The 144,179-nt window shown below is 43.3% G+C and overlaps 1 protein-coding gene across 3 annotated transcripts; it reads left to right on the top strand.

Annotated features, from left to right (window-relative positions):
- Nucleotides 1-54,356: 54,356 nt before the first annotated feature.
- On the top strand, nt 54,357-119,713 carry Tnc (tenascin C). Of its 3 annotated transcripts, XM_059254458.1 has the most exons (26): nt 54,357-54,917; nt 57,013-58,422; nt 59,977-60,240; nt 61,081-61,196; nt 61,897-62,053; nt 66,272-66,541; nt 67,321-67,506; nt 67,738-67,827; nt 69,834-70,097; nt 76,494-76,766; nt 77,287-77,559; nt 81,838-82,110; nt 84,320-84,592; nt 92,689-92,961; nt 94,502-94,774; nt 101,245-101,367; nt 102,682-102,825; nt 105,397-105,516; nt 107,353-107,496; nt 108,229-108,359; nt 111,170-111,302; nt 111,856-112,007; nt 112,954-113,050; nt 113,879-114,040; nt 116,564-116,727; nt 118,976-119,713. In XM_059254458.1, exons 1-26 carry the CDS (start codon nt 54,461-54,463, stop codon nt 119,084-119,086), a joined length of 6,333 nt encoding a protein of 2,110 aa, XP_059110441.1. In that variant the 5' UTR covers nt 54,357-54,460; the 3' UTR covers nt 119,087-119,713. The 3 variants fall into 3 exon arrangements, with proteins under 3 accessions (XP_059110441.1, XP_059110442.1, XP_059110443.1); XM_059254459.1 differs by lacking the exon at nt 92,689-92,961 and having other exon boundaries at nt 54,358-54,917; XM_059254460.1 differs by lacking the exons at nt 76,494-76,766; nt 77,287-77,559; nt 81,838-82,110; ... (1 more) ...; nt 92,689-92,961; nt 94,502-94,774 and having other exon boundaries at nt 54,359-54,917.
- The last annotated feature ends 24,466 nt before the right edge of the window (nt 119,714-144,179 follow it).

Genomic DNA, 144,179 nt, shown 5'->3' with positions numbered 1-144,179 from the left:
CTGCTTCTCTGATTTTTCAGCTTTCACCCCAATATCTGGCTCTGGGTTGTTGTTGTTGTTGTTGTTGTTGTTGTTGTTGTTGTTATAAGACCGTCTAAGATTACAACAACACTCTAATATTTTAGACTTTGAAAAATCCAGAATCCTGATTATCTAAGAGATAGATTTGGGATCCACTAAGTCAAAATGAAAATCTCAGATCAATCCAATACTGGCTAAGTGGGTCTGGAAGCACTGCTTTCCCTGTGACACTCAATGTCCTTAGCCATGAATGAATACGGTATTGCTGTCTTGCAGATTATGCATCAAATGACATCACATTTGAAACCGCCTAACACCGGAAGTGCTCATTAACATCATTCATTCTATAATGTACATCAAGCACATCCAAGGTACCAGATGTTCTACAAAAACCAACGATATATCATGACCCAAATAATATCATTACATTGTGGAGCCTTTGTCTACCAGAGAAGACAAACAGTTGATGGGTAAACAAACAGATCTCTCTCGGGTGAAATAAGTGCTATGAAGAAAATGAATTGAGTAATGGATTGCACAGTGATTAAGCTTGGTGATGTTAGACAGCTGCCAACGACTCCGTCCCTCTGGGGGTACACAGTTTTTCCCCCTTTGGAGTCCTAACTCTCCTACCCCCTGAGCATGGGCCTCCAGTCAAGATGAATAAGGAGTCATAGTCTGATGAACTGAACCATCTGACAAACTTGAAATGAAGTTGTGGATAGCATTACAACAGTACATGTCTATCAAGCAGGCTAGACAGAGCTGGGTATTGCTTCGGAGACCCTTGGAAAAGCACAGTTATGCTGTCTCCAGGCTTGTCACAGTTGAAATTTCAGAGGATATTCTTGGAGAATAAAACTTCTCCCCTAAAGAAGGCAGTCCTCAACAATGAAATCTTTGTTGCAGAAGGACATCAGTGACCTTGTTCTGAGCTTGGTCCAAGCTGAGAGAGAGAGGAGAATGGCCAGCTGTGAAAAGATCAATTTGCTTCCAATCTACTTTTCTTTTCTTTTTTTTTTTTTTTTTTTTTTTTTTGGTTTTTCGAGACAGGGTTTCTCTGTGTAGCTTTGCGCCTTTCCTGGAACTCACTTGGTAGCCCAGGCTGGCCTCGAACTCATAGAGATATGCCTGGCTCTGCTTCCCAAGTGCTGGGATTAAAGGCGTGCGCCACCACCGCCCGGCTTCCAATCTACTTTTCTTATAGTCAGACAGAAAAGCTGGCTCCTTCAAGTTGCAGTGTCTGTCAGAGACAGATGCCAAGTAGGGCACAGACTGAGGAAACACCCCTGTTCCCACTGTAGTGGGCACCTTCAGCCTTGAGTGGAGTCTGTGATATGAGCTGTTCCCTAGCTACAATGCTGTGGGGAGAACCCATACTGAAATAGCCAAGAAGGAGGCTTCAAGTTCAAGTCTGATTCAAAGCTATGGCTATTCAAACTCTTCATTCATTCATATCTGAAAATACCCAGTGTTGACCAGATGTGGGAAAGCAGGAATTCCCATATATCACAATTGGGAGTGTAAATTGATATGACCTCTTCAGAGACCCACTTGGCAAAAACCATGGAAACTGAATGTGCATAGTTCTTTTCATTGTAGCTAGATCACTCCTAGGAATTTATCCTCCAGATAAATTCTCAGAAATGCACAAAGATGAAAATGTAGGGAAGATGTTTATTACAGTGTCATTTAGGAAAGTAGAAGTCTAGAATAGCTGAGCATTATATGTTGTAGATTAAAATTTCAAGTACATGGAGATGCATGTTAAACAGACAAAAAGGAAAAGGAGAAAAACAGTATTATTTCCTATGCATGGGAAAGTCCACTTATACAGAAAAAAAGTGTACCCCTCCTCCTGTTTGTATGTCTTACTGTCCTCTGCTAATGCCTGACTCCTCCCATGCCAGTCCCAACATCTGGTGATACCAAAATGACAAGAGTATCACTTAAGTCCCCACGGACATGCAAGATGTTAGAACTGAATGGCTACGAAGAAGAAATATAAAAGGATGGTGCCCACAAGCCCCTGTCTACTCGTCTCTGTAGATCTGTGTTCCTGAACTAGGATGAAGTAGAAGCAGTAGCCAGATGTGTACAAAGTTGCTTATATGTCTTCTGGTTTTTTAGAGCCTCCATTTGTTGGGCAACTAAGACTGTGTTCAGAGTTATCCATTTTCCCCTCTTTTCATAATGGATGACCCAATTCCTCTTTTTGTCAAACAGCACAGAGAACAAACACAAAGGAAGCTGATAGTCTCCAAAAGAAAGAAAGCCCATTTTTTTCTCAAAAAAAAAACCATTTGCTCCTTTCTAACTCTAAAACATACCCAAATTTTCCATTTGCAAATGTTACCAGCAACTTCGCAATGAATCCCAAATGTCGAAGAAGAAAAATAAAAGTAATTCTACCCATCCTACCACTAGTTAGCTGTAGAATTGTGGTCAAACTTTCTGCTCACACTGGGAATGTTTTCTCTGCAGTCCAGATGATAAGGACTATGTGTCCTTCAGACAGCTTAGGGATAAAAAAACACAGAGCACCGAGACCCATTCCTTTCAGCTTCCCATAATAGGCATAACTAATTGATCACAGCATTTTCTACAGATCTCAGATGAGTCCTCTGAATCCTTCTTGACATAGAACTCTAAGCAGTCACTAGCAATTCAAGTTGACATAAAAAAGAACCCTAATTTCATTCTCCAGATTAGGTGAGATCTGAAGTTCTTTCCTGACTTGGAATTCAGTTTGCATAGCAAAAGAATTCAACTGAATTGTAGCTCATTTATAAAGACCATCTATCTAGATCATTAAAATACAGAGTATGTCATCTGATTCTGAGTTTTAGAAACTGGTCTACATAAGTCCATGTTAACTTGGTTTCTAGCTACTCCATTGTCACATGTATATGTACATAATTCTATCTGGGAGAAGTAATTTAATCATAACAATTTTGAAAATATGGTTCTATACTGACTGTACACTCAGAGATAGGAAAGGATTTTCTAAGGGAGCCAGTCAGCTAGAAAAGTTTTAAGGGATATTTCCTCATGTTCTATTTACACTGTCTAAGGCTTTTTCATAAATGCTTTTTTTCCCCTGACAAAATAAAGCAATGTCCCTCATTCTTCATTCCCCTTGAGCTGCTTCTGGGGTGGAAAAAATCAAACAAAGATAGAATTTAAACTTCTTTTTTTAAAATAAAGTATTTACTGATTCTTAGGGAATTTCACATCATGCACCCCAATCTTGCTTACCTCCCAGTCCCTCCATATCCACCCTTCACTCCTGCAGCATGCTCCCCCCAAACTCCTCTAAAATTAATTAAAAATAAAAACAACACAAACAACCAGAAATACCCAACTTGATCCTTGATCGTCTTTCCAATACCTCTTGATTCATCCTAGTGGCACTGGGAGCTACGGTGTGTCACACAGTACACCCTTTTGTCCAATCAGCCCCAAGTCCAGAATGTTCATTGCTATGAGGTATTGGTCTGATTCAAGGCCTCTGACACACCATCCTCACTGGATCCTCACCGAAACTCCTCTCAGACATCCTGCTGTTGCTCCAGTCATGGAGCTCCCGCTGATATTGTTCTGCAAGACCAATCCCTTCATTCACTCCAGCAGGTCATAGAGTGGGGCTGGGTTCGGTGTGGCACTCAGATTTCAACAGGTCTGGTTCCCATGACCCCCTGTGGCAACACAGGCCACGGACATTATCACAGACCCCAGCTACAGCAGGAACACAGACCCATACGTGCTCTAGGCAGCAACCCTGGCCTAGACGACACCATGGCCCCAGGTGACAGCGTGAGATACTCAGATGAGCATGGCCCAGATTTTAAACTTCTGTGGAAACTTTGAGAAAAGGAATGAGTGATGTATGACGTGGTAACAGATTATTTTGCAAGTCAGATGATTGCCAGGTTTTTGTTACAACAAAACTGAGCTGAAACCTAATTAAAATTCAGCGGAGAAATCATCAAAATGCTTTGTGAAATATATTACAATTGTCATGGAGTATAGCTAGCCTGCTATGCTATAGAACCCTCCTATCTAACCACACTTGGATATCCATTAAGTGTCTGAAGGTTCTCAACACATGGAAATCATAAATATTTGAGATGGAAATACCCATTACCATAATTTAATTATCACAAATTTACATGTACCAAATTATTGTCCTGGACCTCATCAATTTTTTAACTGTGTGCCAATTAAATACATTTTAAAATGAAAATTGATATAAAAAGTTTTTTTCTTGAAAATCAGTTCATAAAATATAACATTTCACTTAATTTTTAAATGAACAGAAAATACTTTTTATAATAATCTATCCCTTCTGATTTTCAATACATGACAAGCAAATTATAACCTTATTATACAAAGACTCTTCTTTTCCCATTGACTTATTTTTGTGGATAGATTTTGTTTTAAAATGCTTCCAAACAAAAACTGAAAAGTAGGAATAGAATTCAAATACTATAGCATGACAGCAAGCATTATATTCCAATTCTAACATATTGTTTACACTTAAAAATATTTCATTCAAAGAAACATTACCAATAGAAATCTGTGTTTCATGTTATACTTACCAAAATCTTTATAAATTCATAGTACATTAGCCAGTTGGGTACAACTAGAAATTCTTATGAGGACCCAATCTAGAAGAAATTATTTCCTATTTGAATGTAATACTTACAGACCATTGCAGTGTGTTGATATTGACTTGTAAACATGTTTTGTTTCAGAAGAATACAATAAAGCAATTAGTGAAAGAACATCAAAGATTAAAATGGACCTTACTAAGACAAGCCTCTGTGGAATGGAAACATATTTAAGGGGGAAAATAATCTGAATGTTAAGAAAGATATTTTCATATACGTTTCTTTTTATTTATTTTCCAAGTAAATCATGCAAGCAGAAAGACTTGAGACTGATCTCCAAAATCCTCATGAAAAATGACGAGGTGTGGTGGCATGTGCTTTGAGTCCTATTGTAGGAGAGGTGAGGAGGGTGGTCGCTGGGGATCCCTGAAGTCAGCTTAACCATCTTGTTGAGTTGAAATCCAGTGAGAGACCCTATCTCTGGAAAAGTTTTTAAAAGGCAGAAGTTGTTCTTAAAGAATGGCACCTGAGACTGTCCTCTGGCCTCTTCCACACACATGTGCAGGCATGTGCACATACACACACAAAGGTACCCACTTAGACACCAACACACATACACACACACACACACACACACACACACACACACGCATGCACGCACACACGCACGCACGTGTGCATGCATGTGAGCTCGCAACAATGTTTCTTTTGTTGGTTTTGGTTTGGTTTGGTTTGGTTTGTTTTTGTTTTCCGAGACAGGATTTCTCTGTGTAGTTTTGGTGCCTGTCCTGGATCTCCCTCTGTAGACCAGGCTGGCCTTGAACTCACAGAGATCTGCCTGGTTCTGTCTCCTGAGTGCTGGGATTAAAGGGGTGTGCCACCACCACCTGGCTGAAACAATGTTTCTAATGACAATATACCGTGCTGGTATCTATGCCAGTATTTTACTGGGGAATACAACAGAGAGTTGCCCAGTTTCCTCAGAGATCCTTTTTTCTTTGATTATTCCCTCATACATTCAAGACAGATTGCTGAATAGCAATGAAGACAAAGATGGTGGAAGACAAAGAGAAGAAAGAAAAGAAAACAAAACCTGTCATCTGTCTATTGTCTCTCCAGTTGTAAGTGGGATTTCCTTATGTGCTTATTCGTTCAGCAACCCGCTTCTGACCACAGGCCCCACGTGAAGTTGTAGATTAAGGATTGGAAGCCACAAGACCAGGAAACCATAGACCCTACCTTTGAGTTCTGCTCACAGGTTATTAAAACTAAAAAAACAAACACACAAACAAATGATTACAATATCCAGAAGTGCTACATTAGAAAACCCATTACTGTGCTAGAGATAAGAGAGGATGGTGATCAGTTCACTTAAGCAGAGTCTTTGTTAGGAAGTAAGAAAGCCAAGGAGCATGTTCTAGTGCAGAGACAGATGTGATTTGAGATTTTTGTGAATAAAGGGTATAGCATGAACAGAGTAGACAACAGAGTCAACACGAAGTAAGTGGAGGCAGGAGTTGCAGCTAAGGAAACAAGATGAGTACAGATTGCAAAGGATCTTGAAAGTTGTCTTAGTCTGTTAAAGCTATAACTAGACCAGAGACTAGGTGGCTTGTAAATAAATTTGTGTTTCAGAGTTGTGGAGGCTGAGAAGTTCATGATCAAGGCATCAGTTGAATCAGAGTCTAGTGAAAGTCCATTTCCTAGTTCTTAGATTGTATCCCTTAGCTTTGTCTCCACATGGTAGAAGGGGGGAAACAGCTGCCTTGGACCTCTGTTATAAGGACACTAATTCTGTTCTCTGAAGCCTCTGATCTTGTGTCCTAATCAACTCACAAAGGACCAAACTCCCAATACCATCAGACTGACAATTAGCTCTCCAAGTCTGGGTCACAGATAGACATTTGGACCATAGTGGAACCTTTGCCTAGGCATTTAGAATTTGAATTTGATCTTTTGACAAAAATGGAGATGGAAAACCAAATAAGAACTTTAAGGTGATAATTATAGGTTACATTGAGACAGAAGACATAATTAAAAGCACATAGCTCAGCTCTAGCTACAGTGGATTAACCCCTTCAGAACAGGTCTCTGAGTCCACAAAGTACAATACATCCGCTAAGAATTTTGTACTTCAAGGAGGAAAAAATGAATCAAAATAGGCCTGGAATATTAATTTTAATCAATATTTATCAGATGTCCACTCTTTTACATACAAGTTTAGACAATTTGTTTTTACAAGAAGTTTGTCAAGTAACAATTACAATTCCTATTCTTTAAATGTGGGTACTGAATCATAGATGGCTTGAATATCTCACCTAAGTTGACAAAATAGCTAAAGAGAGTTCAATAATCGATGAACACAAGCCATCTAGACTGCACGTATGTAGACAAAGTGCTGTCTCTATGTAAGTACTGTGGTTACTTCCTGCTGGGAACTGCAAGAATCAAATCAAATCAAAACAGTGGGTAGACAGCCTCTAGGCAAGGACCTTGCCTACACTTGTCTCAGTCTCAAGTGAAGGTGGACTATGTATGGGAGCCCACAAGCCAAGTATGGAGATGAATGGAGTGCCAGCGTGGTCTTCCTCTGTAGTTAGACCTAAGAGAAGCCCTTGAGCTATTGCTATCCTTATTCCTGAGCTAAGTCTACTGTATCACCCTTCACTCTTCCTTCCTATCCTCCACCTGTCTTGGTGAGTGGCATCACCATTATGAACCTCACCAAGAATATTCTCAAAACAGCCACCCTGCCCCAAGCCACCATTCTCTCTTACTTGAGTGACTACAGTGGCTGTCATCAGTGTCCCTGAATCTTAATTGCTCCTTACTTTTTACTCTACTCCACTGCATCCATTGCAGGCAGATTGATGCTTCTAAAGCATGAAGCTACCTTTATTCCTTGTTGATACCTTGGGATGGTTTCTTATCATATTCCTAGCAAAGAGTTTGGGATTCTTCCCATGACTCCTGAAGGAAACCTTCCAGGGTAGTGTGTATCACCAGTGAAAGCCCCAGTATTCCTCTATGATCCAAGGCCATGGCTCTAATGCTGCATGTTCTCAGCTCTATGCTTTGAAGGGTGGAGCCCTTGGCCTCTCACACTCCATCTTTTCTTCTCCTCAACTTGAAATTATGTTCAAGTTTATGTTTCTTTAGCAAGATTTCCCCACATTTCAACCATCACTGGTTCCTACGTGCTCTGTTTGCATTGTCATAGCACTTATTACCTTGGTTAACAAGTGTCATGTTTGATTGTATATCTTCTCTTCTTAGCTCTTAGCACTATGATTCATCTAAATCCAATAGAGTGAACATCAGACTACAGGATGGAAACCATTCTCTCTTTTCCCTCCATCCCCTAAAGCATGCATGTGCTTGTGCATACTCATACACTCAGAGAGTCAGAGAAAGAGCGGAGGGGGTTGAGGAGTGGGATTGACATGTGGACGGGCTGTGTTTTATAAGCTGTGTCATCAAGATAAACATTCATTGTATCCTTTAAAGGTCAAGAGGAAGAGGGCTGAAGGCAGAAGATGGGGTAGGCCAGCTGACCAAGATGCACCCACACTGTGACACACAGCTGCTTGGAAACAGAGATTTGCAAATCTAAGCCTGGAATATTCTATGACATCAGCAAGCATTCTATCATAGTGAAGCTCAGAACAATGCAAACCCCTTAACTTGTAGTAAGAGCGTGGAACAAGAAACTAAGATATTTAATGCCCTTATTCCTAGGATACATCACTGCTAAATTTTCCTATTTCATTTTTCTAATTTAAAATAAAACATGGATAGCTATTGTACTACTTAAGCCAGAAAAAGAAGGAAGTGAAGTATTTCAAAGAAAGTTACCCTAATTCCTATTGTAACTGGGAAGCTTCTAGAACATGAGACATGATAAAAACATTTTTCAGCTCTCCAAATACTTTAAATCTAGGATCTGCCATTGACTCATTTTTAATATGGAGGCTTTAACATCTGTTCATAGTCTACTTAAAAAGATTCCGTGAAATCCAACATATAAAACAATTATCGCAGTACCTAACACGTAAGAGCTTGTAATAAATGTTTCTCTCCTCGTTTTTATAATCACATGAGAGGATGCATATGGAAGCAATTATATGGAATCCAGGCAAAGTGGAATAATCAAGGAACAGAACTACAGATAAAGCATTTGGAGTTGAAGATTGAAGAATGATTTAAAGATCAGGTGGCATGATAGATGAGGACATCATGGGAATAGGAAAAGGCAGGGTGCCGGGGAGGCTCTAGGAATCCACAAGGATGACCCCACCTGGAAGTGCTGGCATTGGTCTAGAGGGTACCTGGACTGGTCTACTCTGGTGATCGGTCTAGTGAATACCCTGACCGCCATCATAGAGCCTTTGTCCAGTAACTGATGGAGGCAGAAGCAGAGATCCACGGCCAGGAAGAGCTCCGGGAATCCAATTGATGAGAGAGAGGAAGGATTCTGCAGGTGGGGGACGTCGAGATCATGATGGGAAGACATGCAGAGATGGCAGGTCACACTGGTGGAAGCCCATGAACTGTAGACTAGTGGCTGTGGAGCCCCCATGGGACTGGACTAGACCCGCTGGATATGAAAGATAGTTGTTTGGCTCGAACTATTTGGGGGGCACCCAGACAGGGGGATTGAGATCCATCCCTGGTGCATAGGCAGGCTTTTGGGAATCCAGTGCCGATGGTATGACACCTTGCACAGCCTTGGTGCAGTGGGAAGGGGCTTGGACCTGCCTAGGCTCAGTGAGTTGGGCTCTGCTGACTCCCCATGAGAGACCTCGATTTGGGGGATGTGGGGATGTGGGGTGGCTTGGGAGGGAGGACTGGAGGATGGAAGGAGGGAGGAGATGGGATCTGTAGGTGGTATGTAGAGTGAGTAGAAAATTTCTTAATAAAGAAAAATGAAAAAAAAAAAAAAGATCAGGTGACGCTTGGGTTGAGCACCGGAAGACGGGGCTGCATTGTAGACAGTATGAAAAGGCGTTCTTCCCAGAACTGTGAGCTACTAAAGTGCATCACTGGAGTGTGGAAAGAAGTACTTCCTGGCTCTGCTAATTCTTAGTGTGTCATTTGTTAACATTATCAAATCTCTTCCATGTGGCTCTGCTTTGTATCCAAAAATAGATTATAGGAGCAACTGCATTTCTAGTGCCCACTGCATTTTTTTCCCATCCTTATCATTGCTCTCTTCTACAAAAACTGATGAATAGAGGGTACCAAGCCTTCAAATAATGACAATGCTGCAATCCAAACTTCTCTGAAGATTAGAAGCAGCCATCAGTCTCCTTGGGGATGGAAGGAGAGAAGATATAATTTTATTAGCGAGTCCTTGGCAAACAAGAGAATGGCAGATAGGTTTTGGTGCCCATTTGGCATTCATCTCAGCTGTGGAAGATTTGAATGAGCAGCAGAGTTTGAATGAGGAGCGCAGCTTTGAGAAACACATGCCTAGTAGAATTCCCTCATCTACGAATAAGCACAGGGGTTATTGATGATGCCAAAATCACTACAGAAGAGCAACAGTTTCTTGTTGGGGCCAACTACGGGCAGTTATATAAACCAATGTTCTCTGAAAATGTCCCAAAATGATATTGTCATTTGGGGAAGGTTAGAAAAGCTACTATCTATGAGAGCTCATAAGCTCCCATCTCCCTGTGCCCCGAATACTGCTCCTGAGTCTCTTCCATGCCTGCCTGACTTCACACACTCTATAATGCCCACCAGAACACTTCCAAAACTACTTTGCTGTCAATACTTTTACAACTTGTTCAGGAGTAAATCAGCTAATCGTTGTCACAACTGAGCATCAGACTGGGTGACCTTTACCTCCTATCTCCCTCCACTCTAAGACTTCTTCTGCTGGACCCATTCTGTTTCCCATTCTTAACAGAGATTCTGAATAGTAGGTACTACAAGTGTAGGTCTCTGGTGCCTAACTTTACAAGCAGCATGCAGGAAACACATAAAGCAGGAAGTGACAGCCTCAGGTATGTATTGGGGCAGGCATGGACAGATGTTTGAGTGCCATGAGAGGCCTTTGAAACTAGATTGTATTTGCTAAAGTTTGGTGCCAAGAAGATTCTCTCAAGGATACTGGCATCATTCAGCAGCTAGGAGCTCTTGGATTACCCATGCTTTCTACAGATTAGATCTCTCCTCAACAGGACAGAAGGGAACCATCTAGTAAGAGGCATCTTATGTAGTAGTAAGAGCTAGATCTGGAAAGAAGTGAGACTCAGGCTGGAATCCTAGCTTTTCTACTGGGAGCTGCTTCCCCTTGGTTGATCCTGCTTCACTGGACATTCATATCAACTCTGACATGATGGCAATCTACCGCTCCTGCTTGTGGGTTACAAGAGAAAGTGAACTATACACTTAAGACAATAGTGGGCCTATTTCAGCTACTCCAGTATTTTAGATCCAGTAGTAGTCTGCAGAAACCACAGTAAACTGAATGTTTGTTGTCCCTTCCCAGACTTTATATCTGAAAACATAGTCTCCAGTGTGATCTCAGAATGTGGAGCATGTGAGACGTGATTAGGTCATGAATGTAGGTCTCTTGTAAGTGGAATTAGGATTTTTATAATTGAAGCTCCAAAAAGCATGTTAGCTCCTTCAGCCACTGTGAAAGCAAGTGAGGAGGTGACCTCATGAGCCAGGAAGCAGATCCTCACCAAATACAGCATCTGCCAGTGTGTTGGTCTTGAACTCTATAGCCTCTAAAAGTGTAAAAACTAAATCTCTCTTCTCCAAAGGCTACCCAGTCCCTGGCATTCTCTTGTAGCAAAAAGCATTGACTAAGACACACATGCCATACAACTCCATGAAGATTTCTATCTTCATGTGTATTTCTTTTAAAACGTTTTGAATACTTATCACCTCTTGTAATAAGCACAAAGAAACAAGAACAGTAAATCCAGGCTCTGCTCTCAACACAGGGTATGGGCATCCATTTTGCTTTGTGTATTTCTCAGCCTCCTTCCTTCAGATAGAAACTACAAACAATCCCTGCCCAGTTGCCAATCTTTGGGTGAGTCCAGGTCCTGGAAGATAAAGAGCCAACTCAGACCACACCAGGCAACTTTGGTCTCATAGCACCAGAGCTGTTGGCCATGTAATCCGATCTGGCTGTAGGGAGTGTGACTAAGTGAAACCCCAGCTGCTGTGAGGTTTCCCTGGGCTCCCAGGAGGGACCTGAGCAGGATATGAGGAGGAGGCAGTGGTGAGGTGAGGGGTCTGCAGACACGGAAATGGCGAGATCCTTGGACAGAGAATGTCTCGCCACAGCAGGCGTGGGTCTCCCCAGCATGACATCATCCTGGCACTCACTCATGGTCTAATCTCTATGCTGCTCTTTTCATGGAAGCAGAGAACTAAAAGCGTGCCTGTGTGCATGTGGATGTGTGGGTCATTCATGTGGGCGTACATCCATCCACACATGCATATTGTACATGCAAGTGTACATGTGTGTGGTGACAGGGGGTATAAGCCAGGGTTGTGCAGTCCTGGCACATGGGCATTTTTTTTTCAGCTGGGAAAAGGAGGCTGTCCTGTCCATTGTGGGTGATTAATGGCAATTCTGATCTCTGTGTTCTGATTGGTAGTGGCACCTCCATCTGCTCCACTTGTCACAGCCTAAAACATTTCCATTCAATTCTGAATTCTCCTTGCAAGGGAGATGAAACTACAGCCAGCAAAGAATTCCCCCGGTGAAAGAAATGAGAGCACCTTCCTTTTGAAGAAGGGGGAAATTCAGACACAGTAGAGTACACTGAGCCTCTAACTCCTTATACTGTTTTAGACACAAATTAAAACTGAGCAGGGGGTGCACAAGGCAGTTCCTAGAATCTCAGCACTGGGGAAATGGAGGCAAGAAGATGTCTGCCGCATATTTGAGGCCAGCCTGCTTTACATAACAAGTTCCAAGCTAATCTGGGATATATATAATAAGACCTTGTCTCAAGAAACCTGAGTGACTTTGAGTTGTGGGTCACATGACAGTTGTTAAGGAAGAGAAAATCCAGAAGGAATTATGACAGAGCTCTTTAGCACATTGTATCCTAAGCCCATAGCAGGAGAGACTGAGCACTTACCTCCATTTCATACATGGACACTGAGGCTCAGAAAGTGAACATTTTCGTCCAAGACATGCAGCTGATAAACCCCTGAACTTTGATTTGGATCCAGATTTTGGACCTGGGGAGATGGATTTTCAGGTAAAAGATTTTGCTGTGCAAGCATGAGGACCTGAATTCAAATCCACAGGTTCTCACATAAAGAATTGGGCATGACTAGAACCCCCTGTAACCCCAGTGCAGTGAGGGGTAGAGAGGGCCTTGCTGGCCACCAACATAGCTCCAGGTTCAGTGAGAGAATCAGATTCAAGAGAATAAGGTCGAGAGTTGATAGAGGCCATCCAATATCTTCCTCTAGCCTCTGTGCATGTGCACACACACACACACACACACACACACACACACACACACCACAAATAATACCATGATAAATCAAATACAAATAAATATAAATCCTGACCTTCATGATTTAAATAGCAGAACTCTGAAGCACTGGATTTTCTCAGTCCATTACTTTGGTACCTGTAATCAACACTATAACAGTATCAAAGCCTCTGATTTCAACTAAGCATTTATTAAGAACATTCTCATCTAACATCATCCTCAACTGAAGTGGGTGAGTTTGAGTATACAAATCAGGCGTTCTAAGTGCTCATTGAGATGGAATTAACCCACACTTATGAAAACATGAGAGTGCAAAATCTGTCCCTGAGTGGGTGACACATACTGGCTGGGTGGAAAGAACATATTTTAATAAATGTATTTCTAGTAAGTTAAGCTTCTCCTGCATGGGGGCTGGGGGAAAGCTGTGAACCATGAGATTCATCACTGAAAGGGCTTGCACTTGACAGTATGAACTTGGCTTTGTACAGCCCTGGGTTCTAATCCCCAGTCTACCTGTTGTATTCTATCACTTTATCTGTTGTATAAGTCTGGAAAGACAATTTCTAGCTGAGAGCCTCAGTTAATGCCTCAGCAAATTGCAGATTAAAGTCCCCGCTTCTTAGGATGGATTGGAATAACTAAAACCAGGTCCTGGGAATTAATATAGACTACTCCATAATGTCTTGGCTTTTTCTCTTAGAAACTTTCCTCACTGCTGTGACCAGATGCCTGACAAGAAGCGACTTCAGGAAAAGTTGATTGTGGTTCACAATTCTAGGGGATGCAGCCCATCACAGCGGAAGAGGTATGTCTGCAGGAAGAAGACGTGGCTGATCACATAGTATCTGCAGACAGAAAGCAGAGCACAGGGAAAGTGGAACCAAGATAAAGACTTCAAGGTCCATCTCCAGTGACCCACCTCCTCCCACCATCAAGTCCCACCATCACCCGGGGACCAAGTAAGTGTTCAAACACATGAACCTATGTGAGATATTCTACATTCAAACAACAGGACTTTTCCAATTACATTCACCATTCTGCAATCACATGTGTGTTTGTGTATATGTGGGTTTCATAGTTGTTTCACTTGTGAGTCTGAAAGTTCTGTGAATGAGAGACCGTACCTCTTTTATTGTTCCAAGACCTTCTATGGTGCCTGGCCCAGCTAAAGTATGTTCAGTGAACATAAAGAAAGAGTTCGTATATACTCTCTTCCTGTATTCCCACCTAATACAGTGAGTTTCCAGATAGTAAACCATTTAAATAATGGAAAAACTAGGTTCTCTCTTCCTCTATGCTCCTGATCATTTTAACTACAACACCTATCACATTGTTTTGCAATTACTGTTTCTATGGCAATAAAATCCTTTGGAGCTAAATGGCTCACTTTCCAATCCCCATAATCTTATTCCATTACCTATACTCAGGGTGTGATACATGTCTGAGTCCAATACGTGTTTGTAGAATTAAAAAAAAAAAAGTGATGCCTTAGGGGAAATCTGTCCACCAAGGTAGAACTCAGACAAAATTAACCTCATATCTCACAACCCATAAATTCTAACTACTGCCAACTCTACCTGTACAACATCTGACAAGCAAGAACCAATGGGGGGCAGTGGAGTTATTTTTATTATCCCTGAAAAAATATAACCTAACAATAATTATGTATCAAATTGAATTGGATGCTCTTAAAAAGAACTGTGAGCCAAATTTCCATATCCAACTAGTATCTCAAGAGGTGTCAATATCAATTATGCATACATATAACAAATATCTATAGAGGAGTTGTTAAGAGTCATGAGATGCTCAAGATTCTAGTTAAAGCTTCTTGGGTCTTTGAAGACTTAAAGAATGAGGCTGGGGAGATGGTTCATTGGTTAAGAGCAGTGACTGCTCTTTCAGAGGACCCAGGTTCTATTCCCAGCACCCACACTATGGCTCACAACTATTTATAACTCCAGCCCCACAGTATCCAATGCCCTTTTCAGGCTGATACCCTTTTCTGGCCTCCAAGGGACAGTAGACAGGCATGTGGTACACATACATACAGACAGGCATAGCATCCACGCACATTAAACAAATGATTAAAAAGTAATTTTAAACAGGACTTATTAGAGAAGTGTTCTTATTGACCAAAAATAAATCCCAGCTATTCATATTGGGTTGCTTGGGGCAGATAGTAGTAAAACCCTTAAGAGCCTCAGTGAAAAATTCCTCTTCTGTAGGTCTCAGCACCATTGGTGGAAGAGAACTCTGATACACAAAGGAAATCATCTGTAAATGAAGACCAAAACAGAATGCTTAGGGGCTGCAAAGTTTGGTACACCTGTGGGTATCATCTCCCAGACCAATGGAAAAAACAGGAAAAGCTACTACTTCATATGTCATTGTTCTCTACAGGAAGGAAGAAGGAAACCAGCTACTGTTGCAGCCAGTCTACCTGTAGTTAGGAGTGTTCTTCACATAGCCCTGTCATGGTTTCATACCGGCACTAAGGGCAAGACGGACCTAGTTTCTTTGCTTGTCTCCACTGTGCCAACTTCCTCTGAGTTTTCTCCAAAGTGATGCATAGGAATTCACTTTCACTCATGTTGTGAGCTGTCCCCTTTGTCTACTGGTTTATTCAGGAATCTAAGAATCATAGATGGTCCAGGACATTTAAGAACCATTTTCTGCCTCCTTCTGCCCTTTCCATGTCAGGAATCCTCATTGCCCCACATCTGACAGAGGCCTGATCTCCAAAATATATAAAGAACTCAAGAAAATAGACATCAAAATGCCTAACAATCCCATTAAAAAAATGGGTCTACAGAACTAAACAGAGAATTCTCAACACAAGAATCTCAAATGGCTGAAAGACATTTAAGGAATTGCTCAACATCCTTAGTCATCAGAGAAATACAAATCAAAATGACTGAGATACCATCTTACACCTGTCAGAATGGCTAAAATCAAAAACACTGAAAACAGCTTCTGTTGGAGAGGATGTGGAGAAAGGGGAACACTCCTCCACTGTTGGTGGGAGTGTAAACATGTATAGACACTTTGGAAATCAGTATGGTGGTTTCTCAGAAAATTGGGAATCAATCTTCCTCAAGACCCAGCTATACCAACTCTTGGGCATATACTCAAGGAATGCTCAATCATACCACAAGAACACATGCTCAACCATATTCATAGCAGCATTATTCATAACAGCCAGAACCTGGAAACAACCTAGATGCCCCTCAACTGAAGAATGGATAAAGAACATGTGGTACATATACACAATGTAATACTACTCAACAGAGAAAAACAATGACATCATGAGGTTTGCAAGCAAATGGATGGAACTAGAAAGTATCATCCTGAGTGAGGTAACCCAGACTCAGAAGGACAAACATGGTATGCACTCACTCATAAGTCAATACTAGATGTAAAGCAAAGGATAACCAGACTGCAACCCACAGCTTCAGGAAGGCTAGCTAGCAAGGAGTACCCTAGGAAGGATGCATAGATCACCCAGTGAAGGAGAAATAGATGAAATCTACATAAACAAACTGGGGGGGGTAATAGAGAGCAAGGAATGGGGGATGAGAACATAGGGGAACGGGAGTTTAGAGCTGGAACAGGGACAGAGTGGGAGAGCAAGGAAAGAGATGCCATGATAAATGAAGACATCATGGGAATAGGGAGAAACAGAATGCTAGGGAAGTTCCCAGGAACTCACAAGGATGACCCCACCTTAGTTAGACTACTGGCAGTAGTGGAGAGGGTATCTGAACTGGCCTACTCTGTTGATCAGATGGTTGTATACCCTAACTGTCATCATAGAGCCCTCATCCAGTGACTGAAGGAAGCAGATAAAGAGATCCATGGCCAGGTGCCAGGCCGAGCTCCAGTTCAATGGATGAGAGAAAGGATTCTATGAGCAAGGGACATCGAGATCATGACGGGAAAATGTACAGAGATGGCCAATCAAACTAGTGGAAAAGCATGAACTGTGGACTAATAGCTGAGGAGTCCCCATGGTACTGGACTAGGCCCTCTGGATAGGTGAGATAGTTGTTTAGCTTGAACTGTTTAGGGGGCCCCCAGGAAGTGGGATCGGGACCCATCTCTGATGCATGAGCCAGATTTTTAGAGTTGGTGCCTATGGTGGGACACTTTGCTCAGCCTTGGTACATGGAGGAGGGGCTTGGACCTGCCTCAACTGAATGTACCAGGCTCTGCTGACTCAACATGGGAGACCTTGCCTTGGAGGAGTAGGAATGGGGGTGGGTTGTGGGGAAAGGCTGGGAGGGGCAGGAGGAGAGAGGAGAGGGGAATCTGTGGTTGGTATGTAAAATGAATAGAAAATCTCTTAATAATAAACAAAGAAAATACATACATATAATCTATATCTAGAATCAAACAGCTCTGCTCCTTCCATACCCAGCTGTGATACTAGGATTTGGGCAAGGCCTGGGAAGTCCCCTTAGAACACAATCTCAGGATGTATTCCACAGCTGACAAAAAGAAATATTTTCTCCTCACCTATGAGGGCACTATATTACAAGAAGATGCCAGTCTCATATTTCATAAAACCTGCAATTCCTCATACATACTGTCCCATGGAAAGTCTGTTAGCTAAATTTTGCCCATGATCATGTATGTTACAATATGTTAACTTCAGGTCTTCCCAATCTGAGCTGTTTGGTATTTGTCACATTTTTTTTTAATCTTTCTACCTGTTTGCTAAATTAGCATTATTCAAATTTGGAACTAGTGACATTTGAGCCAGATAGTGCTTTTCCATGGGATGTCATCCTGTACATTACAAAGTTTTAACAGAGTCCTGGTCATCTGTCCACTTGGTGCTAATAGCAACTCAAAATTGTGGCAGCTAAAATATCCATAGGCGCCACTAAACATCACTGGGGAGCAAACTTACCCCTAGTTGAGAAATGTCTTTAAAGACAAAATTCACAAGGACGAGATTGTGTCTGCCATGCCTGCAGCTGTGTTTTCAACATTTACTAGGGATTGTGTGTCCCATCCATGTGTACAGACTGGACAGACAAGTCATCGAAAGAATGAATCAGTGAAAGTATTATCATGTCCTTTCCCAATTCCCTCAGAGAGAGAGACAGAGAGACAGAGAGAGAGAGCTGTAACTAATAAGATAAAGACACCGATAATATTAAGACACCATAAGAAATGGAATCCCAAACAAAGTGAAGAGTCTTAGATCCTAACCACACACCTGACACCAGCTGTGGTTATCCTTTTTGGTCAAGTAACTTCTCTTCCTCAGATCTCCATTTAAACTAATAAAGATATTTATCCACAAATGTGCTATGAAGATTAAATCAGTTTAATACAAGTAAAGTTCTAAGGATAAAAGCAGCACGTAATAAATAACTACAAACAGTACTAGAAGTGATAAAGAAAAACTACTTTCCTTTTTGAGAGTCCCTTTCTAAAGCTACTATCCTCATACACTTCCTGGTTGTGGGGCTAATAACACTACACCTCTTCCCCTTGCTCCATGTTAATCTTCCTGGCCTGCTAGAGCCTGTGCCTGTCCTTTACTACTCAATATCAACTTGTGGAATCTCCTTGATCAGTGTAGTATTAGTATCTTTGCATTGTTATAAAACTATATGGCTGATACAAACTATTAATGAAGCAAAAAGAGGTTTACCTTGGCTTATACTTTCAGAGGTTCAAGTCCAAGACTAGACAATCTCTTTGGGTTGGACATATACCCAAGGTGGATAAGACAGAAGAAAAGGATCCATTTTCCATGGCTATCAGAACAGAAGACTGCCATGACAAGAATGACAGTGGGCAAAGTCTTAAAATTTAGACAAAGTTAAGTCCAAGTGTGGAATTTATCTTTGTCACAGTCTTGTGGATATAGCTCAGAATGTACTACATGTAACTATATTCTTGTGGGTCAAATATGGCTGTTCAAGAACAATTTCACATTATGTTGGTTGTCAATAAGATCATAGCTTGCAAAAGAACCAAGGCACTTCCAGTTGCTTCCAAAGCAATCATTTACTGCTGACTCCAGTCCTTTATACCAGGCTCTCAGCAGGTCTTGCCTGGCAATGCTTTTCCACTTAACTGAGCCCCTGACGGAATCCACTTCAAAGCAAGCCCCCTTCAGTTGTTCTTACCATGCAGCTGTCTCACTGATTCATCCTGGCCCCCATCCCTGCCTGTCCACAGGGATTACCAAGGCTTTGCTGTCATTTCCTTATAAAGTATTTCCATGCAAGGAAGTTTCTATCATCTGTCTCAGTGAGTCATCTTTCTATACCCACTTCAGAGCACTCCAATGTACCACTCATCCATAAGCCAAGTCCAATCCTGGCCTAGACAGGTGTTCCTGAGGATCTGTAAAGTCTTCAAACTCCCCGTATGGAGGGTACTCTACAAAATGGTTTCTGCAAAGCTTACTGAGTGTGTAGTGAGCGGATCCCCAGATACCACAGCCACATCTGCCAAGGTTGCTGATTTCAGTGGAAACTAGAGAGAAACTGAAGAGAAAGACCAGACCTGTGGCCTGTTTTCAGAAGTACTAAGGGAACAAGGAGCCTGGCATAGTTCCACTTGCTCCTCTCAAATCCTTTTTGATGTTTTCCCTGGCTATGTAGGGGCAGTCAGATGTGTGAGAAGGAGTTCTGAAGCTATGCACTAGGCCATTTTGTATGGTTATATGGAGAACTAGACTAGGTCTTTTCCCCATGTGGGATGCTGAGACAGGATAAGAAGAGATGGACGCAGGCCTCAGCTGTCCCACAGAGTGTGAGACAGGCAGGCAAAGCTCTATGACTCACTTTCTTATGTCTGGCTTGAGCATAATCATCCCCTAGCTCTTCAGTTTGACAAAGCATCTTGTGGAGGAATCCTTGTAGTTATCAATGAGTATCCGTCCAGATAAAGCCTGACACCTCTTGGAGTCAGGCTGCCCCTGAGATGATAAGGATGAAATGTGTCAGTTCAGATTCTATCTTCTTTTCTGTCCTAAATCACTCAACACTTCAAAGTTCCCACATCAACAGACCACTGTGAAAAACTGTCTGACTGAGGAGGAAGGTTGCAACTCCCAGGCAACTTTTCTGTTCTCTGTCCTCTGGACCACCCCATGCAATTAACGTAAAGGAGCTTCAATAAAAGAATATTTAGGAAAACACAGATGTGTGTTTATGTCATGGAACTACATGTATGTAGAAATGTATTTCAAATTTCAAAGGACATTAATATGATCTCTCACTGATAATCTCAGACAATCAAAAAATGACCAAAGCCCCACTGTGCAAAAGACAGAAATAATAACATCTCAGAGATACTGTCCTTAGATCCATCTCTATCGGTGTTCTATCAAATTATCCCCAAAGTTAGTGAATTCAAACTGAAGAAATGTATTCTCTTACAGCTATGAATGGCAGAAGCACAGAGAGAGTTTAAGTAATGAACTTAAAAGGAGTAAAGTCTTTCTAGAGACTACAGAGAATCTATCTCTCTTGCCTCTTTCAACTTTTGGTGACCACTGGCATGACTTGGCTTGTGGATACAATACCTTATAATCTATGGACCCTTGCCATATTGCATTCTTATTCCCTGTGGTCATTACCAACCCATCCACCTTGGCTTCCTCTAATGGGTACACTTGCAATTACATCCAGAGCAATTCTCCTATCTCAACATCCTTCACTTCTCTACAACCACAAAATACCCTTTGTCACACAAGGTAATACTCACAGGTCTTGTAGATGAAGTCTTTAACCCCATGGTTCAAACACCTCCCTTTTGGCCTCATCTCCCAATAATGCCTCAGTGCAATCAACTTTCAATATGAGTTGGGGGGCAGGAGTGAAGAAACCATATTCAGACCATAGTAGGTGGAGAAGAGGTACAGGTAAGGACTATTTAGTCAGAATAGAGGGGCAGCCTAGGGTGCTTCTCATAAGGACAAGCAATGAGTCATATAGCTATATGAGGCTAGTCCACCAACCCCTAGGTTCTGTTGAGGCAGCTTCTATCTCTGAGTTGGCTGAAATTAGCTGACTCTGAATGGGGCAATCAACCTACTTGAGAATCAGAATGTGCATCCTTAGAAAGCGATGAAAGAATAAAGATATTCTTCAACATGTTGGAGGGCAGGCAAAGGGAGTTCTACTTTTCAAAAGCAATTAATAATATTAGTCCCAGACATCAATCTCTCAGAGCAACATTGAACATCCCTACAGGAAAGTGTTCATTTTTTTAAGTTCTTGCCTCTGGTACATTGCGTGAACAAGCATGAATGCACACACAAGAGAAATAAAGAGAAGCAGAGAGAGAGACAGAGACAGAGACAGAGACAGAGACAGAGAGACAGAGAGTGTTCATATGTGTGGTAAGAAAGAGGTGTAATTCATGAAAGCTGGGTGAGCAGAGTGATTGCTACAAATTGGTCAAGCAGGGATCTCCACATTCTGTCCCAAAAGGAAATATGTATTTTTTTATTTTCTTGTTTATTTTATTAACCTTTCATACTTGAATGAGTACATTTCTAGAACATATGTCCAAGATTATCTTTTCAGGTTACAAGTGAGTAAAAAAGAAAGAGAGAGAGAACTTTAAGCTAGACTAAGTCCTTGATTTCTAGTGGCCAACAGCACCAGAATGCAATTAGAAACAGCATAAGCATTTGACAAAGTGTTGTTTCTTAAACTTTGAGAAAGATGCCAAGAAGTGCCAGTCATTTTTGTTACATTTATGTCCAAGGAATCTAAGAAAGATGAATAACTCACCCTGGATCCCCTTCTTATTCAAACATAGTAGTAGTTAAAATAGGATTAGAACCAAGATCACACTGGATAATTTCAGAATCAGCACAGTCACTTTGCTACCTCCTGTTGCCCCAGAAGTCAAAGCAACATAGCTAAGTCCTCCTCACATCATTAGGTCACCATGCTCAGACTCCATAACCACTCACCATAATCCACCTCAGTCTAAGAATGTCATCTTTGTCTCTGGGTGACTATCAGTTAAATATACATAAACACACCCCTAATATTGTTAGAAATTTGGGAAGGGGAATTTTCTTGGAGGATTTAAAAACCTTTCACTGTGATTTATTACCCATGTACCCTAGTGTTTTCCTCACATCTCCATTCCTCACAACTCTCATTTGAAATAAATGGGGTAATGATAGAATCCATCCAACAGGCTCATAGTAAAGAACTGGAGATTTAACACATGCAAACAGCCCAAGTAGTGCCTAAATCACAGCAACAGCTCTGTAAATGTTAACCACCTTCATTCTTTGATGTCCACAGAAGAAATCTAAGAAAAAACATAGGACAAGTCACACTTCTTCCCATGTATCCCACCCAGCTGTGGGAAATCAAGCCAAGATGTTCAATCTTTATTAATTTCACAGCTCTACATTCCTGTGACCTGTATGAAGCTCAAGATACTTTACTTGTACTTATCACCACAGCCTGTGCTCAGACAATGAACATGACCAAAACCACCTCCCATCCCTCTCTGTAGAGAATACAGAACTCAGATCTTCTGGATTGACTTTGGCCAAAACTGCTCTATTAAAATCTTACTCTGTCTCTTCAGACTCTGAATAAAAAAAAAAAAAATCTGCCTTAAAGTGTGAACAAGATAGTACCATGGGACATCAACTCCCTTCCTTTCACTGCTAATCCATGCAGAGCTCAGTATTTCAGATAGAAGACTCGACTCACGTTTTCATAATACAACATAGCTATGTCAGACAGTGCTGAATTTTTCACAGGAGATAACGAGTTGAAACATCAGTCAGTATCAACATCGAGAACCCAGCATAGGCCACCAGTATGCAGAGAATTTTCCCTCTTGATCCTTATGTGAGCTTCATACCAACCCTGGGAGGTACTCAGGGTTTGGGGTTTTATCTGAGTCTCACCAAAACTGAAAATGAGCTTGAGAGGAGGTAGAGGGTTTTTTTTTTTCTTGAGATGATTTACCTTCTGAATATTGGAACTGAATGGAACCCAAGACTGACTGTGCCTGCCTTATGTCTTTACCATATTCCCTATCATGAAGCCAAGTCAATTGGTGTGCCAGTCATTTTTGTGGAAGCATGAATGGACTTCCTGTGGTTTGGGCATGTGCAGTAGGAATAAAAGCTGCCTGCCTTTGAGGAACTGTCATGGAATGGATGAGAAAATGGACAAGGAAATCAGTGATAACATTTAGGGCTGTAATCATCAAGAAAACAATTTAAAGAATGATTTTATTGTTCACCTCCAAAATATATGATATGTGCTGTTTTGAAAAAGAATGTTATTCAAAATTATTAGCAAATGTCAGGGTATAAGCATTGGCCATAAACAGATGCTAGCTATAAACATCTGTGCCAGTAAATAGGCAACAAGACAGTGCCAGCCATCAGGTGTCCAGGGCCTAGTAGAGCAAGGAGCCAAGGGAGACACAGTGTGCACTGTATTAACAATGAAAAATGACAGTGTAAATGAGCACAGAGGAAGAGTCCTTCTGTCTGGATGCAAGAGTTTCAGAAACATTCTCAGAAAAATGCCATGAAATAAAACTTGAAAATATAATTTATCATGAGGGTAAAACATGGCTCCTCCTAGCAAATTGGATAGACAAAGGCACTCAGGCTTCTAAATTAATTCTTTAAATTTCAACTTTTATTTGAGCTTCTAATATCCTTAGCAAGTGCTCATTTGATATCAAGCCAAAGAGCTAGTGGGTGGAAAAGACATGCCCAAAGTCACACTGTCAATAAATCACCTCTGGAACTTGAACTCAATATCAAAGCACTTTTTACCCAGTTTCCACCACACAACTGACTTGGTTAATTGTGTACCTGACTTATCCTATTGTGCCAGGCAAGCTCCCATTTGTCTTGTTTATCATTCAGTAACATCTTTGAGGGTATGGGGTTTTGTTTTTTTATTAATTTGTTGGTGGTTTTCTTGTTGTGTGGGAAAGTGAGAAGAGATAAAAAATAGTAATCAGTGAAGATGTTCAGACAAGATGGGAAAAGTTCACTCTAAGCAATGACTTTCATTAGAGGACAGTCTATGTTAGATCTAAGCTATTTTAAATTGTTTGTGAAGATTTCTGGTCACTGCAGAGTCATATGGAATTATGAGATGAGTTTTGGCATGCTAAATCAATCCCAAAACAAAGAGGAAGAGGGCAGCAGAGGAGAATGTCATCAGAGTTGGGAGCCAGGAATGCTGACAGGAAGTGATCACTTGACTTCCTCAAGAAAGCTAGTCCTGGCCAATATTCTACTCACTGTCTAGTCCATCTGGGAAAAAATGTACTACGTGTAACAGACCATTAAGAAAATAAGAATTGTCTCACCTGGGTCAATCCTCCATACTCTGGCCTCCAACAACAGCCTCCACTAGCAACCCATGAATAAGAAGAGCAAACAAGCAATAACAGAGTCGGTCCTTGGCAGGAATTGATGCACAGAGGTGGTGTTTACAAGCCTTCATTCTGCCCTCCCAAATGGGAAAAAAAAATGCTCAAAGTACTAAGAAGGATATACCCATGCAATATCAGATGCCAAGAGCCATGGTTTCCTTGCCAAATGGAAGATGAGTGGCTATTAATTTATATGAGTGTCCTCTGCCTTAATGCCTGATAGGTTCTGGAGGCTCAGTTCTGACTGCAATGACCATCTGCATGGACAGCAGCCATACTGGCCTATGTTTAGTCATTTCTTCTTGCTGAGATCCCTTTCCTTATCAGTGCAATGAATGTATTGGACATTATAATCCAATGCTTCCTTAGGTTTTGTTTCTATCTCTTAGGATAGAAAGAGAAAAAGACTAATTACAAAGCACAGTATGTCAAAGAGTTGTGTCCACATCATATATTCAACAACTAACTACTTCCTCAGCTTCTACAACGTCCAAGTCTCTTTACTAGGCACAGAGACAAACAGCCCTAATCACAGACCCACAGGAGGCCTAGCATCTAGAATGGAAAATTAGACATACACATGTAAAACTGCATCATGTGTCACTGATGAGTATACTAACAGAACTGAGCTATGTGCATGGGAGCATTTTTGTTATTTTTTGTCTGTTTTCAGAGAGTTTACGAGTTTGTTTCATCAACTTGACATAAACCTAGACATAGCTGGGGAAAGGGAATCTTATTTGAGAAAATGCCACCATGAGATTGTACTATAGGCCAATATTTAGTATGATCTCTTAATGACTGATGTGGTAGGGCTCATCCCACTGCAGGCAGTGCCACTCTTGAGCTGGTGGTACTGTGCACTGCAAGAAAGCAGGCTGAGCAAACAGTGAGAAGTAAGCCAGTAAGAAACACTCCTCCATGACATCTACTTCAATTCCTACCTCCAGGTTCCTACTTTGAATTCCTGCCTTGACTTTCCTCAATGATATAAATGTGACCTGAGAATTGTAAATGAAATAAGTTCTTTCTTCCCTTTAGCCACAGTGTTTTATCATTGTAACTAAGACAGGCAGAGTCTCACTACATAGTCCAAACTGGCCTGGAACTCGATATGAGACCAGGCTGGGCTTTAACTCACTGAAGTTTGTATATTTCTGCCTTCTCAGTGCTGGGATCAAAAGGATGAGACAACACACCTGGTTTGGAAGCATTTTTAATAAACAAATCTATGCGGGAAGCTTCAAAGTGAAGGTAGATCAGAACCAGATGACAAATGGTTGTGAGAGATGGACATGAGCAGTAAGTAAAGTTCAGCACAAACAAAGGCTCATGTCTTGGAGAGGACATGATCTACACAGATCCATATTCCCAGAACAAAGGCTTCAAAAGTAATTAGATGGCCATTAGATGGCCAGGAAGAACTCCTGGATAGCAAATGGAACAGTTAGTTACCCAAGGGAGTAGACAACCTATGGAGGTAGAAAATTCTCAACAGCTATTCATCTTACAGGAAATTAATATCCACAATATATGAAAATCTTAAATACACACACACACACACACACACACACACACACACACACACACACACACAAATTCAATCAGCCAACGAGCAAAGGAGCTGAACAAACAGTTTGCAAAAGAAGTAGCAATAAATACATTGGAGCCACTTAGCCCCCTTCACCATCAGGGAAACATCCAAATTACTCTGAGAATCCATCTGACCCCTGTCAGAATGGCTGTCTCAAGAAAACAAAACCTAACCGATCTTGGCCAGGGTGTCTTACACCTAGTGGGAATGCAAATTCAATTTGTCCAATAACTGAAAATCAGTGTTGGGACATCTTCAATAAATTGAAACCAGGACTGCCATATGATCCATGTGGCATATAGTCCAAAATATCAGAGTCAGCTTACTGTGGAGATACTGAAATACTAGCATAACCAGCTTGATCATGGAACTATCACAATCCATCGAAGTGTCACCAATAGAAGAGAGGATAAAGAAAAGGCAGCAGGTATGCCCAGTGGAGTTTCATTTAGCCATAAAGAAGAATACAGCTATGTCATCTGTAGGAAAATGGATAGAACGGGAGATCACCATGCTAACTGAGATAAGCTAAACTCACAAAGACAAACGCCAATGCTTTCTCTTATACGTCTAACTTAGGAGAGAAAAATCAAGCAAAAGGAGGAATATCAGTGATATTGGAGGACAAGGATAGGAAAGGCATTAGACGACTGAACATCAAAGTGTATTATGCGCACGATGGAAATAGCACGACAAACACATTACTTTGTGTAATTATCATATGCAAAAATAAAAATGGTCCAAGGAGACAGAACAAGGCCTAGTCTTGGTGGACTTCCTCACTTCAAGGCCAAGGTATAGCTAGAATTAAGACGTTTCATAGTTTTTTGGAGAAAATCTTTTTTGTCGGTGGTGAAATGGTATCTTGTTTTTGTTTGTTATTAAGGTTTTGGTTGGTTGGTTGTGTTTCTTTGTCTTTGAGAAAGGGTCTCATTCTGTAGCCCAGGCTAGCCTCAGACTCTTGGTGATCCTCTCAAATGCTGGAATTACTAAAGAGTGAGCCTCCACACCCAACTGAAAATGCATTTTACAAGTAGACTGTACTACAGATGTGTCTATGGTGTCATGATACGCCCCTGTGGTAGCTGACGGTCATATTCTTAAGTGTCAGAGTTACTGGCTGTTTCCTTCTTCAGAGCGAGCCTGGTCACATTTGGTTCTGCTTTCCTCTGATTGGTTAAACAGTTTGTAGTAGCTGTGAATCAGTGACCTGCAATGTGGAACATTATGAGAAGAAGCCCAACTAATCATCCAGTGTTTTAGCAGACTCTCTCAACTTATTTAAACACCTTCTTCAAATACCTGTAATTAATTACAAATAAATTGATGGTATGTTGTGTGTAAACATAACTCGTAGGACACATGGCATCATACACTTCCAATACTTTATTTACTAGCTGAGAAGATGTAGCCTGGGTCCACTTAGGAAAGCCCAGAGGCATGGAAGTGCTCACTGCTGGTGGAAAGACAAGCTCATGCCACTGAAATATGTTTTGGCTAAATGCAGAAGGAAAAAATTCCCCAAACAACCAACATTTGAATCAGTCAAAACGGTTTAAAAGTTCAAATGAGTTCAAAAGTACAAATGTTTTATGACATGATGATTTATGGGCTTTCTTGCTGTCTGGGGAGTGGGGGTGTGGGGGGTCATTTAAGCAGAAAGTCCTAGAATCCTGGAGTTGGTGCTAATGTAAGGATAGCCTAATCATGTTTTTGGCCTTTTTCCACTGGGGAAACTGAGACCAACTGTTATGATAAAGGCTGAAGGGTGGTATCAACCGGTATTAAAGGTAAGTGTTTGGTTGAAACCTCCTTTACTAGCTGTTAATTAAAATATCAGAAGTCTCTTCTGAATGACAGAACAAAAGAGATGCATTTCCCATAGTCCAGCATGGCAGTGGGATCTGCACTACCGTGGGACAGTCTCCTATGGAAGTGTCAACACTCACTATTTCTGGCCAGTAGTATGTCATGGAGCCATGAGTTGACAATCCCTCTCAGGCAGAGACCATCGATGCCATTAAACTACTTCTCTAAATTGAGGGCTATGAGCTCTGTCCCCAACAAGCCCAGACATACCTGTCCCTTGAGGGTGGCTGTTCCTACTTCCTCCCTTCAAACCCCCCATGTGCCCTCTGGCTACGCTAAGTTGCTGAATATCAAACCCAGAGATGACTCAGTAGTGATCTTTGACCTTAAAGATGAAGTTGTTACTTTTTGAAAAGTATTACTGATTTTTTTCTTTTTTAGAAAAAAAAGTCTGGATTGAGCAACTCTGGGCACTGGGAGCTCAAGAGCCACCCCCAAGGGACCCTGCTAAGTAGAAGGCACTTGACACTTGGCATAAACAATGTCAAAAAGTGGCTCCTGCAGGACACTGGGATCAGGATAATGATTCCTCCGGGCAGCTGGGCATGGCTGGCTCCCACTTCAGAAAAGCCCACTCTTCTAAGTTTCCAGCGTGATCCCCACCTGCTGAGAACCGATCTTGGGTTATCTCCGTGGGGCCAAGAGAAACCTGAACTGCTTTGGACTTGCGCAGCCCTCTGTCTCCTCTTTCCAGGAACTGGGTTCAGCCCTTGGGCTTTCTCTGAGGTACCAACCCCGCAGCTGCTGCCCAGAGCCCAAGGGAACCCAGGTCGGGTTTCCAGCTTGCTGGAGTCCAGGAGCAGAGCCAGGATCCCGTTCCCTCTTGCTCAGCTCCCGAGGCTTCTGTTTCACAATTAGAATACTTGAGTGTGGAGCAAAGCAAAAATCACACTTTGCTAACAGCTATTCTGCGGGGGCGGAGGGAGCTGGAATTCCGACTCTTTTTGTTGTTGTTCACTGTAAATTGTATGCAAATGGTCCGTTAGCTGGCTGGGTGCCTGGAGTGAGTGCGTCTTTCATGAGCTAACCCTGCTCCTCTGAGAGGGCTGTTCCTTTAACTCGCAAACTGAAAAAAAAAAAAAAAAATGGGAAAGGATGTCTGGAGGCGAGGCGTCCCATTACAGAGGAAGGAGCTCCCTATATAAGCCAGCCAAAGCTGGCTGCTCTGGCCACAGCCTGCCCTACTGTCGCACGCCTCTCCCGCGCAGACACACACCCCAGCCTCTGGTGGGCACAAAGACTGTGGCTTGGGGAGGCGCTAGGGACTGCGCCCAGTGGGAAGTCGCCGCGGCTCAGCCCAGGTACTTCTTCAGGGAGCCTATGTGCCCAGCGACCTAGATTTCCCCGACCTAGAAAAGGTGAGTCTGTTGATCCCATCATCCAGGGTTCTTCTGATGTGCCTTTGGCATTCCTGGTACTCAGTAAGTTGTGGGTTTGTAACTATAAAACTTCTGTTTTATTTCCACTCCCGGTAAAAGAGTGTTTCTCTGGGTGCAATCTATGCACCCTGGTTATCCCCGGCTTGCTGTCCTTCTCGCTTGTATTTGGTGCTGATCTGTCAATAGTCACCACTCAGAGGAACTTCTGGTAAAGTTTTTTCTCCCTGCTTTTCTTTAGAGGAAAAATAAGAGTTTTTCTCTTAACCCTTTATCTAGCTGATTCACACCTGTGGATTTTTCCCCTGTTGAATGTTACAAAAGGGGTGTTTGAAAGAGGCATTCTCTCACAGTCACGGGGTGGAAAGATAAAGGATTGTAGTAGGAAGAACACAATTGTGTATCCTAACAGTCTGAGCACTTGACAGTTTTCAGTCAGTCCCCACCCCATTTTGGTCTTCACAATGCCCACTCTGTGTAAAGGTAAGCGTTGGGATACCAAAGTGAAGAGATGAGTTCTAGGCACCAAAGAACCAAAGTGAGAAGATGAGTTCTAGGCACAGATGAACGACCCACAGGCTGCCAGATGAGACTGGTCGGCAAGCTTATGGAGCAGGGTGTCAATCTCCGGTGAAAAGCTCCTGGTTCACCAACCTCAGGTGGGGCCTTTGCATGTTTAGAAGTTCCAGGCTATCCAAAACCCATATTGCTCCCAAATCAGGGTCTTTCTTTAAACTTCATAGGGGGAAGCCTCTGGTAACATCTTCCCTAGATATGGGAAGCCACTTCCCCTGGCAAACTTGGAAAAGAACACAGAGATTCTTTGATGCGGTCTGTGCTACAGGGGGATTCAGAGGTCTGGTTTTGACCCCAGAAGTGACTTGGGCATTGGCACTAGTGCCACCACAATACTAAAGAGACAGGAAAATATGTAACCTCTGTGGACCTTAGTTTCCACTTCTCTAAATTGGGGACAACAGCTGACCTTATAATGAGGAGCAAATGAGGTACAAAAAGAGTGAATGAGTAACTGGGCAAGCTCTGTCATGGCCCAAAGCTGCCATCACGCTGGAAGTGAAAAGTGTCACTTACCCAATTCTGGAGTGTTTCTTCTTACCCCCACCCCCAGTCTTTGTCTTTTTATCTTGCCCAATCTGAGAGTGCCTGCCAGCCTGGCAGGTATTTTATAAGCAAGAGGTTGTGTTGGCACCATTAGGAGACAAGGTGGCAGCCTGGGGCTGGATGTGAATGTGGAGTTCTGACTCCAGAATGTCCTCAGACATTACAGGCTCAAGTGCTTGGCTATGGAGTGCTGTGTGGCTGGTGATTCTTCGGAAATGCTTTGCATCAGAAAAGAGCTAGACAGGGCGCTCTCTTTTTCATGCTTTTGTGGACTTTATCTCCTTGCTTTTTAGAGCTTTCCCCTATGAACCTTAGAATGAACCCTATGAAAGCTGCGTCCCACTCCAGCACCTTGTCCTGAGATAGAACAAGCCACATCGGGACTGGGGAGGGGTTTGTTCAGTCTAAATAAACTGATGGGAAGTGTTCCTTCCCATATGAGCCAAGCCCTTTGCAGGGCATGGGAGGCAGTGTGCCTTGGCTTTGTGCATTCCAAGAAAGTGACCGCATCTAGGGAAAGAACGGGGTGCAGAGTATGAATATTCTCTGGGTTGCTCAAATGATATGACCAGGAGAGAGAACTGAAAAGGGTGTTCCCAAGGTCTCTGGTCACCCACCCTCCGCTTTGTTCAAAACACTCAGCTTCATGCTACTAGCCCCTCCTTACCCTGTCTCAAGAGGTTTCCAGCCATCAGTTTTGTCATTCATACAATGTGGGTGAGGAATTACCTCTCTAGGGCTCTGTGGCAGTCACCTGGTATAGACAGGCTGGCTCTGAGAGAGAAGTAATTCTGTTTACCTGATGGTCAGTTCACAGACACCTTCAATATCCATGTTCTAAGCAAATGTTTGTCAAGTTTAACAATGGAAGTATTTATTAATAGAATTTGGAGAGTAACTCCAGTTTCTGACAATTAAACATGAGGCTGCTTGGGCTGACATGGAGTTAAAGGGTCCAAACCTCACCCCACTGTTCATCTCCTGAAACATATTCACCAGATTGCAAACAACAGGACACACAGCTCCAGATCTCACAGCCAGGCAGTGTCCATTCAGGTTGGAGTTCTAAACTCCAGCAGCTATGGGAGTAAGGACAGTTCCCCCAAATGAAACTGTAGACAGGAATTTTAGAGGCGTGAGAAAGCCTGGTTATTTTAATCAATGTCAGCCATAGACACCACCAGCATGTAGTCAGCCCAGTGTAAGCTGTAGGCTCTTGATGTCTCCTTGGGTATCATAGCCCCAAAAGATCACAGCATATCTCTGAAGCATGGATGTACTTATGAGACATAGAAACTCAGAGTGCAAAGAGGTTGAGTCTTAGAACTTAAGCCATGGGGCCAGAATCTCAGCCCATGTCTCTGCTCAGAGGCATATTGTGCCTCTGCTGTGTTCCTTTTCTATGTATCAGCTTCTTATATAGCCCTCAGAAGGAAAGTACTTCCTTTCTGACTAAGTATGCTCCTCCAGGCAGACTGTGGCCACTCATAAATACAGCAATAGCCTGATCATATAACTAGAATAGAATTTGGAAAGGGAATTCAAGCTGGCAGAATGACTCGCCGCCACCCGCCCCCTAATCCTACCCTTTCTGATGTTCACAATGAACTAAAAGCACCTCTTGGACTCTCTTCCTGCATTTCCACGAACTTACAAACTAGAGTTTCTGATGGAAAAACATCCCCAGAATGCATAAAGCACAAAGGCTCCTCCATACTGAGGCTATTTCGGTTTGAAAAGTAGAACTTGAGCTACAAATATTTAGTTGGCTCTCAATACACAGTTCCTCTTTGAAAAATCAAACACAGACACAAAAAAGCTAACAGTCAGGGCTGACAGCGTGACATATGTATGATGGGGAAGATGGTCTACGGTGTCTCATCTAATTTTCTAGTGCGGCAAATTATGAACTAACAGCTCCATTTAATGGAAGGAGAAATTAAGGCTCAAGGAAGCTGAGTGGCTCAGCTCAGGTCCTTCCATAAAAGAGTCAGAATTGGCTGCAAACACAAGCTCTCTAAGTAAAATCCTACTGTTTTGTCTCTTGTGCCACACTGCCTCCTGACGTCAGGCTTGGCTAACCAAGTACAGAGCCCTACATGGTGTCCTTTGGGGGTTGGCCAAAAGAGTACAGAAGACTCCAGCTGGCATCAGTGCCTCTTGATTTCACAGAGGAGCCCTGCAGCTATCATTTTTCATGGTGCACAGGAAAGGTTAGCTGGTGGTGGTGCAACTCGCTGCCCAGAAACAGAAATATTCAAAGAGACAGAGAGGGGGGAAAGGGAGGAGGGTAGACGGAGAGGTAGCATTCATGTTATTTCTGGTGACTTGCATGTCAGAAAAGTCAGCACACACTTTCCCAGGCTGTGGAGGTGGAACCTTCAAATGGAAGAACAGAACAGAGCCATACCTGAATCTTGTAAGGTGTAGTTCAGCTGACTGTGTGGTTTGAAAGGGGCTGGTGGGGAGAAAAAAATGGGGCTGTGCCTAGCCTCTGAGGAATGAATCCCAGGACAGTGAGGGAGTAAGATATAATCTCCAAGCTACAGATTCTGCCAAAGCCTCAGAGAGGAAGGTTATGATTCAAACACCTCTAACTGTGGAAGATAGTTGGGAATCCCCTTGAATCCCATCCCAGACCAGCCTGAACACCTTCAACATGTGGGAAATATTAGATGGAGGCCCCTTTCCAAGACGGAAAACCCCTTAGTGTAGTGAGACTAGCCTCCTGCAAACTCTATTTCTTTTCAACACAAAACACACTGGTGGCTTTGCCTACTGTAAATTCTGCACACACTCTAAGACTGCTTGTGGAGGATAGACCACTACATAGTGACCTGATGACCTGATTTTAACCCTGGTGACCAGATTTTTGTTCAGTGGTGCCATTAAATCTCATAATCTTTCTTCAGTTTTCTTCCCCTCTGCCATATACACTTCCCAGACTTTAAGAGCCACCTAGAGTCCAGTGTTCTCATTGCCATCTTTGACCCTCCACTATGGAACAAAAGCAAAATGCCCACACTGAAAGTAGGTTGTGAATGGAAAATCCTTTCCATGTGTATTTTCACTCTATTTGAGAGTGGAATCTTAAAAATATTATTTCCTTCCAAGCCGTCTCAGATGTTTGAAATTTCCTGACATTCTCAGGTCCTGAAATGTGGATATTATAACTCAAATAGCTTTGGCTGGTCCTTTAACCTTCATCGAACAGAATGCCAAGAGACAAAGGTATTTCATAAGGCTGGCAAGTAGATAGCTTGCTCCAGAATCAGCCAAAGGTCACCTTTTACGCAAAGGAGGGAAGGTAGCTTCTGCTACAGCTCTAAGGATGTTCCAACTTGTCCCCGATGAAGGAGAATGAAGGATAATTGGGAAAGTAGCAGCATTAGTTACTTCGTTCATCATCGCAGGGACAAATACCTGTCAGGAAGCAACTAGGGAGAGAAAGGGTCTTTTTGGCTTACAGTTTGTAGGGACACAGCCCATCATGGAAGGGAAGGCATGGACGTAGAGGCTGGAGGCAGCTTGTCACACAGTATCCATGCTCAGGAAGCAGAGTCATCAAAGTTGGTGCTCAACTAGCTTTATCTTTTGTATGAAGTGCAGAAACCCCAGTCCATGGACTGGTGCCACCCTCACTTAGTGTGGGTCTTCAGTTAACTAGTTAACCTAGTCTAGAAAATGGCTCACAGACGTGCCCAGAGGTTTGTTTCTAGACTAGTTTTCAAATCCTATCAAAACACACTAAATTTTGCCATGTAGATTACCAGTACTGCCCCATTTTACCATTGCTCATTATTTCTAATATCATTGCCATTCCTCTATTCAAATAGTGGGGAGCTGGGCTGAATCAGTTTAAGTAGCTTACTCAATACCGTGCAGACAGATGGCAGGGAGGACCTCAACCCAAACTCAGTTCCAAGTCTCCAGAAGCTGGTAATGACCATTAGGGTAAGCAAGCCATGCCAGGCACCATGCTTCTGCTCATCCTGTCTTAGGGAGCTCATCATCTCCACAGTCTATGTGCAGGCATCAGACACTCAGAATGTAATGTCTATGAAGTGTCCTGCTATTCCTAACACAACAGGGTTTGGCTTCTGAAGGTGTGGTGAGCAGCTCTTTCACAAGTCTGTTTCATGACTTACCAAGTTTCCCTGTGAGCAGGACAGATCTTCACAACATAACATACTCATGAAGCAATACATTTATGAACTACTTCTATGCACATCACTTTTGTGCACTCCCAGCACATATGTAAGACTTTGCAGGAAGGTAAACCGAGGTCTTTGTTACTTGCATAAAACAGAAAGTAAAGGCATTCAGAGCTCCTTCCCAGTGTTTCCCTCACGATGAAACATGGATTCTAAGGAATTAATCCAAGTTTCCAGCTAATAAAAACAGTTTAGAGACAACTGGCTATTTAGCAGATAAATATTTATATTTTTAAGATTTATTTTATTTTTAATTATGTATATGCATGTGTGTCTCTGTCAGGGTAGCGCACAAGAGGACAGTTTCCCTTGGAGGTCAGAGGAGGGTGTCAGATCCCTGAAGTTGGAGTTGTAGGCAGTTGTGAACATTCCTACTTAGACTCTGGGAACTGAACTCAGCTCCTCTGAAAGAACAGCATAAGCCATCTCTACAGCCTCATACTTGCATTTTTACAGAAGTAGTTCAGTAAAACAGGCAGCGCTTAGATTGGTGAGCGAATTGTGGATGAGGGGCTTTTGACAAATCTGTGGATACTGAGCAGTATAAGAATCAAATTTTATCACCCAGCACATGCGTAAGAGGGTTAAGGTAACACTTGTTGGATTAAACAATGGAAGAGGCTCAAGACTGTGGGGAAAAGCATTAGTTTTATTCAAAATGCTAAGGCTACAGATACTTGAGGAACACTGGATGAAAGCACAGTGTTAGGGGAGCCTGAGAAGCCGGGCAATACACCACCATTGCATGTCACCTGCAGAAGCAACATACTGTGTGCAGAGGGAGACAGCTCAGAGCTCCACTAGACCATCTGCTGGCCAGAGATCCTTGCAAAGACCAAATGTCAGCACCAGATTATAAAATGATAATATTTTTAAAAAATAGAAATGTGTACAGCTGTTAACAAAGCCACCTAGGGAAGTAGAACTCTGGTGCAGTGAACTACAGAAGGGGCTTTAACGTAGCAGGAGTCTGCCTTCTGGGGAGGACAGGAAGCCAGAACAGCTCCAGAAGTGGGCAGGGGCATCATGAATAGCTTCCCCTACCCCGTGTCACTAACAAGTGTACAGAAGTAGTGGAACGCAGAAATGTTACAGGACAGTGCTCTTGCAGGAAGGTTACTTTTGCTAGAATTTACAGAATGTCGAAGATGAAGAGGCTAATTGATGGGCATCCCCAAAGCCAGGAGCTTACAGCTCGGTTATACAAAGACCATGAGGTGATTCAGGTGATGCCATAGAGAGATGGAGAGGTGAGGCAAGGGGCCACATTCAACCTTCTTTCAAATACATTTATCTGTTTTGTTCATGGAACTCACACATGAGGCATGATTTGGTGAAAGGCTTCTCTGGTACAAAAAGAAGAAGAAGGGAGAGGAAGAGAAAGAGGTGGAAGAGGGAAATGTTTGTACAAATCACTGACCTACTTTAATATCTTATTTTAAAGATGGTGAAGCTTAGACGTGGAGAAGAGAGAGCTTTTCCTAAGATGTCATGCCAGGTGGCAGTGGGTCAAGGCAGAATCTTGAGTCTTCTCATTCTGCTTTTAGGATCCAGGGACAACATAAAACTCTGCAGTTAACACATTCTCTTACAAAAAAATAAACTGGCTTGTTCTCTAAACAGTATAGCATATGTGGAGTGAGCTAACAACTCCATTAGTTATTTACTATGGCAAAGCATCGTCCTTTAAAACAACAGTAATTGTCTTACGGCTTCTTTAGCTCTGGAATCAGAGCACAGCTGAGCTGAGCTGAGCTTTCTAGGTTAATTTGTCATTGTTGTTGGCTTGGGTTTGGGTCATATCTTAAGGCTTGACTAGGGAATGGTCAGCTTCCAGGCTGTGTTTTTTGGCTGGGCTCTGTTACTCAGAAGTTTCTAAACTGAAGGTTTCAGTCCCATGCTGTCTTAATTCCTTCCCACATGGGGCATTTCAACAAAGCCCTTTATCTCACCCAAGCCAAAAAGAGAAGAGAAGAGAAGAGAAGAGAAGAGAAGAGAAGAGAAGAGAAGAGAAGAGAAGAAAAGAGAAGAAAAGAGAAGAAAAGAGAAGAAAAGGAGGAGGAACAGGAAGAAAAAGGAGGAGGAGAAGAACAACAACAGGAGGAGAAGAGGAGGAGGAGGAGGAGGAAGAAGAGGAGGAGGAGGAGGAAGAGGAGGAGGAGAAAACATTTGGTTTCTGCTAAAAGAAAATTGTTAGGCTGTACCACAAGGAAAGGCAGATACGCAAGTATGGGTCTTTTGAGGGGCAGTATCAGTGCAGTCATTTTTGAATCAGCCTGGTACAGTCTCCAACGATCGAGTGTCATCATTCCCTGCAGCTTATTATAGATGACAAATTCACTCATCCTACCTGCACTTCTACTAATGGGTAATAAGTAATTGTGTCAACCACTAAGTGAATTGTGTCTTAACTTTTCTAGCCATTAGTAAGGTAGTTATCATAGAACATTTAAGTAGCACTGACTTCCTTCAAATATCACCCCAAGCTAACATTTTGCAAGACAGTAATTCCAAATGTATTAGTCAAAATTCTGTAAAAGAACAGAACTGATTAAATATCAAAAAGAGATTTGTTATTTTGGCTCACATGATGTGATCTGAGTTCTCCAACAATGACTGTCTCACACTCAGACATCCAGTAGTTTGAGTTAATAAGACTGGATATCTCAGTAGTCCCATCTGGTCCTGAAGGCCTGGAGGATTCCTGGAGAACCACTGGCCCTCAGTCTGTGTTGGGATTCCAGAGAAGCTGTTTCTACTATTGCTAAAGGAATGCCTTAGTAGCAGGATAGATTAATGTGTCAGGAAGAGTGAGGACAAGCAGGCAAATAGCCAAGTTTTCTTCTCCCATGACCTTTCATATCATATGGGTTGCCACCAGAAGGGACTACCCGGATTTAAGTGAAGAATCTTTCTGTGTCAAATAATCTGATCAAGAAAATCCCTCACAGGAATGTCCAGTAGCTTGGATTTTGGTTGATTCCAGATTTAGTCAAATTGACAAGGAAAATTAGCCATCACACTGCATATGTTTTATTGAAAGGCAAAACATTCAAGGTGACAAATTACCCAAATTCCTTCCCTCTAATCTAGCTCTCGCAGCATATAAATTAAGGCTAAAATGTAGAAGTCTGTTTTTTTTTTCCTTTCCTTTCTAATATATACAGTATTTTGTGTTCTCTATTGCTGTTATGGTTTGAATATAAAATGTTGCCCAAAATTTGTGCTCTGAATGCTTAATTCTCAGTTGCTGGCCCTATTCAGGATACTAACAATTCTATAGTCTACTATAGAACTTATAAGAGATGGGGCTTCGCAGGCAGAAGAAATGGTATGCCTTTGAAAGCTCTACCCAATCCTACTCCCTGTCTTAATCTCTGGCTTGGTGCTTCCCAGTTGGCTTTATGTGAGCAGTTTCTGTCACATGCTTCAGCCACTACACCTTCTGATGAGTCAGTGTTCTCTTGAGAAACAAAACTGGTAGTATGAATATATATTTTAAAGTATTATTATGTTGGCTTACAGGATATGGTCTAGGTAGTCCAACAATGGCTGTCTTCATACTGGAGCGTCAGAGAAATTGTGGCTACTCAGTCCACAAGACTGGGTGCTCCGGAAGACCCAATCTGGTATAAAGACCTGGAAGCATCCTAAAGAGCCGCTAGTCTTCAGTCCATATTGGAAATCTGAAGAATCTGGGTCCTCATGTCAGTGAAAGATGGAAGCAGCAGAGGTAGTAGTGGCAACAGAGTAAATGCAGTCACCAACGGGAAGAGAATGCAAGCAGGCAGAAAGGAAATAGCTTTTCCCTAGGGTCTTTTTATATATGGATGTCACAGGAAGGCACCATGTATACTAGGGGAGAATTCTTCCACTTCAGTTAAATTTTCTAGGAAATATCCTCACATACCTGCCTTGATACATGCCTCTGCATTGATTCCAGATCAAGCCAAGTTGACAACAAGGATTAATCATCACCAGTCCACCCCTCACTAAACTGACACCCAACCACATCTCCTCATGTTATGCTTAAATTCTAAATGAAGACTATAAAAAGGTCACAATTCTGCTAATGTGCTACACCACCCCCATCCACCATCCAGAATAGATGGCAAAGTTTCTTGAGGAATGCTTAGTCTTTTACTGTCTCATAACTTAAGAAATATATTCTCTGTCTTGATGGACTGAAATTCTCTGAAACAGTGAGCCAAAATAAACTTTTCCTCCCTTAAGTTGTTTCTGTTGGGGATTTTGATCAAATCAATGAAAAAGTAATTAACACAAGTCAAGCACCTCACTGCCCCCACCCACCATAATTCTCAGCATCTTATAAATGGGCCAGTGCAACAGATTCCTTCCAGGGTCCCATCACACCAGCTTTCCCATTCAATCTGTGTCACAATTTAGGATTATAGAGTCAGAATATCTATGCCCAAATATTCCCAAGTAGTTCTTTTCTACAAAGAAAATTAACACCACCTAACTGACATTCAAGATTTCCCATTATCCAGATCCCTGGCTGCCCAGCAGGTTCTGTGCCTCAGCCACCATTCTCCTGTGCATACTTGGCTCTGATACTGTTTTTTTCTTGTGAATGTCATTCCCTCTTACATAGAATGGCATTCTTTATGTCTTACACCTAATTCATCTTCTCTCTTCAATTGTTAGTTCAGGTGCCACCTCCTCCAGGTACATAAATGCCCCTCTCCTATCTCCTTTGCACAACCTGACATATTCCACCATCCCCTGCATCAAATTGCCATTGCTATCCAACAGACCAAGCCTTCTGACAAGGCAGTTCTTAAGGGGAGATGTTTATTACCTGATTCACCTGAAACTCAGTATGACTTGAAGTTAACCTTAAACACCTGATAAAAGTCCTTGTTCCCAAGATTCAAAGATCCCATTTCACAAGAGGCTTGCTTAGAAAAACTAGAGTTAGCCGTTATTTACATGGTTCAGCCTCTGGGCTCACACCTAGGCAGGGTGATAACATACCTTATGCCTGAAGAAAGCCATGCCAGTCCTAGGACAGAAAACTATGTCAGGACAAGGATTGTCTTTACTTTCAAAGCTGGTCCCCAAAATAGATGCTGCCATTACTTGGGATTTGGGAAAAGCCAGTACCAAGGACAGAGGACATCTGTCCAGGGATTTGAAACTGAGTCAGAGTATGGATCAGTCAACAACTAGTGAGAGGAATGGGTAGTCTCAGGGAAGAGATGAGGACAAAGATCTCTGTCTTTGGACAAAGAAAACCACAACACATGAGAAGGGATGAATCATGAATAAGAATATGGCTTTGACATCTGAAAGCTCTGGGTTCAAAATACTTGTGTTTGCTAGGCAAACTTGACTAAATAACTGCTCCAAGTTTCACTATATATATATGGCACAATATAACAACACCTATTTTAGAAGATCATGGTAGTTATTAAATGATATTGTGTATTATATTGCTTATCAAGGAAACTGGCATGTGACGTAGATGGTCACGGAGGTTGACACCTGTTTTTGAGGTAGTTGTTGGTGCTAAGACCCCACTGGGTAAGCAGTTCTCAAATTGTATCCTGTGAAACAGATCCTTATGAGAGTCCCTTAAAGAGCATTCTCTGGCCAGTGAGTTTGGCAAACACTTGGCAACATCCTGGAAATTCAGGGCTCACATAGTCATTTCATCTGTAGTGCTAAAGGCTGACAACACAGTAACAAAAACAATATGGCAATATCCTATAATTCATTATAGTGGTGTCCTATTCTATGTCATCTTTGATAGCAACATTTTGTGAACTAGGTAGTGTGGAAACAAGAGAAATCCACTTTCCTGGAGACTTCCAAGTCTTAAAAATAAAGCACCAGTAGATTCCGTGTTTTTGGAGTGCCCACGTCCTAGTTCATAGATTAAGATTTACAACAGTGCCTACCCTGGGTGGAAGAGAGTAGGAAGCTCCTGGAGCATTATTTCGAAGGACATTGATCCCTAAACTGATGGGAGCCCTGACACCCTTCTCCTCATGACATCTGCCTTAAAATGTGTTGGACCATAGTCTGGAAAACTCTACACCGGAGTACCAGGCTCCACGTATTCTTAAGGGAACTGTAAATTTGCCCTCACACATCTAAATTGACAGTGAAAAGCCAAAACAAACCACTTGAGCCAAAACAGGCATGCCCGGGTCAGGAAACCTAGCTGGAGAGGCAGAGACATGCAGAGTGTCATCCCAATTAGCAACTCTTTCTGGCTAAGGTACCCAGTGAGCACAGCCAAACCTCAGCAGATTCTGCAACCCTGTCTAGGCCAAAGGGAACTTGCCAACACGTACCCAGGAGCTAATAACCACTTGCAAACAGTGCACCTTGGCTTCAGCGTCCTCCAAAGAAGAAGCGTACGAAGTGAGAGAGCCAGCCAGAGCTCAAAGAGAAAGGCAGAGGTCAAACGCTCTGGGACGTACACATGGACAACCACCAGACAGCTGCTGGGGGTATGGGAAGCAGAAGATAAAGGAATCCTTTTGCATTCCTCATCTTTTTGCTTACTGAGCAGCTCAAATGTTAAGTTTTCACTTTTTTAAGAACTGAAGAAAACTGTTTGAGGAGCTACCACAGCGTGGCACAATGTAGTTGAAATTTCATGTATCAGAGCCACGGGAAGGGCTTCAACAAAAGCTGCTTCTGTGTCATAGGCTAGTTCTTGAGCTACCTCAAGTCTCAGTTTGACTTCCAAAGAGGCATAGTAAGTAATACTCAGCTCGTTATATTCTTAGAACAATGAGAAGACCAAAAAGAAAAGCTTAAACGTAACATGTGGCACAAGACACGTGCAAGTGTGTGCACAGGAGCAGGCACACGCCTTTGTGGAAGCCAAAGGACAACAAGGGAGTCAATTCTGTTTCTTTCATGTGGGTCCTAGGGATCGAACTCAGCTCACCAGAATTGAAGGCAGTTATCCACTCAACTATTTCACCAGCTCATAAGACAAGTTTACGGTAGGCAAATGAAAAAATGTTGGTTTTCATGCCTATCCAGCTATATTTGGTTTTAATAAAACAGTAGCAGTGATAATCACTATATTCTGGCAGGAGTCAGCAAACTGTGAAGTAGCAGCCTATTTTTGTAAATAGTGTTGTATTAAAACACAGCCATGTTTGTTTTGCTTATTTTCTATAACAACATTCTCTACAGTAGTAAAGTTGGATACTTGTGAAGTCTATTAGTTTCTTTTGTGTCTATGCAACTAAGGTACTTGACAGAAAGGACATATACAGGCTAGAAGGTTTATTTGGGCCCATGGTTTCAAAGTTATACTCCAGGATGGCAGGGGAGGCTTACAGCTCAGGGCTCAGTCTGAGGTGTCAGAAGCATGCAGCCCTGATTCACATACCTAAAGGACAGTGAGCATAGGACATTAGACTGAAAAGGGCAGTGGCTATAAACTCACAACGGTCCTTCTCCCTAGCCTCCCTCCACCAGCCAGACCCTGCATCTGAAAAGGCTCTGCAGCCTTCAAATTAGTCCCACAGCTGAGGAACAAGTTTTAAACTGTGAACCAAAGGATATGGTCCCGTTTCAAACCCTAGTAGGAAGAGGTAATCTGACAGCACATTTACTCTCTGCTCACTTAAGGAAATGTTGACTGACCCCTCCAATCAGTGTGCTGGATTTCTAGGAACAGTTTTCAGTCACTGTAACCCTGACAAACTGCATGTTATTACACACATAATGAGAATGAGACAGAAATAAAAGTCAGTCTGATTAGTCTTCCAGCACAGGTAGGGACACAACATAAAACTCTATACTAGATGGAAGTTTAGAAGAGTGACAGACACTTCTGTGACCTACCCTCCCTTTATCCATTTTGTGCTCTCTCTTTCTCTTTTACTCTCTTTCCTCCCTCCCTCTTCTCCTCCCTTCTTTACACTCTCCCTTTCTCTATTCCCCTCCTTTGTAGATGAAGTTTTTCTGGTCCTGCCCAGCTCCCACATCCCTGCGGTCCCACAGCCGCTCAGACCCAAATGAACACATAGAGGCTTACATTATTTAGGAACTGTATGGCCTAATGGCTCAGGCTTCTTGCTAGCTAGCTCTTACTTCTTAAATTAACTCATTTCTTTAAATCTACACTTTGCCACGTAGCTTGTGGCTTATCAGTACCTTTACATCTTGCTTCTCATGGCAGCGGCTGGAAGCGTCTCTTCTGCTCTCCTTTCTGCTTCCTCCCTCTCTAGTTAGAATGTCCCGCCTAACCTTGTTCTGCCTCACCATTGGCCAAACAGTTTTATTTATCAACTAATTGGAGCAACACATATTCATAGCATACAGAACAACATCACCAATCAGTTCTTCCTCTCCCTTTCCTTCTCCCTATGGTGTCTCCTAACCCTGTTTCCTCAGGTTAAATACCACCCCCTCCCCCCACCACCACGCCATATGCTGAAATAAATGATTCTGCCTAGAAGGAACTTAATTCCCTTTTCTTACTTGTACATTTGCTTGTTCAGACATGAAATGCTGCTTATTTTGTTTCCTGTTTCTGTGTAAAGCAACTTAAGGGAGAAGGGATTGATTTTGTTCACAATTCTGGATCCATCATTTTAGGAAAGTCAAAGCATCATCACTTGAAGCAGCTGGTTACATTACATTCAAGGTCAAAAGAAGGCAATTGAGTTAAAGTATGCATGTATGTATTCAGATCACTTTCTCTGCTCTTCTACAATCCAGAATTCCTTGCCTAGGGAATGGTAACACCCATGATAGGCAGATCTTTCTGCCTCAATTAACATAATCAATCCAACAAACAAACAAATGCACAACCCCATCTAGACAATCCCTCATTGAGTCTTTCTTCCTAGGTGACTCAGGATTGTGTCCTTAACAAACCTAATCTAATATTTCTTACCTTCAGAAAAGAATTTTGTTGTTGTTGTTGTTGTTTTTGTTGTTTGTTAAGCTGGTTGGTTTGGTTGTTTGATTTGTTTTTGGTTTTTTTTGATATAAGGTTTCTCTGCATAACAGCCCTGGCTGTCCTAGAACTCACTTGATAGACCAAGTTGGCCTCAAATTCCCAGAGATCCTCCTGCCTCTGCCTCCCAAGTCCTGGGAGCTGGGGTTAAAGGCATGCACCACCACAACCCAGTCCAGAAAAGAAAGTTTTAAGTGTCAGAGTTTCTGAAATACTCTTACAATTTGATTGATCTCTTGGCGAGACATAGTGCAAGGCCCAATTTTTCAGGACCTCTTGATTTTTAAGCTCCTCTGTCTGGTGCTTCTCACTTTATCATCCTCTCATTCATTAATCTTCTCTCTGGGCCAACTGAAGGAGGGCAGGCTGTTCTCAGCAGCTCTAGAGATCTGCTGGAGATTTAGACATTTTAGTTCACTTGGCTTTGTGCCCTCTCCTCAAGTCCAAAACGGTAAATGAAACTACCATGTGCACTCCATTTTCCCAACTTCATTCTCCCTCTCTATGACCCCAACAAATGCATTCACATTAATGAAACTGAGTGTTCCTCCGATATATATTACATAAATGTTAATTCCGTAAACCAAACAATAATTCTTGTTTCAAAAAACCACCTGGTAGAAGAAAAAGAACCTAAACTTTGGCCTCATGAGACAGTACCCTTCATTCTGATTCAAGTAGCACTGACTTGATGACTTGCTCAACAGTCTCAAGCCTGTGCATCCGATAGCAGGAAAGTGTAAACAGTGTTCCCAGATTGCCTAAGCTTGGATCATGATGAAAAGGCATTTGTAAATGGCCAAGCACCAAATAAATACTGATTGTTTTTCCACTTTAGGTTCAATTGCTTAAGATCTTCCTGGGGCTTCACCTTTGATGATAGACAGCTCCTGGCCAGGTATAGCATCATTTCTAGCTAATATATGAGGGACTGAAAGGGGAGAGGGTCTAGATTTGTTCTGTACCAGTACTTGCCTCCCTTGTGTGCCATCAAACCCAATCCTGTGACGTACTTCAAACACAAAAGAATCAAGTATGTTTGGGAAACACGTTGTAAACGATCTTCTTGGAGGTTTCCACAAACTCATAAAAGACCCTGGAAAATCCTGAAGTAAAGAAAGATGCGTAATTTGTTTGCTTTAAAATGACATTGGTTTTAAAAATAGCCTTTCCAAACATGATTAGCTAGGAAATACTTTTTGCTCCACATTAATACCTCCCAGCATGCCACAGATTACACTTTAGGAAATAAGCTCCTGCACTAACTAAGCCCAAGTCTGAGCTCAGACTTATCTCTATTTTTCTGGCTCTTGTGCAGCCTCATGAAGACTTTTTCCACTGTCAATATTTGGGGGAGGGGGGAAGAAGGGGCAAACCCTGGGTTCTTTTGAAGTTAGTCCTTTGAACTTAGTCATGCAAACCATCCTTTGGCATTACTAGATTGCTGCAGGAAAACTGAGGGTTAAGAATGTTGTCTGTGACTGGTGAGTCATTTCACCTGAATTAAACTCTGCTGTCCCCCTTTCTAGTTATGTGACCTCAGTTTCCCCATCCTCGAGGAGTGAAAAAGAAAGGAAGCTATATCAGGGATCTTAGGGAGGAGCCAATGAAATAACCCATCTAGGGCACAGGAAGGACAGATGTTTTCAATCAGGGCTGCTGGTTATTATTTTAGCTTTTAGGTGATCCCAGTTTGAGAGAGGAAAAGTAGACACTGCATGTCTGCATGCCTTTTCTGGAACCACACTAATTAATTACTGGAGTGGACTTAGTTTTCCACAGTGTCTGGTTCTTGCTACCAATCTTAGAGACCTATTTTTAATTCAGGAGTCCACTCCTATCAAAGTGCATCAAGGCTGGTTTATCTTGATGCCTCCTGGGTTTGGTAATTGTCAGTGTTTCTCTCTGGCTCCATCTGACAGCAAACCTCAGTCCAGCAGAATTCCATTCATTCAAATACCAGGACGATTATTTCAGAAAAGGTTTCTGAACATTCTAATGCCCCAATGCCAAATAATTAGCGCATATATTCACACTGCCCTGCTCCTGTGTTGCACTATATCTATAACCTGTGCCTCCTGAATAAATATCTTTAATTTTTCACCCTTGGCTCAAGTATTTGAGACCTGTGAAAGAGAGCCAACTGTATATTTTATAAAATTCTGGTGGAAATAGAAAATAGAGGAGCTATTGTTCCAGGATAAATGAATTCAAATTTACTTTTGAAAAGATTTTCCAGAATTTTATAGGAATCTATAGTATTGCCATTTGGTCAGACCCACTTTTTATTTTCTTTTATGTCTAGGCAAGAAGCAGAAGAGAGAAAACTACTGCTCTGCAGAAATTTTATTTCAAAAATTGAAACCAGACCATAGCAAGGTAGCTTGTGGTCTGAGTGTATCAATGGACCTAGTCATTTTTCATCAGAGCTGTTCTTAGGTATACTAAACCACAAATATGAATCTCATTATGGTGTCTAGATGGAAATATTTTATGGATTAAAAATTTGGGCATTTAATTTGGTTGGTAATGAAACTTCTTTTCAAGGAATGGGAGGAAGGGAGCCACAAAATACCACCAGTGATTCATCCAAATACCTTATGAAAGGAAAAATCAATATAATATCTGGGTCCCTTTGTATTTAATATTGGCCATTTTGCTTGAGTCTAAAGTGGAATGCTAAGTTTGGTTAGACAGAACTATTGCCAAATTAGCAACAGTTTGCAGATCATTACAACCAAGAGCGTTCTAAAACTGGGGTTCACTGTATTCTAGGTGCAGTCTTTAGTGCTAGGTATACAGGGCTAGACACCTCATATAAGAGCCCCTGTCTTCGTGGAACCAAAACGCCTATATAACCTAACTCTATATGGACAAAGCATAGCTAAATCAGACTAGCATAAAAATGAAACAGAATCTACACATTTCTAAAGACATCAAAGTCTCTCAGCACCTTTTTAAAACAGTAGTATTACTCAGTTCAGATGAGAGGACGGGACATAACTAACTTCTAATAACAGAGGTTATTTTAGTCTCACTTGAAGGACAGATGAAGTCTGTCCACTCAACAGTCGGGCAAGTGGGCTTTCTAGAAGTCTTCAAGATACCAGGAATCCCATCCAAAAATACGTTAGATTCAGCAGCATCTCAAAGGTGCTCATCAACTTCCTTCACTCCACAGCAGCACCATCGGGTTCTGGTCCCAGGGGACTGACAGGCTCCCCTTCAGCCTACCATTGGAAGGTCAGATGGACAGAGAAGCAACTGCTCTCAAATGCTAACGCCCTCCTTTGGCCTCCAATGTAAAAGCCAATGAGAGATGATGGACTCTGAGGGGCTTGGGATCATACCCTCACTCCTCAGTGTCATCCCAGTTCACACATGTGACATAAAATTATACTTCAGTTTCTTCATCTGCAAAATGAAGATAAAATTTTCACCTTATGATTTGGAAAGAATTTGAAATTGTATATTCAAAATGCTTAGCTCAAGTTCTGGAAAAGTACAGTCAATAGCTAAAACATAATAATCTTGTGTCCTTCTATTATCACGATTGGTATACTTCTTGGTCTTCCAAGGCCTCCTCAGTGAGTATTCGGTTCATCTAGGCCTTTCCTCCTCTAGTAAGCCCTCCATGAGCTCCTTAACCAAGAGTACCACTCCCTTCCTTAACCCTTTCATTGAGGCTGGCACTGTCCCTACCCTTATTCGTGCACATTCTCCTAATTTCCGCGATGACATCTGAGACCAGCTCACAGCTCTTTACTCAGTCCCTCTTCCCCAGTGTGCACTGTGAAGCCCACAATGAGTGAGAAGCAGTTATTCCTGAAGAGAATCTCAACATACCTGTTTTGTCTGTGGACCACGCAACATGTTCCCGGTTTTTAGTGATACTTAAGAGTATCATGATCATTTAAAACAGCCATGATGGGCTGAAAAGAAGTTACAGTTGTGACTGTTCAGGAGGAGATTTTAAACGTTTTTATTATAGAGAACACATTTGTTTTGGCTGCTGTGGTATCACTGATGCTTAACTAGGGGCTTGGCACATGTAGGTATTTGATAAAGATGGATGGGTGGATGGGATAAAGATATACAGAATCAGAAATTCTAGAAAGTTCTTAGCACAGTAGCCCTCCCAGTTCTTTTCCCTGGTAGTTGTCTCTGGAGATCATTACAATGGACTCAGGCTAAGCATTAATGGAAACTTTTCATATGCACTTCCTTGTTTTTATTATTTTTATTTTAGTTTTGAGACTATAATATAATTATAATGTTTCTCTCTCCCCCTTTCTCTCTCCAAGTCTTGCCATATACCCCTCCCTGCTCTTCTTCAAATTCATGGCCTTTTTTTTCTTTGTTATTGCATGCATATATGAATATGTACATACATATATATTCCTAGAGATAACATGTTTGGTCCATATAATATTACTTACATGTATGTTTTCAGGGTTGGCCTTTTGGCACTGGATAACCAATTGGTGCATTCTTCCCTAGAGCGTACTACCTCTCTGGTTACCAGCATTCCACAGTTACTTAAAGCTCTTTGTGTAGGGTTGAGGCCTCCTGGGCTTTCCCTGTCCACTTTCTCATGTTCATTGGTATCATCTTCATTCAGCTCCTTTTTGGTTAGTCATGTTGGTGAGACTTTATGGGTATAGTTTCAGATATTACTAGGAGACACAATCTCACAGCAAGTTCTCTAGCTCTCATAATCTTTCTACCTTCCCTCCCCTTCTGCAGTGTTCCCTGAACCTCATGTGTGGGAATGTTTTGTAGATACATCCATCAGGACTGGGCTCCACAAGTATGCATTTTGATTGGCTGTGGGTTTCTGTAGTAGTCTCCCTCTGTTGTAAAGAGAAATTTCCTTAGCCCTATTTTATATTTTCCCAGTTTTACTAAGGTAGAGTTGAAAAGCACTGATGTATAATGTGATTATTGATAGACACATAGATAGAAATGGTTACACAATATAAAGGTAATAAACAAAGTATCTACTCATATAGCCGCTTTGTTTATATATGCTGATAACACCAAAGACCTACCATCTTAGCAAATTCCAAATACACAATCTATTGGTATTATATTACAATATAATATTACCAATCTATTTCAACATAAGGATTCTCATAAATAAGTATATGCTATGGTAACTGTGTATGGCTGCTTAGGGTAATATATGCAGTATAATCCTACAGTGGGACATCCCACAAGTATGTCATTATGTGTCAACAACATCTGCATGTGCATCATGTGCATGGGTACCACTAATGTGCCACTTTTAGACTCAGTGATCCTTTACTGTTGGTTGTAATCCCTGCTCAAGAGTGATTTTGATTCTATAATCTGATTTCTGTCTGTGTATGGAAAGCACTGTGAGGTTAGGCCAAGTGTTTTCCATTAAGAGAACAGTTTTGAAAGACTAAACCACAGACAGTCTGTTCTGAAGAAATCGCTGGCCCGGTATCATGGACAACCATCCCAGCAGCAGCTCTGGGCCTCAGAGAAGCCTTGGCCAAAGTTCTGACCTCCCAGAAAAGAGTTCCACCCAACTCATTCACTCCCTTGTTCCTGCTACTGAATTAGACTAAAGCTAAGGGAATCCCGGGTCTGAAGCCACAGTCTTTTCCTTCTCTTAAGGATTTCAGAATGTTCCTGATACTAGGCTAACTGAATCCCTGAGGATTGTACACTTCCATAGAGGAAGTCACAGTGGGAACTAGAGAGATGATTCAGTAAGTAAAGGTGTTGATGAAATAAGCCTGGTGACCTGAGTTCAGAACCCTAGAACTATGTAAATAGCCATATGAAACAGCAACAGTATGTAATCCCAACGCTCCTTCAGCAGGATGAGAGACAGAGACAGAATCACCTAGAAGTTCATGGACCAGTTAGCCCAGTATGCTCAGTGCAGCAGAGATGCAAGAAAAACCTTGCCTCCAACAGGGTGGAAAATGACAATTGGCTCCCAAAAGTTGGTCTCTGCCCACCCCATGTGCTCACATGCATGCATACAGACACACATGCACAACTAAATAATTCTTTTAAAAAATAGGAAGAGCCGGGCGGTGGTGGCGCACGCCTTTAATCCCAGCACTCGGGAGGCAAGAGGCAGGCGGATCTCTGTGAGTTGGAGGCCAGCCTGGTCTACAGAGCGAGATCCAGGAAAGGCGCAAAGCTACACAGAGAAACCCTGTCTCGAAAAACCAAAAAAAATACATAAATAAATAAATAAATAAATAAATAAATAAATAGGAAGATGGGGAAAGATAAAGAAACAGTGGGCTTAAGAAACACAAATAGGTGTTTGGAGAAGGAAGGACTTCTCAACAGTACCTTAAGAATTTATTTTCAGTCAGAGAGCAGCCTTTTGCTAAACTCCTTCTCCAAACCAGACACAAACAATCATGCCCACTAGGTATAAAGCCTACTTTCTTTTAATTCAGAGCTAAGAAGTGTTTTGCATAAATTATCTCATTTCTTCTCACTTGCAGTTAGTACTCATGTTGTCATTTTACAGATGTTAACCAAGAGGCCCAGACAAGCATTGTTTTATATCCCCTGCCATAGCTACTAAGTGGAATTATGTGGAATTGCTACCACCCAGTCATGTTTTATCTCAAGACAATTTGCAGCTCTTATGGCTCATAATAATAGGAAGAACAAAGTCAAGTTGTAATGATATTTAACCTCCCCAAGAGCAGATGTTCTCAAACATCATATAGTCTCTTTTATGACATTTGTTCATTTTAGCATTTATAATTCCTTTCGGGAAAAATCTGTTTCCATGTCTGCTTCCTTACTGACCTGTGACTTCATTAATAGCAACACAGAGCTATCCATCACTGGTCTCTGAAACTCTCTACTATTCCAAGGCTATCCCAAGGCCTATTATGACATCATTTAACTAATCTTTATTGAAAGAAAAAAATCATTTTTGAAATTAATTAAGTGACAAGTTTCTGGGACAATTGGCAGTCCCACTGACATGTTCCTAGGCACCAATTAAGGCACTGGCACTCTATCTCAAATAGATAATGACTAGCCAGTGCTGAAATTCAGGCCCTCAGGGTTCAAAAGGATCTTCAGCGTGTCAGTTTTCTCTGTGTTTTTTCACCCAGAGTGTGCTGGACTCACTCAAATGAGGGGGTCAGATATCCTTGGAAAACAAATCCACACTTAAGGCTGTTTCCTGGCTCCTGGCTCTTCCTGACACATTCCAAGAAGGAATTTATGGATGTTGGGAGGGACAAAGGGTGAGGAATTTGTAGACCATTTTAGAAGCCTGTGTTAGCAGCCCCATGCTTGACTGACTGAGCACAATAAAATTCTTTTCCCTGTAAGCCAGAAGACAATTTTGCTGTAATACCTTAGAGTTGCCAAAATCATGTGGAAACAAATTTCATCTGCATTTGAAAAAATGGAATTATTGTTGTCTATCCAAGTCAAGGACTCTCCATGTATGTACCTAAGTCAAAAAGATAAACACATTCCATGAGCTACTAATCACACTTTCACCAGAAGTGTGTCTCCAACCACGTAAAGCTATCCAGATGAAGATGATACTGTCTAAAACAGAAACCATGTATTGTGTATTCTCCAGCTGTGACCAGGGAAAATATTCAAGGATGAACTCCTTTATCTCACAATAGTCTCCGGCCTGTGGAGAGATGTCAAAAAATAACCCTTAGTTTATCTCATGCTGCTCCTTAAAGGTTAAAATCTCCAAGTGCTGACGTGCGCATATTCTTGTCATCAATTTTGTCACCCATAAACTACAACATCACTTGTTCCTTTGGAGGCATAAAGACAACCCCACACCCACTTCCCTGGGATTGATGTATGCTAATCCTGCCCAACTTAACATTGGCTTTCTCAGCTTTGAGTAAAGAAGTACAAGTTATCAGCCTCCGACAATATGCTCCAGTCCCTTTATTACCACTCACTTCCCATGAATAGAAGTCTAGGGGGCTGGAGAGATGATGCTGCCATTAAGAGCATTTGCTGCACTTCTAGAGGACTCGGGTGTGATTCCCAGCACCTACATGGCAGCTCACAACTATCTATAACTTGAGTTGCAAAGGGTTCGACTCCCTCTTCTGGCCACAACAATTAAAAAGCATTCATGTAGTTTACTGATACACATGTAGGTAAACATATAATAAATTTTTTCAATGATAATCATCTATCTGTGATTTTTATGGTCTTTGTAGATTAAATTGTCCCTCCTGAAATTATAAAAGCACAGTTATCCAATCTTGACTCCCCATGTCTAACCTAATCTCTCAAACTGCAATCTCAACTAATTTCCCCAAAGTCTGCCCTCAAAGAAGACATAAACCAGCCAGTTTTCTGCATGCAGGAGATTATTTCGTATTGCTAACATCATTACTTCTCTCCGTTTCTACCCTCTCTAGAGCACATCTTTCTGCTTCTAGCAAATTGATCTTCACAAGGCTTACTTTCTCAGACAACAGTGATTTCTATAGCTTCTCTAATCTAGGTCCAAGTTGCCACTGAATTTGGGATTGGATTACAGTAAGAGGTCAAGTTCTGGCTTAAGCAAAAGGAACTATTAGCACAGATTCTTCTATGTTGTGATCCCAAGAGTGCAACAGAATGCCATGTCCTGATGACTGAGTGTCTACAATGGGCCAGACAACATACTCAAGCTTTAGTACAGATCTCTAGTCCTTGATTCTCTCTGATATATGTGTGTGTGTGTTGTTGTTGTTGTTGTTGTTGTTATTGGTGCAGAAACCAGAGGTCAACCTCAAATGCCTTTCATCAGTTTCAATTTCCTCAGGGACCATGAACTTCGTGTGTGTGTGTGTGTGTGTGTGTGTGTGTGTGTGTGTGTGTGTGTGTTTTATTTGTTTGTTTGGTTTTGGGTTTTTTTTGTTTGTCTGTTTGTCTGTTTTTGAGATTGGGCCTCTTACTTGATTTGGAACTTGCGGATTAGGCAGGAGCCTCAGGGATCTACAAGGAAGTACTCTTATGCCCAGCCTTTTACATGGATTCTGGAGATCAAACTCAAGTCCTGTGTTTTCATGACAAGCACTTTACTGACTGAGCCATCTTTGAAATTGTTTTGACCCCTCTTTTATAAATGAGGTCATGGATTAAAGAATAAATACCTTACCAAAGTTACTGAGCCAGAAAGTGCTTAGATGTGTCTTCTATAACACTGAAGATGTGGTTAACTGTTCCCAAATCACAGAAGCATCCCCAATCCTCAGAGCACCGTGAGCTAATGTGACAGGTAATCCTCCTCTATGGATCTCTCAACTACACAATGAAATAGCTTCCTTCTTCCCACATTGTCCTTAATTCTTACTTTAGGGTCTCAACCAATAGCTCAAGCACATGTCATAGTGAAAGAAAACCGTAGGTAACTTTATGTTAACTGTAGATTACTCTCATATGTATGTATAAGTCATTATTTTGTAAGTCTTAAAACCAGCCTGAGTTTAGCTACGCACTAATTTTTTCACACAGTAATTTCTCAACCACCTTTGACAGTTCCCCTCTCCTATCTGAATGTCTATGCGTATGAGTGACTATGTGACAAACAAATAAGATAGCTTAGCAGTCAGAACTACTTGGAGGTATATCTTTCTCCACACTCCGTCTCATATAATCCTGACTATTTACGTCTCAACATAAATTGCATCCTTTCCAATAACCCATACTCTGCCATTCTTTGGATACTTCCTTTGTTTTTCAAAGTCATAAGCAGTTGACTCCTGTACCCAGAAAACAAATCACCTGCATTCTTATTTTTCTTTGTTCCCTAAATACTGAAGGAATTATTCCATTTTCTCCCTAGTTCTGTTGCTAAGTCCCAAAAGAGTAGACACGTGGTCTTATATTTATTTCTACCACCCACAGAACTTTGGTTGCTATAGAAAATTCAGTATAAAATCTGTCTGTGCTGGTCAGTTTGAAGCTCATAAAGCTCATGAACATCTCTTAATTTGGACACCTGGTTCAAAAGTATTCTGTCAAGTTCTTCTAAAGCCAAGACTGTGGGATGTTCTGAAAAGATAAATCAAGGAGAAGAGGGTCTGAGGTGAAAAGATTAAACACTATGTAAGAGCCATGTGACTAGGAAGAAGCAGTTGGAATTAAAACATCATTTCTCCTCTGAGTCCTTTGCCTTCCCCTCTGTCTCCCATGATAGAGAAACAGCAGTGCTTACCTCAGCCTGGAGACTGAGTAATTACAATCAGGAGTCACTGAACATCTCCTGGGGCTGCAAGCCTTCACAGCACCATAAAAATTCCCTCAGAAGGTATGACTTGTTAATACTAGGAGACAAGGAATGATTTCTACATAATGTTCTCATTACATCAGTCTTTTAACCCTGCCATTGGCCCTGATTTCCACAGTAAAAAGTGAAATAAGGGGGAAAATTAAATAACCTATGCCCAACTTATTCTAACATTTTGCTATGTTTTTCTATTCTCTGCTGTCACCTTACATTTATGAACGTTGAATAATGCATAACATCATTCCTTCAAACTTGCAAGATTCTTCTAGGGGGATATAAAAGCTTCAGACACCTGAGAAATTAAATGAAACTTTACCCAGAATTGCAGCCATTCCACAGTGCGCATCAGTGGTAGACACAAATAACTATTGTTTTCCTTTGTTTATATAGATTGCTCTTCCAAGAAGATTGGGGACATCCAACTGTATTCTATTGAGTACATCTAAATATCAAATCCTACTAGAAGTTAAGACAGCCTACAGATCTAAAGACACCTAGCCAATCCAACCTCCACCATGGGGGCCATGACCTGGCTATTGCCAGGCATCTTTCTAGCTTTGCTTGCCCACACTTCTGAAGGTGGGGTCATCAAGAAAGTCATCCGGCACAAGCGACAGAGTGGAGTGAACATGACCCTGCCAGAGGAGAATCAGCCAGTGGTGTTCAACCACGTCTACAACATCAAGTTGCCCATGGGCTCTCAGTGCTCAGTGGATCTGGAGTCAGTGAATGGAGAGAAAGACCTAACCCCCACCCCAGAGTCCAGTGGAAGCTTCCAGGAACACACAGTGAATGGAGAAAACCAGATTGTGTTCACACACCGCATCAACATCCCCCGCCGGGCCTGTGGCTGTGCTGCAGCTCCGGATGTGAAGGAGCTCCTGAGCAGGTTGGAGGAGCTGGAGATGCTGGTATCTTCTCTAAGGGAGCAGTGCACCATGGGTACAGGCTGTTGTCTCCAACCTGCAGAAGGTAAGAGCCAGGATTGGTTGCCCTGTTTCTGTGCAAATGGGAAAAATGATGAGCAGAAAAGAATCTATGAGTGGTTTCTAACCATAGTTTCCTGAGAAACTAGACAGTCAAGGTGTTCATTTAAAAAAAAATTAGGTCAGGTAAATGTGGAGAGTGCAACCATCTCTCTTATGTTCTTGGAAGAGTCATGGTAATAATAGTTCTCACACCAATTTTCCAGCTTTTGAAAAAAATCTGCTTCTTGAGGCCCTATTTTACTTTAATTGTATCTTTTAGATTTATTGGTATGGACAGTTGGCTCAGCAGTTAAGAGTATTTGCTCTCCCAGAGGATCCAGGTTCCATTCCCATCACCTACATGGACACTCACAGCATCTGTTACTCCACTCTCAGGGGATCAACACCTTCTTCTAACCTCAGCGTGCACCAGGCACACAAGTGGTACATGCACACACATGCACACAAGGCATTCCTACATACAAAATAATAAAATAAACAAATCTAAGTATTAAGATTTAATATTTTACTATTTCCATGTGTGTATGTCTGTGTGTGACTGTGTGTACATATGTGTGTGTTTACAGGTATGCACTCTTGTATACGTGCACTAAGGCCAGAAGAGGGCTTTGGGAATCCTTCTCTATCACTCCCTGACCATTCATTTGAGGTAGCATCTCTCCTTGAACCTAGGATTCTCATTTTCTCAGCTAAGCTAGAAACCAGCAAGCCTCAGTGATCCCCCTGTTTCTACTCGCCCAGGAGATGGGATTATCGGCATGTATGAGACACACAGCTCTTGGGCACTAGGATCTGAACGCTGCTCCTCGTGATTACATAGCAAGTACTCTGAAATGCTGAGCCATTGTCTCTCCAGTGCCCACTTTAATTATACCTTAGTCAAACATGTTTGACCCTGAAATCTAACTCTTAGTTACCCTAAAATGTCTGAGAATAACACACCACTCCTTCTCCCAAGGGTACCCTCTCAAAGAGACTGCTGTAGCCCCATCACTTCATTGTACAAATAGGGAATCAAAAGCCCCAGAGGGCAGTGAGATTCTCAGGGTCCTGCTGAGTTAACATGATCTTCCACAGTCCTATGTTCTTACAGATGCACGTTTTTGCCTGGGTGGTACTGAGTCTGTGGGAAATCGGGAAGAATGTATTCAAATGTGATAGAACACAGTGTGATGATGTGAAGTTGGTCTGGTCAAGGCTGGTACATACAGACACCTCTATGCACCCGACACTGTGATTGTCTTGTATGATCCTCCAAACAATCCTTTAAGATAGGGTTAATATCAACATCCTTCTGTAAATCTAAGAACTGGATTTGAAAAGTTGACCAACTGTCACAGGATAACTCGATGAAAAGAAGGACATAGACTTTGGGTGTGCCTGGGTGTCTTCACTCTCCTTGAGGGATATCCTGAGCTCTTGTGCAGCTATTCCAGGAGTTCTGCTGCTTTGGAGTTAATTAACGCCATTTACCAAGGTTCATGGAACTACAGACGCTTTAACTTCAAATCAGAAATGAGTATCTGTTTCTACCACTTAGAAAACTCTACCAGAAAGGAGATTGATAACAATTTCAAGAGTGGACCTGACTGCCCTATGCAAGGAGTGCTGTGGGATGCTAGGCTTCTAAGGCAATTTTAATAAGTTTATCTTTATTAATAAACCAATTTGTTTTCTAGCTGTCAACCCCCTGGGGGGGGATGCAAGCGAGAAGACACAGTAGGTTTAATGATAGTGTAGATTGAATGTGAATTCCTTCTTTTTTTTTTTTTTTTTTGGTTTTTCGAGACAGGGTTTCTCTGTATAGCTTTGCGCCTTTCCTGGGACTCACTTGGTAGCCCAGGCTGGCCTCGAACTCACAGAGATCCGCCTGGCTCTGCCTCCCGAGTGCTGGGATTAAAGGCGTGCGCCACCACCGCCCGGCTGTGAATTCCTTCTTATTGTCTCCCCTAAGCACCTGCTCTCCAAGCCAGTTGATGCCTAAAGATGCAGCTGAATTTGGGTCAGGGTTTTTCATGTGAGTACCAAGAAACTGCTCTGGCGGAACTCTGCTAAGTACCTGTTTATCTTCCCTGCAGGTCGTCTGGACTCTAGGCCCTTCTGCAGTGGCCGAGGCAACTTCAGCACCGAAGGATGTGGCTGTGTCTGTGAACCAGGCTGGAAAGGCCCCAACTGCTCTGAGCCCGAATGTCCCGGAAACTGTAACCTCCGAGGCCAGTGCCTTGACGGACAGTGTGTCTGTGACGAGGGTTTCACGGGTGAGGACTGCAGCCAGCTGGCCTGTCCCAATGACTGCAACGACCAGGGCAGGTGTGTGAATGGAGTCTGTGTGTGCTTTGAAGGCTATGCCGGGGTTGACTGTGGCCTAGAAGTCTGCCCGGTGCCCTGCAGCGAGGAACACGGGATGTGTGTGGACGGCCAGTGTGTGTGCAAAGATGGCTTTGCTGGTGATGATTGCAACGAGCCCCTGTGCCTCAACAACTGCTACAACCGTGGGCGGTGCGTAGAGAACGAGTGTGTGTGTGATGAGGGCTTCACAGGAGAGGACTGCAGTGAGCTCATCTGCCCCAATGACTGCTTCGACCGCGGCCGCTGTGTCAACGGCACCTGCTACTGTGAGGAAGGTTTCACGGGCGAAGACTGCGGTGAGCTCACCTGCCCCAACAACTGCCAGGGCCATGGCCAGTGCGAGGAGGGACAGTGTGTTTGCGACGAGGGCTTTGCCGGTGCAGACTGCAGTGAAAAGCGGTGTCCTGCGGATTGCCACCACCGTGGCCGCTGCCTCAACGGGCAGTGTGAGTGTGATGACGGGTTCACAGGGGCCGACTGTGGGGATCTACAGTGCCCCAACGGCTGCAGCGGGCACGGCCGCTGCGTCAATGGGCAGTGTGTGTGTGATGAGGGCTACGCTGGAGAAGACTGCAGCCAACAGCGATGCCCGAATGACTGCCACAACCGGGGCCTTTGTGTACAGGGCAAGTGCGCATGCGAACAAGGCTTCAAGGGCTTTGACTGTAGTGAGATGAGCTGTCCCAATGACTGCCACGGCCATGGCCGCTGTGTGAACGGCATGTGCGTCTGTGATGATGACCACACTGGGGAAGACTGCAGAGACCGACGCTGTCCCCGGGACTGCAGCCAGCGGGGCCACTGTGTGGCTGGGCAATGCATATGTGAGGATGGCTTCGCCGGCCCGGACTGTGCTGAGCTCTCCTGCCCCAAGGACTGCCATGGTCACGGCCGCTGTGTGAATGGCCAGTGCATCTGCCATGAGGGCTTCACTGGCAAAGACTGCAAAGAGCAAAGGTGCCCCAGTGACTGCCACGGCCAAGGCCGCTGTGAGGATGGCCAGTGCATCTGTCATGAAGGCTTCACAGGCCTGGACTGTGGGCAACGCTCGTGTCCCAGTGACTGCAGCAATCTGGGACAATGTGTTTCAGGCCGCTGCATCTGCAATGAAGGCTACATGGGGGAAGACTGCTCTGAGGGTGAGTATCAGCAAGCTGGCATCAGGTGGTCCTGATGATGTACATACCGGATGCCTATCAGAGAACCATCTTTAGATTTATCAACACCCCAATTTTTTTTAATGCATCCTGTTAGTGTATTTCTGTTAAACACACACTCTTTCTCTGACCCTTTAAGGGGTTGTGGTCAGTATCTTGGCACAAGGCAATCTGGACTCAAAGGCTCAGACAAGTGATATTGTTGTCAAAAGGATTCAGAACTGGTACTTAAACCTATCTACCTCATCTATATTGAGTCTACCATCCAATGCCCTTTTCTAAGTACCAGCTTCCTTTCCTTCTCTGCTCTGGCTTTAAACCAACAGCAAACAAACTTCTTCCATTTGAAGGGAAGTGATAATTCAGCTGGATTGAATAGACATTGCGGTTAAATAAGGTGAAGTTATTAATGCAGTCTGCTGGTTACCTGGGAACTAGACCTGTCCCTTACGTTTTCTTTTGGTGCTAGCTTTATCCAAGGTCTATGAGCATCTCCCAAAGGAACACTGTTCCCAGCAGTTAGCACAAGCAGTGAGATAAAGTATTATTCAGGAAACATTGGCTAAATGAAAACACAGTAAAGAACAAAAACACTCACGTTCAAAGACAGTCTTCTCTATTTCTCTCATCTGCATATCATGATTGAGAACATCTTCCAAAGGCATATAGGAACAAATAAATAGTCCAAGTGTTTAGTATGGCAGAGTTGTGCAGGCTTAGCAAAGAAATGTGAGTCCCAAACCTGATGAAGACAACGGCAGGAAAACCTCTTGGCCTCACTCACATCTAAGGAACAGAAGAATCTGGCTAGATGAACCCTCTAAGGCTACTCACAGGAGGGCAGGCTGAGATAATGCTTTCCTGTACCTATGGTCTAAGTCTGGGCTAAGACCCAGAAAGTGGAAAAGTGGGAGGGACCAGGTCACATGCACAGCAAAACTCTAGGCCAGGGATTTCAGCAGGAAGACAATGGACTAATGGATTACAAAGCTACTTCTGATGGCAAAGGTCTACAAACCCAGCTACTACAGAAGCTGAGATACAAGATCTCAAGTTGAAGAAATAGAGGAGGGGAATTTGGTTACAGGAAATGTGACAGAACCCCTTTAAATATTGTTTTAGATTTATTTATTTTATAGGTATTAGTGTTTGTCTTACATGTATGTATATGCACCATATGTGAGCCTGTACCTGAAGATGTTAAAAGAGGGCATCAGATCCCCTGGAACTGGAGTTATGGGCAGTTGTGAGCCACCATGTGGGTGATGGAAAAGGAATCCTGGTCCTCTGCAAGAGCAGAAGTGCATAATCTATCTAGCACTAGTACGCACAGGACCCTAGGTTTGAACACCACTAAAAAGAAAAGATTAATCATAGCAGGGTTCTGGCTGAGTCCAGAGTGTTAGGAGCAACATGAAGAAGAGACAACTTCAAGTCTCTACTGCAAATAATAGAAGAGACTTGACAAGGGAGTTAAACCTATAGGGCACTAGAGGTATTCTCTTGACCCCCAATATCCTTTCTTCTTCTTCCCAGTGTCCCCTCCCAAAGACCTTATTGTGACAGAAGTAACAGAAGAGACTGTAAACCTGGCATGGGACAATGAGATGCGGGTCACTGAGTATCTCATTATGTACACACCCACCCATGCTGATGGCCTGGAGATGCAGTTCCGTGTGCCTGGGGACCAGACATCCACTACCATCCGGGAGCTGGAGCCAGGAGTGGAGTACTTCATCCGTGTGTTCGCCATCTTGGAGAACAAGAGGAGCATCCCTGTCAGTGCCAGGGTTGCTACCTGTGAGTAGTCAAAGGATTCTGTATAGACTCACCAGGCCTTGGCCTACCTCTGTAGCACTATACACACTTTGTTTTTAGTGCTCAATAGATACTAACAAATTTCACCCAATGAGACAGAAGTATTTGTTTATGAGGAAACTGAGACTAAATAGTTTATCATCTCATCTCAAACCCCACAGCTAACAAAGATGGAGTTGGGCTTTGACCTGGGCAGTCTTGAAAGAGTAGACCTTAGCCATCTTAGCATCATTGTATGGAGTTCTGTTCTACCAAATTCGCTGTCTGCTTCAAGTTGTTCTTGCAAGAGTCTCACATTGGTGTAATTACTTTCATGCCCGAAAAGCAAGCTGTGGCTAGAAACTGGCCCTTACTTGCTTAGTAATAACAGCATCAGCCTCTCCTTACTGACTCTACACTGCATGCCAAGAGCCAGGCCAGCAGACTTCACGGAACGTATCACTCAGTCTTTGATTCATTCCCAAGGCAGACACAGTTAGTTACCACCTTCTCCCAGGAAAAGAAATGATCTCAACACTTTGTGTAAACCTTGTCGAAAGTCACAATGTTATCAGTGGTGGAGTTAGATGCTGTTCTGTGTCTGTTTCCAAATCCTATGCATGCTTTGTTAGTTCAACCATACGACACTGCAAATAGACAGTCATATGATTGGTCATAATAGGCATTTTCATATTTCCTCACATAATACACAGCATGCCAGAAGAACCTTTAAATAGACTCCAGATCTGATTATCAGCCTCAAAGCGACAGCTATCCATCATGGGTTTAGTGGATCCATAGCTGCATGCCCTCCTTACATCCCAGTTGTGCTATTTCTTACAGACTTGCCTGCACCCGAAGGACTAAAATTCAAGTCTATCAAGGAGACATCTGTGGAAGTAGAGTGGGATCCTCTAGACATTGCTTTCGAGACTTGGGAGATCATCTTCCGGAATATGGTGAGGGGCTCCAAGGAGGAGGAGTATTTGACATAGAGGATCCACAGGGTCATCAAAAGTTCTTCCAGACATTCATGTCACTCAGCTTCCTTAGCTTTGTGTGGAAGACTGTGCACTATCACTTTGTGTGTTCACATACATAGTTGAAGCTGATTTTCCCCTACTGTTAGTAAGTGAAAAAGTGTAGCGCTTAGGGATGAAAGTCCAGATGAATGTAAATTAAGTCATCTATAAGTGCCATCTTGCAAATCTCTATTTGGAGGCAACAGAACCAGAGCCAGTCTATCCCATACAGTATCTCCTGGGATGTCTCAAATTTGAGTAGATATCCCCAAGCCCCAAAGAGCATCTAAAGTAGATTGCTGGTCATAACTCAGGCCCTGTTCCCAATTATCTGTGAGCCCACAGGACAATCTGCCAAGTTCTGTGATGTCAACCACTGGATTATCGAAGGATAGTTTGAGTGGGGGCTCTCACTCTATGGCATTTGACAGGGTAAGTGCAGGTGTGTGCAGGAGGAAAGAATGAACTCAAGAAGCAGCCTTCCCATCTCTGTATTCTCAGCATCAAACTTCCTAATCTACTGTGAGACAAAGGGGTACCCAATGAAAAAGTGAAACAAAAGACATTAATAAATATAGCATGGAAATGAAGGGCTGTTACAGCCTCTGAAACTTAGTACTGTGCTTTCAACTTGCAGAATAAAGAAGATGAGGAAGAGATCACCAAAAGCTTGAGGCGACCAGAGACCTCTTACCGACAAACTGGCCTTGCTCCTGGGCAAGAATACGAAATATCTCTGCACATTGTGAAAAACAACACCCGAGGCCCTGGCTTAAAGAAAGTGACCACAACCCGTGAGTATTACCCAAGACCTGTGATAGAGCTGTGTCTTATTGTGCTTTTTGGCTTAAGGCATACCCTCTGACACAGCAGATGCATCAGTGAGATTTTGCTTAAGTGTAATTCTGCAGGTTTGTGATTTGGCCTTAGACTCAGCTCTGTGGTGTTTGTCCTTGAGTGGGATCACTTGTGTATCTCTGTGGACTGGGACTGCTTGGCCTAGGATGGCCCCAGTCAAGATAGTCACCTGTAAACCTAGTACTCTGGCAGCTGAAACAAGAGTATTGACATGAGTTCAAGAACATCCTGGGCTCCACAGTGAGGTCCAGGATAGTGTAAGCTAGAGAGTGAGACACTGTCTCCAAAAAACAAAAGCAAAGCACAACAAGATGGTGATTTTCTATTCTGTGGGGTGTTGGCATGTTGGTGTGGCTGTGGAGTAGACTCCAAACTGGCATTTCTACCACTAGTCTCAGAGTAAATACTCAGTCCAGTCCAAGTATGAGAGACAGAGAAATGGATATATCTCCTCTCTGAAGTCCCTCAAAGTCACATTCTCAGAAACTATGGGTGCAGAAAGAGACATTATTGAGATTATCACAAGCCATCTACCACATTATCTCATTTAATGCTCATACCAAGTCTCCCATGACAGAGGTGAGCCATGTGTTCATGGTAGTGTGTATGAAGAATAGTGACTAAGCCTTGGAGAAGGTGAATCACTTTACCGTCATGCAGTCCAGACAGTCATGGTCATGACTCCAAGCATGGCTGCCTTTAGAACCTTTATTCCACTAGCCTTGACTACACTGTGGTTGTTGCAGAATGTTGATTTCATGTCTCAATAGAAACCTAAACAAAATCTTACTTGAAGGGCTTAGAGCGATATTTCAGACAGAAGAACACTGGCTACACAAGCATGAGAACCTGAGTTCAGTCCACAGCAGTCACATAAGAAGCCAGGCATGCAGACAAATAATGTAATCCAGAGCCGAGGAGTGGGGAAAAGAGCATCCCTGAGACTTGCTGGCCAGACTAAGGCTAGCCAGAGCCCTGTCTCAAAAAGTGAGGTAGAGGTTTCTGAGGAATGAAGCCTAAGGTTGACCTGACCTACAAACACACACACACACACACACACACACACACACACACACACACACATTCTTTCACACATATATATACACACACACTCATACACATTTACACAACACATACAACTCACACACATGTACACATATATCCAAACACACACTCACATATATATACACATGAACTCATATACTCACATACACACTTTCATAAAGTCACACACAAACACTCCCATCCACATTTACAAATTTACACACACATTGTCAAACACATACACACACACACACACACACACACACACACACACACAGCTTTCACTTGGTACTAATATCCTCAGAAATTCTTGGGGTGGAATAGGATTTAACACAACTAGAGACTTCTATGGGCTAAAAGTGAATTTGGAATTGTCTTAACAGGAAACAATTTTTAAAAAGATAAAGGAAAAATAGAGAAAACAATACTGCATTGCTGTTTAGTACAAAATATGTCTTATTTTCTTCAAGAGAACAGATGTGCCAGCTCTTTGAGAAATTAACACTTGTTGGCAGGGGGTTGCTGGGAAATTTACATCTGTTGACGAATGGCAAGAAGGAACATCTTGCACTTGGACGCTTGCACATTTTGCATAGCTCAGGGCCAGTTCAGGGGACCATCTCCTTCATAAGCAAGTGTTTTCCATCATCCTGACAAGAACTCTCTGTGGTAGGTACAAGGCAGGTACCGACAGGAAAAAATCATTAGATCACCAGCAAGGCAGCAAAGAGATCAAGGAAATGCTTATCCACTGTAGGAAAGCACGCTGAAGAGACAGATGGCATTTCTTTTACCTGCCGTTTGCTCTTTAATCCAAATTTGAGGCTTGGCTGCTTTATATTCTGCTTCTGGAAGGACAAACGCCCAGCCTTGGAAGTTCCAGAACATGTAAATACCAACATTGATGGACACACACTTTTCTGTTCCTTTTGCAGAAGTTTCTGAGATTTTTTTCAGAATTAAAGGACCTTAACTTTTTGTTGCAAAATGCGTTTGATTCTTTCTCTCTGGCACCTCAAGGAGGTTTATTGTGATCATTTTTGACATGTAAATGCCGATGAAATCCATTGTCCTATGAAAGTGAAAGGGTGTGGTGTCCTGAGTTTAAATTCTTTCCTCACCATTCTTTATCACTTTAAAATATTCACTTCTTTAAGTCTTGGATCCAACGTTTGGAAAAAATGGCTTCATAACATCTTTCTCATGAAGTTGTCGCAAGAATGAGGCACGGATGGCACAGAACCACGAGACAGGGCCAGCACAGAGTGATGTCAGTCTTCACTGTTCAAGGGATCCAAAGTTGGGGGTGTCAGTATCCTTAGCCACAACTCAACCTCCTTAGCAGTTTAAGTGGCCTTGTGGCTGACTTGTAACTGTAAGAACACAAGGCAGTGTCACTGCCAACATATAACATCATTCTCATGATTTTGTGGATTCATTAACCACTAGCTGATACATAACCACTTAGACTTCAAAAATGGACCATGAAGCATCCTCATAATATATCAGAAACTGGTCCTCTTCCTATACTCTGCATGAATACCAGCTGCCTCTGTTCAAAAGTGCTTTTTTAGGTGGATGCTGAAAGCATAGACTATACTGCTTTTAAAAATAAGAAACACACATTAAATGCCCAGGATGACCTGAGGATCACAAATGCCAAACATCATTTTCTGAATAAAGGAATGACCCCATCTTAAATGTATCTAAACTGTATAAACATCTGTAACAAGACAGTGAGATAAGGGTTCTGTCACGAAACTCTCTTAGGGCAGTAGTGGCTACAAGGAGGGCAGATGTGCATACTTGGTTACAACAGAGGTGATGAGGATCCTGCCTAGGCTGTGACATAAAAGAGACATTTGAAAGGATGGACAGGAGAGGTTTAGTGAGGGCCATCTCAGGAGAAGAAACGTAAGAACAGCCTTGGAGATACTCAGAGGTAAGGAAGCATGGGATCAAGGCAGATGGGGCAGGAAATGAGTTTCACAGGGCCACACAGGACACCCAGGATGAGGAGACAAAAGTGGGCAAGGCTTGAAATAGCAGTGACTCCTGCCCTAGTTCTTTTTGTCAAAAACAACTTCGAGGCTGGCAAGGTGGCTCAGCTAGGGGAAGGGGGTTTATCGTTGAGCCTGATAACCTGAATTCAACCTCCAGGTCCCACATGGCGGAAGGAAAAAACCAAACCCCAGAAATCGCCTTCTGAACTCGAAATATGGGTTGTGTGTGTACATGCAACACACACACACACACACACACACACACACACACACACACACACACACATAAATGTAGTAAAAACATTACAACCCCTCAGGACAGCCCCTGTCTCATATCTCTGCTCCATAACCCTAACAGAAAAGTTATCTATCATCCAGGAAAGTTCTGTCTAATGAAATCAGACATGGCTGAGGAGAGGGCTCAGCTGGTAAAGGCTTTGCCTTGCAAACAGGAGGACTTGACTTCTCATTAAAAAGCTGGGTTCATGCTGTGCTCCTGTAGTACCAGTTCTGCAGTGCTGGCAAACTGGAGATAGGTAGAACCTGGCTTACTAGGTGAGTTTTGAGTCCATGAAAGACTAGGGCTCAAGAAAATAGGTGAGCATCCATGAGGAATGGCACTTGAGGTTGTCCTCTGACCTCTGTATATTTACACACACACACAGACACACAGACCCACACACAAACACATAGACAAACACTCAGACAAACACACACACACACACACACACACACACACACACACACACACACACACTTCTTCAGTTCATGAGAACAGTAGCTGCTAACAGTGATGCTCATGGTGACGCCAGCAAAGGAAGGACTTCTATCATGGATCTGCTGTGTGCCAGGCTCCATTCTAGATGCTTTACAGGCTTCATCTCTTTTATTATTTATAAAATGAACACAAGAGCCCTCGAGGTAGATACCATAGTCTCTTCTTGGAGCTTGCCAAACAGAAACTGAGACTCCCTAGGGCAAAAGAAAGTAAGGGATCATTATGAAGCAAATGCCTACCATGGTCTGCTGCAAAGCACTCCCCACCCTATGCTCAGCCCCTGCTCCTGGCTTTGACCTCTGAAGCTGCTGTTCTCTTGCTGGTCACAGGCCTGGATGCCCCCAGCCAGATCGAGGTGAGAGACGTCACAGACACCACAGCATTGATCACCTGGTTCAAGCCCCTGGCTGAGATTGATAGCATCGAGCTCTCCTATGGCATCAAGGACGTGCCTGGAGACCGCACCACCATTGACCTCACACATGAGGAGAACCAGTATTCCATTGGGAACCTGAGGCCTGACACCGAGTACGAGGTGTCCCTTGTCTCCCGAAGGGTGGACATGTCGAGCAACCCTGCCAAGGAGACCTTCACCACAGGTGAGGCCTGCCCCGCTGACAGGTGCAGAAAAGACAGAGAACCAGCACAGAGGGTTCTGTCCTCCTCTATCTGTGAGTCCTCCAGGCTCATGTGACACTGAAGACAGGCAAGAGGGCCTTGCCACCTCTGTAACTGGTGACTTTTTCAAAGAAAAAAAAAAGGCTTAAATAACCTTCCAAAACATACCCAGGCACACATATACATGTGTGCATATGTACATATATGCATGCATGTATGAGAGAGAGAGAGCTGGGAGTGAGAAGGAGGGAAGAGAAAAGAGGGGCTGGTCTGATACTCCAGACAAATTCCTGGTTAAAATGTAGCGGCTCAGTGGGTAAAGACATTTGCCTGACACCTTAGCAAATGGCATTACTTCAAAGGAGTCCAAATGTCAAGTATTCATCCTGTACACACTTTATAGGAGCTTAGTAAGAAGCAGGTGGTCAGCACTAAGTTATTGAGAATACACTGACTCAACAGAGCAGTTTTCACACTCACAGGCTTATTTGGGGAGCTTTGTATTGTTCTTCAGACACACAAAAAAAGTTTAAAAAATGCCGCTGATTAAAATGCCACATATCAATCATTAAGAAAGGAGCCAGGCCTGTGCTCTTTGTTTAAATTCATGTATCAGCTACCAGGACAGGGGCTGGGAGGGGGAAGATTCTAACACTTCCATCCACTGGCAGGTGCCTTTTGAATCTCTGATAGAAATGTCAAATCTCCTACTCTCCTGGTGTCTGGCATAATGCCAATCTCCCTTTCTCTTCCTAAACAGGCCTGGATGCGCCCAAGAATCTTCGCCGTGTCTCCCAGACAGACAGCAGCGTCACCTTGGAATGGCGGAATGTCAAAGCGGACATTGACAGTTACAGAATTAAGTACGCACCTATCTCAGGAGGTGACCATGCTGAGGCTGATGTTCCAAAGAGCCAGCAAGCCACAACCAAAACCACTCTCACAGGTGAGCTCTGACCAGAAGGACGGGAGCCTGCTGCCATGTGCCCCTGTTTTCCAACCTGCCAGAGATCGGGTTATAGCCATTCCTCCCACTGTAAATGCTTCAAGTTAGTTTGTAACAGGGGATGGATGTACAGAAATCACAGTGGCCAGGGTCCAGTCTGGGGTCACTCTTATAGTCCTCTGAGACCCTCAACTCTTCCAGACTGATCCCCACCTGCACGTTCTCTTTCAGGTCTGAGGCCAGGCACTGAATATGGGGTTGGCGTTTCTGCTGTGAAGGGAGACAAGGAGAGTGACCCAGCAACCATCAATGCAGCCACAGGTAAGGTGCACGGGAGTCCCACCATTGCCGAAGTAGACTGAGCAGGCAAGACAGAGCTGACGAGAGAAGTTTGCTTACAAATTAAAAGTAGGAAGCCAAGGGAGAAAGGGGTCTCTAGTACCAAGGAGCTCAAGGGAACTGCCCTAACACAATGCTCTATAGAAGAAAGGGAAAAAAAGAAATTTGAAAGAAAAATTGGAATCAGACCTCATAAAAATGCCTACATTTTTATTTTGTCAACCTACTGTTTTAAAGTAAGCCAGTTTAATTGGTACACATACGAAGGTTTACCCTTAGCACTTGAGAAAATACCTCCATTGGGCAAATAGCCAAATAGTGTATAGATAGTGCAGTCCCGGGTTCCCATTGTATCCTATAGTGCCAGTCCTGGACAAAAACCAGCAAGCAGCAAGGGCTAAAGGGTTGGGAACCATTGCTTCTTTCCTAAAGTGTTTTTCTGAAAAGTCCATATTTTGCAAAGAAAATTTCCCCTCTGTCTCCCACCAGCTTCCACTGGACCTCTCCTGGCACTGTGAGGAGAGGAGGGGCTGGGGGTGTATGTAAGATGTAGATGAGACTTGGTTGGGTTTCCTTGGATGCGAAGTCTAGTGCTGTGCATTTACATGCACCGTCTTTATTTATGTATATTTATAACATATTCATATGCGCCGGGCGGTGGTGGCGCACGCCTTTAATCCCAGCACTCGGGAGGCAGAGCCAGGCGGATCTCTGTGAGTTCAAGGCCAGCCTGGGCTACCAAGTAAGTTCCAGGAAAGGCGCAAAGCTACACAGAGAAACCCTGTCTCGAAAAACCAAAAAAAAAAAAACAAAAAAAAAACCACATATTCATATGTATGCACTGTGATTTTGAGACATTATTAATGTCTCAAAATAATGATAATAATTTAATAATTTAATGAGATATTATTCAAAGACACTTCTGTACCCTTCACTTGGTTTCTCTCCAAGTAATAGATTGCATAAATGAAGAATAATTCTATTATTGGATATAAACTCTTGGCTTTAGATTTCAGTAGTGTCACATACGCGGTGTGTGTGTGTGTGCATGTGCATGTGTGTGTGGGTTTGTGTGTGTGGGTTTGTGTGTGTGTGTGTGTGTGTGTGTGTGTGTGTGTGTGTGTGTTAGTCCTGGATATCACATAACATGTTGGTTTGTAAAAACATGGACAACAGAGACTCAGAATCATTGCATTGCATCCTGAGTATCCATATTGGACTATCCCACAATTGCCTCTTCCCTCTTGCCCTTTCTGTATATCCCTGGGAATTCTATTAGCATCCTCCATCACAGCTGTAATTTCACCATTTCACAGACATTAAATCAGTAGAATGGGGCTGGAGAGATTACTTAGTCATTAAAGGATGGGCTCACAACCAAAACTGTAAGTGGGATGTATCAGTCCATTTGGGCTGCAGCAACAAAATGCCTTAGACCAGGCGGCTTTATAAAGAAACAGATCTCTTTTTCGCAGTCTTGGTGCTAAGAAGCAAAGCTAAAAAGGGCCAGAAAATTCAGTGCCTATTGAAGGCACTCTGTCTTGTCCATTGAGATGTCTGTGTTTGCTGTCTTTGCTGTGTCTTCAGATGACAGAATGGACTGGGGTCTTTCTGAGGTCTCTGTGGTTAGGCCACTGAACCTATCCATGGGGCCTTATGATGATCCTCACATCTGAATAGCATCCTTTTGGGCATTAGGTTTCAATATATTGGTTTTAAGGGGACACAGTCTACAGTCCATGCAAAATAGCATGTCATATTTTGAAACTGGCTTTTGTCCTTTCTTGAGACCAAGAGTCTGTCTCTTGGAAATACTTTGTTAAGTAGCACCTCATAGTTTGGATAAACTACTACATTTTAATTTTCCCCCAAATTCCAAAAGGTAGTATGTAACGGCACCCGTCTATCAAAGGTATTGACTGTCCTGCAGCTACACAACACCATTTTCTTTGCAGCCTAAAGCAGCTCCTTCCTGATTCTCTCCCCAGAAATTGATGCACCCAAGGACTTGCAGGTGTCTGAAACCACACAGGACAGTCTGACTCTATTCTGGAAGACACCATTGGCCAAGTTTGACCGATACCGCCTCAACTACAGCCTCCCCACCGGCCAGTCAATAGAGGTCCAATTGCCAAAGGATGCCACCTCCCATGTCCTAACAGATCTGGAGCCAGGGCAAGAATACACTCTCCTCCTCACTGCCGAGAAGGGCAGGCACAAGAGCAAGCCTGCGCGTGTGAAGGCATCCACAGGTAGGTGGCCCTGAAATCCCCCAAGCCCTCTGCTGACTCTGGGTGGCAGAGCTTTGCATCAGCCGGCTGGTCTGGAATGTGATGCCCAGGGGAGAAACATGCTCCTTTCTCTCCTCAAAGGATCAGGATCTGTGTTTGCCTTGTCTCTTGTAGCTCTTTTTAGAATGGTGTGCTCCACGGAACCCTTTAAATTCCTTAGTTCTCTGCTTTAATCTAATGACAATTTTACTTTTCATTGCCTTAAAGATGCCTGGGATGTTGGGAGTCATTGTTTGGACTTCTTCCTTGGAGTGTTTTTTTTTTTTTTATTACAGGTCTCTTGTTTTCCTCAAGGTGGCCCAGGAGAGTTTCTCTTGTTTCCCAAGCCTGCCTCAGCACCCTTCTCACTTTCTTGACAGGAGTCAAGAAGGGGTTCCTGGCTCTCCTGGGCTGATCCAGAGTCCCTTGCAGCGATGTTAGCCTGCTCACCAATCTTCCTTCCTATCACATTTCTTTAGGAACTGAGCTGAAGAGAGAATCTGGGGGAAAATGATTCTTCCTATATGAAAAATGACACATTCAATTTTAGCTATTACGTTTTCAAGATTCTTTGAGGTTCAGCAAGCATGATAGTCTTCGCTTCCATTTTCATTAGCAAGCATGTAATAAGCAGCTACTACATACACTACACTGTGAAGGTGTCAGAGGAAAAATGTGTCCCGTGGTCATCATGGCCTCGTTGACTCCCATACTGCTTCTCGGAGTCTTTGGAGAAAACTAGAAGCTGAGAAGATCAGAGAACACGACGGAAGAAAGAGATCAGGAGGATCAGGAGTCATTAGTTGGTTACATAACACAGATGTCACCAGCTGGGCCTCAATAATCTAAAGGGGATGGCAATGGGGCAATTTAGAAACGCCTTGCAGGACCTGCATTACTTACTAATATCTTCAACTCAATACAACAGGATTCTTGAATGTCTGTCCCTCCATTAAGTGAATCTTCTGCCAGGTAGTACAAGAGAGTACATAATAATTTCAAATCGTTGAGGATCCAGCTTGCTTCTGTCTTACTGTTGCACCATTTTTTTAGGGCTTGGCTCCCGTTCTCAAAATGATGTCAATATCACAATATAGCTGCTGCAATATTATCATCACATCCATGTTGTAGACAGCAGAATGGAGGAAGAAACTGCTCCAAACCATGGATCTTTGGAGATATTTTTATCAGTCCTTTCTCTCTCCAAGTCATTGGTTATTTTTAACTCTAAGTAACTCTGAGAAAGGTAGTCTCCTATCAGAACATGTCACTGTATATCAGTTATTTTTTAAGGAAAATAGAGAAATTTATGAAACAAAGGAACAGCCTCTAACCCTGTGAAATGAGTTCAGCGGTTAATTCTGTGAATGATGCAGAGTGCTCCCCACTGAGCTATGAGTGGCTGATGCTGTCAGAGATGCATGGAAGGGAAAGCTAATCAAAGGTAGGAAAATAGAATCGAATAGAGATGGATCTTATAGACAGACTTTAATAATTCGGCTTTACATGAGCTTATTCAATGTTCCAAGGCATAAAAAAAAAATGAATCAAAAAGGTAAGAAGGAAGAAAATGCTCTCCTCCTTCCTCCCTTCCCCTCTTCTCCTCTGCTCTCTCCTCTTTCCCAGAGTCATTATTTCAACCCCCGGAAGAAGGGAACTCCAGCCCTGCATCTCTAGAGTCAAAGGCAGATATTACTTCTTATCTGTGGATATTGTGGAAAGTGGAGAATTGGTGGCCCAAGCGCAGGCTTCTTCCATGATGTGGCACCATATGGCAAATATGGTTAATCTTCCTACACATAGTTTCACCTGCATGGATAGCTTATTCTCAGAAACCAAAAGAGCAAATAACTTCTGCATGGGCTGGGTGGCCCTTCAGACTCTGGACTCTCTGGCCTAGCTTCCACTGCTTATGTCCTTGGCCATCACATGACAATCACCCTGCTTGTTCACTGAGCCTGCCTCCACCACCAAGTCTTAGAGCCCTTTGTTATATTCCTCTCCCAGTTTTCCATATAGCGTTCTCTCTAGTCTCATCGACTTCAAGTGTTCCTTGAAACAAAGGCATCCTCTGAACACTCTGTGAAAGTACTCATCCTGACCCATCCCTGCTGCTGCTTCAAGGTTCCTTGGGCACTTAATGACTTGAGAGTGGGCAGTAACCACCTCATTGTCTCTGACCTCCTCCCACCCATGGCCAGAATGTAGGGACAGTCTCCTTTGTCTGCTGCTGTCTGCAGTGCCTGGAACATGTCCAAAGCCAGAGTGAGTGTCACAAACATCTGCAGAGATCCAGCTGCCCTGGGGCCAGCATCACCACATTTTGTTTTCTCCTTTTAGTCCTTCTCTGTTTTAGCAGCTGATTAACACCCTTCAGGACAAAGGGGCAGGGTAGTCATTCCCTAGGAATTCCTTAAGTCTGTTTAATATGGCTGTTACAAAGACAGAGGATGAAAGGAGGAAGGGAGAGAAGGAGAGAGACAAAAAGAAGATAAAGGAAGTGGGGTAAGGAGAAAGACATGCTCCCTTTCAGCATATAAGAAAATCAGTGTATGCTAGCCATATTCTCTTCTCCCTCTCCCTCCTCCAGCTCTCCCGTCTTCTCATCCCTTCTCTTAGTTTTTCCTCTCCTCTTTCTTCTTTTGCATTCTCATGAACTAAACTCAGGCTAAAGCCAAGGCTATGAATTCATTGCAATCAGGAAGAGACATAAGGAAGGACAACAGGCAGGAGCCAAGGGCCATGAAGCTTATTTCCACAACAACCTAAGACTCACTAGTGACACCCCAGTGACTCGCATGAATTTGGGAGACAGAAAACTGAAATTTTGGTCCTAACCACAGCTTCAAGTATTAGAGAACATTTTGCTCTGATTTACCATTTTGACCTTCTATGTATCAAACTAAAGTTTACTCAAATATTTACCCTATCAATGCTCATTTTTTAATATACTGATTGCCTGCAGAGTCAGATAGAATAGGGGCACATTCAGGATAGAAGGACACTAGAAACAGTGCACTACAGTTAGAAAGATGGACCCCAAACTCAAAGGATGTCAATCTACTGTGGCAGAGGCAGGGGAGAGGGGAGAGGCAGATCCCCATCACCCACCTACCAAAGGGGTCAAAGAGTCAGGGGAATCTCAGAAGAGTTGTTACTGGGCTGAGTCCTCACAGAGCAAAAGGAAGGATGTGTGGGGAGGGTGCAGTCTCATTTCCAAAAGGTAGAACAGCATCTGTGAGTCTCAGAGTCATGGGATGCTGTATAGTCATGAAATAAGCTTGGCCAGGCTGTGTGCCCAAGTAGAAGAACATGAGGTTTAAGGCCTCATGGGGACAGCTGCAAAGTATGGACGTTCAGGGGCTTTAGCTCCATTCTTGGTAATTACTGAGAATCACCAGAAAGCTTCAGGACAGTCAAGACTTTCTATTTCAAGTATGTTATCTCTAGAAAACGAGCATGGATCCATTTGCAGCCTTGCTGTGATCTTCAGACATGCATTTAACCTTCCCCTTGCTATGAAAGGATCACTCTCTCACAAATACAAAGAGCAAGCAGGCTGCCAACCAGTGGTGACCACCATCTATACGATGGTGGGAATCTGAAGAGCTGAAGACATGGCCAGAAATTCCTCACTGCAGCTGCTCAGCCCACTATGAGCACAGATGACACAAGATTTGGAAATTCTGGTTTTCTAGCCCCACTGACGTTGCTCAGAGGGTAGATTCCAAAGCACAGCTGTGAGAGACTAACAATAGCCTTTTCATCATGGGGTGCCAGGAAAGCTGGGGTGCAGGTAGGCAATGGGAACCCTTGACTGAGGCTGCAGTGAGCCTATAAATACATCATTCATATTGGAAATGAAGAGTCAGCACTTACATACAGCTTTCCGGTCCCCACTTCAACTATCCTGCTGCATCCTTATTCAGAGCATCCCACACACTTCCTCCCACAACTGTCATTCACCTAAGTTTATTAGTGGAAGTTTCACTCTGTACTTATCTCAGCCTGTGTTTGGTAGCCAGGTCAGGGGTGGTCTGCCAACAGCATCCATTGTAGATGTGACCACACACCACTCACAGGTAGCAAGTCCTAGTTCTTTCTTGATACACCTATGGAAGAGAAAAGGGAAAGGTGGAGGAATCGATAGCCAAACTAGATGGAAGCTGAGTACCACAACTACTGCTGCTGACAGAAGTAAAGCACAGTGTGAGGGTCACTAAGTTGGAGCATCAGTGACGCAGACAAAACCTGAAGTCCAGAGATGAAAGGAGTCTCAGCAGGAAGAGCCACGCTCTAATGTGCGGCTCCTCCTCTCTTTGTATCTGTGGGCGCTCTAACGGCTTCACCTGTGGTGATCCGAATCTCCTCCTCCTCCTCCTCCTCCTCCTCCTCCTCCTCCTCCTCCTCCTCCACATCAGGCAATTCTTCCTATACTGCACACAGCCTCACATCCAAAATCCTTCACATAGGAAACAATATGATTTATGTTGTGATGAGAGACAAGCTTAAGACAAACACCTGGCAAGGAAAGGTTGTGACTTCGTCCACAACATGGTGTCAATTCACAATGCCAGCTAAGTTTCTGATTAGTGCTTTTGGACAGGAGGAGGAGAAAAAAAAAAGGAGGAAAATGAGCTAAGAAGAGTGTGGGAGGCAGAAGCAGCTAGCTTGTATTTTTGTGTTTTGTTTTGCTTAGCTTAGGTATCAGCTTGCCTTACATCTCTTTTCACATAAGGGCTTTTAGAATACTCGAGAAAGGCAGACTGAGAGTTGAGCTGGCTTAAGTCCCAACATCAAGGATTTAACTACGTTTGGAGGCCCTGATTCTGGCCTCACAAGGGCACACAGGTTTAAACGTAACTGACCCTCTTCATTTCTCCCAAATCTATACATATCACCTTGAGTTTGAGATCTCCCTCATAGGGAGCATGTGTGGGTGGCTAAGAACTTGTCCACGTGCTCCAAGACGTGAATTTGGGTTAAAAGAAGAATACATAGACTGTAGTTCAATATTAGGTGTTATAAGTAAATGTTTTCTATAAAAGGACAGATGATACTCTAAACTTTGGTGGCCAGGCAGTCTCTGTGACAGTTATTCGGTCATGGTATCTCAACGCAAAAGCACCCATCAGCCATGTAGAAGTGGAAATGTGTAGCTATGTTCCATTAAAGCTCCATTTCTAGCACAAAAAAAAATGAATTTCATTTGACTTCTACACATTGTGAAATATTCTTTGGATTTTTTTTTAACCAATGATTTCCAAATATAAAAGTTGGTATCAGCCTACTAACTCTCAAATTAGGCATCAAGCCAAATGTACCCCACTAGTTTGTCCTAGTTCATGTACCCATGTTCCATAGGTAAAAACACATTTAAAAAAGAAATTTGGAAGCATTGTACCATTAGTAATATGAGATGATTGGAAAAACTGAACTAAATAGATTCTAGAGACACAATGGGTATTTCCTACTGACTGAATGACCTCTGTCAATTTGCAGGCTAGCTTTTCCAAGTTAAAAGGCTGTTTTCATGGCCATGTAGGGTTCATTTGAAATCAGCAGGCATGTAAACAGGAAAAATGACTTGTTTTTTCAAAGGAGAAAGGGCAGTTCCTACCCTCCCAACTTCAGGATCCATTTCCAGAGAGATCTTTGTCTGCAGGTCACACACACAGTCCACTTAAACTCAGCACAGGCAAATGACCCCTTAAGGCAGATTCAAATAAGGGAGACTGCCACATTTCTGTGTTCTGGAGACAAAGATGATATATCCAATTATAACAGAACCTAATAAATTGCTTCTCCCAGGTCTCAGCCAATAAGGAATAACATTTCGAAAGCATGCCAGCTATCTCCGTTCAGCCTGAGCAGTAATATTAACTTATCTCTTCTCTTCACTGGAGTGGTTTGTAAAAATTGATCTGAACTCCAGAAACTGAAAGGTCCAAACCAAACTGCATCAGACCTTTCAGGAGAGGTAGAGGCAGCACAAAGAGAAGCCTAAGCAGATCTAAGGGTGCCAAGTGCAGCGTGCTGGACAACGACCCAAGCCTAGCTGAGGCTAACTCATTGTAATGAAAACTACTTTGCCAACTGAAAACTGAAGTGTGGAGTCTAACTAACACCTGTCTAGAGTTTTCTAGAACACTTTTCAATAGGAAAATGTATTTCCAAGAGAAAACACAGCTATGTACAAAGGCAAAATCAGTACCATACTAACCTATTTATTGCATTTTATGAGGACAGCACTGCCGGGGATTCGGTGACAGCGGCTTGGCGCAGACTCTACTGGCTTTGGCCAATGGATTTGTTGAGTTCTTAAAGGGCAAGCATTTGAGGAATGATATAATTGACCCTGTCTCTGTCATTGTTCAGAACAAGCGCCTTCCCTGGAAAATCTCACCGTGACTGAGGCTGGCTGGGATGGCCTCACACTCAACTGGACTGCAGATGACCTGGCCTATGAGTACTTTGTCATTCAGGTGCAGGAGGCCAACAAGGTGGAGGCTGCTCACAACTTCACAGTACGTGGCAACCTCCGGGCTGCGGACATTCCGGGTCTCAAGGCTGCCACTCCTTACAGAGTCTCCCTCTACGGGGTAGCCCGAGGCTCTCGAACACCAGTGCTCTCTGCTGAGGCCTCCACAGGTACTTCCTACCATCATACCTAAAGCTTCTGATTTTCCCAACAGGAAACTGACCAAAGATAATCGCACGCCATGAATTTTGGAATGGCTGTGTCCACCACAAGCTAGAGTGCCATAGGGCCTGATGCTGGATAGCCAGGCCATCAAGTAACACAGTTCCAAGGCCATCTTAACATTTCACAAAAGTAACACTGCTGTTGTATGGAGTCCATCATCTGGGACAGTTCACATAAACCAGGCATGGTGACTCTACATTAGGGCTGACTAAGGGCTGCAGCCAAAAGGAAATTAGCCACAGAATTGATTCCTGAGTTCCCTGAAATTTAGGGCAATGCCTCCGTAATCTAAGAAAACAAATACTCCCCTACACCCTTCTTCTGCTCTTTCTAAAGCTTTGAAACTTGCATGGTGCATGTTTGTCTTAAGAAAGTCATGTTTTCAGGGGGATATGAAGCCTGTTTGTGTTCAGGACTCCGTGGATCTCACAATGCAGTTTAAACCCCTTCTCTGTCCTTCTCTAGGGAAAACTCCCGATTTGGGAGAAGTCTCTGTCGCTGAGGTGGGCTGGGATGCCCTCAAGCTCAACTGGACTGCTCCAGAAGGGGCCTATCAGAACTTTTTCATTCAGGTGCTAGAGGCTGACACGACTCAGCCTGTGCAGAACTTCACAGTCCCTGGAGGACTGAGGTCAGTGGACCTGCCTGGGCTCAAAGCAGCCACTCACTATCACGTCACCATCCAAGGGGTCACTCAGGACTTCAGCACGGCCCCTCTCTCTATTGAAGCCTTGACAGGTACTCCAGACTCATTCACTCCTTTTCTCTCACTCTTGTCTCTGCTACAGAGGAATCGAGTCTGTAAACGGGGCTTGAACCCTTCCATGTTGGGGAAGTACCAGTGAATCACTCTTGCTTTTTTTCCAAATGTCTTATCCATTATTTGGCCAGCTCCTGCACTAACCTTAGTAGCTAGTTCCATGGAAAATTCCACCTAATTTTCTTTTTCAAAAAAAAAAAAAAAAATAGAGAGGTGACTTCTCTTGCAAAGTAAGTTTTAATTATAACAGCTAAGAAGCTGGAAAGCATAATTTGTAAGTGAAAATAAAATCGATCTGAGCGCCGGGCAGTGGTGGCGCACGCCTTTAATCCCAGCACTCGGGAGGCAGAGGCAGGCGGATTTCTGTGAGTTCGAGGCCAGCCTGGGCTACCGAGTGAGTCCCAGGAAAGACGCAAAGCTACACAGAGAAACCCTGTCTCGAAAACCCTCCCCCCCAAAAAAAAATTGATCTGAGCTCATTTTAAGACTACTCAAGAGCTTCCCATAGCCCTATTTGTGTGTCAAGAATGGAAGTTTTGAGCAATTCCAAAAACTACCTTTCATTCCCAAAGGCTGAAAGAAAACGTGGCTTTATTGCCAACACCAGGAGTATGCTCAGTACTGAAGTAAATAACACATCTGTAGTCAACACCAACCAGACAGCTCATCCCAGCTTCAGCCAAACCCCATCTCGCCTGAACCCCAGAATGCAGTTCCCTTTTTAGTAATTCCATCCCTCTGTGTCCTCACACAGAGGAATTTCCAGGTCTGGGAAACCTCACAGTGACAGGCTTAGCTGGGGTGCTCTCAGCCTGGACTGGACCACACCAGACAGGACTTATGACCAGTTAGTTATCACTTGGGTCCATGAAACTGGCCAGGCAAAAGGAACTCACCACCTCACTGTTCCTGGTAGCCTATACTCCACAGAAATCCAAGGCCTCAGGGTTGGTATTCCCTTCACAGTCACCCTGCATGGTAAAATCAGGGACCTCCACACTAAACCACTTGTTATAGAGGTCATCACAGGGACATGACCCTTCTGGACCAGAGATGTGATATATGACAGCCTGTTCTTAGAGTAGGAAAAATTCTTCATAGGTTGGAAGTCTTACCTGAATATGATTGCAGATGACATGAATCTGTGACTTAGCAGGTCTGGGCTAAACTTCCATATTACAGGCTGAATATTATTTCTGGATGTATTGCTTTGTATCCCTGGACCTTCTTTTCTCATCTTTAAATCAAAAATAATATCCCTGCTTTAGACTCCTACTGTGAGAAATAGGTAAACTAAGAAATGAAAGCTCTTGACAAAGTGTCCATCATGTAGCCAGTGTTGAACTGTGAACAACTAAGACCGTAGTCGTGTTATTCAGGGTCCTCCAGAGGAACCGAACTTATAGAATGAATGAATGAATATATATATATATATATATATATATATATATATATGTATGTATGTATGTATATATATATGTATGTATATATGTATGTATATGGAATTTATTAGAATGGCTTACAAGCTATAATCCAACAGTGGCTGCCTAGCAACAGAAAGTCCAAGAATCCAGTAGTGGTTCAGTCCACGAGGTTGATGTCTCAGCTGGCCTTTAGTATACACTAGAATCCTGAAATAGTCGGCTCTAATGCCAGTGATGGAATGGACTTGCCAGTGAGAGTGAGAGCAAGCAGGCAGAGAGGGTGTATCCTTCCCCTGTGTGCTTTAAACAGGCTTCCAGCAGAAGGAGTGGCCCAGACGAAAGCTGGATCCTCCCACCTCAAAAGATCAGGATTAAAAGAGTCTTCCAACTTCAAATAATTTAATTAAGAAAAAAACCCTCACAGGTGTACCCAGCTGCTTGGGTTTTACATAATTCCAGATGTATGAAGTTGACAAGCAAGAATAGCCTCCACAGTTGTAAAGCCAACCATAATAAGGAATAGCACAGGCAGCAGGTTTCTGACACAGAGGAACAGAACTTTCTAAAGAAGTCTTTTCATTACTGCCCTCAGAGACATTAAGTAATACCCAGTTTCTAGTCAGATCTCTTCAGATCTGGGAAATGATCTAGCCATCTTGGGCAGAAATTATCCAAGACTCTCTCTATAAAAGACGCTTGGGATAAGAACATTTCCTAGAAGCGACAGTGCATTAAGTTCAATGTTGTTCATTTAAACTGAAGAAAAAAAGCAATTCATCTCAATTTGTCCCTTGAAAATATGCTATTCCTTCTATCACAGAAAGCTGTGTGCTATTCATAAAGGGTCCAGAAATAGCTTCCAAGTGGGCTGCAATAGATGGTCAAATGTGTGCTGATAAAGCTTTAATACTGGCCCTTCTCCATGTGCTTAGTATTTTAACAATGCCACCAAATCACCTAATTCAAACCATCAGTTTTCATACACACACACACACACACACACACACACACACACACACACACACATACTTAAATATATATATACATATATATGTATATATAAAGTAAATTTGGCCATTGCTATGAAGTACACACATGCCAGATATAAGGAAGATGATAGCAATCATTTACCTAAGTTGGCCAGGTTATCATTTTGCCTTATACACTGTGTTGAGATAAAATACAGGGCCTCTGAGGTGTATGATCTGGGTTGGAGATGCTCGTGACTGGCATTTATAGTCTGCAAGCCTTGGTCTGAAGCTGCACAGCTCCTTTAGGAAGCAGAACTTCCCAGTGAAGTCTTCTATGCATCAGATAAACAATTCTAAGTGAGTGCACCTGTGTCCCCAGTCCCTCCAGAAAAGCCCCAGCTCTGTGTGGGACACCTACCTTGAAGGATCCTGGGACACTTCAGAACAAGAGTTATCCACTTAAAAAAAAAAAAGAAGTTGAGACCTCTGCAGATAAATTCCTCCCCAACTTCTAACTCATGGCTACTTCCATTTTAAGAAGGTGAAGAGATAAGCATGCACTTCAGTTTGTAAAGGGCTTGCCTCTCAAGCATGAGGACAAGAGTGCAACCCTCAGTACCTGCATAATGGTACAGAGGTATATATAGCTATAATCCCAGATGAGGGAATGGACACAAGGTCTTTGGTGTTTGCTGGAGAGCAAGTTTAGCTGAACTGGTGTACTCCAGACTCAGTTGAGACCCTGTCAAAAGCTAAGGTGGGGAGTGATTGAGGAAGACACCTGATGCCAACTCTGGCCTCCTGCACATTTGTACACACAACTGCATGCAAATAAACACACTCCTCCCTCCCTCTCTCTCAGAATGAGAGCCTGAGACTGTACCGAATCCAAAATAAGGAATTTTTCCTTACCCCAAATTCATACTTTCTTAATCAGCAATAATGGCCACATTAACTATCCTTCCTACATAGTAAAACAAAACTAATAGTGGGCCCTGCTTTGCACCATTTACTAGGTAACACAGAATTACTTTTAATTAAAAGTTGGCATGCTCATTTCACCCAGTCTTGCTTTTGTGACACATGTATCATGCCAAAGGTTGAGAATGTGGGAGAGTGAGAGCCAAGCCAAGAAAAGCTCCGAGGTAAACCAGAAGGTTTGTCAGAACCTGAGACAGTGCATGTTTCAGAAGCCCAGGTGCAGTGCAAGTAACCAGCCATAAGATGGTCTTTAACCTCAAGTAATAAGACGAGGGAAGTCAGCCTCTCCCATGTGACTGCCATGTCCCAAAACACATCCGCAGGCTCAATTTTTGATGTTGCCATTTACCAGACACTTGCTATGCTTGGTGTATGATATGAAGATGTTGATAAATATCAAGTCATCATCATAGAACCTAATGATGTGGTACTGTCAGTTCTATTTAAATCTGAAGACTCAGAGAGAAAACAAGGTGCCCAAGACGACACAACTTGACAATACCTGTGTCAGAATTCTAACCCAGGTCTATGGACCTCCCAATCCTGCGCTTTTAACTACTACTTCCTCATCCCCTCCCCAACCCCATCTTTTCCCTGTTTCCTTTAGCCATTGGCTGTGCATTCCTGGAGACTTCCATGTTTCTGCCTTTCATGGAGGCATAATGCAAATTTTCCTTTTCTGACTATTTTTAATGCTTCAACAAAACTATACCCAGAGTAGCAAAATCTGAATACAAAAAATACCCAGCTACCAAGAGTTACCAAAACTAAAACAAAGCATTCTTTCTCTCCCCCCTTTTGCTTTCCTGGAGTTGGGTTGGGGCTTTTGGCTTTCTTGCTCCATTTGCAGCACTGACAGAAACCTCTCTGCCTTCTCCAGAGGAGCTCCCTCATCTGGGAAGCTTATCCGTGACCGAGGTCAGCTGGAATGGCCTCACACTCAACTGGACAGCAGGTGACCTGGCCTATGAGTACTTTGTCATTCAGGTGCAGGAGGCCAACAATGTGGAGGCTGCTCAGAATCTCACAGTGCCCGGTAGCCTCAGGGCTGTGGACATCCCAGGCCTCAAGGCTGCCACTCCTTATAGAGTTTCCATCTATGGGGTGATCCAGGGTTATAGAACACCGATGCTCTCTGCTGATGCCTCCACAGGTATTTTCTCCCATGCCCATGCTCAGTCCTCATGGTTCCCTGCTCTCTAATTTCTCTCTCTCTAAGTCTCTAGAGTCTAAGAGGTAGCAACAGAATTAGCTTTTCTCCATGGCTGAATCCTTTTCATGCATGATGCTTGCTCAGAGCCCTCTCTGTGAGCTGTTCCTTCATCCAAATGCCTTGGCCACAGCAATGATGAGGCATGTAAGAAGATACTGCTCCTTCTAGCCTCCAGCATCCTCTCTCATGATTTACCTGGACAGTCCTCCAATGACATCTCTGCATGAAGGCCTTTGGGGAACCAGCCTCTTGGTTTTAACTCCCATCTCTAAGTCTGACAAAGAAAAAGCCCATCCTCCCACATGTGAATTTTGACAGAGATCATACCGTTTATTTTAGAAACTCTTTTGTTGTTTGAAAATGATGCTGCACTATTTCAAAATCCCTCCTGGAGATTGGTCCTACAGTGCTTACACTTAGCCAATGATTCTTTTAAAGTAAGTGAGCAGAACAAGAGAACTGAGTTACCCTCCTGTAGGCAACTGTCTCAGATGCAGAGTCGTTGTTAGAACACCAAATTACTAAGTAGCTGACCAACGAGGGGAAACATCCTACAATGATGGCTGGAGGATATACCGAAGAGAACTTTTTTTTTAGCAGTAGGGCACTCAGTAGCCCTAGGAGAAAGGAGTATCCAGGACTACAAATGTAACAGTGCTGACATCCCCTTTTTGCTTTGTGAACCAAGGGTTGTTCCCTGAAACATTGGTCCTCGAGTGGCAAGTTCTCAATCCCAACACTAGTGGGGCATGCTGGTTTGCTCATCACACTATTCCGGTTATAAAGCATTCAATGGTCCCTGGGAGTCTGCCCAAGTGAACAGCCCTCCCTAACCCTGTTTTCCACAGCTCCTCTTACGGTATGCCCTGATGAGTTGTTTTCCATGAGACTGCCTCCCCTTTTTATATAGTCACTGTGACTAAACTCTCACAGCAAACTTTTACATCTTTGTTGATTCAAAAGGACAGCTCTGCGATTTTGCCTCACTCATTGGAGCACTGTCACTGATACATACCCAAAACACTGGCAACCACTATGTGGACAGTGACCTCAGAATGCCTGGAGATTGCAGCTGAGGCTTTCCTGAATGTTCCTCTGGGTTCTTTCTGACATCCACAAACTACTCCTTCCCAGAAGGCAGAGCAATCACCCACCACTTCTGATCTTTCCTGCAGATCTTGTGGTTTGGATGGTATCCGTATTCTGTTTTATGGTAGCAGCATTCTTGTCTCTGATGAGTTAGCCCTTGGAGGGGAAAGGCTGTAACTCATCTGTGCTCTGAGATTAGGGGTCTTACTCCTTACTGCACAGGTACACAAACACATGCACACCTTCTGCATGCTATATTGTTAGTGCTCAGAAAAGCAAAAGCAGCAGCAGGACATCTCTTAGGGGAAGTGTTATTTCTTGGCTAAAATGGGCTGTCTGAACTGCTTGGCTCAGCTGTCTTGGCTGGCAATGAAGGACTAGCCCTCTTGGCCCACACAGACACAAGGACGAGAGGACATGCTGTTTTAACAGATGATGAGAATGGCTGGCTGTCCCTTATCTAAAGTATGAAAAATTACCAAGAGTTACACTGCGAGGTGGGTGGGTCCTTTCAAGTGACAAAATCAGAAGCCTCCAGGTCCATGGCCCACCCAGGGAGGGCCATGGTGTCAGAATTACTTAGCACTCATTTAGATAGGTGGGCACTCTCTCAGAGCAAAGGATGGCTAAAGCAGGAATCCAAGTAATCTTGGTCTCTGGGTGCAGCTCAAGAGCCTAGAAGCTGTCAGGCCTCTTATCTTTTGACTGATGGCCAATGACCCTGAGGCAGGGCTCTTGGAGGCAGGTCCTGCTAAGAAGAAGCCATTCCCACTGAGACAAGTCAGCCTGTCCTGAAGTGTCTTGCCAGGCCTGATCATGAGTGGCAAATGCAGAGCAGAAAAATCTAACGCCGTGTCTTTCTTTGTTCATTTTTCTCTTAACAAAACCCTTTTCTCTTTCATTGGCACTGACTTTTAATGGTAGCATTGCTTTGTCTCGCTGTAACCTTGAGCTATGAGATCTTTCTCCCCAGGCATAGTTTTATTAACCACCTCCACTTCGAAATACAGCCAAACAACTAATCAATTTGTTTCTTCTCTCTTACCCTCTCATTTTTCAGCCAAAGAACCTGAAATTGGAAACTTAACTGTTTCTGACGTAACTCCCGAGAGCTTCAATCTCTCTTGGACAGCGACCGACGGGATCTTCGACATGTTTACTATTGAAATTATTGATTCCAATAGGTTGCTGCAGACGGCAGAACATAATATATCTGGTGCTGAACGAACTGCCCACGTCTCAGGGCTTCCCCCTAGTACTGATTTCATTGTCTACCTCTCTGGAATTGCTCCCAGCCTCCGGACCAAAACCATCAGTACCACAGCTACCACAGGTACATGAGCATTTGTTTCTGACACTCTCTCTCTCCGCAGTCTTTGTCGGCAGGATGAAGCTACTTCATTTCGCTGGCCAATGGAATACAAGCCATGGAATACTAGCTTTCCTAGGTTGCTGGGATGCACCATTGCCTAACAGAATTCTCTTCCAACAGCAACCTAAATGGTACTTTTACAGGAATCCATGTGTCTGATTTATCATAAGCAGATCATTGTAAGTATCATATGACACTTTATCCAGGTTGCCATAAAGCATTTGAAGAAAGGAACTCTCCCCTTGGTAACTTCCAAACCATCATGAGCATTGTCCTGGGCTTGCAAAGATGTCTCTTTCAGTCAAATTTACATTTTTTGTTATCCTAGTTTCTTTGCTTCTCTAGAGTCTTGAACAACCTCATACCCAATTATCCTAGTAATTTAAGGAAATTGTCAACAGTGTCCTATTTGTTTGTTTGTTTGTTTTCTCCAGTTGGGAAAATTAAAAGAAAAAGCAAAGGTAGTTAACTCATCAGATAAGCAGGAGGTAGCCAAGTCATCCATATCACCTCAACCTCAATGCTAGCTGTAGAGGAAAAAAATGTCCCCTGTCCAGAATGTTGAGAGACATATAACAAAAAGGAGATAATAGTCATATTCAGATAAGGAGAAGTCCCAAAGGGAACAAACTGTTCTTGCTCTGGATATCTAGCACTGTGGCATGTGTTCTGTGCCAGATGATTTCTGTTATGAAGCAAGAAGGAATCATCTGTGAATTTAAGGAGGAGAGGTTTGTCCACTCTAGCTGTATTCTTAGCACATTTGAGGCAATGCCTTCTCTTTATAGTTAAATTGGTACACCCCAAACTAGAAATATATATATGTATGTAAAATGCAGCTTTTTCCTTATAGTTCACAAAAGAGGGTCTATGCTCTGGGGAACCCAACAAAAGGATTGGTATTACAGCATCAAAATTCTCTTCTACTTAGGTCACCAATGGTTGACAGAGACCTCATTTGTATGCTATTTTAGACTGCAAACTATAATCAGGGTTGTAGAAAAAGGGAGCCAGGAATATTTGGTCTCCAGACCATTAATGTTAAAGTATAATAAAACAGAGGGGGCAAAAATAAGTCAACCATATGCACTTGGTTTGAATTGGTTTTCAACAAAGAACAATTCCTTATGTGAAAGGTGGAGTCTAAAACCTTATGGATTTAGTCTTCTGTATTTTAATTTTGACTATAATAGTGATTCAGATGGACATATTTTCATATATAATCTTCTTGCTTTCATAGACAACTTTCTTCCTAGCCACATCCCTACCTCAAATATGACCTTAGGAACTTGCCCTTAATAGCTTTCTTATAGAAGTTAGTTGATTTGACCGTACTCTGTCCTGTGTTACCTTGAAACTCTGCCATCCCTAGCCTCAAGCAAGTCTTCTTCTAATTACACCATTTACCTGCACAGGCCAATAGGTAGGCAGCATCCTCAGATCCTCAGTCCATGCAGCCACAAGTACTCCCCATTGGGGGTTCTTCAGTCTCCATTGAGCCCCTTCTGAATAACATTTTAAAAATCAGCTACTGCCCATTTTTCATCCTCTTACTTCTACCAGATCCTTCTCAGTTTGATAAAACTATCTAACCAGAGCTTTACAGCTTTAAAATAAATGTCACCCCAAATTAAGGAACTTCGGAGTCTAAATGCTCTTCCCTAAATAGCCACTCCCGTCTGAAGTTGCTCTGTTTGTATTGAGTTAACGTGACTCACTTTCTTTCAATTCCTAAATCATCTTTTCCTCCATTCTTAAGTGATATTTCCTCATAGCACCCATTCTCATTTGCCTGTGATCTTTCTAATCAGAGTCTCCTGTGCCTCACTCAAAGGAATGTCTGTGTGCTATTTTGGGCCAAAGTGATCTACAGTCTTTTTCCATCTGCCAGGATTTTATATATCAGTGCCCTTAGAATGTTAAGAAAGAGACCCTAAATTGCAACCAAAACACCTCATGGGAAGACCTGGTCATGGCCATCTTGTTCTTGAGATTTTCGTTTGTGTGGATTCGTGACAAATAGGCTGCTCTCTTTTGACATCTACTCTGTCAAGCATGCACTATCACCCACTGCTGTCTGTTCCAAAGCACCAGAACTTTCTTCCCATCCATCAACTTGTCAAAATCACAGTGCCTGTGGTGAATATGCAGAGCATTAAATCTTTAAACATGTCTGTCTCTCTTGGAAGCAGACAGCATGTCAAGGAAGTCTTTGTAAGGGTTAGATAAGGTGGGAGAAAAATGTCCCTTGCTTGCATGGAATGCTGGACACACCCTAACTAGCATTCTCTTCCTGGGATTTGTCTTCTGCCTCACATTTCAGTGTGGTTGCATCCTCTGGGCATTGAATGAAGATAACACTAACCTCAGGAACCAAGGCCCCTGTCTGCATGATGAATGCTCAGGCACTGCCAATCTTCTTACAGTCCCGTAAGAAGAGTCATAGGCTGCATCTTTAATTCAGGAGATTGCTTCTACAGCAAAAGATGGTGGAGAACTCAATTCCGTCTGGAAGACTTCATCCTCTCTGTGGTTGAAAAAACTTGCCAATGTGGTAGCGAAAACTCCAGCATTATCAACACCTCAAATTGACAGGGAAGAACAGCCGTGCCATTGCTATGGCTGTAAGCTGTTCCTGAGCCAGATGGGTTTGATCCTTAGAGACCTTAGAGTAGTTGTGCCATGCAGTTTTGCAGTTAAAATTCACTCAGAGGAGCCCATGCTTATCTCCGAATATCGGAGCTGAAGGGAAACAACTTTCAGGTTTGGAAAAATAGTCTGCCTCTTTCTAACCCTAAATTCTTTTACTAGCTCAGTCTTCTAGGACTACTGTTTCTCTTTAAAATGCAACCTGGTTTGACTTACTTCACATTATTATTACTCAATAAATGACTAGGAGTCTGTTACCACATTCATCTCAGTTGACACTAGCTGTGAAGGGCTACTATGTTAATATGCTCATTATTGACTGTTTAAGGGACAAGAGAAGTTTTACCTCAACAGAGCTCCCTTTTTATAGTGGTTCCATTAAATAAATTGCCTAATCAAGGAACTCTAGCTTAACTTCAAGTTTCCTCCAGCTTTTACAGCTACCAGATGTTCATTAATGGAAATCATCTTCACTTCCATAGCATTTGGGGTGAGATATGGATTTTCCTAATATGCATACATTCCAATGTCCTTGATAAAATTCCACATAAGTATGGATGCTAGCCTTTAATTTGTGCATCCATACAGGTCAGATGAACACTAAGAAAACCCCAAGTACTCTCTAAAGGATGCTTAGTAGGACAGCAGCTTCTTGAGGCACTGGGAGAGATTCCTAAGATAGGGGATTCATTGGTCACTAAGTCTATGCAATGCTGGGGTGAATTAGATTGCACAGATTCATTTAAAGAACAAACTTATGTTCTTTATGCCTTTGAAGGGAAGCATGCTCTGGGAATCTTTACGGTAAAAAAAAAAAAAAATGGTTGCTGATTATAGTAGATGCTTCAGCCTGAAGCTGTCTTTCCTTGGGACATCTTGTAAGGCCAGTGGACCTCAGAGATTTGGGGCAATAAAGCCACATTACCTTTTATATAAGTCCTGTCTGTACGTCTGATGACTGGTTAACTTCCATTCACAAATGACTGCCAAAGCTCTTTCACTTTATATGAACATCTGCAGAAAAAGCAATAACTTCTTAGTCATATAGCCAATGCAAGCAAAGACACTGCCTAACGTTCTTTTTTATTTTTTTTTTTCTGCAAGTATTTGGATACATACATACATTCAAATTCTACAACAAAATTCTGAAGAAATCTACTGCTTCCTTTAATAATACCTCTCTCTTTGTTTCTGCCCATGTTCCTTCCCTTCAGAGCCAGAACCACAGTTGAGCACGCTAATCCTTAGCAATATTACTCCTGACAGCTTCAACGTGTCATGGACCACACAAGCTGGACTTTTTGCAAAGATTGTTATCAATGTGAGCGATGCTCATTCACTGCATGAGTCTCAGCAACTCACAGTCCCGGGAGATGCACAGCAAGCTCACATCACGGGCTTGGTGGAGAACACTGCCTATGATGTCAGTGTGACAGGGACCACCTGGGCTGGTGACCCCACCAGACCCCTCACTGCCTTTGTTGTTACAGGTATTCAAAGGTTCTCATTGTCTGTTTAGGATTCTGGGAAAAGGAGATAGGCATTCTAAATGAAAATCCAATCCCAAACGCAGTCTTGACTCCATATGTAAATGTCTTTATTTTTATTTTTAATCTACATGTTTTAAATATATATTATATATATATTATATATATTATATATTACAAGTTAATTAATATATGGTGCAAAGTGATATTTAACATATATATATATATATATATATATATATATATTGTAGAATCACTAAAGCAAATCAAATAATGTATCAATCATGCCATCTACCTTTTACGATGAGGATATTTAAAATCTAACCTTCCAACAATTTTGGAACATCCAAGTTATTATTATTAACTGAGGCCACTATTCTATGCAAGAGCTCATCTAAGCTTATTCCTCTTGTCCAATTGAACTTTGTACCTTTTGACCAATGGCAATCGGTCAACCCCAGCCTTTGGTAACCACTCTTCTCCTCTCTGCTTCCATCTGTTCAATTCATTTAGAGTCTTCAAAAAAGGGAGATCATGAAGTGATTTCTTTTCCTGTGTCTGACTTATCTCACTTAATGTGCTCCAGGTTTACCTGTGGAGTCAATAATGACAGAAGTCTCTTCATATATATATATATATATATATATATATATATATATGGTGTATTTACCATATTTTATTACCAGCTTATCCACTGACAGGCACAGGTTGCTAACAATAGCAAAGAAACCAAATATAAATTTCTAACCCTGAAAAGTAATGCCACTCCTCAGAAGGAGAGGACTATCATGGCCCCTCATGGGAGCTCTTCACACTTGTATAGAGCTTCAGGAATCTTCGTGCCCATTTTATAGGATGTTTTATCCACAACACAGAGAGTCTGAATAAAGAGTGAAACCTATATTAGTGAAAATCTATAGCAGGAATTGTGCCCATAAATTATGGCAGGTAGGCTGTAAAGTGCCTATCCTAGTATCCTTGAAGTCCTCCAAATACTATAGCTTGTCATTTAAAAAAGAAAAAAAAAAAAAAAAACAGTTCCAAGCCAAACAAAAAACTTACTCGAAACAGCCAAGCACAACAAACTGACAAGTTCAACCTAGGAAGGCAGGTCAATGCTAAACTTTCCCCACCTATCAAATCTGACCTGTGGCATCTCTTTGAATCACACAAAGGTATGATGCCTATTGTTTGTCCTGATCTTACCTAAGTCAATGGTAAAGGCTTCACATGGTTTCAGAAAAGCAAATTTCTAACTTGACAAACCTAAAAAAAAAATGCTTTAGAAATTCTCTTCTACTGATGGTAACTCTAAGAAGACAGATGTTGTCATCTGCCTTTACTAAGCCAGTCCCTCCCAGAGTCTAAATTACTATAAGTGAGATATGTCACTAAGTATAGCTAAATATTTATGGTAGCTGAGATCAAGCCTGATTGATTTCTAAAACTCTCTTACATCATCTTACCAACACAGCCTCGGCAAGTTGCAAATTTATTTGAACCCCAATTTCCTTATGTTAGGGAAGAGAGAGTCCACTGGTGCTCCTGTCCACCTGTATTAAGAATCCAGCAAACACAGGTCAAATGTAACTACTTTGCATCCTCTGGATGTTCTATGGATACTATGTCCCTCCTGCTGTTTCCCAACAGTAAAGCCTTCTTGTTCAAAGTAAACAACAAGACTGGGGTGTAGCTCAGAGGTGAAGTCCTTTGCCCAGCATGAGTAAGGTCTTAAATTTTCTCCTCATTCCTGCACATAAGTAACTAAAAGAACCAACAAGCCCAGATGAAACAATAGAAACATGCATTACAATATCCTCTTAGTAGAACATTGGGTGTATAGCATAAGATTTTAAATGGTTATTTTATTTTTCTATTCAATCATCAAATGTGAACATAAGCCGTTTCCTAAGTACAGTGGAAAATGAGAGGAGAGTCTTCCTATCCTGAGCACACAGATCCCATCAGGCCCTTACTTGTCACCTTCTGCAGGACCTCCCACAGAACAAAGAGAAGAGAGGGAGGCCAAAAGAGCCGCTCTCAGGAAGGAAGCGTAGATCCAGTTACAATATTGTTTCTGCTAATCCATAATGTGAAAAGACTCTTCACTTTGAAAGAGGCATACCAAAAAAAAAAAAAAAATGAATAGGAAAGACTGGGGGTGTCAGGGGAGACAAGCATTTGACTGACTAATTAGCCTGAAAGTACCTGTTTTCACTGGAATTCACTGCTTTGATGGCATGGAGTTACAGAGGCCAGCTATAAAAGAAAGTCAGCACTTATCTAAACAAAAGCAACATTTGAGACCCTTGTTTTACAAACCAAGACTGTTTGAACAGTAAATATGATTTCATCTTTGCTTTGATAAAGTTATAACTCTTGGGAAATCTTCTCATGAAAAAAAAAAATCCCACAAAATAAACATCAACTGTTTCCAAATCACCACAGGAAGTCCAAGCCATAGCAAAATTTAAGTCTCTGCTTCTGGATGAAGGCATTCATTCGCTTATTCACTCAGATGCCAATTACTTCTTTTTTAAACATTTTCTTTATATCTCAGGGATTTGGCCATGGGCATTAGTACAAGATTATTTATCACTTTGAAACTTCTCAATTAGCTGGAAAAAAAGAAAGACAGGAAGGAAGGAAGGAAGGAAGGAAGGAAGGAAGGAAGGAAGGAAGGAAGGAAGGAAGAAAGGAAGTTAGATTCAGCATTGCTGTGTGCCATTGTACTGGAGAGGATGTGTTAGGGCTTCTCCTCCAATCTTCTCTATGCCTCAGGATGTGCCAGCACTGGGGTTTACTAATTTAGGCACTGCGTTGGGATGTGGAAAGAATACTGAACTCAGAGTAAGAAGCCCATGTTGGATACCAGCTTACCCGTGTACTAGATCTGGGACCTTGGAAAAGTCTTCCTTTTCCCATCAATGTAATGAAGGTTAGCAGGCTGGTGGCAATGCCTCCCTTACAGTATCATTATGTTACACTGGATCAAGGATGTGCAGCCTCCTCAACTGGAAGTTATTTTCAGAAACTTGGCTGCCATAAGGTCACTCTTTGGGAAACCCAAACGGTGTGTGAAAAGACCCCTTGGCAACTAGGAAAAAAGTGTGTCTGGGACACAGATGTTTGGTGAATGGTGGGCAAGGCATGATAACAAAACATGTTCTTGCTTTCTAACTTTACCCAGAAAAGTAAATAGCACAAGAATTGCCAAACCTTAGAATCTCTTCCTGGACCATAAATGTAAACTGCAAATTTGAACAAACAACAACACAACAAATCTTACTGGTTGATTCCGTGATCCAAGCTTATGAAGCTGGGTCACTCACTAATTGGCCCAATTGACTGGACTGAAAATATGAACCAGAGTAAGATATGAAAAAATATCAAAAAAGAGAGTATGCTTGCAACAACAATTAAAAAAAAACTGATTTCCTTTAAAATCAGAAACAGTAAAAAATATATAAAGGTCCCAAAATGACACAAGGTGTCATATTTCTATAGTGAAAAGTGCATGGCCTAAGTGCAAGACCTTGCTCTATCTATCACATGCTAAATTCAACCACTTAGAAACTTGTTTTTAACCTATGAATGGGAATGATACTTGCTGCATAATCTTGTTGAGAAAATCACTCTACATAACATCATCAGGTATCCAAGACATTATTACTAAATGTCTCTTTTCTAAGCATCTAACTTATGGGATGATTGACTGGGAATCTATCACTGTTCTTGGAGTCATGAGCATTAACTCATGGGATGATTGACTGGGAATCTATCAGTGTTCTGGGAGTCATGAGCATTAACTCATGGGATGATTGGCTAGGAATCAGTCTATCAGAATTCTTGGAGTCATGTGCTGCCCTAGCCAAATCAATGCTGCTAACCTGAGTCATTTTCACTCCTCCCTTCTTTCAGAGGCCTTGCCCCTTCTGGAAAATTTAACCATTTCCGACACTAATCCCTACGGGTTCACAGTTTCCTGGATGGCATCGGAGAATGCCTTTGACAGCTTTGTAGTAACGGTGGTGGATTCTGGGAAGCTGCTGGACCCCCAGGAATTCACACTTTCAGGAACCCAGAGGAAGCTGGAGCTTAGAGGCCTCATAACTGGTATTGGCTATGAGGTCCTGGTCTCTGGCTTCACCCAAGGGCATCAAACCAAGCCCTTGAGGGCTGAGGCTGTTACAGGTATTTCAGTTCAAGAGAGCCATATTCTCCTCTCCCTAGTCCCTTTTTGTGTAGTCTGTTCACAGGACCACTGTGATATTAACATTTCGTCTGTATTCCCAATTTAATCCACAAATGTGGCTTGTTCTTTCATGTTCTCCCCATGCTTTCTCTTGTTTCAAATATCTAATGAGTACTCATTCCTCCCATCCTAGAAAGGAGAAGGTCGAAATGTTTCCCTTCAATGTTTCAAGTCCTTTAGTCCGTGTCTTGCCCGTAGTCCTCACATGCTTACTCCACTGACCTTCCTTTGTGTCCATCCTGACTGGTCCCCAGCTATATTTCAGCCTTCTCAAAAGAAATATACCAATGAGTATATTTTGAAAAAGTATTTTAAAGTCTTTGCTATCTCTGTTTCAACCTGTGATCTTAACCAACCTGCCTAGTTGTCTTATCATTGGAAACTAAATGAAATGCATTAAATTGGTCTTTTATAAAAACTAATATCAAGAGGTTCTTCAACATAGACTAAATCCATAATGTTCTCAAGACTAATACTTCCTACAGAAATATCACATTAACGATCTTAACAGTCAAAAATCTGTGTTTCCCAAAGTATTCCTAGAGAAAACAAGCTCTAGGGACTGTTCAAAGATCACATTTGATGACATTTCATTTTCAGATAAGTTTGGAAGCAGGATCTTTGACCACACAGGCTTTTCAGAATATCTTACTGTGTATCCCACAGGGAGCAGTATTCCCCAAACTTGTCTGACAAGGGATGCTTTGTAAAGGAAGGGGATAAACAGGAATAGTTTGTTTTGAACATGCTTTGGGAAACCCAGCTTCAGATTGATATCCACATTGAGTTTTGTCTAGTTACCAAAATGAAACCCTGGGTAGAAAGTATGTTTAAATATATTTCATGAGGTTTCAAGCCTCCTTCTACCATCTAAATACCTGCCTGATGCCTAAACCAGCAAGAAAATAAAATGGACAGAAGAGAAAGTGAAGAATGGCAGCTTTCTTCTGTGTAGCAGCTCCTGCGAACAAAGGCAAAAGACCAGAATATTTTAAGTCATTTTGCTCAGGCTTGAGGGAAATATGATCATCAGAATCATTATGGACAGTTCCACAGATCATTAAAGTTGGTTTATTTGTCTTTTCAAAAGAAAAGAGAAGGCGCTCACAGAGGATGGACACTCAGCCACTGGAAGACAGAGAGCAAATGTAAACAAGTTATGGCTTTGAACTTGTTTAATAATGCGTGGGAGGGGCCAATGCTAAGTCCAGATGTGGATTTATGCAGTTACTTTTAGACAAAACTCACAGATGCAAGAGTATGCTTGGCTTGTATTGAATGTGTCGACTCCATGTTTTCCCTCTCCTCACCCTACTAGACTTATTAATATGGAATGATTTTCTTTCCTGGTATCTCAGGACACTCTGTCTCTGAAAACTGAGGCATCACTGCATTCTGATATCCACCAGAAAGAAGATTGTATGGACTGCTGAGTAATGCTCTGTTTCCTCCTTCTCCCACCACCTTCTCTCCCTCTAGAAGCTGAACCGGAAGTTGACAACCTTCTAGTTTCAGATGCCACTCCAGGTGGTTTCCGTCTGTCCTGGACTGCCGATGAAGGGATTTTCGACAGTTTTGTTCTCAGGATCAGAGATACTAAAAAGCAATCCGAACCACAAGAAATAACCCTCCCTTCCCCCGAACGTACCAGGGACATAACAGGTCTCAGAGAGGCCACTGAGTATGAAATTGAACTCTATGGAATAAGCGGTGGAAGGCGATCCCAACCAGTCAGTGCCATAGCAACAACAGGTACTGTAAACAAACAGGTGCCACAGCAATGATGGGTACTATTAACAAACAGGAGAGGAGAGAGGAAAGTAAAGAATCCCCTTCCTGTAGGGCTGTGTAATTACAAGAGCTCTTGATGCAAACAGGCTGGTGTTTGGATACTGGTTCCTTCAAGACTGAGTGGGCAAGTCTTTACACCAAAAAAGAGTTTGATGACAGTTACCTAGCAGGGTGGTAAGGATTCAGTGAATTAATTCATGTAAAACCCATGGCGTGGGATCTGGCATGTAGCAAAGGCTCTGTGAAGGAGAGCTAGTCATGGTATCTCTCATATATCATCATCTTGGCAACTACAGGACATTTTAAATTCCAAAAACTCTTCCTTCTTTTTCACTGTACATATCCAAGAACACAATCCTTTGTTCTTTAGTCAAATGTCCCAGTTGCACTAGGTGAGGGACAATGGAGACATGGTACCCAGATCTGCAAGAACTAATGTTTATGAGATGTCCTATATGAACCATCAATACCATGGTTAGCAAACTGAAGGATGGAGCAGGCAAGACTAGCAGGACAGTCTTCCTGAGATTCACGAACTTGAATGGACACTTTTAGCATATGTAAGCGCCCTCTAGAGGGGAAATAAGACCCTATTCCCTGTCAGCTATGCCAAGGAGATGGCTAGATGCATAGTTGTTATGGCCATAAAACTTATGTGACTCTTTAGAGGGAGAAAGAAAGACCTGGAAGTATGGTCATACTTTTAGAAAACGGAGGGAAGAGTCAAGATGGCATTCTATAGAGACAGCTACCTGAAAGGAAGTAGAGGAAGAAATCAGAAAATCCTAGGGAAAGGATAAAACCTGAGAAATGATCAGCTAGCTACACACAGAGGGGCTCAGCTTCCTCTATTGATGCACCAAGAATCTGAGACCCAGAAAACTGAAGTGCTGTGCCTAAGGTCATTCTACTATGAAGAGCTTATTTTAAGTGTTACTGTAATTATTTTAATAAGTAAACCAGATGACCAATAACCAATGAATGTATATACCTACTTGTCTGACAGACACAGAGCCTATTAGCCCCAATTTCCTACTCTCTATGTTAAGACATGTTTTGTTGTATTGGGAGTGCAGGAGTGGGTTTGTGGTGAGTGTGTGTGTGTGTGTGTGTGTGTGTGTGTGTGTGTGTGTGTGTGACAGCGACAGACAGCATAGACAGAGATATACTGTGTGTCCCTTATATATGTGTGATATGGTATGTGCACAAGTGTGAGTATGTAAGTGCTCAAGCCTAAGTATGCACAGAGGCCAGGAGCAGAAGTGGGGTGTCCTGCTCTATCACTCTCTACTTGAGATAAAGTTTTTCACTGACCCTGGAGCTGGACTTACAGTCAGAAAGCTCCAGAGATCACACACACACACACACACACACACACACACACACACACACACACAGCAGTAGAATTATACACACAAGGCGATGCCTGGCTTCTTACGTAGGTGCAGGAGATTTCAACTCAGGATCGGGACCTCACTTCCCACCAAGCCATCTCCCAGCCCACCTTGTTCGTTCACATGATAGCTCTGACTAAGACTTGAGGCTCAGCAGTTCAGGTAGGCTGGCAGGCGAGCAAGCCCCAGCGATCCTGTCACTACTTCCCCAAATGATTAGATTGCAAGTGTGACATCATGCCATTCTCCACATGGCTGCAGAGGGTTGAACTCAGGTCAGGATGCTTACACAGTAAGCACACTACAGGCTGAACTATCTTCCCAGCACCAAGACAGACATGTTATTGTATTAAGAGACAGGACGTAAGGGGCTGCAAGAATCAACCCACAGAAACTGTAACCAGTACTGGAAGACATGGAGACAGTGCATTAATTTAGTGGGAGGAAAAGCACGGCTCCTCTCGCACACAGTATCCCCACTTCAGGCATTGGTGGCACGGTGTTTAGCATAGCTGCCTTCCAGAGTCCCCCACCCCAACTTTGATCTTCTTCTCCCCGTGGCTGCCACAGAATGGCTCCAGATCAGAGGCACAGACTGATCTTGGTTTATAAACACTGCTCTTCAAAGTTTACTTCTGATCACTGATTTTTGTTTTGCTGAGTTTTTTCTCTAGAAGCCCTGTAGTTCTAAAGAAAAAAAAAAAGAAATTAGCATGAGTTGATTTGCTTTCTTAAGAACAAAAGGAAAGGCAGAGCCTGCTTCTTTTGGGAAGACCCCCTCTTAGTGTCCCCTCTATGGGGTCTTAAATTCACAGCCAAAGAGAAAAGAGCATATATGCATATGAACCGTGTGTAACCATGCATGTGTCCATGTGAGCCTGCGCATCCATGCTCTGGGACTAGGAGAGGCCAGAAGAGGTCATCTAAACACAGCAAGTACATGCCTAACTTCACCTTCAGCCCCTAGCTTCAAATTCCCTTGAATTTGCTCATCCCCTTTCCCTCTCTTTCTTCCCTCACACCACCGTGAACCCTCCTCAATGTTGGGCTGTCCCTCTACCTCCTGATAACCATCTGCCATGATTCCTCTTCCTAAGAGATCTCTGTCTAGCTACCAGCTGTCCACACTTGAGTACCCAGAACTGCAGGGAAGGCAGTGCAACCTAACGGTTAGCCAGTGGTCTCTGAACAAACTCTCAGAGACTAGTCGTGTTTCTCCCGCTTAGCATCTGTGTGACCTTGGGCAAGTCTCAAGCCCCTCATCTAGAAAACAAAACTCAACTCAAAGGTCAGTGTAAGATTTAAACGTGACACAGAGTGACTGTTTAAATCTTTCCTTGCCTGTTTTAACAATGCTAGCTATTACATGCTTGATGAATTGGAAATTGTATTTCTAATAGACAACAAAATCCAAGAGTTAAAAAGAAAAGAACAGTGGAGTCTGACTGTGTCGCTGCACATGGTTCTAACTTGAGGCAGTAAATATTAGCACGTTTTCTTGTCTCCAGAAATATACAAATACACAGAATTCAACAAACACTGAATTCTTTGAGCACTGTGTAAAGCATCACTCACTCCTGGTGTTTTGTGCTGCATGTGCATGTCTTATCAGTGGACCTGAGATGATCCCATAGTCACTATTCAGTCATCCTCCTATGTATGGACACTTGGCTTATTATTTGTGGTGTTCCTCTGTCCATGAACTTGCAGAAACTTCCCTTCCCCACTGTGGTCAGACCTCCATAGAGAGATGCTCCCTCCTCCTCTAGGAAGAAAAGTGCTGCCAGACCCCTATGCACAATCCTGAGAGTCCCTCCAAATTAGGCAAGCAACCCATTAACAGAGAATCATGACTGCCCTTCTCTTCCAGAGACTCCCACAGCCCACCAAAGGTGCTCACATAAGAACCTGAAAAGATTTCCTTGGTCCATCCCAGTCTCTGTCAGTACACAAATGTTCCTGGAGCTCAGTCTTAAGGCTGGAGCTCTCTTCAGGCTTAAGGCCTAAAGTGTAATTAACACCTCTTTTCTCACCCTCCAGAACAAAGTCCCCACTGTAACCTGCCCACATTTCCCAGTCAGGCACCCTCTGAACTCTTCAGCCCCATTTCAATCAAGATAAACTTGAAGACACACCACAGAGTTGCAATTACATCATTTTGAAAGCCCGATCAGCATATTTCAGAAATACCTGCTTAGCGAAACTCCCTATGATATAACACAGGCTTTTCATGTCTGATGCCTCTGATTCAGAGTCACACCTTTTCCCAAGAAGCATAAAGACGAAAACCACCAACTGAAAAGCACAAGCTTTATGCCACACGCAGCCAGACATGTCGTTAAATGTCTTGTACACAGGCAGACCGAGGGAGAACCACCTTCAGCCCCATTTCACAGATGTAAATACTGAGCCTCAGTGTGCTAAGGTGTTTTTAGGATGTAAAGCCAAGGTGGAACTCTGACCAAGGTTATTTCTGCTCCAAAGTTCTTGTCCATAAACCCACCAGCTATCCTCTTAACTGAGCACAAACCTAATGCATATTAAGTAACCAATACAAATTTGTAGAAAGGGAACTAATTTCTAAATGGTTAACAATTGCCACTGATAAAGGCATTCATTATAGATTTTGAAAGGCAAGGCTTTACATGGAGAGCAAGCAGAAGCCCTTTGAGAGCTTTTTTAAAAAAAAAAATCAATTTAATGTATTTAGCTAATGGAAGTTCTTTTTTTTTAATTGAGTCTAATTATAAAGAAAGCATTACCTAGGTCTCTCCTACTTTTTTGCATGTGTGTGTGTGTGTGTGTGTGTGTGTGTGTGTGTGTATGATGAATGTGTATTCACACATGTGTCACCATAGATGTTTGAGAGATGTAGGTACATGTGTGTGCTCATGCTTATAGAGCCAGAGGCTGGATATCATCCTCTATCACCCCGCACCTTATATGCAGAGACAATATCTCTCACTAAAACCCAAAGCTTGCCAATTCAGTGAATCTAGTTACCTGAAGCTCATAGAAGGGAATGGATATCTTGCCTCTGCTTCCTGAGGACCCGGGTTACATGTGGGTCACTGTGTCTACCCAGCTTTTATGTGGATGCTGGGCATCTAAACTCAGATTCTCACATTTGTGCAGCTAGAGATTTAAATGTTAACCCACATCCCTAGCCCCTCCCCAGCTTTTGATTCTATTGTTCTGTGCTTAGCTATCTGTTGTAGGGCTCAAGATTTGAGGACCCTATTCACAGCAGAAAGTTACACGCTGAAGTTCTTCAGTATGAAAATATCATGCCCACTGCTCCTGGAATTCCACCAATGTTATGACATTGCTACTGATGATACCTGGCTGCTCTCCTACCACCTCTTTTACCAAACACATTCCCCTGAGTATATAACAGACTAGGCCACTGATTCTTACAGCCTTTAACACAGTGTAGATATTGTCGGCATTTTCTGAATGAGAAACTGAGATCTAGAGGAGAAAGCTTTGTCTATAAGATACAGCTTCTAAAATGTGGCATAACCTACATCAACCAGCAAGGTTTCCAGTTAGAACAAGTCAGTGAATCAAGCAGACAGGGAAATTTTCCAAGGCAGAGTTCATGCACATCAGTAGGGTCTGCTCACAGCTAGACTCATCTAGCTCCTTTCTGGGGGTACCTGAAAGTGCAGAGTAGCCTGTGTGAGAAAGGGTCACATGAGGAAGAAAAGAGCAAGGACAATTACATCTAGTGAATTCTCTGCGTGCCAGAGGCTATGCTAAGGGTTTTACATCCATTATCTCCACTAATCCTCAGAACATTCCTGTGGGTACCACTTTCCCCATTGGAGGGATGTAGCAACCAAAGCTCATAGAAGGGAAGGGACTTGCCCCAGGTTGCCCAGCCTCTCACTGGTATTTGAACAATTAAGATCTTGTAGGTTTCTGGGACCCTGTGGTTTAAAAAAAAAAAAAAGAAAGAAAGAAAGAAAGAAAAGACTTGCCATGGACAGGTTGAGTTAAAAAGAAAAAAAGCAGCCACAGAGACTTGGAGTGGTTTCCGGGTCACAGAAGAAGGTTGTAGGAGGAGATGAAGAGATGTCTCTGATCAGAGAAAAGGACAAAAATGGATAGGAAAAAAATTTCTCTCCTCAAATCTCTATGTGTCTCTAAACTTAATGATCACCGTGGGTTGAAGCAGGGAAGCGATGAGGAAGCAGGCTATCTAGGGTCCAGAAATGGTTCCCTGAGCTAGCATGTCAGCTGAAGCAGGCAGAATCCTAAGCCAAAAAATACACAGAGAGAAGCCGAAGGAAACCAAATTTGGGGAGGAGAAAGTAAGGCAGCAGAAATGTCCCCTGGGCATGGGCTTCCCACAGGCAAACAGACCCCGTGTCCACTGATGGGAGCTTTAGTGATGGCCTGACTTTGCTTCTTGGCTTTGGAGCTCCTTGAAGATTAAGGAGTGGGCTATCAAGACTAGTTCCCAAGTAAGCTTAATTTCTGAATGCCAGGCTGTTCTTAGATCAGCGGCCCTATCCAGTAATCCAGAAGTGTCCCATTGGAAGAATGTTGGTTAGAGAAGGGAAGCTTACTTTGGTCCTCTGTATACAACTGCATTTTCATCCTGGGCATTTCTATATGAGAAGTAAGCCTTGTAATTTGGAAAACTGTATGTGTTTAAGACTTAGCATTAAAAAGAAACAGAAAACAAAGATCTGAAAAATACTAAAAATGAAATCAAAGAAAGCTATTCAGATCTGTGGAGGCACTCTCCTAGCCTCTATGGAAGCCAGCAAACATGCTAACATCCATCTTTGGTGAAGCCAAATAACCGTGAAGCCCACAGTCACTCCTGGTCTACACAGTCACTGTATCTGTAGTGGATTTTCTTTCATGTCACAATGTGAGCATGTATCACGTATTCTCTATTCCTAAGGCTTGGCTCGTACATCAACTCCAGATACTATTTTTTTCCTGGTAAGAAACCCAGGAAAAATTACTGATGGACAAGATAGGTGATGTTTCAGAGTTCCTATCTTGTTTTCTCCTTGACAGCCATGGGTTCTCCAAAGGAAATCATGTTCTCAGACATCACTGACAGCGCAGCCACGGTCAGCTGGAAGGCACCTACTGCCCAAGTGGAGAGCTTCCGGATTACCTATGTGCCTATGACAGGAGGTAGGGGACTTGCGGATGTAAGAGGGTGGGAAGAGCATGCAAGATTAGAATTAAATGGTAAATGAGACCCTGGTTGTTCTTATCACACACACCCCCAAAAATTATCATGGCTAATGAAAACCACTTCCCTCTTTCTGAGACCATCTAGAAAGACTTCCTTTGTGAAGTTCTGTAAGACATTTGGAAGACACTACCTTAGGAAAAGTCACTTGATTAACACCCTTTCTGGTCTTGAAATTGTAAAAGCATCTTCAAGGAAATGGGTCCCACTATTGTTTGAACACAAGAACAGAGGATTTACACCCTGCTTTCCCCTTTGATCACTGTCATCTGGAAAGCTAGTCTGAGCTATGTGTAAGGTTTTGCCCTTGCGGGCTGCATCTGCCTGGCTCACTACAGACTTAGCCAAGTTACAACTCAGAACACAGAGACTTTAATGAAGACCTCGAGAAGTATAGCCCAAACACAGCTTTTCACGGTGACTCTCACCCTCCCGAACACTGCGACCCTTGGGTACAGTTCCTCATGTTGTGGTGACTCCCAATCATACAATTATTTTTGTTGCTGTTTTGTAACTGTAATTTTGCTAACTTTATGAATTGCAAAGTAGATATCTGTGTTTTCTGGTGGTCTTAGGCAACCCCTGTGAAAGGGTCTAGATCCACAGTTTGAAAACCAACATCCTAGTACGTAGTAAGCTGCCCATGGTTGGATGTTTGTAAAGGCATGCTGGTTGGTAGCATCAGCACTGCAGCATCTCCATGAGGAGTTTGAACAGCTGGTTTGCAAACTCTTCACCAGTCCAGAAATTTTAAGAAATATAAATTCCAGACTCCCTAATAAATTTAAGAGCACAAACTTAACTGGGACCATCTTTATATCGTGAACAGAATCTCACAAAGTAAGGGAGAGATTAGTATTCTAAGTGAAGTCAATGAGTTAAGTAATTCGGATATAGGCTACACTGTAAGCTTCCCATAGAGTTCATGGAGGGGAAAAAAATAAAGAAAAAAAAATTGTGCAACATGCCAACACCTTCCCGAAAGGAAACTTGCCATTTTTAGTATACTGTGACTTCATGATTTTTTCCTTTCCTGACTGAGTTTTTGGCATCTGCACCAATGGAAAAAGCAATTTATACAAAAAGTAAGGGCTTTTCCTTCATGGCAGTGGGTGGGAGAAAAGGAGAGGAAGTCAAGAAAATGAAATTTCATAAAGATATCATTTCATCTTTCAGTTGGATACACCTATTCAGCCGTGATGAATAGTGTGAAAGAGTCTCCCCATCTCTAATCTTGCTTTGTTGGTTTCCAGGTGCCCCCTCCATGGTGACTGTGGATGGAACTGATACTGAGACCCGTCTGGTGAAGCTCACTCCTGGGGTGGAGTACCACGTCAGCATTATTGCCATGAAGGGCTTTGAAGAAAGTGATCCCGTCTCGGGGTCACTAACCACAGGTGTGTACAGTGATCGATATTTCATCCTTACCCTCAGCTTGATGACTCATGACTGAGAATTTCAGAAAGCTGCCTCCAGTGGAAAGTGAGCTGGAATTAGAACATCCGGTGCCTCCCTCTGGCTTATCCTTAGCCTCTAATAAATGGAGTTGCCCAGAGACATCCTGAATGTCCTCTGGCCTCCATTTCGTCAGCTACTGTGGGAAAGAGTCAAGTGTAGGAATCATACTGAGCTGAGTTGAAACCCCAAATCTTCCATGTGTTAGCCACATGAGCTGTCAGTTAACTGCTCAGAGGTTCTATTAACTTTTCTGTAGAATGGGCACGATTTTGCTTCCCTCATTAATGTTGCAGGATTAGTAAGCATAAATGGGACTTCACCTGTCCCCTCATCCCTTCTCCCTGTTGCCTGGAAGCATTGTGAACACTGCAGAACACGTGCTTCCCAAGAGATGGGATGGTGAGAACTGTGATGTAGCTGTATTGGTTTAAATATTAAGGCAACTTCATGTAGTTAAAAGGGAGATTTATTTTGTGGGGTATCTTACAATTGAAGGGATAGGTAACAGGGTCTGAGAAAGGTGAAGCGCAGTCCAGCGGTGTTCTCTGGAGAACTCTGCTCAATCTACCTCCAGTGTCCAGAATCCAGGAACCAAGAGATCCGGCCCATCTGGATCTCGGGTCTTCAGGGGTCCTCTCTTGGCTCTGCCTCATAGGTGTGACAGTTACCAAAGCCTCAGTGGGGGTGGCACTTCCAGGTCAAAGCTGGACCGGCTACCCACTACATCTAGCCGTTCTCTGTTTGGCAGCTGCCGCATTTGAGACAATGTTGACAGACCCTTTGCATTGCATCCTTTTTGCATTTGCTGCTATTTGCATTCCCAGCTTATAGAAGAGGCACCTGAGGCATGAGGAGATTACAAAGTACCACGACTAGAACTGTGGAACCAAACTTGAACATAGGTCATTCGGACCAACCCTGTCAACCATTTAAAATAGAGGCTGCTTTTCTATTAAAATCTAATTTAAGAATAATGGGTTTTTTTATTGTGGGAGAATGAAGTGGAAAATTTCTCTTCAGAAGTCTCTGTCTGTAAACAATTTATCCTTTGAGATATGACAAATTGTCCAACCCAGTTCATTCAGTGATCCAAAGAATAGGCCCCCCAGCAAATTTCAAAAATATACCAATTGCATACAAGAGTTGGCAATATACAATTAAAACTTCCCATCTGGACTCACAGTCCCGTCTGCTTTTTACTCAGGCTTCTGTTTTCCCAAAGAAATCTTGCATTCATGATTATCCACAGCCACAGACACAAAAGCTGGGTGTGTCTCCTCCCAAGGCCTCATTGTCATCGCCAGTTAAAGAAGGGTCTGTACACACATGACAAAGCAGGAAGACACTTGGAGGGGATTGGGTTAGCTCCCCAACACTGGCTTGTCACTCCCTGACTCTTAAGCCAGTTCTCTGAGGTTCAGGAGCCAGTCTGTGACCTGAACCTGTGATGACAGCTGTCTTCACCTCCTAGGCTGTTGAGGGAGTAATTAGGTGACTGGTATAAAAAGTACGAGAGAGATACCACACTCAGGTCAACTTTCAAGAAAGAAGCACTGAGCAAAGAATGAGCTCCCTTAAAACAGGCCGGAGATTAAGACCCCTGGAATATCCTTTGTCAGTACAAGTCATTTGAAAATAACTCCTAAGGGCCAGAGAGCTGGCTCATCTTTTAAGAACATCCACTATCCTTGCAAAGAACTCAAAGCTGATTCTTAAAATCCACATCTGAAGCCTTGAACACCTGTACTCACATGCACGTACCCCATAAAGGTACACACATAATTAAAAAAAAAAAAAAAGCTTAAAAAAAATCACCGCTAACTTCCAAAGAGCTTCCTTTTGTTGTTGGTGGTGGTGGTTTTTGAGGCAGTCTTATTATATGGCCCTGGCTGGCCATCAATTCACAATCCTCCTGCCTCATCCTGCCAAGTGGGGGAATTACAGGATAAAACCTTTAACAAGCATGTCATTGACAACTGAAATCCTGAGAGCGTCCCTTGCCCTTTCACTCCCTACAGTAGCCATCACTGACAACTGAACCAGTGAAGTGGTCTTTCCAAGGACACAGAGCACAGGTGAATAAACTACAATAGAATTTGAGCCCAGAGAACTCCAGATTATTCGGTATAAAATCCTCTAAATACAGATATCACCCAAAGCCCAGAAAAACCTCAGGCAGTACTGAACATACAAGTCTCCTCTATATATGTTCCTTTCCTGGAAAATGGGACATGATGATAACCCTTGTCACACATTCAGCACTGTTCAGGATCTGACTACCCATAATATCACATATACGTCAAAATCACACCAAGGAAAAAGCCAGCCAGTGTTATCATGCCCGTCTTACGAGTGAGGAAATAGAGACCCAAACTAACACAGCAACAAGGGAAGGAGTCATGATATAAGCTAGGTTAGCCTGTTCCACGTGCCTGACTCTGTGAACCATACAAGCAGGTGTCCTCTGATATTATCCAACATGGTGAACCCTCTCCCACATTTCTTTCCAGCTCTGGATGGTCCATCTGGCCTGCTGACAGCGAACATCACAGACTCAGAAGCCTTGGCCATGTGGCAGCCAGCCATTGCCACTGTGGACAGTTACGTCATCTCCTACACAGGGGAGAGAGGTAAGGCCCTGTCCCACATTCTTACACTCTTCTGAGGGTTTGTCTCGCTGGAAACTCCTCCCATTCTCCTTTCAACATGCCACAGAATGACACAACTCAACGGTGCACTGGAAAAGCCAGTATGTATCCTTGCATCTCTCCACTGCATCCTCAGGAGAGCTGGGTAAGCCATTCAAGGAGAGAAAAGCAGGTGCTTTTCTGTGTGTTTTTCTAACTAGACTCTTGAGTTACTCTTCTCATTGCTGTGACGGAATACATGGCAACAAACTGAATGGGGAAAAGGTTTATTCTGGCTTCTAATTCAAGAAGATAATTCCCATACAGCAGGCAAGTCCTGGCAGCAGGAACAGGAAGCTGCTGGTCACATTGTATCCACAGCCAGGAAACAGAGAGCAAACGGGAAATGGGGCAGGCAATAAAACCTTAAGGCTTACCTCAAAGGGCTCACTTCCTTCGGCCAATTCCACTTCCTCAAAGTACCACAGCCTTCTCAAGCAAGGAAATCTAATTCTGCCTTATTGGACATGAAGGATCCAAAGGTTCTGAAAGGCTTTGTCAGGGCTCTGTCACCTCCAAATGACATTGGGAGGTCCTGGGGTGCCTAGTCTTCTCAGAGGCCACTGGAGGACCCAACTAAAACAAATTTGATTGAAAAAAATCTAATTTTCCCCTCCCTTTGCAAAGAGCTATATCAGCTTACCCAGTGGGCAAGTTAAACTCTTGCTGAGACCATCAGCCAAACACAGCTACCAAAAAGTAAATCAAATGCAAGGAAAAAAGAGCCCCTTTCAAGAAACCCTTACCCACTTCCATGATAAGCTGTTCTAGAAAGCGTCCTGTTATTTCATTTCCCACATTTCTTATCTTATGGCTCATGATTGTTTGGCTTTCATTGACAATATTCCATGACACCATAATCTAGGCCTGGGGGCTCTGAAAATCTTAATCTAGCCCCACTCTGAAAATACTTCTTTGTAAGAACAGCAAAAGTGGTGCAGAAGGGGGAAACTCGGTTTACCCACTTTACTCTTTGTTATTCCCTGTGTGGAAATTCTTCTGAATCAGGGATGATGGTGTTGTCTCCCCTAAAACATCAGCTAAGGGGTGGAGGAAATCATGGAAGTTTTAGATCGGGACTAATCAAGAGCCTAGCCAAGGAGAGTAGGGCTTGTTGATAATGAGGCAAAGTGACCAACTTGTGCAGTTTGTCAATGACTCCCCCAGTTTCAACACTTAAAGGTCCACCTGGGAAACCCTGATCTTAACAAAGCAGAATGGGAATCCTCTATGATTATCAGATGAATATTTTTGCCAAGGAAATATAATTCTCACCCACTGGACATGAAGGAGCCAATAGCATGAAAGCCATTGTCAGGCTCTGGGTGTTATTATTGTCAGCCCTCAGCCTTGAGGATTCAGTGGTCCTTGATTTGGCGGCATTTGGTACTTCGTAAGAGGAAGCATACACAAAGAAAAAGGTGGGAAGCTAGAAGTGGAACAGGCTAAATTTGAGTTTGAGTAGCCGAGCCCCAGACATGCTCCCTGCATCTCTCCTATAGCTTATTCCCATGACTCAAGCAAACACTTTTTCAGCCAGTCATACCACACTGCATGGGCAAACATTTCCTCGCCTTTCCATCTGTTGACTGAAAAAGTCCAGTCTCTGTATGATCCATCTTTTGTCATGTGAGTGCTCAAGAGAGAGAAAGGAATGTGAGTCGTCTCAGAACTCAAACCTATTGTGCTGTGGGGTCACTGAAAGGTTCTGTCTTAGAGATGGTGTAGATACTGTTTGCCAAGAGGAAAAACTGCCACATATGTGTGTTTCACACTTAGTGCCAGAAGTTACACGCACCGTGTCTGGGAACACAGTGGAGTATGAACTACATGATCTGGAGCCTGCCACAGAGTACACACTGAGGATCTTTGCAGAGAAAGGCCACCAGAAGAGCTCTGCCATCACTACCAAGTTCACCACAGGTACAAAGGCAACCAGAGTGGAGGTCCTCCTTTCTGAATTGCCCACCCACAGCCTGCATCTTAAACCACATCCCTCCCCTGCTCTTCCTCCTTAAGTCAGGCCCTTGCAATGTAATGACATCAGTATGAGTTAAATTCACCAGCGCCCACTCAATCAAGACCCAAAGAAGCACACTATTTCCTCTTGAACTGAAATGACCCCATGAATGAGGAAAGGATATTTAAAGGAAGGTTTTTTAAATGGAAAAACACTCTCTACTGGCCCTAAACCCAGCATTTAATGATCCATGCGCCAGGCAGGAAAAGAGTTTTTAAGAAGTTTTCAGGCTAGTTTTCTTAGATGTTCATTGGGATTTATGTATTGAGATCATTATATAAAATTTGGGGAAGTAATGGATTGTCCCTTCTGTTGGGGTGAGAGCCAATATTAGTATTCCTCAGTCCTCTCAGTTAGAAACAAGGAGTCAGTAATGATCTTCACAGCTCTATCTTTCTCCCTCAAATCCAACCAAAACCAACCAGGAACATATTGTGTTTTTGAGCACTTGGGGTGATAGGACTCATATAAACTCCAACTTTGGAGACTGTGGGTTCAACTTCCTCATCTACAGTCAAGGAGGACTCTTCTCGCGCAAGGTCATGTTCAAAGTTAGGAAAGGGATTTGAGCCCAGTTTCCTTCTGACCTCTCCTCTACATCTGCTGACTCACTTGCTACACACTGTCTTCTCCAGACCTCGATTCCCCAAGAGACTTGGCTGCTACTGAGGTTCAGTCGGAAACTGCCCTCCTCACCTGGAGACCTCCCCGGGCATCAGTCACTGGTTACCTCCTGGTCTATGAATCTCTGGACGGTGCAGTCAAGGTATCTGTAAATCACACATTGCTGTGCAAAACATCTGCATACTTGTCAAAGTAGGAAAGAACTACCTGGTGCTATTTCTCCAGTCCAATGCAACTAGGGATCTAGAATAAACTAGTAGAGACTGGATATGGTACCGGACCTTGTGAGTCATGCTCTCTCTCTCCTCTCTCACTTTAACCATACCCAAGTTATCTGAGAGGCAGCCAAGATCAACAGCAGTGTTTTATAAGACTTAATATTCTAGGAGTTGGGCTCAAGGTCATTTAATGTCTCATGGGGAAAACACCAACGGCATCTTTTGTATCTTTGCCATGTACAGTGTCACCACCTGACCTTCTATGATGCATCCCACCGCACCCTTGCGATGTCACTTGTTAATACCAGCCACATCTATTGTTAATATTACCTATGTTCTCTCCCCCGTGAACTTTTCTGTATTTCTAAGCTAGCTTACTTACTCTGTTCATACTTAGCTTTGCCCAGTTTCTCATTTATGTTCTGTGTATCAGCTTCACTTTAGCTGAGAAATAGACATTTCTGCTGTTGTAGTCTACAGCTCATATCATGGTTCTTCCAAATTTCATTACTTTTGTTGCTGCGGTTTCATCTGGTGTGGTTTGGTCTGGTCTCCCTTCTTCATGCTAGAAACTTCTTCCCAGTGTCTATTGGTCCTTGTTTATCCTTTCATACTTAAGCCAAGAAGGAAAAAGCTGATTAGACAGTTGAGCTGCACATAAGGATTTGTCAATGTTGAGGTTCAAGATAGAGATCAGCTGTGTCCCTGGCAATTTGTGGGGTCACCCCATAGAGCTTGAGTTCTTACTGTGCACAAGTTTCACTTGATCTTGGACTTCCAGTGTGGTATCTTGACCTCCTCACCAGCTCTTCCTGGTAGATGTGAGTCTAGAGCCTCCACTCTAACACAGATGCTCTAGAGAGTGATCCTCACCCTTGCATCTGTCCTGGGAGGGGACTGGGAGAACGGGAAATCTAACGATTTCTCATGCAAAGCTTTAACTTACTAAACTTTTGTTGAGTCGCATCCCACACAGCCTGCAAAGGCAGCTGTGCTGTTATACACATGCATCAGGAACTTGCTGGATGCTTCAGTGTATGTCAGCCAGCCTCTGGTGGTTCTGCCCTCCAGTTAGTCCCTAACTCTCTCTGCTCTGGCCCTGCAGGAACTGTCTGTTCTACTACCTACCTTCTGCCCTGCAAGGTTCATAGGATCTCCTTGTTTCTATCTCTCCCCCCTCTCCCTCACTTATGCAGTTTCATCCCTTATACTTGACTCACATTTTAGCAGGTATGAAGAACAAGTAGAGGCATATTGATATTCTCAATCTTCCATGTTTAACCAGAAATAAACACATTTCTAGTTACCTCGCAGCCTTTCTGGTGTTGGTATACAATGAACAATTTCACGGTATGAACTGAAGCTGGCTCCTTATCTTCGTGTTGTCCCTGTTCATACCTTTAAGATAAGTACAATGCACTCCCAGTCCTGAGGTCTTCTCCAGGTCTGGGGTTCTAGGATCATACTTCCCTGAATCATGAGTCTCATTTCAGGCTATCCTAGTCACTTAGAAGACTGAACACAGAAGCATAGAACAGAGTGCAACTCTATCCTCAGGCAGTTAAATGAGCCTGGCTTTGTACCTGAAAGTTGATCCCTCCCCAAGGACCAGATCTGAGATCCACACAAAGGTCACTGGGTCACTAGGATTCAGTGAACACCTATGAATCATGGATAAGGTGTTAGGAGACCCAAAGAATGTAACAGCATCCTCTACCACCAACAAATTATGAATTGGGAACAAGTGTCTCAGCTTCTGTGAAATTCAATTCCCATATCATAAAAACATGAATAGCATACTCCCCTAGTTCCTAGGAAGTGAGAGAACCTTCCAGGACTTCCACAGTGAACTATTAGTGACTAAACACAACTAGCTATGCCAATGGATTGTAGAGAGGAGTTGCGTTTGGCTGCCAGGATGGAGGTTGGATTCCAGTCTCAGCCACCAAGGTCATCTGCTAATAAGAATTGGAACCTAGTGAGGATCATACAAAGTGGATCTTCTACAAACTGAGCTCAGTCACCAAACTGGACAGCAACCCAGGGACCAGCCACAAGTGTAGCGTGGGTCACACATCTCTCCTTCTTGGGTCAGTTCAAGCCTACATCCTGTCCCACCTACTGGGCTATCACCATTATCTTCTGACTCAAGAGCTCCTAAGAGTGACTCCTAGCTTCCTAGATATACATCTGCCTCCCCACCCTGTGATAATTCAGCTAGCCTGGGCTAAGGTAAAGCTGTGATAAAGAGTGAATCCACTTTAGGAATTGCTGACCTAAATGGTCTCAATGTCTCTTGCCCCTTGTGCAGTTCACCTTACCATCAGCTTAAGCTTCTTAAGCATCAACAGTTTAAGCCTATGCAAAAACCTTTGACACTCCCTGCCCTCATTCCTTGTAAGGATAAACTCCAAACTGCATAGCATCCCATTAAAGGTGTTTTGTAATCCTTCTTTGCCCATTTTCATTACCCCCTGCCCCCGCATCTTAAACTAAGTGAGGCTGAAGCAAAGTATAGCTGCTATGCTATTTTAACTTTCTCTACCTTTCTGGCCCCAGAACCTTTACTCATGCAGCATTCCTCCTATCTCTGTCATTCCACATGGAATCTGGCATGTAGTAGGTACTGAGTGGATTTTTGTTGAGTGAATAGATGATTGCATGGGTCAGTGAAAGAGGACATCCCTACCATGAGACTATCTGGCACCAAAATGATCTTTTCTCCTGCCCACAGGAAGTCATTGTGGGACCGGATACCACCTCCTACAGCCTGGCAGACCTGAGTCCATCCACCCACTACACAGTGAGGATCCAAGCACTGAATGGATCCCTAAGGAGCAGGCTGATCCAAACCATCTTTACCACAAGTAAGGGGTCCATGGAGGAACAAGACCGACCCTGTGGCAGTGAATCAACCTTCCACTTCCTCTTCAACTTCTTTGCTCCATTTTTCAAACAAAGATCTCTAAAATGTATCAATTCCCTACTAGTGTTTGTAAGCCGGAAGAACGTGTATGTATGCAAAAGGTTACAGATATCCTGCTGGAAGGCAAGGGGGAAGCTAACTTGATACAGTTCTTATCTCTGTTACCTGCTGGATATAGCTTAGAAGTCATCTACACTCCATGAGCCTTAGTGTTTTCATCTCTATGATGTGATCAAAAACTATCCCTTCTTCACAAGTACTTCATTTGGGAAGATGAGGTGTTATATTTGAATTCCTAGCCCAGTTTATGGCTCTTGTACTGTTGAGTTTAATATACACTCCCTCTCCTTCAGCGTGAAGGAGCACAGGCTTAGAGAAGCAAGAGCTGTTTGCCTATAGGAACCTGAACACTGCACAGCTGAGCTGCAGTCTGTTCTGACAGTACCCTCCCCCTCCCTCTGCTCCCAGAGTTACTCTTTCTCTTCATCCTGCAGTTGGACTCCTGTACCCATTCCCCAGGGACTGCTCTCAAGCAATGTTGAATGGCGACACCACCTCTGGCCTCTACACCATCTACATAAATGGTGACAAGAGCCAAGCACTGGAAGTCTACTGTGATATGACCTCTGATGGAGGTGGATGGATTGTAAGTACCACAGTAGATTCCAGAGCTTTTAGACAGGGGCTTGGGTGGGGGGAAATGGAGAATATCCTTTTCACTGTGCACTCTGACATATACATACATAAGATATTGCAAGATAGTCCCTGTCACATAGAAGCCCCCCCCCCCATAACTGTCTATTTAAATAAAAAGCAAAGGCTGGAGATACAGTTGAGATAGTAGATTGCTTGCCTGGAATGTACAAAGTTCTGAGCACTGCACAAAGCCAAGCATGGTAGGTAAATGTTTCCTTGTACTCAGGAGGTAGAGACAGAAGGATCAGGAGTTTCAGGTCATCCTGAAATGTCGGTTTGAAGCCATTGAGACCCTGACAGAATAAAAGAGAGAGAAGTGGGGTAGGATGGTGGAAGAATGAAGAGAGGAGGAAAGAACTGGGGGTTAAACAGAGTAGCATAGGAAATCATTGTTTTCTAATTTATCTATTCTGTCCATTCTCAAACAATTTTGATGAGAGACAATGACAATCAAACCTACTACTTACATTCACCAGCACTAGCTGAGTAGTTACTCTCTATCAGGCATGTGTTAAGAATTTCAGGGTTTATTTCAATCCCATGACCATATTGGCTGTATAGGATATATTCTTCTATTAATAAACCTTGTTTGTAGGTCATTTCCCCCAACCTCTCCTGCATTGTCAACATCAGTGTGATGTATCATGAAGACTAATGAGAGGCAATGATGTATCACTGTTACCAGAACTGAGTAGTACTTTCAGTCCCTAGTTTTCAGAACACTGAAACTCAGGGCAGGTGGGGGACAGCATGATGTGTCCAAAGTCACAAGGCAAACAAGCAGTGAACAGAGCTGGAGATGGGTGCTCTTCCCACAGTCTGGTGTTTCTCCTTCCAGAAAGACATCTTCTCTTCCCTTCCATCATTTAAGTGTGCCCACATGCATTATGTTGTAGGTTTTCCTGAGACGCAAAAATGGACGTGAGGACTTCTATCGAAACTGGAAGGCCTATGCCGCTGGGTTTGGGGACCGCAGAGAAGAATTCTGGCTTGGTAATGCAGCCCTGAAAGTTTGTGTCAGACATGCCTATTTCTGTCTTCCTGGTTACTTGTCCTACTGTAGTGACCAATGGGGAAAGGAAAGGATTAGAAGGAAAAAACGTTTTTGTGGGAGACACAGAGTGTTGGGATAATTAGCTACTCTAGGTCATAAAAATAAAAGTGTTATCAAGCCAGGCCCTGTGGATCAACCTAGCATTAAGTCAGACACTAAACTAGTTATGAAACCAACTTCACTGTTGCCATGGCCAGCTTCCCTCTTGAGCTCCAGACACTGAGATGAGTCTCATGGTCATAATCTCTTACCCAGAACATCCCTGCAAAGAGGAGAATTCCCATCTTGCTAATGAGGAAACAGATCCTTAAGGAGGTTGTATGGTTTATCTATGATAATCTCTCCAATGTCACAAATACACTGTAATTCAAACTATCCAAGCCCATAGTGCCATCATCCATCATGGACACTTTCCAGCAAGCTACCTGCATAGAACATTGTTCTCTGCACCATTGTCTGCCTGAGCCTGAGACTTCCCAACCCAGTGTTACCCATTGCTTCACATTAAACAGGAATCTTAAAGTGTATAAGTCAGGTCCCTAGGCTTATCATCTTTGATCTTCCCAATACAATAGGATGTTGACAAGAAAATGTGTTGAATATTTTCTTTTGAGGATCAGAAACATGACATTTGTTTTGCCTGGCATCATATCAGCAAACAGAGAAGGTTTCAAGCCCAAGTCTGTGTGACATGTCCCACTGTTGAATGTTTCCCTGCTGCCTTGGTTACCCGTGCTTCCTTATCAACCCTTGTTTGCTATCCACAGGACTGGATAATCTGAGCAAAATCACAGCCCAAGGGGAGTATGAGCTCCGGGTGGACCTACAGGACCATGGGGAGTCGGCCTTTGCTGTGTATGACAGGTTCAGTGTGGGAGATGCCAAGAGTCGCTACAAGCTGAAGGTAGAAGGATACAGCGGAACAGCAGGTATGGGGTAGCCACACTGAAGTCCTGGGATTCTCTCATGAAGGAATGAAGTCCTGTGGATTCCTTCAGTCACCATTCCTTCATGTCTTCCCTTCCTCACCCATCCACTTAACTTGAATTGACAGATGTTTGAATGTCTTCTGGATGCTAATCCAGAAAAGCTATCATTAAAAGGGTCAGGGCCAACATCTTTAGCATCCATCTCTGAGATGTAAAGTAGGTCAGGAATCATGTCAACTATGGTTGAGTTATAATGACTCATCTTTTAAAAAAATGTGTTTCTGCCTGGCAGTGGTGGTGCACCCCTTTAATCCCAGCACTCGGGAGGCAGAGGCAGGTGGGTCTCCGTGAGTTTGAGGCCAGCCTGGGCTACAGAGTGAGTTCCAGGAAAGGCGCCAAAGCTACACAGAAAAACCCTGTCTCAAAAAAACAAAACAAAACAAAAAATATGTTTCTTGTCCCTTTGTAGTTAATAGTTATAGAGTGATAGGGAAATGGTCTTTCAAAGGCCTCCATCTTCACCAGAGCCTCCTCAGGATTCTCTGTGATAGCCATGTGATGTCTCTGAGGATCTGCTAATGTGCAAGTTCTGATGTAACCAGATGTTCAGGGGGAGTCATTGAGATACTGTGTTTCTGGGAAGTTTCCCTGGTGATGCCTAGACTGTTTCTGACATGGCTAGACTCTTGACTGTCAAATGACCTTTCCTTCTTCACTTAGATCATAACACTACTTTTGAAAATGGCTTTGACTTGAAGTGGCCTTTGTGTAGGTTTCTGGTTCCACATTAGAGCAGTGACAAATAAGGAAGCCATTCTTAGCAAGGCTATGAGGTGGCACCTACCCTCCTTTGCAGGCATTTTCAACTGGGCTGCCCCCAACTCCCATTGAATCCTCACAAACGTCTTTTAGGAAAATGATATAAAGATGAGGAAAGTGGCTTGGGAAAACTCAAGGATTTGCCCAAGATGCAACAACTCACAAAGGAGTATGTGTGTGTGTGTGTGTGTGTGTGTGTGTGTGTGTGTGTGTGTGCGCACATGCACACACATGCATGCCTGTGGTGAGCAGTGGTAACAAGCAGGGGCCGGGTCAAGGATACAGACCACCTCATGTAAGCCATGGCCTCTCTGGGTGGTTTTATTTTATGCTTATGAAAACAGGAGACAGATTTGCAACCCCTCTGAGAGCCCTTCTAGAAAGGGAAAAGTCTTCACCCTTGACTAATGGGTGTCAAAGCCAGGCTGTGGTGGAAAAGGGCACAAAGCTCCTTTGAGAGGCAATTTGGTAGGAAGGAAGAGAAATAGACAGGGGTGGAAATTATTTTAGTGCTTACATGCCTCAAGAAAATCTGACGCTTTCTCACCTGACAATAAATACCCCTTTGGTTGAGATCGATTCAGGAAGGAAGGATCTTGTTACATGGCAAGAAAATCCACCAACCAACAAGAATGTGGCCTGTGTCCACTCTTTACCTCTCTGATGAAGGAGAACACTGCCTTTCCCTTCACTCAGGGCATCCTCTTCCTACATGCTTTGGTGGTAGTGCCTCACAGGAATAGTCATCAATATCTACTTGCTCTCTGTATGCTGTGGGTGACATCTTCAGATAAAAAGACTCCTGGGGTCCTTTGACAGCTTGCTGCAAGATCTCAGCATCAAATACCTGGATGTCTTAGAATGTCTGCACAGAGCTGAACGGCTTAGGAGTAAGGAGGACCCAGACAAAATTCCCAAGCAGCACTATATGAAAATGAGGTTCTTGTGTGACAATCAGATAACACCAGCCTGGTAAACACTTTTATAAAATGATTATGTAATACCCAGACTATCTGACAATATTTAGAGACTGAAGGTCTTAATTACGACTGTATCCAGATATGTTTGTATATGAGGGACAAGCCTACTGTTACTATTTTTGTTTTGTTTATTGGCACAGGGTCTCACTACGTAGCCCATGCTGGCCTCAAACATGTGTGCTTCCTGCCTTAACCCACCCCATTTTCATGCTGGGATTACAGATGTTCACCACCATGCCTGACTCACGCATCATTATTAAATGAAAATTTCTCACCTTGTTTTCCTCGGTCTTTATGCAAAGAAAATGTAGACAAGTCATAAACAACAGCCCTGGCTGTTTGCATGCCAGTCTCCCTGTCCAGAAAAATTATCACATCCAGCGTTCAAACAGCACTGTGAGGCAGACAGAATCCATGGGATGGCTGTATTTTATAAATGAGTAAACTGAGGCTTAGAAGGACACTTGCCTTGAACTTGAATGGAACCTTCCAGAGCCACCTACAGCCTTCTTTCTTACAATAGGACAGTGCTTTTTGCCAGAGATAAGTGTTGAGGGTGACACCCACGTCCCATGCTTCAATCCTCATTCTGGATCTGAGGTTCAGTGCCAGCATACCCATGGGTCTTTCAGTAGTCACCTTTGGTTCCCCCCTTCACAACTTTGGGTGATAGTTCAGCTGTGATTTGGGGGGTGTCTTTATTCTCTCTTCTGCTCTCAATCAGGTGACTCCATGAACTACCACAATGGCAGATCCTTCTCCACCTATGACAAGGACACAGACTCGGCCATCACCAACTGCGCTCTGTCCTACAAAGGAGCTTTCTGGTATAAGAACTGTCATCGTGTCAACCTGATGGGCAGATATGGGGACAATAACCACAGTCAGGTGAGTAGTCTGTGACAGCTCACAGCTGACAAGGCTGGGGTGAGGGAAGGACACTTCAATTAGAAAACGTGTTATCTTTCAACACAGTGAGAAATCTCAATGGCACGGCAGATCAGCTAAGATAAAACAGCACATATTAACTCCTGAAGAGCCCAAGGGGAGCTGACCACTGTCCGAATAGGTCACAAATTTAGAATTTCCCCTCAAATAAAATTACTGTTGGAACTCTATAAAGCTGATGACAGTGAACGCTATTCCAGGGAAGCAGGGGTGATGTAGACCCTAGCAGAGCTTAGGCCCACAAGCATCTTCATAGTCCCAAGAAAGATCTTGGATGAAGGCATGAACTTCAAATCCCCTTTGTTTTACAAAGGTGCCAACACCCTGTGAGAGGTGAGTCTCCTGATTTGGGAAGCATACCTAAACCTCTGTATGCCTAAGCACCCAGGTTTTTCCCTGAACCCCGTATAACTCTGGTGCAACTCCCACCATCACAAACTTTTAAGCTATTTAGAAACAAGTGAAGGAACCAAACTCAGAAAAGCATGGTCTCTAGGTCACATTATGCTTAACCCTAACCAGGTCTGTCCATCAAGATCCCAGTGGCTTTATAAAAATACGATAGCCCAGGTTACATGTTACCATCCCAAGCTTTTAGATTTGCTGTCAGGTAGGGTGTGGCATAGCAGCCTCCAGAGTGCTTGTGTTTTTGTTGCTCTTGATTGGGGAGTAGGGTGTTTTGGGATAAGCTCCACAGGTAATTCTTGACATGCAGCAGGTACTAGGGGCTGCTAGTTTTTATTAATCATTTTTTCAATATGTTTATGACTTAGTCAACTAGATACTAGAGAACGATACCCATGAGCTTAAACATAGATCCTACCTTGATATAACATCAAACACTTCTCAAGCTCTCCAATCTTCTGTATCTCCTGCACTCATAATCTTCACCCTATGAGAGAATCAGGGAGTGGTTTTTCGTTTCTGTTACAGAAGAAGCAAGAATAGAAGAACACCTCTTTACATCAATCTTTGGTTCTATCTATCTCATTGCCTTGTCCCCTAACACCAGTATGACACAGATTACTCTGTAACAAAACACAAAACTTCAGGTCAAACAAGACCATGTCATTTAGTCTCCTTCCATCTAATTTTCAAAGCAAAGAAGGCATGCAAGGTCACAAAGAGCCCACATGAGCTCAGAGCTATGTCTCGCTCTGCTCAGACTGCCACGTGGCCTCTGTGAGGTCTCTTTCCCTCTCCAGCTTCAGATTCCTCCTCTATACAAGGATTCTTGGCTTCTAGCCAGCCTTGAACTTTTATGAGAAGAAAGAGAAGGTCAGCAGGTGGAACAAGCAGTCAGATTACAGGACCTTACTATAACTGAATGGTTGCAAGTACATTTATGCATGAAATGAACCAGTCATTCTCAGATCCCACCCACTTCGGACTCAGAGACAGATGGCCTCCTACCACCAAATGTCAAAAGTTAGAATCAAACTAAAAAAAAACTCATAATTTCTCTCATCTCACTAGTAATTACTTTGTCTGTGGACACGTTCCTTGTAGCTCTACTCCATTTGCATGGGAGAAAGGTCAGTGGCAAGGGGTGGTGGCTTCCAGAAATACAGCCTGAAGCTGTGGTGATTTAGCCTGGAACAGCCCCTACATGTTCTTGAGGGCAGACCCAACTGTCTCTAGACCCCATTAAGGAGCCATATGTGGAATCAGAAGCCTGGGTACAAATATTGTCTTATAGAAAAATCTTTGGCAACATCTCAAAGATATATGTGTTTCCTTGAGGTGAGGTACATAAAACTTATTCTATAAAGTCCCAGCACTGTGACAGCATGTCTACAAACTCATTTAACCTTCAAGGATCTTCTTGCAAGGTTGATAGTACTGTATCTCAAGAAAGACAAATTACATGTAGTAAAACTGAGGCCCGCAGGCCTTGATCACTTGTTGAAGGCCCTTTGTCTCTCATACAAGTGCATACTCATGTGTGTGAATGTCAACTCTGAATGACTCTAACTATGGGTAGAGAGTTAGTTTAGATTCGGCCCGCCCTTTTGAAAGTTTTCACAGCACAGACCAGCAAAGATAAGAGTCAAGAGGCGGCTGCCTGTGAAATACAAAGCAATTATAAGCTGAAATAAAACTCTTTTTGTTTGGATAACTAAATGGTGATGATCCACAAATCTGTTTCCAAATGCAAACCACCCCTGTGGTCTCTGGTTTTTTGCAGGGTGTTAACTGGTTCCATTGGAAGGGCCACGAGTACTCCATCCAGTTTGCTGAGATGAAGCTGAGACCCAGCAGCTTCCGAAATCTCGAAGGCAGGCGGAAGCGAGCATAACTTCCAGGAACAACTGGGTGAGAGAGGAATGAGGCCCAGAGAAAGGAAAGGACTTTACCAAAGCATCAACACAATCAGTCCAACAGTCAAGCTACCGCTGGGCATTTGGTGGGTGTCCAATCGGACGACAGATCACTGAGGCACTGGCATAGGCCCTCTGCAGTTACTTCCTTTGCACCAAAGACAACAGTCTGCAACCAGTTTCTGCTTTGCTGTTTGATTGAGCAAAGTCTTCCAGTGACAGCAACACAGTGATTTTTTTTTTTTACTTCTCTTGGGTGGTTCTGGGAATGGGAGAGGGGTAGGCTGGCTATACAGTGGATGTAGTCATTTTTAGAACCAGCCACATTTTACACAAAGCTGTATAATTAATTGTTATTGAATGGGGTAGCACAGATTAAAAACGTGGTCATTGGACGTTACCCCTTACCCCCTGTTGTTTGTACATTTCATACAACTGAAGCCAGGAAAGTACTGTCTAAACTTCAAGGATATTAATATTATTAATATAATAATGGTGACGGTAATGATGAAAACTGAGGACTTTTTAAGAGATGTTCCCTTCCCAAATGCATCTGGACAGTACCTGATTGTATTTTTTTTTAATAAAAGCACAAGTACTTTCGAGTTTCGTCTGCCCTTTTGATTTTCGTTGTCAAGTCTGAATTGCACCAAAAGCAGCGTATCAGAACAAAGAGAGGAATGTTGGAAAGGGGACGGAAGGGAGGCCAGTGCTCAGTTGCCAAGGATGAGGACAGGGGAGACAAGGGGTAGAGAGGGGAGTAAACAAAACTGTAACAAGGCTGAAAGAATTTACACGCTAGGCTCGAGCTTCATGCTTGGCATTTTAACGATTTGTATTTTTTTTCTTTAGTTATGATTTGTGCTTTAAAGACACTGTGATGCCTATTTTCCAGTGCAGCCTAGAAATTCTATGGTAAGGAAAGGATTGATAACACAGGCACACTTCCCAAACTCTAATTCCTAAGTCCCCTAACTTCTCTGAGCCTCAATTTCTTATTCTGCGAATGAAATGCCCACTTCATATTTCGTAGTGTTTCCATGAAGAATAAACAGTGCGGCCATGGGAGAACTCTAACATGGTGTTTGGCATGTACTAAGGCGATAAGTGTGGGCTATCTCTACTGTGAGTTTCTATGGGATGACTCATAGGCTTGGCTGTGGCTGCTTACCCAATTAGCAACTAGAACTCTGTGTAAACCGGTGCCTTTGACCCTGGTGTGTCCGCTCCCTCCCCGGCCCCGATGAAAGACTCTCCTTCTTGTTTCTTGGTGTGCCACAGGGACAGAGTTCTAGTCGAAAATTAAAAGAGTAAGTGAAATTCAACTGTCCGGTGTTTTGGGCACTCTTGAGTTCTTAAATCTAGAAAAGATGCCTGGACTGTCTCCTTCTCCCTCTACCTAAGAGGAAGGACCTAAGAGGAAGGGAGCTCCAAACTCAGCCCAGACACTTAGTAGTGCCATGTACTCCCCACCCAGAATTCCCCACCCTGCACTCCCCACCCAGCCCAGCAGGCCTGTGCCTGCTCAGCAAGGCAGTGAGTCAGGATCACGGGCAGCAACATTTCCCTTCTAACCAGGCGCAGGGCAATTCCTAGCTCATCATCTTAGAGATTCTCAGCAAATTGACTTATTTAATGAAAGTATTTGGGCTGCTGGGCCTCGTTCAAATGGAATGTGGTGGTTCAGAAGCCAGGATGAAAGGAATTCATGGCTCCAGCCAGATCTTCTGCTGCTGAGTTTATCTTGCTTTAATAAATGCTGTCATGTTATATACACAATTTACTGTTCCAGATCATAAGACCCATCACCTGCGACCCAGCCATAGCAACATTCTCCTGGCTTCACAAATCCAAATAAACGGCTCCCTGTAACAACCAGGCCTTAAGTGGGAGGCTTAACTCTCCGCTGGCCACTGACTTGGAAGAGTCTAAGCCCAAATCCCATCTGTCTTTAGGACTGTGGGTAGACCTAGCTAGTAAGATGCCTCCTAGAACCCACACAAGAATCAAATCCTCATTAGTACAGGGACCACATCAAAGAAGGGTCCTTAGTTACAGCCTTGTGGAGAGCTTGGGTATCCTTAAAGGGAGGCTAGCTAAGAGAGGCTTCTGAGACCACATTGTTCAAAGCCCAACACACACTTCAGTCTCTGACCCTGTGGCTTTTTCAGGCGACTGCCTCCATCTGGAAAAGTCTCTTAAAACTACACTCCGCACTCAAGGTCATGTCCCACTGATATGAAGCAGACATAGTCACCACGGAAATTAATATCCAGGGTCCGTTGTCCCTAAGATCTTCACCTCATCCACTCTCTTCTTTCTCCCCATTCCATGCCACACTAAAAACTCCAAGGTTGTTAGCGTAAGCTATACCAAAGCCTCCCAGCTTCTGGTAGAGCATGGTAAATGGGAGATAACAGCATTATGTTGAAGGGAAGTAGAGGGTGGGGGCAAGTCAGGGAACTTAGCTTTCCACTCCATCTCTGTGTTATCACTGTAGGCTGACACAGCCTCTCCTAAAGTTCAACAACGGCCAGTTGCCTGTCTACACAATTCTCTTCCCCACTGAGGTTCAGATAGCTGACCTCCTGAATTTACCCCTTCTGACCTCAAATGCTGCTGCTGCACAGTTGCAGACTTGGGGGGCTTCGCTGGCCCTGCGGCTCTGCTCTACTGCCAGGCACCTTTGGAAGACTCCCTTGCTCAGACTTCTCAGGGACCCTGACAGGTGGCTCACTCTTGGGGCTGCCTGGGTGCTTGGTGCCACTGCTAATCCCATGATTCTCCTATAGATTCTCAATTTTCTCTCTTCTCTCTTTCTGTAGTGGCCATTTGTCATTTAACGGATTCCCTGTGTCCAAATTCCTGTCTATATTTAGAAGACTTTTCGGTGGATAAGGACCCTATCATCCATCACAAAGGCCACGGGGAAAACACTTCTTTGTCCTCCTGGTTGGCAATTAGATGCTCACAGAGGAACTTTCATTATTGACCAAGAATGTATTAATAAAACAAAGGGTCCCTGGGATTTACTTCCCCATAGTATTTAGCAACAAGGTCCCCTAAGTGGTGTCTGTGACCACCATCCACCGCAGGATATTCTACTGGAAGGGCCACAAACGCCCAGTCCAGTTTGCTGAGTTGAGGCTGTGAACCCAACAGCTCCTCCTCACATGTGGAAGGTATATGGTGATATTTTATTTGTATTAAAATGTGATTTGCATGTTAATAAATAAAGTTGCCCTGGAGTCAGAGCTGTTAGCAAGCCATAGGAAAGCCGGGCGGTGGTGGTATATACTTGTAATCCCAGCATTTGGTAAGCAGAGCTAGGTAAGTCTCTGTGTGTTCAGGGATACAGCCAGCATTGGATACACATGCCTTTAATCTCAATACCAACCATAGAAGACCTGGAGGTCTATACAGACAGGCAGTGACAAAGCGGTCATGTGGTTGGGTTTACAACCAATAAGAAGGCAGAACAGAAAGTCTATATAAAGACTTTAACACAGGAAGTAGCTCTCTTTCGGAGAAGTAGGACCACCGCAGGAGGAAGGGTAAGGTTTTAGCTCTTAGCTCTGACCTCTTGGCTTTCTTCTTTGCATTGGTTCTGTGTTTCTTATTTAATAAGATGGTTGGTTACATCTACAAGACACCATCACCATTAGAGGTAGACACTGCCCTTTGTGCTCTGTGCCTTCCGGAGCGGTGCTTTGGAGGACCTGATAGGGAAGACTCTCCTGATGCTGCCTTGATAAACATGACTTGGTTGGCAAAACCTAGAAGAACAGTAAGGCGTAAGGCAATGTGCCTTTGAGGACTGATGACTAGATAATAATAATATTGATAATAATAATAATTTAATCAATTGACAGATTCATACTTTGAACAGACTATTAAGGGATAGTACAACAGTGGACGTGAGATGTAGATGGGAAATTTTGGCCACTGGGCATGCCTTTGAAGGATATATCTTAGCCCCGCCCCCTCCTTATTCCACATTTCTTCTGAGCTTCCATCATGATATTCTTCCTTACCACAGACCCAGAAACAATGGATCCAGCAGGCCGTGGTTGGAATAGTCTTCATAGGCTCATGAGTTTGAACACTTGGCCCCCAGTCAGTGGTACTGTTAAAGAAGGTTGGGGAACCCTAGGAAATGAAATCTCAGTGAAGGAAGCAGTTCACTGGGGGGTGGGACTTAGGATTTCATAGGCCGTCCCTCTTCCTGTTAGCTCTCTGATTAGTGATTGCAGTTGTTATGTAGCCAGATGGCCTTCTCTTGCTGCCAAGCCTTCCCTATCATATGGAATGTGTCCCCTGAAACTAAAAAGAAGAATATAAACCTTTCATTTCTGAAATTGCTTCTTGACAGGCATATTGCTGCAGCAATGAAAAAAAAAAAAAAGAAACTAATACAAATGGAAACCTCTCAAGCAGTGAGGCTCTGGAGCATCCTTCTGCCTTGGAAGTGTTTCTTCTAGGTATTGCTAGAGCGATAAACACACCTAAGGAAGGAACACCAGACCTGAGATCTAAATCCACCAGAGTTCGCCAAGAGAAAGAAGTAGGGGAAGTGGAGAGCAGAGCATGTCTGCAGGCCCAAGGCTGCCCTGCTGCACAGAGATCATCAAAGGCACCACGGCATTACTGAGACAAAATACCCAACAATAGCAACTTAATGAGCTGGGCGGTGGTGGCGTGTGCCTTTAATCCCAGCATTCGGGAGGCAGAGGCAGGCAGATCTCTGTGAGTTCGAGGCCAGCCTGGTCTACAGAGCAAGATCCAGGAAAGGCGCAAAGCTACACAGAGAAACTGTCTCAAAAAAACAAAAATAAAAAAATAAAATAAATAAATTTTAAAAAAAAGCAACTTAAGGAAAGGAAGGGATATCTTGGCCCACAGATTGGGATTATGATTCTCCATGGTGGGTGGGGAGGCAATGGTACTGAGAACAACAGCAGCTATAAGGCAGCAGATCACAGCCTGTCCACAACAAGCAAGCAGAGGGCCATGGATGCTGATGCTCAGCTGGTTTTCTTCTTGTTTCTACTTGATACCATCTGGGATCCCATGGCGGGGGTGGGGGTGGTGGGGGAGTGGTGGTGCGCGCACTTCCAGGGTACTTCTCACTCTTCGGTTGATCCTTTCTGGAAACACCCTCACAGACATACCCAAACCTGTGCCTCATTAATCCCCTGTGAATTTCTTAACCTAATCAAGTCAACAATGGAAATTACTCATCACAGACACCGAACAAATGAGGCTACAGTGGGCAGCAGAGACCCACCACACAACCCTCATGAGTCCAGAATAAGGATCTTTAAAATCTGTTTTTTGTTGAATTCAATGAAGCGCTGCTGGAGGAGGAGTATTATGTTCAAGCCTTTTTCCCTAAAACGGTTTTGTGGTGCAGCTTGGAAGTGGGCTGGAGGTGTGGTGGATGAGGGGGACATGGAGGACAAGTCAGGGGCTCAGGTGAAGGGTCATGAACTCTGAGTGGGCTGTGCAGATGGAGCATGGGACTCTGGGAGGTGCTCACGGGCAGCACTCACAGGTTTGGGACTGCAGAGAGCTTCTCCATGTGCTACGCCTATTCTGAGCTGCTTGCAATAATTACCAGGGATTGATTTTTCAGAACTCAGGTGTTAGTTTCTGTTGGGGCAGCCCCAACAGAAGGAAAGGGCTGTAGGAAGCAGAGCGGAGGCCTCATTCACCTGGGAACAGGGAGGTAATCGGGTGCTGAGGTGCTAGAGCTTTGCTTCTTGGAAATAAGTGAGGTGAGAAACTCTCTCATGGTGACCATGCTTAGCATGCGGCCTAGTAGTGAGGTCAAGGTGAAGCCTGTGCTGGGTGACAGGGGTGAAGTTGGTGAGGAACAGCGTCGAAGGTGTTAGTAGGACCTTGACTCAAAGGCTTAGTGTCCACAGACTGCAGCTGAGCGTTACTGAAGATACTGGGCCCAGGCCTGGCACAGTTAGCCTTGCTCCCTCACAAGTGCAGTTTTTCACTAGAAAGGTGTGTGCCCATCCTCTCGTGTCCTTCCACCTGGGAATGTCACGTGTGCTTGCGGCCAGGGTTTGTGTTGGTGTCTAGTACCAGCGTCCAGCAGAGGGCTCCCTCTCCTGCTCCTCCTGCCGCCCCAAGAAGCCCACAGATGAATTCAATTTCTGTAAGGGAAGCCGAGCGAGTCTCATTTTGGAATCACCTCAGTTCCACCAGGGCTAGAAAGGAAAGCTTAATGATTTCCAGTAAACACATACGGGATCGGGGAGACTTCAAAGTAAGTAGATTGCATATGCGCACACCACGTTTGCAACTACGGGCTGGAAAGATGAGTCTCTGAACAGTGAAATGACTTCCCTAAGTGCCAGAGTTTATGAATGTGTAAAGATCCCTTTGGCCTCCGCACCTTGAGGAGGAGTGCCCATATTGATCTTTATCCCTTTATCCACTCTGCTGTTCTGAACACTCGGAACACCTGCCCTGTGCCTATTCCCTCATTCGCCAAATAGTGTGAGCTGGTGTGATGCTCCTTCTGTAAAGTGATCATCTTACGGAGAGCCAGGCTTGCATCCCAAGCTTTCTTAACGCCAAGTCATCCTGGAATGCAGACCTAATTTTTCTGAATATCTTACAAAATTAGAATTTAGAATATCTATCTTGATGAGATGGGGGAGGAGGAAGATGAGATTGGTAGTATGGACAGTGATAGACTAGAAAAACTGTCCATGCAGGTTTCTAGCACTAAAATTAAAAGCCAAGGTAGGCGTCTCGGGTCAGTACTCAAATTAACCACCAGGTGGCAGCCTCCTCCCATTTTAGGAGGGCACTGACCCCGGGCACTCCTTACAGAGATATTTGATGCCTATTGGGGCTCAAGGAAAGGGGACTAGGCTGGCGATTTGCGGACAACTCTGTTCAAACAATTTTTTCCCCTTCACAATAACTTTCTCCAGAGAAGTCTCCAATACTTCCCAGAAATTTATGAGAAACTTGGCTGACCAGCATTTCTTTCCCAATTCCTCATCTGCTTTTCACCAGCAAATGCATCGGGGTACAGGAACATTGACCAGCAGAAGGTGTTTCCGGCCCAGGGACCATTTTCCATTCTGATTTGACAAGGACCCTGGAAAGAATCACCATCTTCTACAACCAGCTGAGAGACTGACTCCTTCGTACCCAAAGCCCATTTCTGGTTTCCTTTTGTTCGCTAGTCCCTTCTTGTTGGTTATAAAGACAGCTGTGGACATTTCCGTTGTCCTGGCCTGTCTTTGACCTCTTAATGATGACATTTCGAGCACATTGACTTCCAGCACAGAGTGAGACGTGGAGAACTGTGGACCTGACTTGGCCCCATTGCTCTCGCTATGCCTGTGCTATTGACTTTCTCTCCACCTGCTTGGGCGTTGGTCCTTACACATCCTCTTGAGTAGCATGAGCAGCAATCTTGACTCCATAGTCAAGAGCCCTGGGTCCTCAGTACCTGCCTCCTAGAACCAATCTCCATCCCAAAGAACTGTACGGTGTTCTCTTCAAATAGCCATTTGTACTGCTCTGTGGCTCAAATCCTCTGATCTTTGCCTTCTGGTTCAGAGAAAAACCCACAACATAACAGTGGCTTTGGAGACACCTACTTCCCTACCGTATGATGCTCTGGGTATAATGGCCTCCCACTGCACAGTCACTACAAGCTCTTGATCAAGATTGCTCTTCCCTTGGCTCAGGTATGGCTCTTTTGAGCTTTGAGGCATAGTCTAGTGACACTTTCCTCCCCCACCACCCCCTCGTCCCCCACACACATACCATCCACAACACTCCTTTTTTCCACAGCATGTCTTTCCACCTGTTTGCTTATTTGTGTGTTTGCTCTCTGGAAATCAGTCTCTGTCCACATTTCCTTTACCTTGTCTCTAGCACAGAGCTGCCCCGTCATTTCCTAGCATTACTGGTTTGCTGACTGAACACATGAGCAGACCCAGGAGGAGGGCCCAGCAATTCTATTAGCTCCGCTTACTGTCTGCTCCAGTCGAGTGTTGACTGTGTCCCATATCTCCAGCTCATAGTGTACCACTGAAACAAACCAAAGTGATCTTGACGCCACCTGTAATCAGCATGGATTTGAATTCAGATCAGCCTCACCTATGCCATGAACTTAACAAAAGGGAATGGAAGAGTGTGATGTAAAGAAACAGTCACAAAATTGCTCTTTGGGGACTTCTAGAGACAGCCTTTCCCACCAAAAACTAGATTGTACTCCAGAGGACAGATCAGGCAGAAAATCAAAAATCAGGGGAAGGAGTATTATGGACCTCAGTGTTTTCTAAGACAGAGAACATTATACACCCAACCAAGGTAAAGTAACTTCTTCCAGGACTCTCCATCCACGTAGTCCCTCAGGAGCATCCTCCCAATATCAGAACAGGGAAGCAGCATCTCTCAAGGACCAGAGGAAAGAAGGCACATTCACTGAGCTCTCAAACCTTTACCTGATACTAAAGGTCAATAAGAAGATGAGGTGAGGAAGAGGGGAATTTCCCAGGCATAGCAGGAGCAGCATCAACCTGGCTTCTCTTTGTTGTGAGCTCAAGAGATGCTCAAGAGCTCCTTTGGTCAAAGGAGGCCTTTACCACCCCTGGAGACATTCATCTGTGCTCTGTATAGACTTCTGTGCCTCTAGGCTTTCTAAGTAGCTAGCAGAGGAGAATAAGAAGAAGCCCCAGGTGTATGAAAAGAGCCTCAGAATCAGAAAGAGAAAGAGTGGAGACAACTTCACAGAGGCTGATGACCATGCTCCACTGAGCAGTCCTCAGATGAGCAGGAGATCCAGGTATGGACAGATACGTCACCCAAATGCCCAAGTCAGTGGTATTAGGAGTAGGAACTAATTTCCATTCAGTGAAACCGATGAGGCATCAGAGAGACTGAGGGCTCATGAGTGTGTCGTTTGCTGTGGTCTGATCACCACTCTAGCATCACATCACTGTCACGTCTCCCCTTCTCCATTGTCGGGTCTCAATTGTACAGCATTGTATCTCCACTGTAGCACTTCACTCAGGTACCAAATCTTCAATGCTGCATCTCCAGTTGGATGTAGAGGCCATCCCATTTAGAAGTCTTCATTGAAAAAAAAATCAATTTAGAACAACTGCCTGGAAGGTACTTGGAAGAATTCAGAGATCACATCAGGCTTGGTAGAGAAGAGGTTTTCACTTAATTGATAGATGTGGTATTACGTTTGCCATCCTTAGAATGAAGTGTATTTAGACCTTCAGGAGAGTGAGGAGACTAGAAGCTACCTCTTCAGGAAGAGGTTGATGGAACAGTGAACAGAGACATGGTGTCTGTTTTAAAACAAACCCTGTCGTAGAAAGAGCAGACTCATCTGTTGAGTGAGAGAGAGACACAGAATCTAATAGTGAACTCCACAGGAGCAGAAGCTATACTAAGTGAGGAAGGCTTGGAAGGACCAAAATCATCCAAACAGATTCTCATAGCAACAGCATGCCCTTCACTGGCACTGCCAGGGTCTTAGGTGCTGGTGGTGACTCAGAGTGCAGCAGGTGAGCAGGTGGAACCCCCATCCCCAGCTCTACAGTCAACTGCTTGTGAGCCTCTGGCTCAGCTCCCATTACATACAAGGCACTGAATATGCTCCTGCTCCAGGTTTTCAGCCTCTAGCCTTCATCCCAAATGCAATGGACTGACAGGCAGACATGAAAACTAGAGACATCTGGAAATTCAGGTGCTCTTCTCTGGAGAACAGAGGAGGTCAGGTAGAGCCCTTCCTCTGGGGACCATGTCAGCAGGAGCCACACTTACAAAGTGATAAAAAAAAAAAACTGTCACTTCTGGGTTTAATCTATTTTTCCACAAACATGCTTCTTACTGGGGCGAAAAAGTGGACAGCTCCAGCCATGAACAGTTCCTGGAGCATGTCTCTGTCTCCTGGGTCAGAATCACTTGTACAAGAGATTATTCTTGGACAAGTTTCTCTGTTACATGAGCCTTTCCAAACCTTATGTAGGAAGCTACCAGTATCTTAAGACACAGTCAGACTTGTGTCTATAAAGGGGATCTTTACTGTAAAAAGACCTTAACACCTCCTTCCAGCCTCAGGCACCACATAATCCGTTTTCTTCTCCAACTAATCCACTGGGTATCCAGCAAGAGCTTAAGTCACTTGATGCTTGTAACAGATGTTTTCAACACTAAGACTAGAGTGTAGGTAAAAGAAGACCCCTGACCATGGAGTCTCGCCTGCCAGACAGTGCAAGTGTTGAAGTGGGAATTATTTCTTAGAGGTCTTTGTGACAGCTGTCACTGGTAAGAAAATTAGTGCTGTGCTCATCCGTGAATGGATTCACCTGTTAGTTTCAAATCCTCGTTCTGCTACAGAACTAGCCATGTTCATTTGGTCAAGCTACATAACTTCTTTGGGTCTCAAATGTTTTCTTCTATAAATCAGAAATTATAATAACTATCCAATGTGACTGTGATAAATACACCAATAGACATACAATATCCCAGACACTGTCTTCCATAGAGTTGTACTATAGCAAAGGGGAAATCGTATCTCGCCTTTACTCCAAGCAACCATCCTTCATACAGAATAAATGATCAACATCCATTTGACCGGCTGGTCGATGGGTGGAGCTAATGGGAACACTTTCAGTTAATTTAAGTGGAAGCCTAGACAGGTTAGGTCAAGTGCATTGTACCTTGCAGCTGCTTGGCTGAAGAATGTGAGGCCGGCAGAGAAAAACAAATACAGCCTGTAAATACACCTCCGCTAAGCGTGAGAAGCAACCCCAGTCATATTTCACTCCCATCATGACTCCTGATTTGGTATTCTAGTCTCATGAGGCAAAGGCCCAGGTCCTCCAAAGGATCGCATAAGATAGTCACTTCTAACAGCTTGTCAGAATAAAGCTGAGTATAATGAACTATACTCAAGGGAGTCACAAGAGAGATTCCTCCTGCGTCGGGTCCCCTCCTCCCAATTTGCCCCTCCACAAATATATTCCTACAGATGAATATCCGTTCAGTGCTGCCCAAGAAGTCAAATAGATACCAGCCAATGTTTTCTTCGCTAAAAGAAAAGCAAAGACAGAGTCATTGGCTGTGTATTTCCGTCATTGTGGCTCGAGTCCGTAGTGTGGTCTGTTTCTTCTAGTTCCTTCCACCAGTCTCTACTCTCCTTTTCATTCCAATGTAATTCTGTCCTCTGTTCTATATGTAAGACACTAAAAATCTTTCCCTAAGGACAGAAGAATGCTTAAAATACGAAATCGTGCAGAGTCTCATTTTGAAAAGGCTCCTGCGTGTCTCTTGTTTAGATTTGCCATCCTGACACGAAAGATGGGCTAAAGCTAAAACAATGCCTGATTGACAGCACTCACTGTTCAAGCTGCTTTCCATGTCGTAGCGCATCTAACCTTCACCTCCACGCTACCGTCTCCACTATACAGAGCAGGAAACTGAGGCAGGGTAGGCCAGTGTCCCTGAGAAGGCAGTCTGCTTCCTGCAATCAGAACTCAAATGACACAGGATGACTCAGAACCTTATTACAGAAGGAGTGACCGTGGCTGTGAACATGATTAATATACGGCTAATGGTGGAAAGATCATCAGCCTGCACAGCCCAGACGCTGATGACAATGACAGAGAGCCAGTCCTCGTTCCTTCGGCTCCTAGCATCTCCTCCGCCGAGAGGAGGTACAGAGTCTGAATGCATCAGAGATGGAGAGCAAGGGGTTATTTGTTGTTATAAGCCTATTTGGAGAAGGAAAAAAATCCATAAGGCAAAGGAACAGGGGCCTTAATGATTTCTCTGCCTGCAGAGTGGGCATGTCACTCTGTAGCCTTCCCTGCAGAGGCCAGAATTGAGATGAGGATCATGAAGTCACTATAAAGTGGAACCTGCATCCTCGGCCACTGGAATGTGTCACACTGAATTCAGGGATGCTGGCCCTGCTGATGGAGGCATGGCTGTCTACCTGCTGCCCAGAGAGTCAGTGCTGGTAGAAGATGTTTCCAGACTGTCCCGAGCACCAGGGGCAACTTCAGGATGCGTAGCAGTAGCTGCTGATTTCACTTTGAGCAAGGACTCAAAAAGCCCTGTTTCAGGTCCTGGATTCACATTACATTTAGGTTTGGAGGACAGACTGTAACTACATAAATAGGAATCTGCATTAAGGCTCTAAGGAAGTAATCACTTCCCCCAGACTCCAATGGCATCGTGCACATGGCTACGCTAAGGAATAGGACTCAGATACAGAGAAACACTACCAAGCTGCTCTAAAAGCCTCCATGCCATCTCTCCCTCTGCCAGTATAAGCCTGGCTCTGTCTGGTCTCTGATAGATATCCTACACCTGCTTCCCACTGACTCTTTGCTAGTTGGTCTCTGTGCTGTCTATGTTTAGCTCTGTAGAATTCCTTCCCCTCACCTCCTGATATCTTCTATCCCACACATAATAATCATTTGAACCATAGCATGCCATATTACGCCTGCTTCTTAACCTGGAATCTGACCTCTCTCTTTACATAATTACCCAAGCCAAGTCTGCCATCAGTCTGGTTTGAACCTATGCCATGACCTAGACACACTGTGAGCTGGTAGGTTTTAAGCTACTCTGACCCAGATACTAGAAAAAGGGTCATAGGAAAACATTGGCATAGGATAGAGGAATTGTGGTAGCCACCTTCAGATAGGATGTCAAGATAGCTGTCTTTAAAACCGGGACATTTGAGTCTAAACTTGTGTGATTGGAGGCACAGTCCTTGCCGGAGGCCTGGAGTAGGAAACAGCTCACTAACAAGTCAGCATCTGCCGACATGTTTTTGTATTCGTCCCACATCACATGTGAGCATGCTCTTCCTTCAAGCTTGTGTCTACGTCTCTCCATTTCCCTGCCTTGGGGCTTTTCTCAAGAGCCTGGGAACTCGCTGAGCTCTAAGGCAGAGTCATGTTAGAAGTGGAAAATGAATGGGGGCCTCATCCAGTTCAGAGGAGGAGCATCGGAGGAGGGTCCCAGGCTTCCGTCCTGTAGCAAGACAATTTGGAGGCATCATCGACCTGCCCCGGTGGGACAGAGCCCAGGCTACCCCAAACAGGAACTAAATGATTGCACAGACTGTGTCAGCCCTTTTGCCTGCCCTGTCTCACTCTGCCTACTCCCTCACCCCGATCTTGGGACCACCTCCCATGCCCTGGTCTCAGGCTCTGCTCTAACACCTAATGAGCTCAGGAGGAAGCTCATTGTGGTTGGAACATATGAGACTCAAGATCAAATCAGTGAGGCCACTATGGGCTAAACAGTCAACAGCCCCTGGAAAAGCTTTAAACTTCAGACCTCAGTGCCTGGGTGGTCACCACAGAAGAGTCTTCCTAGCAATGGGTAGACAGGGCTTCAGATGGAGTGGTCACAAGGGAAGAGGAGGAAGAAACATGGAATCTGTCAGTACCAGGGCTAGATGGAGTCTAGTCCTCAGATAAGCTGACCAAGGTTCAGGGCAAGAATTGGGACCAGCAGGGATAAGATACTGAGGTGAAGGCTACTCACAGAAACAGGGCCAGCAGGGAAGCCACAGGATGAAGGTCTGACTCAATAGTTATGCAAGAGCCCAGCACTCATCTCTAGCGCTTTGGATATGCTATGAGAATAACCGCAGCTTTCCTGGGTGCTACCTGTTTACAGTCAGCATACTAAGCAGTTTTCACAATGAGCTCATGTAGACCTCAAAACAGCCATATGCGTTATTCTCCCCATTTTATGGATGGAAAAGGTGAGGCCGGGAAGTGTTAGAACCAAGAGTTACTGGATTCCAAGTGCCATCTTCTGACCGTCAACTACCCACCAGGGTCTGAAGGTTGTGGCCCTGACTTAAAGTCAAGGACTGACTGAATCTGTAAGAAGGAAGGCAGTAAAGAAGAGGGCCTAGAAGAGGTAGGAGCTGATTCTCTGTGTTAAGATACAAATAGAACATGGATCTGAGCATCTTCCCAGTAGGGGAGATTCTCTCAGCGGGTGTCTACAGATCAGTCACTTTACAGTTGTCCTTCTGTTCATAGGGACTGTTTCTCAGATGTTTTTTCATCTGTCACCCACTCTTACAAGAGAGGGCTGGATGCTCAGCTTCCAGCCACACAGAATAGAAATTACACTATCCTTAGGTTTGTGGGTACACAGCCAATTACAAAACACAGTCTCATACTCGAATTCACAATCCTGAGTGGGAGCAGAGCCAGCTTTGAGATTCCCATTTCCCAGTGTTGCAAAACTGAGGAGCAGGGATGTTGAGAGCCTGGGCCATGTGGTAGAAATAATGGCCACTGGAACTAGAACCAGAAATACCCATGTCAGTTGGCGTTCTGCTGCCGGCTCATCTTGATCCATCTTGACTTATCTTGGGCTCCCTGCAAATTCTGAAGCGCTGAATTTGCAGAGTGTGTGTTAGAGAGGGAGGGAAGAAAGCCTATCTCTTTGAACAACTGATCAAAGCAGAGATCCAGCCCACCAGCAGTGTGTGACTATGGTGTGAACGAGCAGTAGTTAGAGTCTTGTGTGTAGCACCACCACACTGGGCTCACAGAGTTCTTGGTTACAGCAGCTAGCCTACTCTAACCAGTACTGTCCTTCTACATTCTATCTGCTTTCTCCTCTGACCTGCTTTCACATCTGGCCCAAAAAATTCAGCATCATTTGGAGCTTCAATCTGGCTCTTCCTAAGCTAGACTTCACCACCAGCATGTTCTTTGCTTTCTGTGTGCTTCCAATCTCCAGTCTTGGCCTAATGTGTTCCTTCATTACTCCTAAGATCCAAGGATAACAAAGACATGCACAACTTCATTTTCTTCCTCACTAAAAAGATGTTGACCATGTTAGAAAACCCAGTGTCTTGCAGGAGACCTGGTACTGACATTCGCTTGGTTTCTCTTACATGACATCATTCTGAGAACATTTCCTCAGCTTCATCTATAAAATTAAGAGTTTGGCCTCACTAGCATCAAAGCATCCCTACCAGCATTTTAGAACTCTGACAGGTAGACACAGAGTACAAGACAGAAGGATGTGCGTCAAGTCACTGAAGCTGTGGGATCATCAACAAAGGTGATTTCCCCAGACTCAGATGGGGAAAATGGCTTACTCAGTGGGGTGCAAGTGCTCGAGCTGATGTCATGTCCCTATAAACCGAAGATCAGCCCATTTCCATAGATCAGAATGCCCGGACTGAGTGCTGGAAAAAGAAAATAGTGAAGCTACTGTCTCTGGATTTGGGCACACCTGTTTTCCAATCACACCTGCCTGTGGGATAGAAGGACTCAGGGCTAACACTTGTAAAACAGTGCATCCTATGGAGCAGCAGTAAGTGACAGAGAAGCCAGAAGACAGGCATGGCAGAGTGGGGCAGGGGATACCCTTGACTCTTATCATGTTCAAGTAAGAGATGGAGCTAGTCAGGAAAATCAGGGTGAGAGACAGAGATGTCTCCTTTGTCCATTTGTCTCAGCATCATGTGCCAGATGCAGACATTAGAAATGAGTAAAAAACTACCCTTTGACCTCCAAGAACTCGGCACCCAGGTTTAGAGAGCAGCATATACCCAGCTTACTGATCCCCTAGTGTGATAACCTCCTCAGACAGATGAGAAGGGCAGCTCAGCTTTTTTTATTCTTGAAGCATGGCAGAAAGAGATGCACACAGGATGCTTCCTGAACCTCTGAATGAAATTTTTTAAAAAACAGAAAAAGATCAATAAGATAATCAATTTAAAAAAAACCATTTGACTATCTAAGGCTATTAACACAAAGTCTCAAAGACTGAAGGGGATATTCAGCAATCAGATGTATGTACAATTAGGTATCACAACTTTATTTGTGTTTTTCATAGATGTATGCTTTTCCACACATAAAATGATGTTTGTGGTCTAGAAAACCACAAGTCATGTTCACGAACCTGCAGCATCTGAGAGAAGGATAATTGGCCCAGAGGGTTTGGACACAGAGGAGAGGGATACTATCTACAATGTTCAACTGAGACTTACAAAGCCTGGTGAGAAACAGGACAAGCCCCTGCCTGTGTCAGTCTGAATGGGGGTGAGATGTGTGGCCCCATTCTTTCACTTTCCTGTGCATTTTAGTATTCTCCCACTTACAGGGATGAAAGTGTGGCCATGGGTTGTCCAAACACCTGAGGAAGGTACCCTCGATTTATTAGCCTCAGTTGATCATGGAAAGACTTCCTAAGCCATGTCACAAGGTGGGTAGGGCAAGGCTTGGGGAACTAACCAGAGTGATGGGAGATAATGGGGAGCACAGGCTAGCATGTTGACAAGGTCTGGGAGGCAGCACCCATGTTTGTTGAGAAGCTAGGGAGAATTAGATGTTAAACCTGTGGCTTCACTGCTTACTTCTCAGGAAAACTCACAAATACAAGCACACTTCACCTCCAATGACACTACCGTTTATCTCCTCAACCCAGCACTTATCTGAGTTAACTGATAAAAAATTTAGAATTCTATAAACTGAAGAAGAGGAGGAGTGGGGAGGAGGAACAAGAAGATAATGACAGCCAAACTAAAATTCTGATTCTCTACATCTACCCCAATCATCCCCCAAGGTGGCATCTAGTACTCTGGATGCATCAGGATGCTGGGGCACAAAGCCTGCTGGGAACCTTGATCTAAGTCATTGTAGACTTTCCTGCTGGTGTTTGGAACTGAGGTTGGTAACACGAGAAGCTTGACATCCTCTGCCTTGCACTCTGTCCCTCTCTCCTGGGACAAAGCTCAGCAGTTCCGCACCTAACTCCACCTCCCTGTTCCAGCCCTGTATGTGATGTGGCTGAAGATCCCCCTCCTCTCCCCAGAGGGCCTGCCCTTTTTGCAGCCTTCTCTACAGAACCATTCAGGTCACAGACCTGCCCCAGCTCCCGGCTCCTTCTAGTCTGAGCCACAGCGCCCAGGTTTGAGAAGGCAGTCTGAGACTACTGAGGCTCCTGGCCTTTGACGTGAAAATGTAGCTGGCATTGTTAGTAAGGCATCTTGTGCTGTGGCAAACAAGAACCACCTTCTATCCTGAGGGCCTCCTTTGTTTATCTAAAGCTTCCTTTCTTGGTCAAATGCCCAGACAAAGAGGAACTAAAGGGAGGGAGGGTTCAATCCCCTATCCTTCCCCTTCAACATCCCTGTCTCCTCCCCCAATAAAACACTAAGCTGGTATGGTTGTTCATTTTATGGGTCAACGTGGCTAGATCGTGGTACTCAAAGGTGCTTAGGTTAACATGTCTGAATGTTGCTCTGAAGGTATAAACCTTCGGCACGGATTAACATGTAAGCCAGTTGACTTTGAATCAAGCCAACTAGCCATCGTAGAGTAGATGGCCTTGTGAAAGTTGAAGGCATTAAGGAAAAGACTGACCCTCTCCGCAGAAGTAGGAATTCTGCCAGCAGATGAATTTCTTGCCCAAAGTGCTCCATTCACTCTTCCCAGGCCCTCTAGCCTACCAGCCTATTCTGCAGACTTGGAGCTTGCCAGCCTCCTCAATCTCTCTACGTCTCTCTCCAAGATCTGTCTACAAACACTGCACATATACATACTAAAGAAAAATACAGAAAAAATAAACCTACAGGATATTGTGTGTATGTGGAGGGGGGGGGTGATAGACAGACAGATGTGTGTGTGTGTGTGTGTGTGTGTGTGTGTGTGTGTGTGTGTGTGTGTTAGAGAGAGAGAGAGAGAGAGAGAGAGAGAGAGAGAGAGAGAGAGAGAGAGAGATGAGCGGATAGTGTGTGTGCATGTGGAGGCCAGAGGTCAACATCAGGCGTCTCACTCTCTCACTCTCTACGTTATTTGTTTGAGGCAGGGAATCTCACCGAACCAGGGGATCACTAACTGCTTATACTGAGTGGAGGGAAACTGTAGGCATTCTCTTGCCCCTACCACGTTATCAGTGAATTAAAAATGAATGCCACTATGCTCAGCTTTTACATGAGTAAGGGGGACCAGAATTTGAGCCCTTGTGTTGTGAGGTGGACACTTTACCAACTTAGTCATCTCCCCAGCCTATATCCCAACTGGCTCTATTTAATAGCTGATGGTTCTGTGTCTCTAGAGAACCCCTATTAATACAATTTATGCCAACTTCATCTTTTAATGGTGCACAGAGGTATGTGTCAAGCCTTCAACATGATAAATGGAAGATAAAGGAACTTAGCACACCTCAGCACTCCTTCTCTATGTGATCCAGTTTTCAAAGCTATCATTTTACTAAGGAAGTGTTCATGGTTAGTGGTAACTGTTAAGTTGATAAATCTAGAATTGCCTTCAAGGGGATACTCTTTAAGTGATGTGGGGAAACCCCATCTTAACTGTGGGCAGTGGATCCTACACAATACACAATGAAGTGAGGGTTAAGCACTAGCATGTATTTGTCTCTCTCTGTTTTCTGATTGTGGGCATGGTATGAGCAGCTGCTTCAAGCTCCCAATGCCTTGATGTTCCCCTTATGACAACCCCTGAACTGTGAGCCAAAGCAACAAACAAACAAACAACAAAAATCACTTTCCCCCTTGTTGCTTTCGTCTGGGCTTTTTAATCACAGAAGCTAAGACAGAGGTCAAATACCTCCTCTTGAGATAATGAACTTGAAGGAGATGTGAGACTTCTGAGGAACCTGGACTGAAGGGAAGATGTGTACGTTTGCTATAAATTGGTATTATGATTATGTTTTATGATCTCAGACAAGTCTTCTCAAATCTGAGCCCTGTGTTTTACATGATCAGAAGAATTCAGTGAAACAATGCATGCAAAGGACTGCCTGGTGCATGTTGAGGACTCAGTTAATCGTAGGGAGAATTATTAGTGTTTGGAGATGTTATCATGCACCAATCAGAATGTCAAATTCAATTACAATCCCACGTATGTATGTGGGATGCTGTTTTCAGTGGCGGGGAGAGGATGAAGTTCAAGTTCAGGAGCCACAGTTAGAGTCACACGGAATCTACACGCACAAGTTGAGTTTCAAATGGATAAATCTCAGCTGAGTTCTAAGAACCAAGCAGGGGTGAGTTTGGTACCCCTACAGGGCAGGTGTTTCAGGTCATCAGGGTCACAACATGATACAAAATAGTAAGTGCCACACCTTCCTCCATCTAGCATCCTAAGTGTAGTGATTCTATTTAGGTTGTCTTTGATCCCAAAAGGGTCTGTCTGGAGCCAGCCTTGCTGTCTGCCCTGCTGGGTAAGGAGTTGAGAAAACTGTTAAGCAATTTCACCCTTGGACTCCGGGGAGGATGGGAAATTCCCCTGGAAGCCCAAAGTGAGCAGAGGCCAAGCAGTGGGCTTTTTCTGAGCAAATATTTTGAGAGAAACCAAAGTGACGATGATGTGGAAGGGTGAGTGGGGCTGTCCCCTCACACCGAGGCAAGTCAATGAAAACAGGGATTCGCACAGATGAATCATTGTCAGTCCTCTCCCCGAGAGCCTTTGCTAGTGGCAACATAATAAAGAGCCAGCTGTCTAAAATGCTGACAACTGTTCTAGAACTTGCTTCCAAAATTGGGGAAGAAGAAACGGGAGTGTGGAAAGTCGAGATTCATGGCCCTGCCTCTGGTGAGAAATGCCCTGCTCTTCAGAAGAGTAGGTGGTTCTAAAACTTGGATGAGCTGTGCCTGCAATTACGTCCTTTCTCCTTTTACTTTGTGGGTGGGGGATTCTTGCTCCTCCATGATTTATGGCTTCTGACAACAAGAAAGAGGATGCTCAGGGAGAGAGGGCTGCCTTGCCTCTGATCAGAAGGGAGGAAAAGGAAAAGTAGTTTCTGTTCTACAGAAAATCAGGGGTTACAGAGCTTTAAAACACACAGTATGCTCTCCAGTGTTTTGACCATGAAAAGGTACACATGTGTGAAACATGTAGGAGAGAGAGAGAATAAAAATCAGGGAAATCTAAGCCATGTGTAGTATCCATTTCAGCATCCTGGCCTCAGTAGAACTGCTGGTAAACAGCACCCTTGTGGGAAACTCGGCAAAGGGTATGTGGATTCACCCTGTTAATTCTGTTTTGTAAATAGGTTTATTGGTAAGTTATTCACAAACCATACAACCACCCATCTGATGGCTATTAACATATTCCCTGAGTTATGCATCCACCACCATCATCCATACAAGAACATCAGCCCTAACAAAGTCCATACCCCTTAGCCATCACAATCCAGTCTTCTTGGCCCTTTAGTTTTAGACAACTATTAATCAAACTTTCTGTCTCTATAGATTTACCCATGTTATGCATTTCAAACAAGTGGGATCATAAAAATGCACAATCCTCTATGACTGGATTATTTTACCTAACATTCATTACAGAATGCATCAAATATTTCATTTCTTTACATTACTGTGTAATAGTCCATTGTACAAATAAACCATATTTTGTTCATCTATTCACCATTTGGTGGGCATTCAAGTTTTCTCTTTGGGAGCTATGTTATATTATGCCACTATGAATATTTTTGAATAGTTTATGTATGTCTCTGTGTGTGTATCTCTCTCTCTCTCTCTCTCTGTGTGTGTGTGTGTGTGTGTGTGTGTGTGTGTGTGTGTGTGTGTGTATGGTGTGAGAGAGACAGAGACAGAGAGACAGAGAGAGAGACAGAGAGAGAGAGATTACAATTCTCTTGGGAGTAGAACTTCTGAGTTCTTAAATCATAACTCTGTTTAAACCCTGAAAAATGGCATAATGTTTACCAAACATCGTCATCATTTTGCACTCCACCAGTGGTATATGGGACTTTTGATTTCTTCACATCTTCGTCAATAACTACTTTTATCTGTCTTTTTGTTATAACCATTTGAGTGAGTGTCAAGGGATCTTAATGTGTAATTCCCTCATGGCTAATGAAGTTGGGCATCTTCTTGTATGCTTATGGGTCATTATTGTATTTTGTGGAAGAAATATCCAAATAATCCTTGTCCATTTTTTAATTGTATTATTCATCTTTTGGTTAATGATATCTATTATTTCTCATAATTATATGTGAGTCTAGAATTATCTCAATGAAGATTTTAATTTGAATTATAAAGTTATTTTAAAACAAAGTAGAAGAGAATGCAGGAAAAGAGTCATTTTTCATTGAAGAAGATACACCAATGACTCTAAGCACATGAAAATAAGTTCGACATCATTAGCCATAAGAAATTCAAGCTTATCACTAGTGAGATATAATTACGCATCAATCAGAACAGCTTAAATAAGTGAGTAAAAAGAACAAAGGGTGGCAGGATACAGAAAGGCAGGATCATCTGCACATGGCTAGGGAGGGTGGAAAATGATACAGCTACCCTGTAGAACTGCTTATTAGGCTATTCGAAAAAAAATCAAAATATACAACTGTCATCCAACCTAGCAGTTGTGCTCTTTCACACTGGTCACTGAGAATGCCATACTTCTGTTCACACAGAAACCCTTTTGTCATTGTTCAGAGAAGCTTTATTCCCAATAGCCAATGTGTCATTCATTTTTCTCATCACTGTGACCAAGTACCTGACAGAGTGATCAAGTGAAGGCAGGTCACTGCACTGCTCACAGTGCAGCCCATCATGGCTGGGAAGGGGTGGCAGAGTTCCTGGTGGCTGGAGCATGCAGTAGAGACCCTTCACATTGGCAGACAAAAGAGGGGATGTTGCCTTTAATGCCACCCAACCAAAGCACTTGTGCTAATAGTCATAGGACCAAAAAATACCCACAGCTTTCCAAACAGTACCTCTAGCTGGGGACCAGGACTGTAAACTCACTAACCTATGGGAGACACTGTGCATGTGAACCACAGCAGCCCCAAACCAGAAACTATTCACATGTTCTTCAACAGATAAATGGTTGGATGCACTACGTGGCACACCCATACCATACAGCATTACTAAGTCAACTTAAGAGGTTGCTACTGCATGCATATCTAAGAAATTAAGCTGAGTTAGAACAAGTGAGTCATAAAAGGACACATGCTGTGTGTTCTCACTTGTACAACATCTTAAATGACAAAGTTACAGAAAGTGGGTAAATGCTTACCAAACTCACAGATTTGCCAAAGACTATAGGAGAGAGAAGTGAGTGTGGCTATAACGGACAGCTTAAGGAAACAGAACTGTGGCAATGTTCTGCGCCTTGAATGCAGTAGTGGCAGTGTCTAGGCCTCCTCCTGCTGCTGCCTCTGAACTCCATAAGAGGTCAAAAAGCAGTAAATTTAGAAATGCACCAGTTCTCTCATATTATTTCTAAAAACATACAAATCTACAATTATGCCAAAATAAAATAAGTTAGTTGGGGGGCTTGTGAGATGGCTCAGAAAGTAAAGACCATTGTCCCCAGGAATGGTGACCAACCTGAGTTCCATTCCCCAGAATGCACATGGGAGAAGAAAAGACCCCAGTCCTGAAAGCCGTCATCTGATCTCCACAGCGCACCCATACCTCTCCACCATAAATAAATAAGAAAACAAACAAATAAATAAAATGTTAGCTTTGACAGGAAGACAAGTAGCATATTTTTGACTCTGTACAGCTCTGCCAATCATTAACTGTCAACTTCAAGGTTGTGTTAACATGGTCAGTTCTCAATTGTAAAATGGGAATAATCCGTATTGCCATAATCACAATAGGAGCCAACAAAAATAAAAATGATACAATCTTAACTACCAAGTAACCCCAAATAGTCCTATAACTAATTCTCTAGTTTCTTCTGTCCCCAGTATCTTAACAGATGCCCTGATATCTAAAACATCCACCCATCATTCGACTTCTCCAGCTGCTCACACAGCTGCTGTATGAAAGACAGTAGAGCTGTTGATGAGGACGCACATAACCCCTGTGAAGGGCCCAGGATTAGAGGGAAACAGACCATGCAAACAGCACTTGTCAAGGCCTTCTGCAGAACAGAGACTTAGAAGAGCCCCCACCAGAAGCAAGTCATGAGCTCTGTGGGCTTTTGAAGCCTGGAAGTGGGAACTCTGCCCTGGCTGGCTGAGCTATGCTCACATGATAAACCGGAATAGCAGGACTGCCCTCCAAGTCTGGTGGAAGGACCACACATGCCACCATTCTGTTTCTTTATCCTGGTTGTGCTGGTGCCAATTCCATCAATTCCACCAATGTCACTTAAAGCTGAATTGTCACTTCCTTACTTTACCCTCCATTAAATCAGTTCTCTTCTTCATATTTATTGAAGGAAACAGGCAAGGATAAACATGTCTTCATATCTTAACATCTGTAAAAGCAGCGTACTTCTTACAATCAATGGTGTATGATGGCTTAATTAGTATAATTATTTATCTTTCTTAATGGAATATATAATCAGGGAGTTTTTGTAATCAGTGACATTTTAGATTTTATTAAATACGGAACGTCACTTCTTTAAAAGGAAAACCAGCTTTGCTTATTAATAATAGAAGGCACCATTTAAAGAAGCACCTTTTGTTAAATTGTATTTTAATTAAATTTTCAACATAATTAAATTTCAGCTAGAGTGTACTGCCTGCAAATAATTTAGCCCAGAGCCTCATTTTTATCTAATAGGAAAAATAATAATTTAGCAAGCGAAGACAGGTAGTGATGGCTTATGAATGCCAAAATGAGAGAGCTTGCAGTTGCAGGCACCAGATAAATCCATGTTGCTAACAGCGCGGCCTGTGAAGTACCTCAATCCTTCTAAGTCCCTGGCCAGTGGCTTGTTTTAAAACCACGGGGAAAGATCAGTGGAGGACATTCACAGGGAAGTGGCTCAGCTCTGCTCCCAGTGGCTGAGAGTCAGAGACAACACCCAGACCACCCCTAGAAGGTGGCAAATGTGGGTAAGACGGCTACACTCAGAAACAGGTTAGGTACCAGTTAGAAAGGAGGGCTAGAAGTCCACCCAAGCGTGTAAATGGAGTCTTAGAAAGTTGGGTGATGGAACAGAAAAAATAAACGTAGTATATAACAACCCATTATTTAGTAATTTAGGTAAATATATCCTTAGCCACGGACCATGTACATTGTTTAAAATATATACATTCTTATGATAGAGAGAAGAGACTAAAAGGTTTAGGAAAGAAAAAATACTTAAAGAATTAAAAAAAAAAACCCTGGCTATTTGAACCAATAATAACAACTACCTACCCATAAAAAGTATAAATATGAGTGTAAATATCCCAGGAGATTGTCAAGGGTCAACCAGTAGGTACTCAATAATGATAACTGTTTGATTTTCATAAAGGAAGAAAAAGCTGATTCGTGTCTTCAAAGTTCCAAACACTGACTTCCCAGTGGCCTCCCATAGGGGAATACCACTCTCCTATCAACCACAGTATTCGCATCTCCCCTCTCGAAGCATCTCAGATGACCCAGCACCTGAATCACTCATCCTCAACCCCAGGAGCCATTGGAAGCCTAAAAGACTTTCCTGAAACTGACTCAAAGACCCTGGGGCAGACACAACTGAAAGCTGAGTTGCCTAGTGACTGAGTCACGATAACCCATTGTATAGATGGGAACTACAGCCAGAAGTGGGGGAGAGACCCAGTGGAATCACTCAGCTCAATAACTAGAACCAGGTTGTTTTCCTTTTCTCCCCCTACCCACCATAGATGATAATGACCCTCATCTGACTTGCCAATTTAAAAAGATCAAGTAGTACTGAGAGTTTATGCCCATGAGGGGCCAGCCGTTTGCATCTATGGTGCTGCCCATTAGGCATGGAAGGGACTGAGTTGTTGAAGGCCAGAGAATTACTATGAAAGCAAAGAGTTTCCAGGATGACAAAGTGAAAACAGACACACCCCATCATGTCATTCCCAACACTCCTGTTGCTGAATATGATCTGTTCCCTGAAAGCTAGGTGGCAGAAATTTCCTGGGGCTGTCTAGAATCTTTTCCACACAGGGCAGGGGAGAGCAGTGGAAGATGTAACAGAAGTGGTACCAGGTCTAGGCAGGGACAAGCACCATCCTGAGAGTCATCCCATACTCACAAAGTACATGTCATCTCCCCCTTTTTACTGCTGACAGAATATGCAGCAGGCACTGCCGATCAGGGGAGTTCCAGCT

This window comes from Peromyscus eremicus, chromosome 2, assembly GCF_949786415.1.
Source record: "Peromyscus eremicus chromosome 2, PerEre_H2_v1, whole genome shotgun sequence".
In the NCBI taxonomy this organism is placed as follows: Eukaryota; Metazoa; Chordata; class Mammalia; order Rodentia; family Cricetidae; genus Peromyscus; species Peromyscus eremicus.
Note: the sequence above shows the minus strand (reverse complement) of the source record. Positions and strands in the feature narration are given on the sequence as shown.

Bases quoted from the DNA above. Each gene is read 5' to 3' on its own strand.
- Tnc (XM_059254458.1), top strand. From the start codon at position 54,461: ATGGGGGCCATGACCTGGCTATTGCCAGGCATCTTTCTAGCTTTGCTT. The intron at 60,241-61,080 runs GTGAGTAGTCAA...TATTTCTTACAG, and splicing joins CAGTGCCAGGGTTGCTACCT to ACTTGCCTGCACCCGAAGGA. The intron at 112,008-112,953 runs GTAAGTACCACA...ATTATGTTGTAG, and splicing joins CTGATGGAGGTGGATGGATT to GTTTTCCTGAGACGCAAAAA.